Genomic DNA, 144,179 nt, shown 5'->3' with positions numbered 1-144,179 from the left:
TTACAGGCCTCTCTCATCTTTGCAAGTGGGAGAACTTGCACAATTGGTGGCTGACTAAATACTTTTTTGCCCCACTGTATATATATATATATATATATATATATATATATATATATATATATGTATATATGTATATATATATATATATATATATATATATATATATATATATATGTATATATATATATATATATATATATATATATATATATATGTATATATATATATATATATATATATATACACATACACACTTTTTTCCCCTGAAAATAGGGGGAAAATCGCGGGTGCGTGTTATACCCCTACAGCGTACCTCGGAGGTGAAGAAGGGGGACGAGTGCCGCTGGAAATCACTGAGCCACCATCTCCTCTCCACTCGGCTCTAGCTCAGCTCGCACGTCACACACACAGTCCCGCCTCTGTCACCGGCATTGGACCATTGTTCTGTCTATCACAGGAGCTGGTCCAATGCCAATGGCGGAGGTAGGACTGTGTGTGTGAGAGCCAAGTAAGCAGATGACAGCTCGGTGATTTCCTGTGAGGAGAGATGGTGAGCTGCATTGTTGGGGAGATGGTCACAGATCAGGCTGCAGATAGGCACAGATCAGGCTGCAATGAAGCTGCAGATGGGCACAGATTAGGCTGCATTGAGGCTGCAGATGGGCACTAATCAGGCTGCATTGATGCTCACTGACCATTATTTTGCTTCAAAGTGGTTTATTTCCATAAAAAGTTTTTTCTCCTGAAACTTCCATCTTAAATTGGGGTGCGTGTTATACACCGATTAAATATGGTATATATATATATATATATATATATATATATATATATATATATATATATATAGTCTAATGTGTAGCCAATATATTTATAGAAACGTCATCCATCTATTATTAAAGCCATTAAGTTGTTCAAATAGTGACAAAAAATAGCTTACCATAAACTCGGCATAAAAGCACAATCACAAAAGTGACTGGTTAATACGCATGAACTTCAAAGCGATAATGATGGTAGACGCACACAGAGGTAGCAAGTGCATATACAACGGCGGTGCCAGTGAACGATGGTCACTTTCGATTTTGATAGGGTAAACACGAATGTCCACTAGCCAAAAGGAAGGAGAGTATTTTCTCTAATAGCCAATAACCTAGAGGCTAAAGAGAGAGAGAGAGATAATAGCATTGGTAATGACGCCACTCGGCTTCAGTGTAATAGGACATGCTAGGGATAGCAGACTAGTCTTACCTTTTGTAGGATAGAAGGGACATAAAGGAAGAGGGCACCGCCATGTGTGGTCAGCAGAGCATAGCGTGATCTAACTAGCTAGATGCGATGGCATCTCTGTATATACGTCATGACTGGACGTGCATCATTCCAGCCGGAAATTACGTTGTCCGGACCGGCCACAGGCTACTGCGCTAGTGCCGAAGTCGTCGCGGGCAGGACGGCAATCGACCAATGCGATGGGAGGCACCCACCGATCACCGCACACCTGAACACAGAGAGAGTGGACAGAGTGTGCAGAGCTGGGTGGCCGCACAGCCTCAGGTGATGGAGCCAGGAGTCACAGCAGAGGGCATAGCATGGTTGAACATAAACAAAAAGGCAAACATAGAATCTTGGGTACTCAAGGGGATATATCTAAAAAAATCCCTTGTAAAAAATAATATAAACAATGAAATTAGAATAATCCATAACTTCTTGTTCAGTATAGAGACACTTTTTTCATATCACTATATTAGAATACACTGTGGGGGTTATTTACTAAAGGCAAATCCACTTTGCACTACAAGTGCACTTAGTAACTGTAACTGCAGTAACTGTAGATCTAAAGGGGACATCCAAGGAAAATAAAAAACAACATTTTAGCTTGCACATGAAGGGATGATAAAATCAGCAGAGCTTCCCCTCATTTCAGATCTTCAGCGACTGTACATTAAGTGGATTTGCCTTTGGTAAATCAAACCCCGTGTGTTATTATTGTAGGTACAAGGAGATGTACAAACCAATGGGACGAAATGCATACACAGGAATGATTTTCTCATACTAAGTGAGCACCTTGACCATGTAATGCAGTAAGCTCCAAGGGGTTCGTAACACATCCTGCAGGCATAGCATTAATAAAGTTAACAGAAGATTTGAAATTAGAATGCAGAGCTAAACTGTTTTCATGAATTTTTCTCTCTTGTAAGTAGTTTATGGCCAACCCTTCCCGTAAGGCAGAGGTAGACAAGAGGACATGAAGATCTACCTGAACAACACGGAAGAGATTAAAGATCACCAGGCTGAACAAAATTTTTTAATTTGTTCATAAACGACCTGGAGGATGGGATAAACAGTTCAATCTCTGTATTTGCAGATGATACTAAGCTAAGCAGGGCAATAACTTCTCTGCGGGATGTGGAAACCTTGCAAAAAGATCTGAACAAATTAATGGGGGGGAGCAACTACATGGCAAATGAGGTTCAATGTAGAAAAATGTAAAATAATGCATTTGGGTGGCAAAAATATGAATGCAATCTATACACTGGGGGAGAACCTCTGGGGGAATCTAGGATGGAAAAGGACCTGGGGTTCCTAGTAGATGATAGACTCAGCAATGGAATGCAATGCCAAGCTGCTGCTAACAAAGCAAACAGAATATTGGCATGCATTAAAAAGGGGATCAACTCCAGAGATAAAACAATAATTCTCCCGCTCTACAAGACTTTGGTCCAGCCGCATCTAGAGTATGCTGTCCAGTTCTGGGCACCAGTCCTCAGGAAGGATGTACTGGAAATGGAGCGAGTACAAAGAAGGGCAACAAAGCTAATAAAGGGTCTGGAGGATCTTAGTTATGAGGAAAGGTTGCGAGCACTGAACTTATTGAGAGGGGATATCATTTCAATATACAAATACCGTACTGGTGACCCCACAATAGGAATAAAACTTTTTCGCAGAAGTGAGTTTAACAAGACTCATGGCCACTCATTAAAATTAGAAGAAAAGAGGTTTAACCTTAAACTACGTAGAGGGTTCTTCACTGTAAGAGCGGCAAGGATGTGGAATTCCCTTCCACAGGCGGTGGTCTCAGCGGGGAGCATCGATAGCTTCAAGAAACTATTAGATAAGCACGTGAATGACTGCAACATACAGGGATATACAATGTAATACTGACACATAATCACACATAGGTTGGACTTGATGGACTTGTGTCTTTTTTCAACCTCACCTACTATGTAACTATGTAACACTTTTTAAGGCGATAACCTAGCAAGGACCCATTGGAAAGTGAGGCTGGCCATAGATGGATTTAAATTCGCCCAGTTCAGCAGAGACCTGTCAGATTTCGATCTATCTATGGCCGTCTGCGATTGTGAGAAGTTAATCTAATGACTGACTTCTTACGAATGGCTTGTTGGAAAATTTTTGTTCAATCCTATTGGTTGCAGCGCTGATTGGTGTATTCTGACAGCAGAAGAGTCCCCACTGTTAAAATACAATAACACAGCCAGGGGAATTCCCCCATCCACCTTGCTTGTATTGATGGGTAATCCTTTCAGTTTTATTATTATCACATTGGCTTATAAAAAAATGATCCATGTTTGGCCAGCTTGAAGTATAACTAAAGGCAAAATTTTTTAGAATGCATGTCAGTTTTTATTGCTGTCTGTACCCCCCTTAAAGTGGTAGTAAACTGCACCATTGTTTTTAAACCCTGCAAGGTAAAGGCATAATGTGCTAGTATGCATCGTATACTAGAACATTATGAAATACTTTCCTTAGAACGAAGCCGTCCTGTGCCACGCTGTCACCGTTGATAGGTGCCTTCTTCTTCACCTGGTCTTCCTTCCGAGTTTGCATCCTCTGGCTCTCTAATTGGCTGCGCCGTGATGACGTCACTCCCGACCATGCGCGTGGGAGTCACGGACCATGGCACGGAGCTCTGAAGGGACAGCATGGGTATGCCACCCCTTCAGAGCGCATACACCTTTAATGTCATGGGCTGAATGCAGTGTGAATATCTCCTAAACCGTGCAGGTTCAGGAGATATTCGCTATACCAACAGGTAAGCCATTATTATAGGATTACCTGTAGGTACAAGTGCCAAAAAAGGTTTTTACTCCCACTTTAAGGAGATTCACCCATTCTATTTGTCCTGTTTACTATTGTCATTGAAAGTGAAAGTAAAAGAAAATCCCAATTTTTGGGTTGTCCCCAGAAAAGTAATTAAGGGGAAATCTTCCAATGGGGACACCAGTACTGGTGACCCGGGGGTCCCCCAAGATATTCCCTTAATTTGTAGCAATTTTCTCTCACTTCCTGGCTATGGGACAGGAAGTGAAGGGAAATCTCTGCAATGGGACACAGATGGCGAAAAAATCTCAGGGGTTATAAACCTCACTTGTTATATCCAAAATGAAAAAAATTGCCTATAGTTCTACCTTAAGGAAGGTTTAAAGAATTCAGTGGTCAGTAGTAAGTAATGCAGAGCTCAGAGGTCAGTAGTAAGTAATGCAAATTAGTGAGAACACGCACTTATGTGCGCTCGCCCATCCTCCTCCTCCTCCTGCCACAAGTCCACCTCCAGAGCCACAGCCTCAAGGGAAGACTGCAGGGAAGGCTGCAGGGAAGCGTGGAGGGAAAGCTGCAAGACATGAAAGTGATGGCCAGGGTTCAGTCTGGTCTGACAGAAGACGCAGGCTGTGGTAGTACCACAGCCTGGGGACATATATGTTATCTGCTGCTGTTCCTGATCTCTGGGAGTCCTGGACCAGATTGTGCTCCTTATTATATGGACTTCTCAGGCTACCAATTTTTAGTTACTAAGAGCTGATGTGTGCCCTGGGGTACAAAAGCTTCGCAAATTCAAGCAGTTTCTCCAGCGTTGCCTTCCTCTTTATTTTGTTATGAGCCAGAATAAATGGAGATTTTTTTATATGAAGATACTTGCCTACGTATTTTTCTTCAAAAAGGACAATTTGTTTGTGAGTAGGCAGGTACATTTCAAAAATACAATGTCAAATTAACAAGGGACAACAACCAACCTCCTTGAGCTTTAAAAATACAAGATAATAATGTTGTTGTGGAAACTTGACACATAAAAAAAAAAAATTATGGAGATCACTAGAAAATAATTTAAAAATAATAAAAAAAAACAGGAGATCTTGATTAAAAAAAAAAAAAGATGACTATAAAAAAATAATTCTAAACATTATTATGGAGATCTGGCTTTAAAAACAAAAAAGATTATTCAGGAGATCATGAGAAATAATAAGGAAATAAGTTTGTGTGAATATCAGCAGCAAAACAACTTCATTATTCTAGCATTATAAAGAACAAAAGAATGCGCTGCATTAAAAGATCCAAAAATTTACAGCGTGATGAATGTGCTATCTCTCCATTACAAACACTAGTTTTACCAGATCAAGCGCTTCCGTCTCGTACTTGATTCTGAGCATCCGCGATAGGAACTTTTTCCGACCGAAAAATAGAGAACGTGGAATTCCGCCAGCAAAAGTCAGATGGAGCATACACACAGTCGCATTTTCCGACCAAAGGCTCTAATCAGAGTTTTGTTGGCGGCATTTCTGATCGTGTGTACATGGCATTAGGCTCTAACTGGCTTGAAAAAGGTTGGGATCGGAGCGCAAGAACCCACCCACTAGCGAATCAATATTCGCTATTGTCTTCCGCCTTCTCCTCCCGGGACAGGAGGTGGATTGGGTTGGTCGGGAGGAGAAGCCGAGGAAGCTGTGGTGCCGGGACTGTGGAGGGGTGAGTGCGGACCTGGGGGGGGTTATTTGCCCCCCCATAAAGTTTAGCACCATCAAGTACAAGTATTAGTACTTAATGCACAATGAAAAAAGCCTAGAAATCCTTTGGCTCTGCAAAGCCTATTGTCAACTGATCTGAGGTCTGAGTCTGAGAGGTAACGGGCATGGTCAGGAGCTGGTGACTAGCACGGCAGGTTCACAGTACACCCGTCACAAGGCCACTATTGATGGATAGATCTGATCGACCTGTTGCTGCACCTGTTGTAAGGATTGTGTGTTCTATCTATTTATCTATGTATCTCAAACATAGCTGAGCAGTTAGAACTACTGTACTTTGGAGGGCAAGCATCTAATGTGAATAATTCTGTGTTATGTGGTAAGTGCCTTGTACTATGTTGGCTCTCTATAAATAGAGTAAAAAAAGATGATTAAAACAAATGAATAAAATATGCAAATGAAGAATCATTTGCACATTTATGGAAGCAATTTTCTGTGCATTGCACAATGTATAACAGATCAAATACCCAGACATGCAGCTGCTGTGGAACTACAAATCCCAGAATGTTCAGATGTCCAGGTTACGCCCTCAGTTATAACTTAATAACGGATGTTTCCTAATCCACTGAAAGTTGTTTGTTTTGTTTTCCCCTGACGGAGTAAAGCTCTCCACCCTGTCCATTCATAACTCATGAGATACTGCTTCTAGAAATAGCTGCCTGGCCGGTGGTATATCATGTGTCCACGTATGTGAAAATCATTTGCTTCTCAGAATGCGGATTGACAAACTCATTTAATAATGAATAATAAGAAGAAATGGAAATCTAGGAGTATGCTGTGTACATGTTATAGGTGAAGCCCAGTTCTGTATAAACTTTATATTTTCTGTAGTGGACAGTTAGGCTTCAATCCCCTGACAACTTTCTATTGCTGCCTGTGTTCTTGTATGGGAGATTTCTCTGCAGTTATTGCATATTTGATAGGAATCATACAGAACAGGAACTGAGGGGAAATTTCCTCAGTGGAGGGCACAGGCAGTCATAAAATAAAAAACTTTTGGCTGGGGTTTGGGGGGGGGGGGGGAGGGGGCGGACACGAGGGAAGCCTGGGCAGTAGGGGGAATCGGTACTGCATGTAGTGATTAGGGTATGCCCAAGCACACCCCCTGCGCACGCCTATGTTCTGCTCATTTACTAAGCTCTGGAGCAACTGCACTTGCAGAGTGCAACAGTCTATTTGCCTTTAGTAAATCAACCCCATAACCCCATAATGTTTACTCATCCCTTTAAAACTGAACACATATAAATTACACAGGTTCTGAGGATAATTTATTGCAGATAAGGCATCAAGTGAGTTTAATTACCACCTTAATCAGCCACAGAACCTGTGTAATTAATATGTGTTCGGTTTTAAAGGGATGAGGTGGCAACTCTATATAGCAGTGAAAAAATTTCTACAGTAGCCATTCCCAACAAGGGTTCTCTGGAACCCTAGGGCTCCTCCACAGTTTGCTAGGGATTTTTTGAGCTGTGGCTAACTGACCTTCTATTTCATGGTGCCTACATATTTCCTGGACCAACACCACTTAGCAGAGCCACCTGCATGACACCAATGACCTTTTCAGCTCTTTGTAAGGTTGCATTCTGACCCACTAGATACCAATGGCAGGTGCTTTTTTCCCAGTGACCCCAAATTAATTGGTTTTAGCAGGGGTTCCCCCGAGACCTGGAAATAATTGTAAGGGTTCTTCTGGGGTAAAAAGGTTTTTAAAGGCTGGTCTATAGGCTCAATTCACTAAGCTAGAACATATTTTTTACAAAAAAACAAGTTTTGGTGTGATCTAATGCACATAGTGGTGTACCTCCATCCCTGTTTAGCAAGTACACAGCATTGTTTGTTTGCTCGTGGGACTTCAACAACCTCCCATCTAACCAATGTAGATATTCGACAGAAAAACAAGGATTTTTGCCCGGATCAACCAGTAAATATTAGTAATGGTGGCTAGTTCCAGCGGGTAAGTATAGACCTATCATACAGGCAAAAAGCCTGGATGCAGTTCAAGTTGGCCTTTTAAACATATTGCAAAAAAAGGGGGGATGAGAAACAGAGTGTTTCTCTAAAGAAGGTCAACAGAGAACACTATTGTCAAGTACAAAACCAGCTTTATTAATAACCAAAAAATAAATAACCAATTAATGTATCAAAAGTGAAGATATAGGCAATATGGACAGACGGTTATCACAAACCAATTAAAATGGACAACGTTGTCACAGGGGATATTATAATCAAATGGGAGCCGCGGCTACACACCCACACATACACATCATACACACTAGATATGGGGTATATTGAATTAAGGATAGTCCTGCACAATAGGTTGGCGATTAATGGAAAGTATTCCCAGTATAGAGTATCCAGTTGGGCAGGAACAGTCCTATATCACTAGTTTGGAGGTGATGTAAGTGGGTGGATGATCTGACAAATCAAAAAGTTGGACCATAGATGGAGCGATCTCTCAAAGGATCATTGCACTCAGTGGTTACTTAGACCACAGCTGATGAATTAGATTACAAGCGCTTTCCAGGTTGCAGTAAGAATGATTGTACAGATGTCTACAATGGCAGCAGGATAAATGTCCTTGGAGACAGCATTTAAGGAAACATAGAGAAACTGACATACGTTTTGTTGGAGTGCTGAGTAAGGTGGAAGGATCTCACTAACCGCACTGTGTCCGTCGTCAGACTATGTTAGTCCTGGATGTTGAAGTCTCTCTGTGGACAGATGCCTCTGTGTGGCTCACCAGGAGTGCAGGCTGGCAAGGAGTCGTCTCTCACTGCTCCTCACCATGGAGCCGCCGAAGCACCGCTGCCGCCGTATGATGCGTGGCTGCAAGGGAAAACCAACATCAGCTGTTGGATCAGCTGTTAGGTCCGTGTAAGGATGGGTCAGATCAAATTGCGCGCGGCTCCCAAGGACGTGCTGACGTCACACCGCTGACGCGTTTCACCAGCCAATGGACGCTGGTTTCCTCAGAGCTAGGAGGGGTCAAGTGTGGTGAGTTTAAATAGGCAATAGAGAGTGCAGATACTACTTGTATCCACTAGATGTCAACCATAGCCCCTCAGTGTAAGTCATTCAGCAAACAAAGCATACATTCTAATTACATGATTAGGATAGTGATATTAGATATTTACGAGATAAAGGCGGAGAAGATGTAGGAAAAAAGTAAAAGGAAAAGGAGTACTTTAACAGTTTTTTGGGGGAAATCAGCCATGGAAAGAGTGAAAAATTAGAGGTAATGTTTATAATAGGGATTTTATCTCCACAAATAAGAAGCATTGTTTATGTTTCTAGGAAGGATTGTAAACTGCATTCAGTGTTTAACCCCTTAGGGGCTAAAGAATCTAAAAAGTACGTCCACATTTTCTCCTTTTGCAGGAGTATAGTGTCAAAATCACCCCTTCTGGGGGGCAGATTAAGCACATAGATCCCTTTAACTGTAAGGCCTGCTGGATTGCTGTCATGAAATTTAGCAAAGTGTACTGGAATAGGTCTGTCATCATCCTTATTCTTGGTTTTATTCCTAATGCCACTGATGTGTTTGCTGATCCTAATTCGGAGCTGACGTTTGGTTTTTCCTATGTAATTTTTATTGCAAGGACACGTGAGCATATATATGACAGGTGTCGTTGAGCAATTAATAAATTGTTTAATTCGATAGTCATTGCCACCCCTTGGATCAGCGAACACATCAGTGTGATGTACATATTTGCATATGTTACAATGTCCACATGCATGCATGCCTGGAGGAGGTTTTCTCTCAGTAAGCCAGTTTTTATTAATCGTTCTGGTATATTCTGAGTGAACCAGAGTGTCTCCCAAATTACGTGCCCTTTTGGCCGTAAGTAATGGTCTAGGTCTAATTATGTTAGCAATGAGGGGTGCCGATTTAAGGATATGCCAGTGTTTGTTTAGGATCTCCTGGACTTGGGTCCATTGCGAGCCAAACCTGGTGATGATTCTGGGGAAGTCACAATGTGATTGGTCCGTTTCCTGGGGGTTCTTCTGTGTGGTTAGAAGGTCCTCACGTTTGGTTTTAAATGCATTATTTTTAGCTTTTTTGAGGGAATTATGTGAGTACCCTCTTTTCCTAAATCTTTTATACATTTCATGTGCTTCAGTTAGAAATTGATCCTCCTCCGAGCAGTTTCGTCTGAACCTTAAAAATTGTCCAGTGGGTATTCCCCTAATTAGCGACTTTGGATGATGACTCTGTGCTAAGAGGAGGGTATTAGCTGCTGTTTCCTTTCTAAAGGTGCTTGTTGCTATTTTATTTCCACATCTAGTGATTTGTAAATCAAGAAATGAGAGGGCATCAGTAGAATAGGAATAGGTTAAATGAATATTCCTTTCATTGTTATTTAGTAGGGATAAAAATTCCAAAAGTTGTTCTACTGAGCCCTCCCATATCACGAGTACGTCGTCGATGTACCTTAACCACAGCGCGCAGTGGTCAAGGTACATCGAGGACTTGTACACGACCTCCTCCTCCCAAAGTCCCAAATGGAGACAGGCATAGGAAGGGGCCCAAGGGGCACCCATACTGGTGCCTCTGATTTGTTGGTAAAACTTCCCAAGAAACTGAAAGAAATTATTGCCCAACATGAATTCCAATAGTTCTATAATGAATTCATTGTGGGCTCCAAGTGATGCATGATGAGTGTCCAAGAAAGTTTTAGTGGCTTGAATACCCCACTGGTGGGGAATCGATGTGTACAGACTTTCCACATCTATCCCCACCAGTAGGGCATTTGGAGATAGGGTGAAATTGGACAACTTTAGAAGTATATCTCTACTGTCACAGACAAAAGAAGGTAGTTCAGTTACCATGTCTTTGATCATCGAGTCCACAAATTTACCAACTCTTTCAAGGGGACCCTTGATGGCCGAGACGATAGGTCTCCCTGGGGGGTTGGATAAAGACTTATGCAATTTGGGAATGATATAAAATGTGGGGATTGTTATATTTTCTACTTTAAGGTATGAGTATTCCTTATTAGTGAGTAGGCCTGTTTCCATAGCTAGTTTTAGTTTAGTGTTCAAGGTGTCAACAAGGGCGGGAAAGGGGGTCCCAGTCAGTTTTTTATAGGTCGAGTTATCACTCAGCAATCTAAGTACTTCGTCCTCATAGATTTTTTCGCTGAGTAGGACCACATTACCGCCCTTGTCACTTCTTTTAATCACCTAATTGGGGGCTTCCTGTAGTTCCCGTAGTGCTTTTCGTTCAGGGCCATTTAAGTTATTAGATCCCAGCCATTCCCAATTAATCTTTTCAAGATCATGTTTGACTTGGTCAAGGAATAATTGAAGCCATTTATGCTTGGATAGAGTTGGCATTTTAGTTGACTTGATTCTCAAACTAGATTTCCTTCTAATTGGGTGACTAGTTTCAGTTTCCGAATCACTATTGGCGTTTTCTTCCAAGAGTGATATTAGATTATTGATGGCCTCTCTTTCCTCTTTGTCTAAATTGGGTTCTGGGGTGGATGTGTTATCAGGATCTTTTTGGTGCCAGAGTTTGAAGAGGACTTTTCTAAGGAATAGATTAATATCCTTAAACACTTCAAATTCATTCATGGGCGCAGTGGGGGAAAAGGATAATCCCTTTTGGAGAAGTGCAATATGGTTGAAGTCCAATTGGAAGTCAGATAAATTAATTATACTCATGTCCTTAGAGGCTGAGTTAAGAGTATTGTTTAGTGTCTTTTCTGACTCCTTAGTCTCCCACTGCGCCGATTCTGAGCTGTGTTTCGGTCCCCGCCTCTTCCTTCTGTGTTTCCTCTTCCTATTCCCCTGGGGTGACTCTTTTCCACTGATTGTTTTGGGCAGTCCACTACTATGTTGCCCTGAAGTTCCTCTAAAAAAGTGACAGATTTTTTAGAATTTTCTTTGTCTGGGTCACTATCTGAGGAGGAACCAGTTCTATTCCTACTAGTACGTTGTGAACGTCTGGAATTTCTTGAGGAAGATCTACTTCTATTTGGCAAGGTGGGATTAAAGATGTCTCCCGCTTCCCAATCAGTGATATTTTGTCTAAATTTTTCTTGTTTGGTGTGTTTAAGATTTTTTTGTATTCTTTCTATTTCTTTCTTGATGAACTCATTATTTTTTACAAAGTCAGGTTCATCTTTGTGGGATTCAAGGGCCTTTGCACTAATCTCTAATTCTCCTTTAATCTCCTGAAGTTGTATTTCTTCTTCAGACACAATGATTTTCATTAATGCTAGGCCTCTATTCAGACATTCCTCTTTCCACACTTCCAAGAATCTCGGGGTGTGGAGATGTTCGGCAGGAATTATTCTCTCCCTCAATCCTCTAGGGATGATATTGTGAGAGATATGCGATTTTAAAGAGGCAATATCCCATTTACGGTTCAAAAATTTAATCATAAGCTTCTTATGATTTTTAAAAAGTTTGCGTGTTGATTCTAGCTCTATGTCACCACTCTTTCCATCAATAGAAAAGGCTGTGTCAATCTCATCATCTAAATCTCGATCAATCATATAAGCCATATATGTAATTATGTATACGGTTTGTGTAATATAAACGTCTGTCACTTTGCTAAATCACTGATATTAGTACAGTGATGGTGGTATCCGCAGGGCAAAGAAAGGGCAAAAGACGCCCCAAAATAGCAGACAGAAAAACAAGGATTTTTGCCCGGATCAACCAGTAAATATTAGTAATGGTGGCTAGTTCCAGCGGGTAAGTATAGACCTATCATACAGGCAAAAAGCCTGGATGCAGTTCAAGTTGGCCTTTTAAACATATTGCAAAAAAAGGGGGGATGAGAAACAGAGTGTTTCTCTAAAGAAGGTCAACAGAGAACACTATTGTCAAGTACAAAACCAGCTTTATTAATAACCAAAAAATAAATAACCAATTAATGTATCAAAAGTGAAGATATAGGCAATATAGACAGACGGTTATCACAAACCAATTAAAATGGACAACGTTGTCACAGGGGATATTAAAATCAAATGGGAGCCGCGGCTACACGCCCACACATACACATCATACACACTAGATATGGGGTATATTGAATTAAGGATAGTCCTGCACAATAGGTTGGCGATTAATGGAAAGTATTCCCAGTATAGAGTATCCAGTTGGGCAGGAACAGTCCTATATCACTAGTTTGGAGGTGATGTAAGTGGGTGGATGATCTGACAAATCAAAAAGTTGGACCATAGATGGAGCGATCTCTCAAAGGATCATTGCACTCAGTGGTTACTTAGACCACAGCTGATGAATTAGATTACAAGAGCTTTCCAGGTTGCAGTAAGAATGATTGTACAGATGTCTACAATGGCAGCAGGATAAATGTCCTTGGAGACAGCATTTAAGGAAACATAGAGAAACTGACATACGTTTTGTTGGAGTGCTGAGTAAGGTGGAAGGATCTCACTAACCGCACTGTGTCCGTCGTCAGACTATGTTAGTCCTGGATGTTGAAGTCTCTCTGTGGACAGATGCCTCTGTGTGGCTCACCAGGAGTGCAGGCTGGCAAGGAGTCGTCTCTCACTGCTCCTCACCATGGAGCCGCCGAAGCACCGCTGCCGCCGTATGATGCGTGGCTGCAAGGGAAAACCAACATCAGCTGTTGGATCAGCTGTTAGGTCCGTGTAAGGATGAGTCAGATCAAATTGCGCGCGGCTCCCAAGGACGTGCTGACGTCACACCGCTGACGCGTTTCACCAGCCAATGGACGCTGGTTTCCTCAGAGCTAGGAGGGGTCAAGTGTGGTGAGTTTAAATAGGCAATAGAGAGTGCAGATACTACTTGTATCCACTAGATGTCAACCATAGCCCCTCAGTGTAAGCCATTGTAGACATCTGTACAATCATTCTTACTGCAACCTGGAAAGCGCTTGTAATCTAATTCATCAGCTGTGGTCTAAGTAACCACTGAGTGCAATGATCCTTTGAGAGATCGCTCCATCTATGGTCCAACTTTTTGATTTGTCAGATCATCCACCCACTTACATCACCTCCAAACTAGTGATATAGGACTGTTCCTGCCCAACTGGATACTCTATACTGGGAATACTTTCCATTAATCGCCAACCTATTGTGCAGGACTATCCTTAATTCAATATACCCCATATCTAGTGTGTATGATGTGTATGTGTGGGCGTGTAGCCGCGGCTCCCATTTGATTTTAATATCCCCTGTGACAACGTTGTCCATTTTAATTGGTTTGTGATAACCGTCTGTCCATATTGCCTATATCTTCACTTTTGATACATTAATTGGTTATTTATTTTTTGGTTATTAATAAAGCTGGTTTTGTACTTGACAATAGTGTTCTCTGTTGACCTTCTTTAGAGAAACACTCTGTTTCTCATCCCCCCTTTTTTTGCAATATGTTTAAAAGGCCAACTTGAACTGCATCCAGGCTTTTTGCCTGTATGATAGGTCTATACTTACCCGCTGGAACTAGCCACCATTACTAATATTTACTGGTTGATCCGGGCAAAAATCCTTGTTTTTCTGTCTGCTATTTTGGGGCGTCTTTTGACCTTTCTTTGCCCTGCGGATCCCACCATCACTGTACTAATATCAGTGATTTAGCAAAGTGACAGACGTTTATATTACACAAACCGTATACATAATTACATATATGGCTTATATGATTGATCGAGATTTAGATGATGAGATTGACACAGCCTTTTCTATTGATGGAAAGAGTGATGACATAGAGCGTAAATGGGATATTGCCTCTTTAAAATCGCATATCTCTCACAATATCATCCCTAGAGGATTGAGGGAGAGAATAATTCCTGCCGAACATCTCCTCACCCCGAGATTCTTGGAAGTGTGGAAAGAGGAATGTCTGAATAGAGGCCTAGCATTAATGAAAATCATTGTGTCTGAAGAAGAAATACAACTTCAGGAGATTAAAGGAGAATTAGAGATTAGTGCAAAGGCCCTTGAATCCCACAAAGATGAACCTGACTTTGTAAAAAATAATGAGTTCATCAAGAAAGAAATAGAAAGAATACAAAAAAATCTTAAACACACCAAACAAGAAAAATTTAGACAAAATATCACTGATTGGGAAGCGGGAGACATCTTTAATCCCACCTTGCCAAATAGAAGTAGATCTTCCTCAAGAAATTCCAGACGTTCACAACGTACTAGTAGGAATAGAACTGGTTCCTCCTCAGATAGTGACCCAGACAAAGAAAATTCTAAAAAATCTGTCACTTTTTTAGAGGAACTTCAGGGCAACATAGTAGTGGACTGCCCAAAACAATCAGTGGAAAAGAGTCACCCCAGGGGAATAGGAAGAGGAAACACAGAAGGAAGAGGCGGGGACCGAAACACAGCTCAGAATCGGCGCAGTGGGAGACTAAGGAGTCAGAAAAGACACTAAACAATACTCTTAACTCAGCCTCTAAGGACATGAGTATAATTAATTTATCTGACTTCCAATTGGACTTCAACCATATTGCACTTCTCCAAAAGGGATTATCCTTTTCCCCCACTGCGCCCATGAATGAATTTGAAGTGTTTAAGGATATTAATCTATTCCTTAGAAAAGTCCTCTTCAAACTCTGGCACCAAAAAGATCCTGATAACACATCCACCCCAGAACCCAATTTAGACAAAGAGGAAAGAGAGGCCATCAATAATCTAATATCACTCTTGGAAGAAAACGCCAATAGTGATTCGGAAACTGAAACTAGTCACCCAATTAGAAGGAAATCTAGTTTGAGAATCAAGTCAACTAAAATGCCAACTCTATCCAAGCATAAATGGCTTCAATTATTCCTTGACCAAGTCAAACATGATCTTGAAAAGATTAATTGGGAATGGCTGGGATCTAATAACTTAAATGGCCCTGAACGAAAAGCACTACGGGAACTACAGGAAGCCCCCAATTTGGTGATTAAAAGAAGTGACAAGGGCGGTAATGTGGTCCTACTCAGCGAAAAAATCTATGAGGACGAAGTACTTAGATTGCTGAGTGATAACTCGACCTATAAAAAACTGACTGGGACCCCCTTTCCTGCCCTTGTTGACACCTTGAACACTAAACTAAAACTAGCTATGGAAACAGGCCTACTCACTAATAAGGAATACTCATACCTTAAAGTAGAAAATATAACAATCCCCACATTTTATATCATTCCCAAATTGCATAAGTCTTTATCCAACCCCCCAGGGAGACCTATCGTCTCGGCCATCAAGGGTCCCCTTGAAAGAGTTGGTAAATTTGTGGACTCGATGATCAAAGACATGGTAACTGAACTACCTTCTTTTGTCTGTGACAGTAGAGATATACTTCTAAAGTTGTCCAATTTCACCCTATCTCCAAATGCCCTACTGGTGGGGATAGATGTGGAAAGTCTGTACACATCGATTCCCCACCAGTGGGGTATTCAAGCCACTAAAACTTTCTTGGACATTCATCATCCATCACTTGGAGCCCACAATGAATTCATTATAGAACTATTGGAATTCATGTTGGGCAATAATTTCTTTCAGTTTCTTGGGAAGTTTTACCAACAAATCAGAGGCACCAGTATGGGTGCCCCTTGGGCCCCTTCCTATGCCTGTCTCCATTTGGGACTTTGGGAGGAGGAAGTCGTGTACAAGTCCTCGATGTAACTTGACCACTGCGCGCTGTGGTTAAGGTACATCGACGACGTACTCGTGATATGGGAGGGCTCAGTAGAACAACTTTTGGAATTTTTATCCCTACTAAATAACAATGAAAGGAATATTCATTTAACCTATTCCTATTCTACTGATGCCCTCTCATTTCTTGATTTACAAATCACTAGATGTGGAAATAAAATAGCAACAAGCACCTTTAGAAAGGAAACAGCAGCTAATACCCTCCTCTTAGCACAGAGTCATCATCCAAAGTCGCTAATTAGGGGAATACCCACTGGACAATTTTTAAGGATCAGACGAAACTGCTCGGAGGAGGATCAATTTCTAACTGAAGCACATGAAATGTATAAAAGATTTAGGAAAAGAGGGTACTCACATAATTCCCTCAAAAAAGCTAAAAATAATGCATTTAAAACCAAACGTGAGGACCTTCTAACCACACAGAAGAACCCCCAGGAAACGGACCAATCACATTGTGACTTCCCCAGAATCATCACCAGGTTTGGCTCGCAATGGACCCAAGTCCAGGAGATCCTAAACAAACACTGGCATATCCTTAAATCGGCACCCCTCATTGCTAACATAATTAGCCCTAGACCATTACTTACGGCCAAAAGGGCACGTAATTTGGGAGACACTCTGGTTCACTCAGAATATACCAGAACGATTAATAAAAACTGGCTTACTGAGAGAAAACCTCCTCCAGGCATGCATGCATGTGGACATTGTAACATATGCAAATATGTACATCACACTGATGTGTTCGCTGATCCAAGGGGTGGCAATGACTATCGAATTAAACAATTTATTAATTGCTCAACGACACCTGTCATATATATGCTCACGTGTCCTTGCAATAAAAATTACATAGGAAAAACCAAACGTCAGCTCCGAATTAGGATCAGCAAACACATCAGTGGCATTAGGAATAAAACCAAGAATAAGGATGATGACAGACCTATTCCAGTACACTTTGCTAAATTTCATGACAGCAATCCAGCAGGCCTTACAGTTAAAGGGATCTATGTGCTTAATCTGCCCCCCAGAAGGGGTGATTTTGACACTATACTCCTGCAAAAGGAGAAAATGTGGACGTACTTTTTAGATTCTTTAGCCCCTAAGGGGTTAAACACTGAATGCAGTTTACAATCCTTCCTAGAAACATAAACAATGCTTCTTATTTGTGGAGATAAAATCCCTATTATAAACATTACCTCTAATTTTTCACTCTTTCCATGGCTGATTTCCCCAAAAAAACTGTTAAAGTACTCCTTTTCCTTTTACTTTTTTCCTACATCTTCTCCGCCTTTATCTCGTAAATATCTAATATCACTATCCTAATCATGTAATTAGAATGTATGCTTTGTTTGCTGAATGACTTACACTGAGGGGCTATGGTTGACATCTAGTGGATACAAGTAGTATCTGCACTCTCTATTGCCTATTTAAACTCACCACACTTGACCCCTCCTAGCTCTGAGGAAACCAGCGTCCATTGGCTGGTGAAACGCGTCAGCGGTGTGACGTCAGCACGTCCTTGGGAGCCGCGCGCAATTTGATCTGACTCATCCTTACACGGACCTAACAGCTGATCCAACAGCTGATGTTGGTTTTCCCTTGCAGCCACGCATCATACGGCGGCAGCGGTGCTTCGGCAGCTCCATGGTGAGGAGCAGTGAGAGACGACTCCTTGCCAGCCTGCACTCCTGGTGAGCCACACAGAGGCATCTGTCCACAGAGAGACTTCAACATCCAGGACTAACATAGTCTGACGACGGACACAGTGCGGTTAGTGAGATCCTTCCACCTTACTCAGCACTCCAACAAAACGTATGTCAGTTTCTCTATGTTTCCTTAAATGCTGTCTCCAAGGACATTTATCCTGCTGCCATTGTAGACATCTGTACAATCATTCTTACTGCAACCTGGAAAGCGCTTGTAATCTAATTCATCAGCTGTGGTCTAAGTAACCACTGAGTGCAATGATCCTTTGAGAGATCGCTCCATCTATGGTCCAACTTTTTGATTTGTCAGATCATCCACCCACTTACATCACCTCCAAACTAGTGATATAGGACTGTTCCTGCCCAACTGGATACTCTATACTGGGAATACTTTCCATTAATCGCCAACCTATTGTGCAGGACTATCCTTAATTCAATATACCCCATATCTAGTGTGTATGATGTGTATGTGTGGGCGTGTAGCCGCGGCTCCCATTTGATTTTAATATCCCCTGTGACAACGTTGTCCATTTTAATTGGTTTGTGATAACCGTCTGTCCATATTGCCTATATCTTCACTTTTGATACATTAATTGGTTATTTATTTTTGGTTATTAATAAAGCTGGTTTTGTACTTGACAATAGTGTTCTCTGTTGACCTTCTTTAGAGAAACACTCTGTTTCTCATCCCCCCTTTTTTTGCAATGTAGATATTTCGGCCGGACGGGAGCATAGCCGATGCGGGTGGACGTAAAACACCTTAAGTGCGTCACTGAAAACTCCAACTTGTGTGGTTAGTGCACAAAATAGTGGGATCTACATAGTGCATGTAGATCTCACTATTTTCAGATCTTTTTTCTGGTAAGCGGCAGTGGAGCACTGGGTTTATGCACTAACCACACGAGTTGGAATTTACAGTGACACACTTAAGGTGTTTTACATTTTCACAATGGATAATACAAATGACTTACTGTGTTGCATTTGTTACAATATGATTTTTTTTTATTAATCAGACTTATGATACATGGGACATAACATTACACAATAGTGGTTGGTCATAGAGATATTGTCAGTTTTTGTCTTGAGTAGATTTCTCAAACAAATGCTGTTTTATACAATGGGGGTAAATATCATTGTTGTATTGTATTGTTACAGTTTTCAACAGGCTATTGTCTCTATTGATACAGTACACAAGAAAGAGATTTAATTGTTTGAGGTACTTTCAGCTCTCAAACTGAAAGAATGACTGTTAGATTATTGTCAGGTGTTGGCCTGATTAGACAATGGGTACGTAGATGCAGTTTTCAACAGTCCATTGTTTCTACAGCTACAGTAACAGGCATGTTTTTCTGTTGTTTGGTAACTATGGTAAACAGCCTGGCACATAAAAGGGGGATTCAGGCATAATCTAGGGACACACACACACACACACACCATCATGCCTTGAAGATCAGAAGCCTCCACTCATGATACAAGAACACTGCCTGGTGTCCAAGAAGCATCGTTGCCAATGGAGATCACGAACATACAGTAACAGAAGATAAGTAACTTCTAAGTGTATTTGTACTGATATAGACTATGGGCTGTTCATTTGATAGGCATTTTGCTTGCTTGTTATAGAGATCTGTCAGTCTTGTATTGTATTCCTAATATTGTAATAGTTTTTGTATGTACAGCATCTTTGTATAGTAAAAGCACATTTACACCTTGCAGAAATCTCAGCTTCCTTGCTTATACCACAGAGTAACCTTGCTAGATAGACGCAAGCAAAACATTTGGGGACTCGTGCCGCGATCTGTGCTATAATTCAACTGAAGCAGACCTGTTTTTCTGTAGTGTGTTGTGTAGCTTGTGCTAGGTAAAATGCTGCGTAAGCTGTTTAGGAAAAGCAAGGCTGCAGAGGTTTCTGGTGGCCAGAAGGAAGTGTGCAGCTTACCTATCTGGGCCAGAGACAATGAGTGGGAGCCTCTTGCTAAAGAATTTGTGAAGTATGCTTCTCCCTTGAAGCTGACTTGGGGTGATAAAGTCTCAGATCATTTTGTAGATTTTAGCCTTAAGGGGTTGGATTTAAGTAAAAAAGAGAAGAGGACAGTGTCCACTGTGGACTGGTATTTCCTTAATGCTATTTACACTGAATCACAGAGAAGGGAGAAGGCAGAGGCAGAAGTTAAGGTATTAAAAGACCAGCTAGCAGTTGCTTCAGAGTGTGTGCAGCCCTCATGACCAAATCGATTAATGCCTTAAGGAAAAGGAGGGGCCATAAACCTGTAAGTAAAGCCAGGGTATGTGCCATTGTCACATCTCAAAATTGGGATTGTGAGGATGTGCTCTCCTCAAATGATAGTGAGGATGAGGAGATAGATTTTGATATTTCGCATGATGATCTGCTAGTGCGAAAGAAAAAGTATGCCAGACCTCTCATTACTAAGCATAGGAAACGGCAACATGATAGAGAGGTTATGGCAGATGGGGAGGTGCATTATCGCAACCCCAGAGATGTTGAATTTGAAGAAGTACGGGAGTTTACACAAACTGAACTCCATGAGCTGGCAAAACAATACAAACAAAGGTCTGGTGAGCCCCTATTGACCTGGCTCCTACGCTTATGGGATGAAGGGGCGGACAGTGTTGTTTTGTCAGGTAAGGAAGCAGTGACTATGGGAGTGTTAACCCATGGTCCACAATTGCGTCAGGCAATGTGAAAAGCCCGAGAGTTTAGCGAGAATTTTTCACTGTTAGACCTCGTGAGAGATGGAATAGTCCGAGTATACGCTAGTCCTACTGACCTGGAAAATACCTACTCATGGAGAGCAATAGGAGAGGGTATTTCCCGGTTACGTGAGATGGGTTGTATAACCGGATTAAATACATTTCCAGAATGGATGGGTCCAGATATGGAATCCTTTACGTCTGCTCTGCGCTCTAAGCTGATGAAGTTTGCGCCATTTAATCTCAGGGCTCCATTATTGTCCTTGTTGGGAGGCCTGGGATTAAACAGCAAGATTCATGAAGCCACAACCCTTTTAAGCCAGTTGGGGGAGCTAGAGGAGACTAAAACAAAACCTGTCAGGGCAGTAGATACGGTCAAGACCAGACAGGAAGAATACAAGCAGAAAAGAAGAAAAGAACAGAGAAGAAAGGGAATGGGGTAGAGAAGACAGGAGATGAAGAGAAAACCAGGCTAGTTATTTTTAGGAAACAAATGTGGGTGGACCTATTAAAGTCAGGAGAACCTAAAGATGAGATAGATGGCATTTCTACTGCAGAAACACTACTCCTAGTGAAGAAAACATCAGCCTGGACTTAGAGAAAACAGAACAGACCCCTCCTGTTACCCCCAAACCAATTCCCAAAACTGAACATGAACCCAAATCCCTTTATTCTGGGGAGGAGTTAGAGAGAATCAGAAAAAGGGATTGGGAGGTTCCTTATCCTTTTTGAAGGGAAGGTGAGTCTCCTGTAATAGCCGTGAGGGCAGTGACAGCAGGAGACCGACGCCCATATGCACCTGTCACTGTATGGTGGGGGAAGTCATCTTCTCCTACACATGTAATAGCTTTAGTTGATAGCGGAGCTGAAGTTACACTTTTGCAAGGTAATCCTTCCCATCACAAAGGAGAATTGATTTATGTAGAAGGTTTGGGAGGGCAAACCACACCAGCAGTTAGGATATGGGTGAAATTGGCTATTGGCAAGGGATCAGGATTTATGACAAATGTTTTGGTATCAGAGTTACCCGAAAATATTCTTGGGATGGATGTACTTCAAGGTCAGTCAATTCAGACTGAAAGAGGTACATTCACATTCGGGTATCCTGATAAAGCGTATCTGGTAAGGGCGGTGAAGGCTGTGGTCAGAGGTCATGCAAAATGGACCCCTGTCTACATTCCTCCACCAGAGAAGCCAGTCTGTCTCAAGCAGTACAGACTTCCTGGAGGCCACAAAGAAATTGGGGAGACTATTCAAGAACTGTTGAGAGTAGGGATCCTTAGACCTGCTGTAAGTCCTTTCTCGTCTCCGGTGTTCCCAGTAAAGAAACCTGATGGAACATATAGAATGACTGTGGATTACAGAGGTCTAAACAAAGTGGCACCTCCATTGAAGTCAGCTGTACCAGATATTCTCTCAATTGTTGAGAAAATTGCTAAAAATGCAGGAGAATATCATGTTGTGATAGACCTGGCTAATGCTTTCTTTTCAATTTTGATAGACCCAGAGTGTCAAGACCAGTTTGCTATGGTGTGGGACAGCCGCCAGTACACTTTCACTGTCTTTCTGCAAGGCTATCTTCATTCTCCAACGATTTTTCATGGACTGATTGCCCGAGATTTACGTACCCTGAATTTGAAAGTCGCTGTGTTTCACTACATTGATGACATCATGATCTCTGGGACAAAAGAAGATGTAACTGAAGCACTGCACCTGCTGATAGAGCACTTGGAGAACAGAGGGTGGGCTATCAGCAGAGACAAAGTCCAAGGACCTGCCACAGAAGTGAAATTCCTGGGAATGATATGGACTGGGTCGCAGCGGAAAATTCCAGAGACAGTTGTGCAAACTATCCAGGCGCCGCCCCCCCCCTACTACCAAAAAGGAGACACAGAAGTTCATTGGAGTTGTGGGGTTCTGGAGATTGTTCATCCCACATCTTGGACTGATTCTGAGGCCTTTATATAATGTCACCAGAAAAAAGACTGAGTTCTCATGGGGTTCAGAGCAGCGGACTGCATTCCTGGCTGCTAAAGAATCTATTTTGCAGCATCAGGGATTAGGACCCGTGAGACAAGGAGTACCATTTCAGCTGGATATAGCGGAGCAGAATGGTACCATATCTTGGAGTTTGTGTCAGCCAAATGAAAAGAAAGGACTGAGAGCAATACCCATTGGATTGTGGTCCAAACAACTGACAGGGGCACAGAAGAGATACACGCCCCTAGAGAAGTACCTGTTTGGGACCTACACAGCACTTCAACATGTAGAGACCATTATAGGAAAGGACACAGTCACCATCCATACTGCATTGCCAGTAGCAGGATGGGTGAGAGATAATGGACTGACCACTAGGGCAGCTGTAGCCCAGAACCAGGCACTGATGAAATGGAAGTGGTACCTTCAAGAAAGAGGGGGTATTGCAGCTGGGGATGTTAGAGACATTTCAAAACAGTTGGCAGGGCTTTTGTTACTTTTACCAGCACCCGGCCAAATGAAGAATTTCCTGTGCTGCAATCATCCCCCATTCAAGAGGCTCCACCCTTTGAGTCTCTGTCAGAAGACATAAAGGAGTCAGCGTGGTTCACTGATGGTTCAGCCATAGTCACCTCGTCTGGACGTAAATGGACAGCAGCAGCCTACAACCCAAGTACAGACACAGTCCTGCAGGAGACCGGAATTGGAGGGTCCAGTCAGTATGCAGAGTTGAAAGCTGTGGTGATGACTCTTCAGGAGGATCCTTCTTCCCATGTCACTATCTACACTGACAGCTGGGTGGTTTTTAAAGGACTGACAACTTGGATGCCCACGTGGAAGTCCAATGAATGGATGATTCACAGAAAGGTGGTGTGGGGAGGCAAGGAAGTCTGGGACTACATCTGGAAGAAAGCTCACTCCCGCACCATAAAAGTGGGGCATGTTGATGCACATGTGCCCCTAGTCCCAGACTTTGAGAACTTTAACAGAGTTGCAGATGAAATTGCCAAAGTGAAGGCAGTTGTGCCAATTGATCCTGTCTTGATGAACTTGGCCAACTGGGCCCACAAGCAATCTGGACATTTGGGGCAGAAAGCAACATATGAATGGGCACAGCAGAGAGGATTGCCTATATCCATGGACATGATAAAGACTGTAATAGGGAACTGTACAGTGTGTGGAGAAGTGCGACAATGGCCATTGCAAAATTACTCCACCGGGTCGATTAAGAGGGGTGAGAGGCCTGCAGAGATCTGGCAGATTGACTTCATCGGTCCCCTGCCCTGGGGAAACAATGGACTGAGATATTGTTGCACTGCAGTGGACACCTATTCAAGACTTATGCTTGTTCATCCTTGCAAACCTGCAGATCAAGCCGCAACGCTTCAACTGCTCCAGAAACTTGTCGTTGCTTATGGTTGTCCCAAACAAGTCCAAAGAGATAACGGCTCACACTTCACCGGATCACAGTACAGCAGTGGGCCAAAGATTCTGGAGTGTGCTGGTTGTGCCACATCCCATACCATCCACAGGCAGCTGGTTTGATTGAAAGATACAACGTGCTATTGAAGGACCAGATACGCAAACTTACACCCACACATACACTAAGGGGTTGGGATCGGGTCCTCACACAGGCAGTCATGTTGTTAAATTCTAGGCCAATAGCCAAAAGCACACTATATGAGAGGATGGTAGGGGCTGGGGCACAGATTCCACAGCTGATGTCAGGGGATGTTATACACAACATCCAATGCAGGTGATCAGATCGCTGGGCTGCACCAAGGAATCAGGGACAAACGAGTAAATAAAGAAAGTATGTTTATTATAATGATAACGATACACGTGAAAACAAGACAGCAAACCAAAAACAAGAAAATGGTGAAAACACAGCAAACCCCCAAACCAACCTAACTATCTATCTAACTAATATAATACACAAGCAAGGAAACCAACATGCAAAATATAAGGCATGGGCCAAAGCGACAAGGGAACAGAAACCAGGAATAATGAAGCAGACCAAGGAGCAGGTAACAGGGAACAGGAAACAGGGTTCAAGGACAGGATACACAAACGGGGTTCAGGAACAAACAGGAACAGGCTGGAACAAGAGCAGGTACTGGCAGGGACAAGGGCTAGCAGAGGAATACTGAAGCACTGGAGGTTAGTTCAGGGCGGGTTTATATAGTCCAGCAAAACCATGACAGGTGTGCTTGATGGCAAGTCTGCAGACCAGGCAGGGAGACCCCCGCTGGTGGCCACTGGAATTACACCCTTTTGGTGCTAAATGTAATAGTGCCACCAGCAGGAGAAACCGGAGATGACACCGTTCCTGACAGTTCCCCCTCCTAAAGGAGTGGCCTCCGGACACTCCATTCAGCCCTGGGTACGGCAGTCCGAGTGGGTGCAGAAACACCTTAAAATGTTTCCCTACAGAGTCTGCGGACTTCTTCGCACTTCCAAGGTCAGAGTCTTTTAGTTCAATGGGGGACGTGCCATCAGAGTCTGAAAATAGGACACGTACCCCACCACCCGGGTCAGGAAGTTTGGATCTGGAGATGAAAATTAGCAGGGTAACGGGAAAGAAACCATCGGAGGCAGACCACACAGGAGCTTTACATTCAAGCCAGGCGACAGACAGGATTGACCCAGCGGCAAGATGGCCATCAGTCAGGAACAGTTTTAGCAGGCACCATGTCATCAGGCTGAGCAGAAAGCAGAGGTACATCACGCTGGGCAGTAGCACATCCGCATCGAGCTGGGCAGCAGGCAAAAGCACATCGAGCTGGGCAGCAGGCAAAAGCACATCGAGCTGGGCAGCAGGCAAAAGCACATCGAGCTGGGCAGCAGGCAAAAGCACATCGAGCTGGGCAGCAGGCAAAAGCACATCGAGCTGGGCAGCAGGCAAAAGCACATCGAGCTGGGCAGCAGGCAAAAGCACATCGAGCTGGGCAGCAGGCATGGGCACCTCAAGCTGGGCAGCGGACTCATCAAGCTGGAGAGCAGGCACTGGTACTTCCGGCTGGAACACTGGCACCTCAGACTGGAACACTGGCACCGAGACATCAGGCTGGAGGGCTGGCACAGAGACATCAGGCTGGAGGGTTGGCACCGAGACATCAGACCAGGCGGCAGGTACTGGAACTTCAGACTGGGCAGTAGGCCCATCAGGCAGAACAGCAGGTGCTGGCACAACAAGCTGAACAGAAGGCACATCGGACTGGATAGCAGGTACTGGAACTTCAAACCGGGCAGCCGGTACTGGAACTTTAGACTGGGCAGCAAGCACAGACACTGGCACATCAGGCAGAACAGCAGGTGCTGGAACAACAGGCAGAACAGCAGGTGAATCGGGCTGGATAGTCAGTACTGGAACTTCAGACTGGGCCGTGGGCACAGGCGCTGGCACGTCAGGCAGAACAGCAGGTACTGGCACAACAGGCAGAACAGCAGGTACATCGGACTGGATAGCAGGTACTGGAACTGCAGACTGGACAGTGGGCACAGGTGCTGGCACATCAGGCAGAACAGCAGGTACATCGGACCGGATAGCAGGTACTGGAACTGCAAACCGGGCAGCTGGTACTGGAACTTCAAACTGGGCCGTGGGCACAGGCGCTGGCACATCAGGCAGAACAGCAGGTACTGGAACTTCAAACCGGGCAGCTGGTACTGGAACTTCAGACTGGACAGTGGGCACAGGCGCTGGCACATCAGGCAGAACAGCAGGTACTGGCACAATAGGCAGAACAGCAGGTACATCGGAATGGATAGCAGGTACTGGAACTCCAAACCGGGCAGCTGGTACTGGAACTGCAGACTGGACAGTGGGCACAGGTGCTGGCACATCAGGCAGAACAGCAGGTACATCGGACCGGATAGCAGGTACTGGAACTGCAAACTGGGCAGCTGGTACTGGAACTTCAGACTGGACAATGGGCACAGGTGCTGGCACATCAGGCAGAACAGCAGGTACTGGCACAACAGGCTGAACAGCAGGTACATCGGACTGGATAGCAGGTACTGGAACTTCAAACTGGGCAGCTGGTACTGGAACTTCAGACTGGACAGTGGGCACAGGTGCTGGCACATCAGGCAGAACAGCAGGTACTGGCACAACAGGCTGAACAGCAGGTACAGCGGACTGGATAGCAGGTACTGGAACTCCAAACCGGACAGCTGGTACTGGAACTTCAGACTGGACAGTGGGCACAGGTGCTGGCACATCAGGCAGAACAGCAGGTACTGGCACAACAGTCTGAACAGCAGGTGCATTGGATTGGATAGCAGGTACTGGAACTTCAAACCGGGCAGCTGGTACTGGAACTTCAGACTGGACAGTGGGCACAGGTGCTGGCACAGCAGGCTGAACAGCAGGTACTGGCACAACAGGCTGAACAGCCGGTACATCGGACTGGATAGCAGGTACTGGAACTCCAAACCGGGCAGCTGGTACTGGAACTGCAGACTGGACAGTGGGCACAGGTGCTGGCACATCAGGCAGAACAGCAGGTACATCGGACCGGATAGCAGGTACTGGAACTGCAAACCGGGCAGCTGGTACTGGAACTTCAGACTGGACAATGGGCACAGGTGCTGGCACATCAGGCAGAACAGCAGGTACTGGCACAACAGGCTGAACAGCAGGTACTGGAACTTCAAACCGGGCAGCTGGTACTGGAACTTCAGACTGGACAGTGGGCACAGGTGCTGGCACATCAGGCAGAACAGCAGGCTGAACAGCAGGTACATCGGACTGGATAGCAGGTACTGGAACTTCAAACTGGGCAGCTGGTACTGGAACTTCAGACTGGACGGTGGGCACAGGTGCTGGCACATCAGGCAGAACAGCAGGTACTGGCACAGCAGGCTGAACAGCAGGTACATCAGACTGGATAGCAGGTACTGGAACTTCAAACTGGGCAGCTGGTACTGGAACTTCAGACTGGACGGTGGGCACAGGTGCTGGCACATCAGGCAGAACAGCAGGTACTGGCACAACAGGCTGAACAGCAGGTACAGCGGACTGGATAGCAGGTACTGGAACTCCAAACTGGACAGCTGGTACTGGAACTTCAGATTGGACAGTGGGCACAGGTGCTGGCACAGCAGGCTGAACAGCAGGTACTGGAACTTCAAACTGGGCAGCTGGTACTGGAACTTCAGACTGGACAGTGGGCACAGGTGCTGGCACATCAGGCTGGAACAGATCAGCTGGTGGGGAGGCAGGATTGGATACTGGCATGATGGTATGGGTTGGAAAAAACTTCCGCTTCTTTTTGCTTTTAGCCACTAGGGATCTATAAGTGGGTACAGGGCTGTAGGTAGGGAATGCAGCTGGTAGAAGCGAAGAGTGAAAGGATGGCAAGACAGAGGGAGTAGGTTTTGAAGGGAGATTTAGTGGAGCTGATGGAGGCAGTTGAGAAGCATCAGGGGAGTTAAAGGCAGGGTAGGTGCAACAGGAGGAAACAGGGTACTGGTATTTCATTGGTAGAGAAGTATATTTGGAGCTAACAGAAGCTGAATGCAACAGACTTGACCAGGCCTGTATTAATGATTGCACTGCATCAGGTTTGCACTTGGCTTGTCTGACCAGAGACTGCACTGATTCAATGCATTTTGCAAGCACCTGCTGAGGACAAGCTGAATATTGTTCAAAAAAAAATGCTGAGTCATCCTCCAACAGCCAAACTAAAGATTCTACCTGAGCTGCACTAAAAGGGGGTGTATAGTCATCACCTCCCTCAGCGACATCAGACAGGGCCAACTCAGTACAGATCTTAATTAATGGTTGCACATCTCCAAACAAAAAACTGCCTTGCTCAATAAAAACATGAGCTAGGCGGATGCATTCTAACAATTGTTCCCTAGTGTATTCAGCCAATGTCTGATAACAAAAGTCTCTGTCATCAGTTGCCAGGAGCGATAAATACAAAATACTTTCAAAATCCATCTTTCAACAATAGCTGGGACTCAGGCCCCAATTCCCAGGTGCAACCGATCTGATTGTATGGCTTCAGTATTCTGTCAGGGGATGTTATACACAACATCCAATGCAGGTGATCAGATCGCTGGGCTGCACCAAGGAATCAGGGACAAACGAGTAAATAAAGAAAGTATGTTTATTATAATGATAACGATACACGTGAAAACAAGACAGCAAACCAAAAACAAGAAAATGGTGAAAACACAGCAAACCCCCAAACCAACCTAACTATCTATCTAACTAATATAATACACAAGCAAGGAAACCAACATGCAAAATATAAGGCATGGGCCAAAGCGACAAGGGAACAGAAACCAGGAATAATGAAGCAGACCAAGGAGCAGGTAACAGGGAACAGGAAACAGGGTTCAAGGACAGGATACACAAACGGGGTTCAGGAACAAACAGGAACAGGCTGGAACAAGAGCAGGTACTGGCAGGGACAAGGGCTAGCAGAGGAATACTGAAGCACTGGAGGTTAGTTCAGGGCGGGTTTATATAGTCCAGCAAAACCATGACAGGTGTGCTTGATGGCAAGTCTGCAGACCAGGCAGGGAGACCCCCGCTGGTGGCCACTGGAATTACACCCTTTTGGTGCTAAATGTAATAGTGCCACCAGCAGGAGAAACCGGAGATGACACCGTTCCTGACAGCTGAAGTGCAGAGTTCAGTATTTATGTAAGATTCCTGAAAGAACAGGGCTTAACAGATACCATGATACTGCTTCCCATGACATAGAAACCAAGAGTGACGTATCAGAAGCTGAAGCCTATCTAGGAATGAGAGGGAATCTGGCAGGAAGGTTTGAAGTTACATTTGCATTGACAGATGAGCTTCAAGACAGTGGCTGGGACTCTGACTGGTTAGTGGATACTTCCCAGCAAGAGTGGAAAGTGAGGCTACATAACAGCAAACCTTCTAAAATAAACAGCAGTGATCTTCTGGGAAACATCAGTATATTTCCTCTCCTCCCTATTGATGTTCTTTGGGAGGGTCAGAAGTGGGTACAGGCAGGGGGCAAAGTGTTAGTCAGATATCCAGGCAAGAAGCCATTTAGAGGAGAGATTTTAGCTGAAGGGCCTGGATCTACTGTTTATGTATTATTAGAAGAAACAGATAATCCGCTTTGTTTTCCACTCCACAGGCTGTCTCCGATTTGATCCATAGGAAGACCAGAGAAAAGTGGTTACATGATGGAAAGAATGACAGAAGATCGCAAGAGCTGTGGAGAGCAAGGCCTTTGATGTATTACAAGCCTGGACTTGTTTCTAAAGAACTTTAGAATGTACTTTCTAATGAACTTTTTTAGTTAAAGACTGAAACACCTTCTCAGTGACAGAAATGGGAGGTGTTGCATTCAAGGAAAATTAATGTTTAGAATGAGTTTAGTAATGAAGAGATTTTGTGTGTAGTCTGAGAAAAAATCTAGGGCGGAATGTGTTGCGTTTGTTGCAATATGATTTTTTATTAATCAGACTTACGATACATGGGACATAACATTACACAATAGTGGTTGGTCATAGAGATATTGTCAGTTTTTGTCTTGAGTAGATTTCTCAAACAAATGCTGTTTTATACAATGGGGGTAAATATCATTGTTGTATTGTATTGTTACAGTTTTCAACAGGCTATTGTCTCTATTGATACAGTACACAAGAAAGAGATTTAGTTGTTTGAGGTCCTTTCAGCTCTCAAACTGAAAGAATGACTGTTAGATTATTGTCAGGTGTTGGCCTGATTAGACAATGGGTACGTAGATGCAGTTTTCAACAGTACATTGTTTCTACAGCTACAGTAAACAGGCATGTTTTCTGTTGTTTGGTAGCTATGGCAAACAGCCTGACACATAAAAGGGGGTGAGTAGGGGGACACACACACACACACACCATCATGCTTTGAAGATCAGAAGCCACCACCCATGATACAAGAACACTGCCTGGTGTCCAAGAAAAATTGTTGCCAATGGAGATCACGAACATACAGTAACAGAAGATAAGTAACCTTTAAGTGTATTTGTACTATTATAGACCATAGGCTGTTCAATTTGCTAGGCATTTTGCTTGTTATAGATATCTGTCAGTCTTGTATTGTATTCCTAATATTGTAATAGTTTTGTATGTACAGCATCTTTGTATAGTAAAAGAACAATTTACACACTGCAGAAATCTCAGCTTCCTTGCTTATACCACAGAGTAACCTTGCTAGATAGACGCAAGCAAAGCACTTACGGACCTAATAAACACACATACTGTATGTACATGTTTTGAACTGAGTTTTAGTATTAATGTGGCAAATGTTTGTTTGCATTTTATTACGTGGTAAATTTGTTTTTGGCATTTAAAGTGATAAGCACACCTATTTTTATGTATATATATATATATATATATATATATATATATATATAATTTTTTTTGTCTAGTATTCAGACGTTATAGTGTGCTGCTACTGTTATTTTTACACTAAGCACAAAGGTGTCTTAGTTGATTGCACATTAGATCACAGTAAATAATGGTGAAGAATGGCTGTGATTCATGACACCATTGTTCACTAAGGTGATCTCTGTGAGTGTTCACAGTGACAGTCACAGTCACAAGTTTTACTGCCCCCAATCTCGCATGTGAATGAGCCCTAAAAGTGTAGGCAGTTACAGTTCTCCAATCACCAACACACAGCCACAGTTGCAAGACCAGTGTAGCTAGAAAAGAATAACCATGCCTCTTAAAAACACCTTTGTGTGTTTCCTCTACAAAATATGGTAATTTTGTGTGTTTTTCTACTGTCCTGGTGCTCCGGGGGCCTCCAAAATGTGTAATTTATGCACCCGGAATGCCTGAAGTTGCTCTTTGGATTTTGGGAACCCTCTATGGGGCTAGGCTGTAAAAATATCTCATGCATTGGGAGGAGTAGTAGAATATGTTTTGAGGTGTAATTCTAATATGCATATGATGTCTGTTAGAAATATCTTATTTATTGACAACTTTGTGTAAAAAAAATACATTTTCTTGCCTGCATTTTCCACAAACTTGTGGCAAAAAATAAATTTTCAAAAAGACTCACTATGCCTTTTAGAAAATACCTTGGAGTGTTTGCTTTCCAAAATGGGGTGATTTTATGGGTGTTTCTTCTGGCCTGATACTTCAGGGACTCAAGAAATATGATAGGTAGACAGGAAATTAGGTGCATAATTTATGCTGCTTGAAAGTCCACAGGTGCTCCTTGGATTTTGGGCCTCTCTATGCATGTAGGCTGTGAAAACTCACCAGGCCTTTTTATAAATTTACTGGACTGTGTACTTTCCAAAAAGGGGTCATGGGGGGGGGTGTTATTTGTACAGGCCTGTCCTCAAGAAATGAGATTGACAGTCTCCGGACTGATTAGGACTGATCAATTTTCAATTATATATACTATAGTTTGTAGACTCTATGACTTGACTGGCAGAATACATTTTGGTCTAAATTTATGAAGAAGGATTATTTATTTGAAAATAAATTATGACAAAATGTTGTGTTCTTTTTTCCTTTAGGCAGCAAAAAGTAAAAGAAAATACCACCTCAAGCTCTATCTGTTTCAACAAATTATATAGAATTAATTTGGGCACAGTGTTGCATGACTAAGTAATTGTCATTCAAAGTGTGACAGCACTGAAATCTGAAAAATGGCCTGGACAGGAAACAGTCCGGACTTGAAGTGATTAAATGAGGCACAACATCAACGTACAAATACATTCTTCATAAGAGATCAATTTATTAATCTATACATAAAAATCTCAATACATGCGTAGAAGATTGATTAGAAATGAGAAGCTGAATTCTTGTATTCCATTATATATATATATATATATATATATATATATATATATATACACACACACACACACAATCTCACAAAAGTGAGTACACCCCTCACATTTTTGTAAACATTTTATTATATCTTTTCGTGTGACAACACTGAAGGAAATGACACTTTGCTACAATGTAAAGTAGTGAGTGTACAGTTTGTATAACAGTGTAAATTTGCTGTCCCCTCAAAATAACTCAACATACAGCCATTAATGTCTAAACTGCTGGCAACAAAATTGAGTACACCCCATAATTGAAAATGTCCAAATTGGGCCCAATTAGCCATTTTCCCTCCCCGGTGTCATGTGACTCGCAAGTGTTACAAGGTCTCAGGTGTGAATGGGGAAAAGGAGTGTTAAATTTGGTGTTATTGCTCTCACTCTCTCATACTGGTCAATGGAAGTTCAACATGGCACCTTACGGCAAAAAACTCTCTGAGGATCTGAAAAAAAGAATTGTTGCTTTACATAAAGATGGCCTAGGCTATAGGAAGATTGACAAGACCCTGAAACTGAGCTGCAGTACGGTGGCCAAGACCATACAGCAGTTTAACAGGGCAGGTTCCACTCAGAACAGGCCTCGCCATGGTCGACCAAAGAAGTTGAGTTGAGGTAAGCCTGTCAGTGCTCATAACATACTCCACATACTGCATCAAATTGGTCTGCATGTCTGTCATCCCAGAAGGAAGCCTCTTCTAAAGATGATGCACAAGAAAGCCCGCAAACAGTTTGATGAAGACAAGCAGACTAAGGACATGGATTACTGGAACCATGTCCTGTGGTCTGATGAGACCACGATAAACTTATTTGGTTCAGATGGTGTCAAGCGTGTGTGGCGGCAACCAGGTGAGGAGTACAAAGACAAGTATGTCTTGCCTACATTCAAGCATGGTGGTGGGAGTGTCATGGTCTAGGGCTGCATGAGTGCTGCTGGAACTGGGGAGCTACAGTTCCTCTAGGGAATAATGAATGCCAACATGTACTGCAACATACTGAAGGCAAGCATGATTTCCTCCCTTTGGAGACTGGGCCGTAGTTTTCAACATGATAACGACCCTAAACACAGCTCCAAGACAACCACTGCCTTGCTAAAGAAGCTGAGGGTAAAGGCGATGGACTAGCCAAGCATGTCTCCAGACCTAAACCCTATTGAGCATCTGTGGAGCATCCTCAAAAGGAAGGCAGGGGAGCGCAAGGTCTCTATCATCCACCATCTCCATGATGTCAGCATGGAGGAGTGGAAGAGGACTCCAGTGGAAACCTGTGAACTCTATGCCCAAGAGGGTTAAGGCAGTGCTGGAAAATAATGGTGGCCGCACAAAATATTGATGCTTTCAGCCCAATTTGGACATTTTCACTTAGGGGTGTACTCTCTTTTGTTGCCAGCAGTTTAGGCATTAATGGCTGTGTGTTGAGTTATTTTGAGGGGACAGCAAATTTACACTGTTATACAAGCTGTACACTCATTACTTTACATTGTAGCAAAGTGTCATTTCTTCAGTGTTGTCACATTAAAAGATATAATAAAATATTTACAAAAGTGTGAGGTGTGTAGTCACTTTTGTGAGATACTGTGTATATACAATATATTTGGGTATATGTTTCATCAAATTGTTCTCATGAATGTTTGCACATTCATATCGATAAGGAGAATGCATCCAATATCTCAATGCAACATCTATTCACTTCCTCAGGAGTAGATGCTAGTGACAAGATATTACTCAACTTGGAAGTAAAACTGCAAAAAAACTTCGGAAGAAATGACACCAAGGAGTTCTACCCGTGGAAGGAGACCTGGGACCCAAAGAGGTGAAAGGCATCAGGGTGGCACAGAAGTAGAAAATGGATGACCCACCACAGACACACAAAGTGTGTGAGGCCCAGATGGTATGCCACAGGTGTGTTCCAGCACATAGAAGGACCATTGTTTTGTCATAACAACTGCTAGAGCTGAAAAACTGAGGAGCTGAAAATACCAGTCTGAAAACAATGATCATTTTGGCATATACATTTTGCAAAATAGCTTAGTGCAGCCATGTCAAACTTTCATCTACTGTATGTACTTTCCTCTGTGACCTGCACTACAGTATTTATAAGCTGGTCATTATTTTATATTAGAAATATAAAATTGTGGAATAAAAATCAAACGCGTTTGTTTTTTTTCATTTCCTACAGCAAATCAGATACCAATTTATGTCCTTTGTGAACTGTGATTATCAAAAATGTTACATTTTCTTTCTCTCCTTATCTGAGCTCCTGAATAAATCTTCTGTTGTTAGAGGCTCCTATTTCAAGGTATGGTGTAAAGCACCATCATCCTGCCCACCCATACACACAGAGCGAATATCGGGTGGTATTGGCCGGTTCAATAGAAACCTGCCGACATTCAGCCCATGTGTATGGCAGCCGGCTCAACCGAAGGGGCATGCCAAAAAAGTTCTGCCGATCGGCATTCTATCAATGCTCTCAGGGAATGGCTGAGAGCTCTGACCGGTGTGTGTTAAGGGGGGTTGCCCTGCCAGAACACAATAGCTCAGCGGGGGAGATCGCTCTACTAACATTGGATTGTTAGTACAGGATCTCCTCCCGAGCTCATTTTTTTTTTAACAAAAAAAAAAACTCAGTGTGTACTAGGCTTTAGGAGAGATGCCGTTTAGGTTTAGACAATAAGCTCAGTCTGAGCCTAAGGCAGGCCATACATGGTATGAATTTATTTCCTGAAAGAAATTCACGATTCCCCCATCAACACAGACAGTGCTGACAGAATCAGGTCTTGGGAGGGACACTGCCAGAAAATAAGGTGTTGCTTGCAGAACTGTATTTAACATATCATACAGTCCTGATTGGACAGAGAGGGAGCCAATCAGCAGGTCCGGTGGAAGCGATGTCCACCGGCCACCCGCGATCGCTCCCCACAGAGATAGAACAGAGGTCTGCCTATGTAAACAAGGAAGACCGCCGTTCTGTCAGAGATGAACAGAGTGATCTTGTGTTCCTGCTAACCAGAGTACTCTGTTCATCTAGTGAATCCATCCCCCACACAGTTAGCAAGCACCCCCTAGGGACACACTTAACCCTTTGATCGCCCCTGATGTTAACCTCTTTCCTGCCAGTGTCATTAGTACAGTAACAGTGCATATTTTTTAGCACTGATCATTGTATTAGTGTCACTGGTCCCCAGAAAGTGTCAATGTCAGTTAGGTGTCCGAGTTGTCCGCCGCAATCCTGCTAGAAAATCACTGATTGCCGCCATTACTAGTAAAAAATAAATAAATAAAAATGCCATAAATCTATCCCCTATTTTGTAGACTTAATAACTGTTGTGCAAACCAATCAAGATACGTTTAATGGGATTTTTTTTTAAATGTCGAAAAATATATATCTGCCTAAACTGATGGAGAATTTTTTTTTTTATAGCAGAAAGTAAAAAATATTGCTTTTTATTTCAAAATTGTCGGTCTTTTTTTGTTTATAGCACAAAAAATAAAAACTGCAGATATGATCAAATATGACCAAAAGAAAGCTCTATTTGTGGGGAAAAAAAGACATAAATTTTACTTGTGTACAGCGGCACATGATCGCGCAATTGTCTGTCAGTTAAAGTAACGCAGCGCTGTATCCCAAAAAATGGCATGATCATGAAGGGGGGTAAGACTTTCCAGAGCTGAAGTGGTTAAGATTGAGCAAGACTAAAATGTCAATACTAAAAGGGCAGCATTTTTTTTCCCCATAAATAATGGCATACATGTATTCTGCGATTTTACACATTCATTAGTTTTTGAATATTTATTCAAATACTTTGGCGCTCTGGTGGGGGGAAGGGCTCCCATGGAGGAGCAATGGAGATGAGCGGGATCTGGGATTGCACTGCAGGCAGCATCAGATGACAGTGAGACACAGCCACTGCTTCATCCTGTGTTCACGCCGCGCTGGAGTGTGGAGAAGATGGAGGGAGGAGGTGGGTGGAGTCAACACTCACACTAGACATGGAGAAGGAAGAAGGCTCCGCTCTGAATGCTGGGACTCTCCTCCTCGGCAGCGGCTCTGATGTGACTGACGTCACTGGTTGCTAGACGCCAGGCGGCACCTGTGCTAGCAACCAGTGAAGTGAACACTAGAGGCCAGGCCAGTGGCGTGGCTCCACCCACCTCCTCCCTCCATCCTCTCCAGGCTCCAGCACAGCATAAAGACAACAGGGTGTCTCTCTCTGCGCAGCTGCTGATGATATTGATGTGGGAGAGAGACTCAGGAGTCAGTCAATATTTTCAGGGGCGGGCGGCAATTGCCCCGTTGCTCCCCCTGAATCCACCCCTGCTCCTGCCAGCGGGGAAGCTGTCCCTGCTGGGAGAAGACAGTGATTATCGCTAGGGGCTATAGCAGCCACCAGCGATAATTGCAAGAGAATCCAGTAGGCTGGTTGTACCCAAGTTGACTGATCGATCAATTTGGTACATTCAGCCTGCCTATTAAAGGTTTGATCATCGGCCACTTCCTGCTGAACCGGCTGAGATTTGAACTGTGTATGGCTGGCCCAAGGAGGGTCTACCTGAAAGATGGTAGGTATGCATAGAGACATGGTAGCTAAGCCCAAAAGCTGTCTCCCCTGAAAGTAGTGGGCAGGTGAAATATTCCCATGCGTGATGAATTTTTGACACGTCTGGCTTAGTAAATCAAGCATCATGTCTGCTCTCTGCTGATGCATGTGGTATGTAAGGTAAGTTGTATCAGATATGCCTTAATTGCCCAAAAATTGGTGCCACATCCCTGAACAAAACAAAAAGAGAAGTACTATGGAGAGGATTTTTTAGGCACCATTGAGAACCAATATTATAAAAAAAATACAAAAAGTTTATTGTGTACTTGCTTGTAACATATACAGAAAAGAAGAAATTCCATCCATCAAAAGGACATGAATGACAAGACCACAACGCGTTTCAACTCCCAGAGTCTTCTTTAGGGTGTTCTTTAAAACAATCAGATGGATAGATTCTGCAAAGTAAATAACAGCCAACAAGTAAAACAACAAACAAAAATTATATACATATTGAACAATGTGGTATTCTCGAGTACAATATAACTCACAATGTGCTAGATGTAGACTAAATATATGCAGACATAGGTGTGGCCTATCATATTTATCAGAAGACCTACCCACATAATATGGTTCACTTGCACTTGGTGTGAATCCACCCTTGTTCTCTCCCAATATGAGCTTTATGATTGGAAAGGGTGGCCAAAGATATACGAGACAGTCAGTACACAGGATGGTCATTGGTGCACTTTAGTCCCCACCTTCTCTGTGATGCTATATAAGTGGATGCTGTAGGCATTTCAGCATCACCCTGGGATTCCTCATTATATCCAATGTGCCGGCCATGGTGTTTTCTAATTGGGGTAAGCCGGTTGCGCATATTATGTCGCACACGTCAGACTTTAGAGTGTGGTCTTTTATAACTAAGCCTGGTTTTTTGATGTAGGTAGTAGATGATCTTCCATCGTGTGGACTCAGTGGGGCTTCCCATGTGACATATTCACAACAATTCCAGCCCTATCTACTTTCACATTTTTGGTAAACATTTTTTTCATATATATTATAATATATATATATATATATTTATATTATATAATTTTTTTTCACCCTTTCACCCCCCCCCCCCCCGTTTTGTAGGATGTGATTCTTATATATATATATATATATATATATATATTCTGTAGAAAGGTTAGTTACAACTGTTGATGGTGTATAAACCATCAACCTCCAGACGGCTCCCCTATTGGGGGGAGGTTCCACGCTTTTTTTTGAGAGCCATTTGAATCCATGAACTCTGGCTGGGTGGAACTACCCCGTTTGGAGTGACCTGCTTCCTACCAATTCTTAACCTTTAGGCATTCGGCCTATACAAGTCTGACTGACCCACTACCGCTGGTAAGTGGGTCCACCTTATCCAGTAAGAGTACCCATCCATACTCTTATGACAGCGGATTTCTTTGTTTAAACAGCTTCACTGCTAGTCACATATTGTTTGCATCACCATCAAAATTCATTTGAGGATTCACAAGTCATGTATCAGACGGACATGTTTTTTCAGTAGTTTCTTTCATGTTTATTTGAACTCTCACATTTTCTTGTTCACAAATGTGAACATTGGACTTTCACATTTCACAAACTCCTTGGCTACCTCATTTTCCACCTTTGGAAATTACTTATATGCACGTTGTTTATACCCTAGTCCTTCATATCTTTGGACTTATGTGGTTTGATTCCATTTATCAAGTAAGTTTATTCAGCGATCCCATGTAGTTTATCCCTTCAGGGATATTGATCCAATTATTGATGTACTGACTCAGTCAGGCTTGGCTTCACCCTGTCCACTTATGACCACATTAAGCATTGTTCTGTGGAGCTGGCTATTTTCAGTTCCAGATACTTTATATTCTTACCCTGGTACCATGTCATACATTGCACCCAGAAAGTATTCACAGCGCTTCACTGTTATGTTACAGTCCTATTACAAAATGGATTAAGTTCATTATTTTCCTCAACAATCTACAAACAATTCCCCATAATGACAACGTGAAAAAAGTTTGGTTAAAATCTTTGCAAATTTATAAAAAATGACACGTACATAAGATTCAGTCTTTGTTCAATACTTTGTTGAAGCACCTTTGGTACCAATTACAACCTCAAGTCTTTTTGAGTATGATGCTACAATCTTGGTACACCCATTGTTTGTCAGTTTCTCCCATTCTTCTTTGCAGGACCTCTCAAGTTATTATTATTATTCAGGATTTATACAGCGCCAACAGTTTACACAGCGCTTTACAATATAAAAGGGAGACAATACAGTTATAATACTATTAAATACAAGAGGATTAGGGGGCCCTGCTCAGAAGAGCTTACAATCTAATAGGGTGGGGCAGGTGGTACACAAGGTTGTAACTGTGGGGAATGAGCTGATGGAAGTGGTAAAAGATTAGAGACATGATAGGCTTTCCTGAAGAGATGAGTTTTCAGGGATCGCCTGAAGGTAGCAAGAGTAGGGGATAGCCGGACAGGTGGAGGTAGCGAGTTCCAGAGGATGGGAGAGGCTCTGGAGAAATCCTGGAGACGAGCATGAAAGGAGGAGACGAGAGAGCTTGAGAGTAGGAGGTCTTGAGAAAAGCGGAGAGGACGATTTAGGTGATATTTGGAGACAAGATTAGTGATGTAGCACGGGGCAGAGTTGTGAATGGCTTTGTATGTTGTGGTTAGTATTTTGAATTTAATTCGCAGGAGAATTGGGAGCCAATGTAGGGATTGGAGGAGAGTGTTGGCAGACACTGAGCGGTTGGTAAGGTGGATAAGTCTGGCAGCAGCATTCATGATAGACTGAAGAGGGGATAGCCTATGGAGAGGCAGGCCATTGAGAAGGGAGTTGCAATAGTCAAGATGAGAGATAACGAGGGAGTGAATGAGGAGCTTGGTGGTTTCATTTGTTAAAAAGGGGCGAATTTTAGAGATGTTACGGAGGTGAATTCTACAAACTTTTGACAACGATTGGATTTGAGGCTGAAATGACAAGTCAGAGTCTAGGATTACGCCTAGTACCCTGGCGTGATAATTGCATTATTGATTTTGATGGAAAAGTCATGGAGGGGGGCACAGGCGAGGGGAATATTAATAGCTCAGTTTTAGAGAGATTCCATTTAAGGAAGTGGTGCGACATCCATGTTGATATGTCAGTTAGTAAGTTAGTAATGCGAGAGGAGACTAAAGGAGTGAGGTGAGGAGTAGACAGATAGATTTGGGTGTCATTGGCGTATAAGTAATATTGGAAGCCATGGGCGGTTATTGCTGTGATAAATAGACAGAGAACCAGGATAGAGCAGAATCTCGGACACAAGGGAATGTAGTTTATTGAGAAGGAGTGGATGGTCAACAGTATCAAAGGCCGCAGAAAGGTCAAGTAGTAGGAGTATGGACCACTGGTTGTTGGTTTTAGCAGTTAGTAAATCGTTAGTGAGTTTTAGTAAGGCAGTTTCCATGGAGTACTGTGAGCGAAAGCCAGAATGTAAGGGGTCAAGAAGGTTATTTTCACTGAGGTAGGAGCTAAGACGGTTGTAGACTAAGTGTTCTAGAAGTTTAGAGGTGAATGGGAGCAATGAGATGGGTCTTAAGTTGTTCAGATTGGTGGGGTCCAGTGAGGGCTTTTTAAGTATGGGAGTGATTTGCGCATGTTTTAGAGGGCAGGGGAAGGTACCACCAGAGAGGGATAGATTGAAGATGCGAGTGAGGGAGCATAGGATAGAAGAAAAGGGTGACCGTAGTAGTTGTGAGGAAACAGGATCCAAGGGACAATTGGCTAGGTGGGCATCTGAGAAAAGTTTTGTAACCTCTTCAGTAGTAGCCAATTCAAAAGAGGAGAGTGTTGAATGTGCTGTTAGGCAAGGTATGTTGGGTGGGGAAGATGTACGCACAGTGGAGGTGTCCTCACGAATTGCATCAATCTTGTCTTTGAAGTGATTGGCAATCTCTTGGGCAGTGAGTGAGTTAGTGGGTAGAAGGGGTGGGGGACGAAGCAGAGAGCTAAAGGTTGAGAAGAGCCGATGGGGACTGGAAGACAAGGTATTAATAAGAGAGACAAAGTATGCTTGTTTGGCAGAATGGAGGCAGGAATTGTATTTTAGAAAGGCAGATTTATATAGGGTGAAGTCTTGCAGGCATTTGGTTTTACGCCACAGTCCTTCAGGAGCACGGCAATGTCCCTTGAGATTTCTAGTGTTGTCAGTTTGCCAGGGTTGTAACGGTCAGGCCTGATTCTGCATGTGGTTAGAGGAGCAAGTGCATCTAGTGATGATGAGAGCGAACTGTTGTAGACAGAGGTGGCCAGGTCAGGACAGGACAGGGGGGAGATTATGTCATATAGGTGGTCAGTAGCAGAATAGAGAAGAGAAGGGTTAAAGTGGCAAAGTTATTGCAAGTAATTGTTTGCTGCTTGGAGGGATGGGTGGTTGGAGGCAAGGATACAGTGAAACTAATGAGGTTGTGATCAGAGAGAGGAAAGGGGGTGTTGGTGAAGTTGCCAGGGTTGCAAAGATGGGAGAATACAAGGTCAAGGGCATTACCATTGGAGTGAGTGGAAGTATGTGTCCATTGGGTTAGGTCAAAAGATGAGGCTAAGTTGAGAAGTTTAGCTGTAGTTGGGCTGTTAATATTGACAGGAATGTTAAAGTCACCAAGAATGATAGTGGGTATTTCAGAGGAGAAAAAGTAGGGTAGCCAGGCAGCAAAGTCATCAAGAAAGCGCGATACCGGTCCAGGAGGCCGATAAATTGCTGCAATCCTCAGAGAAATGGGAGAAATGGGAGAAAACAGACGAATACAGTGCATCTGAAAAGAAGAGAGGGATAGAGAGGGAGGGACAGGAAGGACTTGGAAGGTGCTTTGTGGGTGTAGAAGGAATCCAACTACACCTCCTTTCTGTCTGTTGGGTCTGGGGGAGTGAGTCCAATGGAGACCACCATGGGAGAGGGCAGCAGGAGAAGCTGAGTCAAAATTTTGAAGCCAGGTTTCTGTTATGGCAAGTATGTTAAGCCATGAGAGATGAAGAGGTCATGTACAGATGTTAGCTTGTTACAGATGGAGCAGGCGTTCCAAAGGGCGCGTGAGATTGGTGGGCTGCTTTGAGGAAGCAGGGGGATAGAAATTAAACTGAGTGGATTGTGGTGGTTGGCAGAGGAGGAGGGGTATTGGATATGTGGCTTGCAGTTGGAAAATGGTGGACCAGGATTAGGAGAAATGTCACCTGAGACTAGGAGAAGGAGGAGGGCGAGGAAGGCAAGATGGGAGTGGGATGTGCATGAGCGCACGTATCTAGTGGCCCTGGTGCTTATGTCAGCCTGATGGGTGCAGTAATAGAGAGAGGGTAGGAGTGAGGGTGATATGTGCATGCTGCAGGGTAGTGAGGAGGGATAGAGTAAGGATAATTTGAGGATAGAAGACACTGATGTGAGAAGGAAGAGAATGAGGAGCATGTTAGTGGATAGAGAGTGGGAATCTGACTTGATAGAAAATAAATGTCAAATGCTGGTTTGCTTGTTGTCTTGCAGAGTGGAGCAGAGTTCTTGTTGTATCTTCATCCAGCTTTAGTTATCCTGCTTTCGTTAAACTGCAGCAGTGAAACTGCGCATCACTCGTGACAGAGCCACTCAGGAAAGAGCCATGATGTCTGCGCCTTGCCCCTGTCTGTGCCACCCCATAGGCTGCTTTAAATTTATAGGGAGACTGAGCAGGCATGCATTTCTCAGTTGGTCATTATAGGGTCTGATCTGAATATGGGAGAGGGGATGGCCCATACCAGACCAGCTACAGACACAGGCTAGGGGCGTGAAGCTAATTACCTCTCTTGTTCACTCAAGCCAAATGGGGTTGAGAATCAATCGCCAGTAATATTGCTATTGCAGTGTGGTTGTTATAGAGCTAGCATTAAATATAAAAGATTAAAGATATGGCAGCAGAAGACATATGTCAGTTCAGCAGAGTGTACAGATGGATAGAAGACATTTACCAAAAATGTCTGTGTACATTGCTGCATTAATTTTTACCTCGATCCTGACTAGCCTCCCAGTTCCTGCCGCTGAAAAACTTCTCCACAATATGATGCTGCCACCACCATGCTTTACTATAGGGATGGTATTGGTCATGTGATGAGAAGTGCCTGGTTTCCTCCAGACATGACACTTGCCATTCAGGCCAAATAGTTCAATCTTTGTGTCATCAGACCAGAGAAATTTGTTTCTCATGGTCTGAGAGTTCTTGCGGTACCGCTGGGTCATCTGGGGAGGTCCTGGTGGTGTCTGCATATATTTAGTCTCCATCTAACACATAGTGAGTTATATTGTAATCGATAATACCACATTGTTTAATATGTATATATTTTTTGTTTTACTTGTTGGCTGTTATTTACTTTGCAGAATCTATCCATCTTATTGTTTTAAAGAACTCCCTGAAGAAGACTCTGCGAGTTGAAACGCGTTGGGGTCTCTCTTGTCATTCATGTCCTTTTGATGAATAGAATTTCTTCTTTTCTGTATATGTTATGCATATGTAAATTGTATGAATTTTAACCAACGTACTGGTTTTTAAGCAAGTACACAATTAACTTTTTGTATTTTATTAGAATATTAGTTCTCAATGATGCCTAAAAATCCTCTCCATAGTAATTCTGTTTTTGGTATGTAAGGTGACATGCACATTTTCTTTTCTGTATATTTGAGGTGGTTTTCCCAATACTTTGTTTGAATTGTTTGATGCCATCAAACTGCCTTGACATAGGTTGCAGTTAACATGCAAAATGGTTGTTATCTGATCCATAGAAATAAACGTGCTGCATGTAGAATCCAATGCACATCTGTTAATGAAAAATTGACCGCTATCTTGGATGATACACATGACAAATTTGATCTGGCAGCCCTGGCTCAACTGCCTTCCCCGTCACAAAAAAAATCATGCTTGGTTCAACTTTGATGGGCGAGGAAGGTTCCTGCCTTCTTTCATCCCGTGTGCCTTAATGAGAAGCCTCTGTGCACTCTCCCTCTTCCCTTCCCCCTCTATCCTTCTACTCAACTAACTGTCCTTCAATTTTATACAATTTTTCTTTATGATACTCATCTTTCTACTAAGGCCTTGCATCATTTTCTTCCCCTTGTTTTACATGTTTTGTAAGCTGACATATATAGGCTTCAACCATGGATTGAAGGAAAGAAAATTGCTTGATTACCCCATCAACTTAGTGTACATTACATAGTCCTGACTTTGCACTTCATAAGCTGTGGTATACATTTCATACTCCTAGACTCAATATTCATTGTCTTAACAATTGCTGGCTGCTAAGTACTCCATTAAATCAAAGTTGGTGCTGGCTTTTCTTGAGGGATAGAAAAGTAACCAGACCAGGTATTCTATATCCGCCTATGTCTGTTCATTTTTATTCAGAAAATAATGTCTGTGGGACACCCTCAGACAGCGATGGGCAAGTGTTTCAATAGGATAAGGAGATGAGAACAGGTGAAGAACCCTTGCTCTGTCTCTATTGCCCTGCCTCCCCAACACAAAAACCAGCACTGGGCCTGTCTACAGGAAGTGAAGCCATTTTTCCCATATTTCCCTTCCAGTACTCGCTCTATCACCCAATCCTCTTCCTTATCTGTCCCCTGTGTTTCTCTCATTCCTCTCTCTTATCCCTGCCCCATCTCTCCAATTCCTCTCTACTGTGGCTCTCCCATCCCTCTTCTCTCTCACCATTCTCTCTTCCCTCTCTTGTGCCTTCTCATCCCTCTCCCTGTCTGATCCGCCTCTTCCTTTGACCGCCATCTTTCTGTTATCTCCCATCCCTTTCTCCTACCCTTTCTCCAATCCTTCTCTGCATTTCCTCTTTCCTCACCCATCTCCCTTCCTCCTGTTCCATTCTCCTTTCTCTCTGTTCCACCTCCTATTCCTCTCATTCACCTACCACCCCTTTCCTGTATGTCTCCCTTGTCCTTCTTCTCCAACTCTTAATTGTCTGTCACCCATCCCTCTCGGCCATTTCCCACCCCTCTCCCCTGTCCCTCTTCCATCCTGCTTCCTCCATCCCTCTCTGTTTTTGCTCTCCCATTCCTCTTCCCTGTTTTCTTTATATTCCTCTTTTCCATCTCTTCCTAATTACTCTGTGCCCTCTCCCATCCCTTTCTCCTGTCCCTCTCTATTGAAAAATACTTTTATCTGGGTCATTCTGTTTAGGTGAATAATAAAAAAATGGAACCGGCCCCAATAATAAAACAAAAAGGAAAAAAGGGATTGCTGCACCTGAAATTTGTGAAGACTAATGAAGAATGAATGCTGTGGTAAAGGGCGCTCCCAATGCAATCATTAGAATGCAAAAAGTGATTTATACAAATAGTATGTATACATTCAAACTCGTGTATAAACGTGTATTAGTGAATGGCTTCACTTTGTACAAGTGCACAAATGTCTCAGAAAAAATAATTAATGCATTTATGATTGCTCAAACAAATATATCATGAACATTTCAAAACAGCTCCAAAATTCTTTCTAGATGATTCCACTCCAACACCATGTGAGAAATAAAATAATATTCGTGTTTTTTCACTCAAAGTGACAACAAATTGCGCTCACCAGATGGCCCTGGCCAGCAAGTTACCATAAGACATGAAGTACCTCCTCGAATCCTGGAAACCATTCAACAATCTTTTTCCAATCGATCGTTCACATGTATGGTGAAATTGGTGATTGTTATCAATCCTCCGCTCCAATCTCCCACATCTGAAAATCAAGCTCCTTGAATCCTGGAAACCATTCAATGATCTTTTTCCAAACGATCGTTCACATGTCCACTTCCTGATGACGCGTGCTGGAACACGAAATGCATAGAAGCTAGGTCTGACACGCACTCTACGTCACTGGGGGGGGTTAAAAATGTTTTTTCAGGGGAAAGGCTCCCACTGAGAAGAGACACAGGTGGACCATGCTGCTTAATAAGGGATACATTTTATTAAAAAATATATTTAATACAAAAGGGGCCAAGACCAGGTACCCACTACCAACACCAAGATCTTATTAAAAATAGAAAACGTCTAAGAGCAGCTGCATCACGCTTCAACCATGCATGCACACACCTATAACAAGGCTATTGTTAATGGGATTAAGTAATATTTGAGGATCAGACTAAGTGAAATGCACCACACATAACAAAGTCCGTCCAGTCACTATGTTTAAATAGAAACCCTTTTAACAAAAGACCCCTGTTTGAAGGGTAGTTGATTGAGTTAAGTTGCTAGTCCCACAGAGCCTTAATTAGGGTTGTAACAAGATATAGCTGTCAGTGTGGAGAGATGATTATAGTCCACAGTTAGTATCCAGTCCAAAGACACAGGGTCTAACTGTTGGAAAAACAATAGCTCAATGACGTTGTTTACGAAGTTGGCTAATATTGGCTGAGAAGTAACAAAAAGCAGGATGCAAAGAAAAAGGAGGCAGTTAAAGGACCTATGGTCCACTCACCCGACCATTCATGGAGCGATATAATCACAGTCCTGTACTATCTTTCGGTCCTGGGGGCTGTATGTGCCGTCCTGTATGCTCCGTTTGTTGAGCGGGGTCCTTGGGGCTCCAGTGAGCAGTTTGCTGCCAGCACTATATAAGTGTCAAGTCCTCTGGGCCACCATCCGCTTGTATCAGCCAAAGTAGTCACCCTGGCTTCAGGCAATCAACTGCACATGCACAGGCACGATGAAATACGTCATCCACGATGCATAGAGCGTCTCTGTCGTGATGCCAAATCCGACACGTTTCACCAGGGACTCTGGTTTTTTCAAGGGTCCCTAGAGTCCCTAGTGAAACATGTCGGATAGCCTTGTTATAGGTGTGTGCATGCATGCCCTTATTAAGCAGCATGGTCCGCCTGTGTCTCTTCTCAGTGGGAACCTTTCCCCTGAAAAAAATTTTTCTCTCTATAGTATTTTAGGCACAGAGACCGCACTTATTATTGGTGAGCCTGCAAATTTTGGGACATCACACAGGTATATTGAACACCCAGTGTTGTGTTTACTAATTGTGAGTATTGATCTCCAGCCAATTTTTCTATAGTCACTGGGGGGTTGCCTAATGCATAGCATACACCGCTGGTCAGATAGCGCTGTCTGAACGGACTTCCACCGCACTAGGTGATTCCGATATATAGATGCACTCCCCTACTGGAAATATTGTAAGTGACATTTTTTAACAATAAACAAACGATACTACAATATATCTGCCTTCCCTGGCTTTTTTTGGTGGAGATTGATTTTCAGATGTGGGAGATTGGAGCAGAGGATAGATAACAAAGATTTGATCTGGCTGTTGCCGGGCTCATTCGACCAAGTTCACCATACATGTGCACGATCGATTGGAAAAAGATTGTTGAATGGTTTCCAGGATTCGAGGAGGTACTTCATGTCTTATGGTCACTTGCTGGCCAGGGCCATCTGGTGAGCACAATTTGTTGTCACTTTGGGTGAAAAGTCACAAATATTATTTGGAACACGGATCTTATTTCTCACATAGTGTTGGAGTGGAATCATCTAGAAAGAATTTTGGAGCCGTTTTGAACTTTTCATGATATATTTGTTTGAGCAATCATAAATATATTACTGTATATACTCGAGTATAAGCCGACCCGAATAAAAGCCGAGGCACCTACTTTTACCACAAAAAAACGGGAAAATGTATTGACTTGAGTATAAGCCTAGGGTGAGAATGCAGCAGCTACTGTAAGTGGAAAAGATGGTCAACAATCCCCATTTGCAGCCTCACTGTGTCCATCTGCACCCCTCAGCCTCACTGTGCCCATCTTTATGCCTGAGCCTCACTGTGCCCATCTGCATGCCTCAGCCTTATTGAGCCTCAAGTACCTGATCGGCGTTGTGCCCATCTGCCGCTGTGCCGGCGTTATGATCTCCTGGCGTTGTGCCTATCTGCTAGCCTTATTATCTCCCGGCACTGTGATATATTCAGTCTAGTCGGCGGCCATGCAGTGTAACAAAGCACCGCCTCCTCCTCACCAGTGACGGAACACTGACTCAGTTTCCCAGCAGTGAGTCAGTGTTCAGCCTATCATGAACGAGGACAAGGAGAAGGCAGGGCTTTGTTACACTGCACGGCCGACGACTAGACTGAATATATCACTGCACTGGGAAATCATAAGGCTGCAGATGGGCACAGCGCCGGGAGGACTCGAGTATAAGAGGAGGGGGGCATTTTCAGTACAAAAAAAAATGAGCTGAAAAACTCGGCTTATACTCGAGTAGATATGGTAATTATTTTTTCTGAGACATTTGTGCACATTTATATATATATATATATATATATATATATATATATATATATATATATATATATTGGGAGCGCCCTTTACCACAGCATTCATCCTGTTTAGGTGCCTATAGACATTATGGAGTTGATTTACTAAAACTGGGAGTGCAGCTCTGTACAGAAACCAATCAGCTTCCAGGTTTCTTGTCAAAGCCTATTTGAACAAGCTGAAGTTAGAAGCTGATTGGCTACCATGCACAGCTGTACCAGATTGTGAGTGCTCAAGTTTTATTAAATCTCCCCTTCTGAGACAGTTAAATCAAGCTTCCCTGTCTAACCATTCTCTGATGTATTTGGCCAGTTGGCCACCTGCCCAAACTTTCTACTCATCAAAAGTTTCCAACAAACGTAAGATAATTGCCCTATCCAGTCAACATTGCTTGTCTGTGGGCACATTGACAAGAACAAGTTAATTAAGCTGCAGCCTTTCAAAAGTCAGCATTTAATTTATATGTACCTGCAACATGTGAAAGACACTTTCTTATAGCCGAATTGGAGCATTGCTCAGTGAGATTTACATTACCATATCTATTCAAAGTGTTTGTAGAGCTCCCATATCTAGTGTCATAGAGTGTACATAACTACGCAAACAATCACATATTTCATTACATCACAGATTCTTCTCGTGAATGTTACACAATTGTAGTAGGGAGGGGAAAGAAAAGAGTTCATTTTAGTGTTGACAGAATGACAAAGAGGCATGTAACTGGAAAAAGCAGAAGATACGGGGACTGGAGCATACCCTACCCTAAATTAGAGTAAATGGGTAACTAACTTTGATTTATAAGCACTCCATGTACAGGCTGACTCAGGAAAGTCTGACATTTAGAACTAGACTATTCACAGTTGCCAACTTTAACATTTTATATGTGGAAATACTCCGTTCTTGGGCGTAACTACTGGGGTCGCATATAGTGTAACTGTGACAGGTTCCATGATTTCATGGGTCCCACCTTGACTATGACTACTAATTCTATTTACTAACTATATGCTCACATTACACTCTCTATAGAATACACAGTTTCAGTTATTATGGAGGAACAGTCTCTTTTAACCAAAATTCTCTTTTAGAACAATTAAAAGGACATATAATTTATTGGAAAATATTTTTTTAAATGAATGGTCTGGCACCTGGGTCTCTTGTGGATTTTATTGCATAGTTATATTGGTCCAGCTTGGACCATTGAATTTTTGCATATGCCATACCTGTGCAACCGCTGTGGAGGTAGTGAATCACTGCAGTAGTTGCCACTACTACATTGATCACCGCTGTCTTCTGGTCCTATGCTGAGCTGCTGCAATGCTGCATAGTAGCCAGAGGGGTTGCTTGCTGGGCGCCATTCACAGAATGCCCTACCTTTTTCTCAATAAATGCAAGGCATTTATTGACTGGATGCGGTGAAGATGAGGGATGATGACGTCACAATCTCAACACAATCTGTTCTGTGAATGGCACTCGTGCCGAGCGAGTGACCCCCTGTGCAGCAGGGCAGCTGCTTAAAATGAAACACATGAGACAGCAGTGATCAGTGTAGAAGCAGAGAGTACTACCATGGTTCTCCGCTTCCACAGCAGTCTCACAGCTCTGGCATATGCATACCCACATTGGTCCAAGATGGAACAATGTAACTTTGCAATAAAATCCACAAATGGAAATTGATAAAAAGAAAGGAGCGCCCAGTGTCCAGAGAAATGTGATGTCTAAAATATGATTCATGGCTCTTTATTAAAAATTAGCAACATGTACATCAAGCCAACGTGTTTCAGGGGAATAGACCCCCCCTGCTTCAGGGCTGTTACTGCATACTATTTGGTGGGAGCGATTCCCATGAGTAGTTATGTTGGATCAAGGTTTCTGAATGGCAGGATGCCGGCTTCTGTTGTATAGGCAGCAATCAACAAATATATATACAACAAAAGCTGGCATCCTGCCATTCAGAAACCCTGATCCAACATAACCACCAAATAGTACGCAGCGACAGCTCTGAAGAAGGGGGAGTCTATTGCCCCAAAACACGCTGGCTTGATGTACATGTGGCTAATCTTTAATAAAGAGCCATGTACCATATTTCATAAGTCAAATTTCTCTGAACACCAGGCACTCCTTCCTTTTTATCTAAGTCTACATGCTGAAATGACTTTAAGGTCAAACAGAAAAGGCAGCAGCCCAATCCCCGAGAGGGCCCATCACCACCATCCATCACTGGGCACTATCCACCGGAAGGCATTCCTTACATTTTGCCCATAATAATACCCATTCAGGACCAGTGACCAATCCAGTCAGTCCAGCACGGTCTTCAACATTACAAATGGAATTCGGCTTTAATTATTCTTACCGGATAAGGTACAGGAAGATGGACAGGCTTCTGTAACAACATTAAACTAATTCATAGATGCACAAAGAACATTACTTATTTATTTATTTATTGCTTAAAATATAATAGCAAGCAATGATCAGACTTGCTGGAAAACATTTTCCAGTTAATTTTGCATTCCCTGAAAAGTAGCACTAGCAAAACATTTGCAAAAGTAAACATTTCTGTTTATGGAACAGCACAGATAGACATATGCAGTACGCAGGCGTGATCCTACTGCCTATGAGCACCTCTTGACATGATGGTGACTCTACAAAAGGGTCAATATTGAGTTTTGAATGTTTAGTTATCCTTGTTGGCAGAGAAAATAATATTTAGGTAATCTTCTGCTGTACAATTGTTTTTTAAAAAAATATTTTACCTGAAAAAAATGCAAATAATACATATTGTATTACTCATATTTTTGTCCAGGTGTCATCTTTTGTCATTTTCATACATGCAAAGTTTGTAACAAGCAGTATATGATTGAAGAACTTGCCCCAAGTCTGCCAAACATTATTCTCAAGGAGCTTTGTTTCCTCTGCTGTCTTCCACATGGCTCATCTCCACCTCACAAGAACATACAAGCAAAAAAAGAAAAAAAAGAATGCCGCACTCCCGATCTGTAAGCTGCTATCTATATTTAATGTTCTACCTGTCTGTCTAACACCAGGTGTAACACAAAATATGGATTACAGTTTACAGACCCGAAGTACAAGTTTCTTCTATTTTGCTTGTCTGGAAAACATTACCTTTTCATGTAAGCCTGAATCTGGTTATAGACATACAGAACAGTGAGATCTGAAAATCAAATCTGACTGCCTGGAGACATTTCTGTTTTTTTTTTTACATAGAAATGTTTGTTCAGGGATAGAATGTAATTAGACATCTTTCAAAACCTATCCGCTTGGTCTTTCCATCATAACTATGATCAACCAGCAGATGTTCCGTGTATTGGCCAGGTCTACTCTACAAACATGATAGACTGTTGCTCTAATTTTTGGAATATCCCCCTTTTTGCAGACTGGTATAGGTGTCTGTAAATGCATGAAAACATGTCCATACCAACGACAAGCCCTGACAATGACAAATTTATTCATTTATTTTTTATCTGAAATAGGAAAATATATTTTTATATCCTTATAAAAGTATATTTACTTATACTTTTTTAATTTTGAACAAAAAAAATTCCAATTTCTCCAAGTCCAATCTTTGAAGGATTATAATATAGCCATGCATGCACAGCATGGGACATCAGACCCAAATGATTAGTGTAAAATGATTCATATAGTCATATAGTTATAATGAAAGAACTGGGAAAACCCACCACATCCAAAGTAGTATACCAATATCTAAGTCTTGGGAAACCCGAGATATACTCTACTATATACTCTATATTCAACTTTGTGGCACCAATATCCGAGATTACTTTAGGAGGTCAAAGTACAGATTTTTTTTAAAGATGCCCATAAGTCTTGAGTAACTGGAAAGATTGTTTAATTTTACACTAATATCTAAATCTCAGGAAACCGTGATAATCACAAAAGTGGATTTTAAAGGTGGGTGATCTCTCAGAAAAAGGTCAACAACTTATAAAATCAATAATTTTTATTTCATAGAAATCTTAAAACAAATAGAGGATATATACCTCCCCCTGTACAATACATATATTAGAGCATAATTCCATACTGGACATCAACCCCTCAACATATGGTAATGTTTAAATCAACAGTGCTCTTTTCCAACACTAAAAGTATGGCATCAAACCTTTTTCTCAGAGATCGCCTACTTTTAAAATTCACTTTTGTGGTTAACATGGGTTTCCCGAGATTTAAATATTAGTGTAAAATGACCTTATCTTTCCAGTTGCTCAAGAATTACCTGTATATGGGCATCTTAAAGAAAATCTGTACTTTGACCTCCGTTGCTAAAGTAGCCTCCCCTCTTGGATATTGGGTGCCAGAATATAAATGTAGTTGAGACCAATGCTCGCTTTAGAGTGCCAATGAGCCCCTCAGAAAATCTTACAGTCTAGGTTATGGGGCAGTTAGGCAGCCCAGTGTCCTCTGAGCACCTGATGGGCAGACGGTATACCAAATCTGTGCAAATACTAGATTTTCTGTAGATTGGAACTTGCACAGCAAATTCAACAGCATCCAGCAGCTCTGTCATATGTTGGAATGAAGAATTTCATGTTCTCTCACACAAAGAATTCATCAAAGGCTTTGGAATTAGTGGGAGTGAGTGGAACTTGCGACATAGGTTGCAGGGATCTATAGTAATTTAAGGCAGACAGGGGTGATTCCTGTTTACACAACAGTGAGAGTGAAAATTCTTCATCATATTCCTTTTTTATGACTCACGTAGGTGTACTATGAAAATGGCTTTACAAAGATAATATTTAAATTGTGGGCATGATGAATAATTTTTTCAGTTGTAAGTTGACACCTGCATCCATTCTCAGTGTAAGCAACTTGTTCTTTTGGCACTTTTCTTACAAATTAAAGAAATTGTCTTCCATACTGGAATATTCCTTTAAGCAAAACAGCACCGCTCTCAGATTCAACCTATTATTATTATTATTATTGTAGGATTTATATAGCGCCAACAGTTTGAGCAGTGCTTTACAACATGAGGGCAGACAGTACACTTACAATACAAATCAATAGAGGAGGGATCAGAGGGCCTTGCTCGTTAGAGCTTACAATCTAGAAGAACCACATACTGTTTGTTTCCCAAACATCCAACACCTAAACCAGCCTGAGGAGCCTAATAATAATCACATAGCGTAAAGGGATGAGCAAAATTAAGCGTTTCAGTATAAAATTTGATGAACCTGGCAAATTTTCATAATTTCAGCTATATGCATTGAAGTTAATGGAAAAGTGAAATTAAAGAATTTTTTTTAGAGGGGTGTGATGAATGCGGGTGTCAGATCCCTGCCCTCCTCGCTAACACTTGACGAAGGACCGGACAACCTCACACTACGCTGTCACTTACATAACAATGCCACTCTTAGCTGCGCCCAGCACAAAGATTTTCCAGCTTGCGGGATCACAATCTAGGTGCCAGCAGCCTGAGAGCGATTGTCACTGGGCTAATTACGCAATTAACCCTTTAACTGCCACCACTGATGTTTGTTTAGGAAGGGTCAGGACAATTTAGCAATACCAATTATGATTTCAGAATAAGCATCTGCAACACACACTGCCACCACAGACAGATCTGCTCAGAGGCTTTACTCTAAAACAGTAGTGCTCTTCAAGAGGAAGGTTCAGTTATAGCTTGCATTAAGAGTTTTAGAGACAAGGTTAACACTTTTCAACATAAGGGTTTATTATGAAAAGACCAAAGTTGAGACACGAGAGGGGGAGGAGGATCTGACTGGGATGGACGTGCAGTGAGTTTGCTCCACTAGCCCAGGCAATTAGCTGCAGCAAGTCTTAATGATTCCCTAGACCTCCCCGGTCCTCCCATACAGCACACTGCTCTAACAAACAATCCCCTAAGCCAGCTGCTTTTTTGTGTTTTTGCTTTCAGGTCCTCGTGTAGGGCTTAACGAGAGCACTACTGATTCTGGAAAACCCCTGGTGTGCCAGGGTGATCGCCGGATTTTCTTTTACCTTGAGACCCTGCTGGGTTTACAGGTGGTGAGGACGGGTGGCCGCGGAAGGAGAAGGCGGTGAGAGTGAGCGGTTGGATCCGAACCTCACCGGGAAAGCACGAGGCGAGCCGAGTCCCGCCGAGTCCTTCCGAATGCTACCGAGTTCCACCGAGCTCAGTCAAACACTCGGGGGGAGTGGAACCTCACGGACCGGGCGGAGAGAGAGACGGCGTGTATAGAAGGAATCGAGTCCCACTGAGAGCAGAGGGGAAGATACCGTGTAACCGGCTGAACCCTGGAATATTTCTCGAGGAGCCTTCATATCTGCTGCGGGGAATAGTGTGGTTTTTCCCGGACATATACAGGGTATACCACCAAAACTTCCAAAAGGCACAAGACGTGGATAAAGGCAAGGTAAAAAGCGCCTTTTACATATAAATATTTGATGAACGTTTTCCTGATTTGGTTCAGCCTATAAAGTAAAGGAATAACACTGGTGCTCTAACGGACTTTAGAGGAGATTATATAGTTCAGTGGAAATAAGGTTGTAAGGAAGGGGTATAGGTGAGAGCTATACTCCCTTATTGTTAAATATCCTAAGTAGAATATGCCTCCTAAAAGCACGCATACCCAGAAAACAAAAAGGGGATCATCAGGGGGGACAACTAAGAATCCCCATAAACCTGCTTCGACACAAAAGTCTGATATTAAAGGTTTTTTCCAACAATCACAAGATCAACAAAACAGTTCTACTTTAACTGAGCTATATTTCTCATCCCCAGCTAGAGAAGTAGAGCATGGAACTAGTAATAGCCCCAGCGAGAACACACACCACCTTATGATGGATATGGAGGGAGCAGAAGGGGGTCCCATATGGGACCTACAGGCATATATAAAAGCTCTACCAACTAGAGAAGATATGGACAAATATATACACAGACTAGAATCCTCTTATAAGTCTGAAATACAAACTCTGAAATCATCTCTGACTGACACACAAAATAAGATCATGGACATGGACACTAAAATTGCAAATATGGATCAAAAATTGATATTATTAGAAGAGAAAAAGGTAGAATACGACCGATACTTAAGCTACATAATAAATATCACGGATGACCTTGAAAATAGAAGTAGACGAAACAATATAAGAGTTAGAGGTCTTCCAGAGACAGTGAATGCAGAAAACCTTAAGAAAACTCTCCAAGGTATATTTAATTCATTGTTAGAACGTCCAAGTGAGACTGAACTGGAGATCGACATAGTCCATAGAATCCAAGGTCTTAAAGTCTATGATTCAGGAAAACCTAGAGATGTGATTTGTAGAGTACATTTCTTTCAGGTCAAAGAAAACATTATGGCAGCGACACGGCGGCACCGGGACTTTGAATATGAGGGTGCGCAGATTATATTTTTGCAGGACCTGTCAAAATATATTTTTCATGACATTGATGATCTTCCTGAATTTTCAAGACATTTGCAACTGCCTTTGATCAATTTGCCATATTGGCCACATTCTTATCAGGGATTGGATCTGAGACAATATAGAGCAGTGGTTCTCAACTCCAGTCCTCGGGACCCACCAACAGGCCAGATTTTAAGTATTGCCTTGGGGAAATGCAGACTAGAATACTGCAATCACTGAGCAGCAAGTGATATCACCTGTGATGTATTTCAGTTATCTTGCAAACCTGGCCTGTTGGTGGGTCCTGAGGCCTGGAGTTGAGAACCACTGATATAGAGGAAGATAGAAGGCAGTAGTGGTGGAGGGGAGGGGGGCGGGGTTTATGATGATTGTGATTGAGTTTGATCATATGTTATATGCTAAAATATGCTTTTGATATTTTTTTATATTTTTATATTTGGCACTAGGGATTTATAGGATAAAACTGTATATGTACTAATATTAGATAGATGTAAGGCACATCAATTCACTAGGTGTGGTTGGGGGGGGGGGGTTGTTTTTGTTTTTTTATTACACAAGGAGATGATTGATCATATGTTGTATGTTAAAAGTATGTGTTAATTTGGCACTATTGATACATGAGGGGTCATGTATGGGTATCATTAACAATGTAGTTGATTAGCACTAAGGGGGGGAGGGGTGATTTTTTTTTTTTTTTAATAAATATGTGATGGTGATAGATTTTATGTTATATGCTAATATTATGTTTTATATAATTGAAGGCGAGAAGGGAGGAAGGGAAGGGGGGAGGGGGAAGGGAAAGGAAGGGAGAAAAGAAGAAAAAAAAGACTTTTTTTTTTTAATATACTTGGCACTAAGGATATATAGGATATAAATGCTGTGTATAGGTACCAACACTAGATAGGTGTATGGCACATAAACCAGGTTTGGCAGGGGTTAACAATTTTATTTGGCACTATTGATACACGAGGGGTCATGTAGGGTATTAGTAATTATGTATTTGATTAGCACTAATGGCGGATGGGGGGGGGGGGGGGTTTGGCACTCTAGGTATTGGTATGTGATCTAGTTCGATCCTGTAGTATATGCTAAAAAAAAAAGATGTTTTTTATAATTTTTTATACTTGCCACTAAGGGTATATGGGACATAACTGCTATGTATATGTACTAACACTGGATAGCTGAATGGTATTTAAACTCACTAGGTGGGGTAGGGTTTTTTTTTTTCTCCTCTCTCTCATAATGGTAAATAGAATTTGGTTGGCTATCGGGGGAGAGTGGGGAAACGGTTATTTTATGAGACTGCAGAACAATAAGGGGATAAGTGACTAGTGGATTTATTTATTATGTATCCTGGGTTACATGATGAGATTGGAGGGTTAAGGAGGGATAGGATATATTATTACATTGGGGTTCCCCCACCCTCTCCCCTTTTTTTTTTTTTTCTTCTTCTCTTGTAATAATAATAATATAGCCTGGGCTAGGCACGTTCAATCCTGGGAGGATCTCCTCTCATTCCCCAATTTAGGGAACTTACTTGGTAAGGTTAGACTCAAAGGAGTCGAGTAGGTAGTGACTGGTTAGGTTTGTGTGTTTGGATTGAGAGGGGTGAGGGGTGAGTGAGTGTTAGTCTAATTTTTTTTTTTTCTTCTCCTTTATGGACTCAATAAAAATATGCTCTTATAACGTCAGAGGTTTTAACTCGGCGGCAAAGAGGTCGCAGGCTCTATACTCTTTCCATAAACAAAAAGTGAAGGTGTTTTTTTTTCAAGAGACCCATTTTCGGGTGGATCATATACCTAATTTACAAAAGGGATATTATAATGCATGGTATTATGATTTCTTCCCATATTCAAAATCGAGAGGAGTCTCCATAGCGATACATAAGTCATTACCACATCAGATTTTGGAACAGTGGAGGAATAGAGATGGTAGAGCAATATTTCTTAAACTCCTAATATATGGTAAGAAATAAACATTTATTAATATATATTTACCTAATCAGGGACAATCTAGAATAGGAGCACAATTGATAACAGATCTTATGGAAAAAGCGGAAGGGATCACGATAATAGGTGGAGACTTTAATCTTATTCTTGATAATGATAGGGACACTACAGCAACATCAATAATACAGAAGGCTAAGGACAAAAGAAAATTTAAGGAAATAATGGCTAAGCACGATTTGGTTGATATATGGAGGGCGCTTCATCCCCTGGAAAGGGATTATACGTTCCATTCTAAAGTCCACGGTACTTATCATAGAATTGATTTCTTTCTGATAAATCAGTTGGCAGTAGCTGTGACGTCTTCCTCTGAAATAGGCAGCGCCGTATGGTCAGATCATGCGCCAATATTTCTGGTAATTGATATTTCTAAGGAGAGGGGTACAAGAGGTACTTGGAAATTAAATGATAATCTGTTATATGATGAGGTATGCGTTTCAGAGATTAAGAGGGCAATAACGAACTTCTCTAAAGATCATATAAATGATACTACCTCCCTACCGATCCAATGGGAAGCGCTGAAATGTGTAGTTCGGGGCCTATTTATAAAGCATGGGGCTAGATTAAAAAAGGTAAAAGGGAATAGAATGACCCAACTTTTGAAGGAGATACCAAAATTGGAAATTCAACATAAGCAAAATCCTCTTAGAGAAAAATTATTAGAATTAATAGAAAAGAAAACAGAACTACAAAATTTACTAAATGAACAGACACTTCATATAAGGGATAAAAACCGTACGTTATATTATCAGCATGGTAATAAACCTGGTAAACTATTGGCAAGAGCTCTATGTCAGCGAGTTAATACCTCATCTATTGTTAAAATCAAGTCAGAAAATGATGAAACAATTTATGACCCAAAAAGTATCCTAAAAACATTCCAGACTTTCTATAATAGTCTATATAATTTACCAAACCAATTAGCAAATATAGATCCTGAAAGATTTCAACAAAATATACATCAGTATATAAAAGATACGGCATTACCATCATTGGCAACAGCAGAAATAGAACAGTTAGAACAAGAATTTTCGGAGGTAGAAATACAAAAAGTAATCGATTCATTAGTGCCAGGAAAAAGTCCAGGCCCGGATGGTTTTACTCCACGGTTCTATAAAACATTTAAAGACGTCTTAATTCCTATTATCAAGAGAACTTTCAATTCAGTATCTACCTCTCTACCGTTTGTCCCGCATAGTTTACAGGCATATATCTCACTTATACCTAAGCCGGAAAAAGATCCTTCTATCTGTGATAATTATAGACCAATTTCTTTGACTAATATTGATATTAGATTATATTCAAAGATTATTGCCAACAGACTTACTCCGATAGTACCAGCATATATACATTTAAACGAAGTGGGTTTTATAAAGGGACGAGAGGCGAGAGATAACACGCTAAAAACATTGACACTGGTGGAGTATGCCCAGAGACGCTCCATCCCATCCTGCCTGTTGGCAGTAGATGCCAAAAAAGCATTTGACAGGGTGGGATGGAGCTTTCTCAAAGAGACATTAAAGCAGTGGGGGACTGGTCCCCTACTGCTGGATAAAATAATGGCCCTATATCATAATCCAGTGGCTAGAATACGGGCAAATGGGGATTTATCGGATATAGTACATATCACTAATGGAACTCGACAGGGATTTCCACTATCCCCAATCTTATATATATTGGTTATGGAACACCTTCTAATAGCGATTCGGAATAATGATATAAAAGGCATTAAGGTTGGGGAGATAGAGTATAAAATGTCAGTATATGCAGATGACTTGTTATTGTACATCACAAATCCGTTGGTGACAATACCTAACCTAATAGCAGAATTTAAAAGATTTGGACCTGAGTCATTTCAAGGTGAATTATAATAAATCTGAGGCTTTAAATATTTCTCTGACAAATTCTTTGGTTGAGCTTTTAAAAAAAAAATTTTCGTTTAAATGGCAGGTAGAGGGAATTGGATACCTTGGAACCTTTATCCCTAGAGAGATGAATAGGTTACAGGAATTTAATTATCTCCCATTAGTACGCAAAATAACAAAAACATTACAACTTTATGACAAAGGGACCTTTTCCTGGATGGGAAGGATAAATATTATAAAAATGGATATACTACCCAAAATTATATATATATTTCAGACGATACCCATATATCCCTCAAGAAACTTATTGAATCAACTTCGTAAGGTTATAGGAAGTTTCATCTGGGCAAAAAAGAGTGCCATAATAAATAGAAAAACACTATATAGATTAAAAAAAGATGTAGGACTCCCAGATATATCGTTGTATCTTAGATCAATATTTATAACCAGGATTGTGGATTGGTTCCATAATATAGACTGCAAACAATGGGTAAAACTGGAGGAAGAAGTCACAGATATAAAACTGAAATCATTACCTTGGATTAAGAGGGAATATAGACCCCGGGATGGGGATATGCCCTCCTTAGTAGTATCAACCTTGAAAGTGTGGGACGATTTGATAAAAAGGGGGATAGGATCAACATTGAGAGGCCCGATGACCCCCCTCTTTAGCAACCCAGAATTCCCACTTGCATTTAAAGCCAAGACCTTTTTTAAATGGCAGAGGCGGGATGATACGAGGATAGTGGAAACAATGGATGAAAATAGACTCCCCCCATTAGATGCCCTTGGTATCGAACATAGAAAGAAATGGATACAATATGGGCAACTCCAACAATATATTTTATCTTTGATGAAGGAGTTCGTATTAAATAGACCATTTTTAGGGTTAGAAAAAATATTGTTACAGAAGCATAGACCTACACATACCCTATCTGTTGTGTATAAATATTTAATCTCAGAGAATAAAGAGGAAGGGATATATTACATAAAAAAATGGGAGGAAGAACTAGGGAATACTATCCCCAGAGCTAAATGGGATAAAGCAATTATATTAACACATAAACTATCAATTTCTACTGGACACCAAGAAAGAAATTATAAAATACTAGCCAGATGGTACAAATGTCCAGTAGATATGAACAAAATAAGCTCAGATAATACAGATAGATGTTGGAGATGTGGCGCAGCAAGAGGCACAATGTCACATATTTGGTACTTCTGTCCAGAAATTCAATCATTCTGGGAAAGGGTATTTAAAATATATAGGGCTGCAACAGGGGTAAATGTACAACCAGATATATATGTGGCAATATTGTCAATGATCCCTGGATCAATAAAAAATATAAAAAAGGGAATTTTGAAGTACTTTTTAACTGCGGCACGCACCGTTATAGCCAGAAAATGGAAAAATTAAATTGCTCCCTCCATAGAAGAGTGGGAATGTGAAATGGGCGTGATGCGTTCTTTAGAAGAGAGGATGTTAGTGGAAGGATATAAATAATTAATTACATGAAGGATGTGGGAAGAGTCTAGAGTAAAACATGGGATATAGATAGAGCAAATAATATGATGGATAGATGGAGGAACCTGGAGAATTTCCTCTGATGGGTAAATTTTTTTTTCTTTTTGTTTGTTGTTTGGCTGTTTGTTTGGTGGTGTGATGGATAGTTGAATGGTAGGTTGTATGTGATTGGTGTGGTAGAAGGGGATTGGGGTAGTTGTGTGTTACAGGAATATGGGTTTAGCTAAAAACAGGGTAATGAACTATATTTAGTAATGTATGCGGTTGGTGCTAACGAAGATCACAAGGTTACATAAAATGAACCGAATATGAAATTTAGAGTATAACTTAACACACTTTTGACAAATGTATGTATGTGTATATGTTTTATAAAAAATTTGTGTAAAAATGTTTGATAAATAAAGATTATAAAAAAAAAAGATCAAAATTGGTGCAAGTAAAACATTTACAGAAAAAAAAGATGTTTCAAAGAGATAAAGACAATATACAGCCACAAAGAAATCAAGTAGAATTGGGGAGGAAGAATACTTGCAATAAATATTGCAGAATTGATCAGAGTTCAATCGATGAGCTGGGTAATCGGTTCTCAAACTTGGCAAATGTTCCTGCTTGGATGGTAAAAGGAGAAAAAAGGAGAACTGAGCATTGTTTTGGCATCTCCTCTTTTCTGTCATATCAAAGGGGTGTTGACAGCAACCAATCGTCTGGTCATCTTGTTTAGGGGTTGGTTACTGGGAGGTCTCTATATTCATGACCATGTCCCAGGTAAACTTTGTGATACATATTCATATCTCTGCATCTATACTGTTTACAGACTGCAAATATCCATGTTATTGTTCAGCGTGAGATTTCCTTCAAAACAGATAAAAAAAATGCCAGGTCTCCAATGTCTAATTTACCTAGGAGTAATAAGGGGTACCGGTGGTTTCCCATATGATCTGACACAGGGCTGTCTGGACTTGAAATTTTACAAATTATCTGAAGAAACTAAATATGTCCATATTATGGCTGTGCTATTATTAATTTGGAAGTTATGAAACACGCTGAAATTTCAGAACTATCCCAACTGTTTAAGCTTTATTTGCATTAAGGTATTTACGACCGGTATCTGTTGGTTCTCTGGACAGTTTTACGATAGGCCTGGACATCCTGCCAGGCCAACATTAGCTGTTTTTTCAGACCTAGCCTGGTCCTGCTTTCTCTATATTGAGATAACAGCTCTTTTGAAGTATAACCCTATGAATTCCTGGAAATAAGGGAGGAGGGAGTGTGTTCAGATTTCTACTGCAATGTTAAACTGTTCGCCAAGCTGTCATTACTGCCCTAAGGTTCTCAAACAACATGGCCACTAGATACAGCTTTTCGTGTGTCCAGTACATGATATCGTTACAGGGTGCAGTGGGCTTTAAACCTGTTGCTGCGGGAAAAGCTTTAGTGTTTTTTGCATGTTAAAAATTTTTAGGCCAGAAGATTAGTTATAACCCCCGAACAGTATTTATTTTCTAAAAGCAGAGACCCTGGGGAATAAAATGGCAGTAGTTCCATTTTTTTTATACCACATGATTAGTGCAACAGTTTATCAAGATTAATCAAGTGCAAATTTTCTGCAAAAAATACACTAAAAATAATTTTAGTCCATGCAAATGCAATATTCAGTATTACAATCATGCCTGCCTGTGAAACAGTGACAAACGTCAGTATTAAAAAATTTCTATAGGTGATGCTTTAAAAAACTCAGGGCAGGTGCTTAACTATTTCACGCCCTAGGCAAGACTCACCCCCGGCCTGGGGTGTGTGGCCAGGATGTCGTTAGTTTTGGCTAGGGCCGCACGGGTGACAGGATCAGAGAGCAGACTCACCAGCTACGTTCAGAGACATGGTGCCTGCCTCCTCTGCTGTCCTCGTGCCCACCTCCTTTGCCTCCTCTGCTGACCTCGTGCCCACCTCCTTCGCTGACCTTGTGTTCGCCTCCTCCGATGTCACCCTTTTCACAGGCTGAGCTGCTGCTGATCTTCTCTTCAGCAGCCGTAATGGATGTCCTCGAAGGCTGCTGCTTTCTCTGCAGTCGGTCAGCGCCCCAGCCGTGTGTAGGACCCCTTGTGTAAAGGCTAATATGGAAGTCAGCAGCCATGGCTGCACCCCATAGTTCACCTAGCGGGAGCACTGGCCCTGAAAATACCCTTACATGTCATCAGTTGAAAGGTAACAGTGAATAATGGATCTCAAATTATTGTTCTCACTCTCAAAAGCTTGGTGATCTGTAACATGTATAGCACAATCAATGGTTTTGTACATAGGGGCAATAGGGCTCAAAAATTTACTGGGAGGATTTTAAGCACTTTTTTTTAATTTAACTTTATTTCTCTCAAGTGGGGGCTCGATAACCCCTATATGATAGAATCTTTATTGTGACAGGTTCTCAGACATGAGGGATTTATTATACCCCACTGTTTCCTCTACCCTCAACTCACACTAATGGAGCAAGATCACTCTGCATTAGCTTCTTTCTTGGCAAAAGCGGCCAGATCACTTCCACCTAAAAGCCGACAGACGGATTGTAAAATTTAAAAAAGGTAAAATGACTGCGCTATCCCCATAAAACATGTATAAGAGAATATACAATGTATGAAGTGAACAAAGCTGCAACTAAAATGTGAGACACACACACTAAATAATTCATACAAAAAAAAGCTGCGCTAAATAAATTGGAAAAAAATATATATAAATGCAAAAAATTCTATCACATCTAAATAAAGGAAATTAATATATACACACTGAAATGTAGCCACCAGTGACAAGTGCGAGAAATGATATAATAAGAAACATAAGTGAAATGAATGATGTAAACAAAATCAAGTCCACTCCAATGGGCTATAGGAAAAAAGGTTCACTAGCAGAACAGTCTTCCAAGTGATGGCTTAGCAAACGTCCAGACAATGTAAATCGTGCAACCGCAACACCAAGAAGAATGTGATGACAGAAGGGTGCCTCCACCAATGAAAATACTGCCGCTTACCAGCTCCTAAGATCTCATTTTAAAGGAGATCGTGCATGCCTGTGGCTTTCTACCCCAGCCTCAGGTCTTTCAACCTGGATGGCTCCTTGGGCTCTCCCCACAAGATATCTTCTATAAGGCAGATAGGTACTCATCCCCCATAAAAGGATATAAAAAAGCTTCCATAGCGTAATACGTTTTAAAAAGTTTATGGAATAAAAAAGTAATGCACTTACAGTTAAAATGAAGAACAATAGCGTTTAGTATAAAAGACATAAGCCGGCCGGCTCGAGTATGCTGCCCGTTGCTTCCGGGACTAGCGCGGTATGTGGTGACGTCAGCACGCCGCTCCTCCCATTTTGTAAAATTGTAAAATTTACATGCACTCCTAGTAGTGCCCGTTCCAATGTTATCAATCACCTCTAGCAGTGCTGAAAGTCAGCAGAACCAACACCAGTTGTGGGATTTCACTTCCTCCTCTCATTCTGCTGGCAGTAGCTGAATAAGGGAATGGGGGAGGAGGTCCCAAAGTAAATGACTTTCTGGGTGGGAGCACGACAGAAGAGTGGGCATATAGGCAAGATCTGAGGGCATAGGCAGTGAAGGCAGCAGAAGAAAAGTGAGTAAGGAAGCTGCTGCACAACCCTGCCTCTAAATATGTGGAAATACCCACCCAGAACCCCGATTCCCACATCTATTTAGCCTTTTAGAGTTACTTCACATGTGCAGTAACTGAAATAAGGTTGATGCGGGACATAGCCCAGGACACTGCATCGACATGACAGAGTACCAAGATATGGGATTGTCCCAACATATCCAGGATAGTACGTATCTGTGAAGGCTCTCATTTATTCAAGTCATGTAGTAGTTTGTAGCAGTTGGCCACATTCAGCTGGCCCATTTCTTTAATGCTGAATATGCTTCACCGCTTATTGGTTCTTTATGGCAAGTCCAATTGAATTTAACTAACTACTGTTAGTTCATTATTTAACATTTTTTTTCACAGAAAGAAATAAACAGATGGGGGAAAAAAAAGAAAACAGGAAAAAGAGAGGAGAAAATCACAACTTCAAAGAACACAATATTACGCTCATATTTATAAAACAGTGAATGTGAGTTTAACCAAACATTCACCGGTAATAAATCAACCACTGTAATTTAAAACACATGCATCCAAACGTTTCATCTGCAGTGAATGTTTTGTGAATGTCAGATTCTTTTATAAGTATACTTTTAAATGAAGTGATCTAACCTACCCTATACACAGCCACAATTCTAAATAAAGAAAAAAAAAAAAAAAGGATCACCTAAGCAGCTCCATGAGTGAAATTGAGAATTTTCTTATTCACTCATCGAGAACAAGTTTTTTTTTTCCACAATAAAGTTTATTGTGGAGGTATATAAAAAAAAAAAAACAATTACAGAGTAAATGGTATTTTGCATATGTGACATATAAGGTTATTGAAGAAGGTGTTCTGACTTCAATAGCTGCATGCTTGTTCTTAGAAGTTAGAAAAGAATGTCACCAACAGCATCACACTACAGAAAACAAAAAAGGTTGCAATTTGTATTATTTGGGGACTTCTGAGTCTTACTTCTTTAAATTGCATCAAACCGGATTTCTAATGTGTTCTGCCAGTAATAAGAAGCTATTATAAAGACGCACATATAGAATGGCGTAAGATGGGTGGGAGGGATGGAGATTGGCTGCAGCAATCATGCTATGATGGAGCAGAGCCAGACTGCTCAGCATGAATACACAGAGGTGGGAGTTATAGTAGTCTAGACGGGATATGATAAGAGTACAAAAAACCATTCCGTCTCATGCTTCAGGATTTGCTAAGTATGAAAGATTCCGGATTTTCTTTTTAAGAAGTATGTTATTTCATCTTTTACATCAAACAAGGCTACTTTATTTAAGAGTCCTTGCACATGTTGTAATAAATTACAGAAATTACGGATGTATTTACACAGGATCTGACTGGAAGAGACTGACAGAAAGATCCCGAGTAAAAAAAAAATAATGTAAGTGTAGCACTAACTCACGGTGGAGCTGCTGGTTTAAGGGGGTCTGTTACCTTCACTTTGCTTCCCTCTGTTTCAACGACACCGGGTCTAGGGGTTCCGCTGAGTTTACTGCTGGATGACACACGCACCAACACTGGAGTACATTTTCAATGCTTTATTGAACAGTCAAACTTTAGGAAGTAGTAGGAAAGAGATGGAAAAGGAAACTCTCAGGAGAAACTCAAATATCTTCTTGCAAAATCTTAGCGACAAATGTCCCGGTAGAATTCAGATAATTATGTGGAATGCGTTCCCTTCATGGGACACACTCTTTGCTCGTCTGGATAGGCCTCTCTCGCCAGTCTAGCAGCCAGTACGCAGCACGAATTGAAAGTCTCTGCCACAAACTTATTTGGGGGGGGGAGGGTAAATCTGCACGATCCTCTGCCACAGGATGTATCAGATCTTCTGCAGTGAATAGTCAGCCACAGTGCCTGAACCTTTAAGCCGAACCGGCGACACTATGCTGTATGGTTACTTCTTTTGGATACGTCCTCCAGCCGAGTCACCAGGCCCCTCTACAGACCAGCACGTTGCGTGATCTCTCCAAGACGGGTCCTCCCCTGGGATCTCCTGGGCTGTCCAGCTTCGTCACACAGGACCGACAGCTCAGGACCGTTCCTCGGCCGCAGTGATAGGCCCCAGACAAGCCTCCGGACCCACCCCTGCGCCGTAGCATCGTGGGCCTCCCGATCGGAGGACCACGAGGTAGCTCCTTAACACATACCTGTCGGCCAGGAGGGCCAGCAGGTGGCTTCAAAACGACCTTAGAACATGGCGTCTGTCCCATAAATACCCTCGCCCAGAATGCAACTCGGAGGACCACCTCCACCGAGCTTGCCTCCGAGACAGAGGAGCATCTTCGACACGTTGCTCTTCCAACACTGACTAATGGTAACAGCGACACCCACCGGTCAGCACAGAAGCACACACAATGTCAGCCAAGCTGGAACAGAGGCGAACTTTTAACCTTCCTAACACACAATTTACTAAATTTACCTAATCTGCGGTAGATTGTAAATCTACCAGCGCTACATAAGCAAGGACCAAAATGTGCTTGCATATACACATGTAACAACTGCCAAAAAATTCTCCCTTCATTCTTTTCTTCAGCCAAGTATTACGTTTGCAAAGGAAAAATGGACTGAGGCTATTATGGACATTCATGGTACCGTACACAGGCTTAGCATACACATACATTAAAAAGGACACAACAAAGTATGTCCTATACATGGAGCTCTATAAAATCACAGAGTGGCACTAGCAAATAACCATTGTCAACTTGGCATATACTATTTCCTAGTGTCACTCCATCTGTGATTTTATAGAGCTCAATGTATAGGGCCATACTTTGTCATGTCCTTTTTTTAATGTATGTTTTAATCAATTTTTGAAATAAAATAAAATTTTTATGTCAAGCCTGTGTATGGTACCATGAAAGTCCATAATAGCCTCAACCCATTTTTCCTTTGCATACCTGATAGGACGTACCATTGTAACATTTCATTATTTCATTTACGCATGAATGCACATATGCATGCACATAGATGTACAGTATATAGATGCATACACGTGGAGTTTACAGACCACAGATGCAAATTTTTGGTTCACAGATCTGAATGCAGCAAATTTTACAAAATTTTACGAACTGTGTGTATTTTAAAAAATGCACCTCCTTTAGACTTATTTTTTAATTAAAAAAAATATTTTTCTGTTAAATTTCTTTGTTTGCTTTTACAGTGCTGTAGGGGAGGCAGATAATAAGAAATATCTACGGTCCATCTCAAGCCTAACCCTCCACCCCCACACGCACAAACTACACATTGTGGTAATGCACTGCGGTGCACCGACACATTAAGGGACCTTTCACACCAGCAGGCGTGAATTATGGTGCGGATAATGAGCATGCACTGGTGTGCACTGCTCTCTTGTGCTGCAGCGTATTGTTACAACACATAGCAGCGCTTGGTTTTTTTTCTTTGAACTTTTATTAAAATGACAATTATTTAACTGCATGTTGCAACGCACTTCATTGTGACAAAATGTATGCCTGCATTATTTTATCACAACATACAGCAACGCAGTGCATACACGGCACTATGGATCATGCATTAGATAGATGTTTAGTATAAACTGCTTATTTACAGTCCTGTGCTTTCAGAAAAATGTATAGTTGGGGGGGGGTCTTTTACAAACTTGTAAAAATGATCACCTCAATATTTTTAGAATAAGATGCTTCTTTACAGTTGTGTATACCTTAGATTTTCATTGTTTCACAAAAAGGCACTATATTTACAAATGTTTGTCATTTATTAACTCAGTACAGTTTTGTCTTCAAGCTTTACTTGCAGGTTTGTGTTTTTGTGTGTGCCAATAAATTAGCACAACTATCACAAGACCTATAAAATCAGCAGCACTCTCTTTATAGTCTGTCAGTCCTGTGCTTTCAGAAAATGTATGTCTGGCCTCAGCCCCAGTGGCTTGACAAAAAAAGTGCCAAATTTTAAAAAGTGGGCGACCAAACTGCTCTCATCTGTTCACTTCTTAGGGACCGAAGCAACAGCACAGTGGGTACTAAATAGGGCACAGCCTTGACTTTAGTGGTTAGTCTGCACTGTTTTCAAGTCAGCCAATGAGAATTTTGGGAACCAAACACCATCCAGTTCTTCCTCCTGGTGGGCATACCCCGAGAGATCTTCAGGGACAGGGTTCCACCCTGTGACTGACACATTGTGTTGAACTCAGTGCCTAGGTGAGCACCAAAAGCAGGATCCAGTGCCCTAATCAACATTACAGACTGACCTGGCATCTTCCCAACGGGTCCGGGTATGGTCCACCAAGGTAGAGCCAAATTAACCGATTTATCATTTATCTTACTAAGAGAATATCTAGAGAAAAAAGGAAAACCAAAACAAAGGAGTTTGCTTCTCTCAGAGCAGAGAGAAAATTTCCATTCACCTAAGGACACTGGCAAAAAAAACCCCATGGCTTGCTGGGAATGAGAAGAGTTATGTAGAGCTGTACTTGCAGCTTTGTTTACCAGTGTCTTATCACTTGAAGGCAGCTGCATAACCCAATAGTCTAGGACTTGACCTGTGTTCTGTGGTATATGATTGTGAAAGCAACCTTTCTTTCCTCAGCAACCCATGACATTCTAGTTTTTCCATTGCTGGTTAAAGTATGAAGCCCAGCTACAGCCAGCCACAAAGACCACTTTTTCCTATGTCTCAGCAGGGTTGATTTATTAATACTGCAGAGTGCAAAATCTGGTGCAACTGTACATAGTAACCAATCAGATTCTAACTTCAGCTTGATCGTACAAGCTTTGACTAAAAACTTGGAAGCTGATTGGTTTGTATGCAGAGCTGCACCTGATTTTGCACTCTCAATTTTTAGTATATCAACCCCAATGTGTGGTCACATACAACATATATAGCCAATACACCTAAACCTACACAAGAGATATCATGGCCATGTCGTTAGGAATGCAGATAGGCCAAGCTGGAAAGTTTTGTGTAAATTCTGACACCATGGAAAACAGAAATGTAGGGCTTGTCTACATGAGCATATTGCCTGTTTTCCACCCGGGAAATAGCAGAGCAGTAAAATAAGATGTTCAGAAGTAACTGCAATAAAATTAGATCTGCCTCATTTTCACTCATTCTTCTCTGCTGAAAGAGGAGTCTTGTGCTCTACATTAGACTGCTGAGGCATTTGTACATGCACCTCGGCTTGAGTGTTAATAACGTAACCATGTTACCCTTCCATAATATTTAATTTAGGTGCAAATGGCTGGTCAATGAAGGCATGTTTTGACAAGTTTGGTGTGGGGGAACTCAAAGACCCTGCACACAGACCTGATCTCAGTCCTACTGAACACCTTTGGGATGAACTGGAATGCGCATTTTGAGCAAGATCCTCTTGTTTAAGGTTAGCGCATCACACAAATTCTCTTTTGGCTGAGCGCATACAAATTCCCACAGATGCACTCCAAAATCTTGGAAGAGAGTCAACTCCATATTAATGATTATGGTTTTGGAATAGGATGTCAAACAAGCTCATATAGTCAGGTGTCCACAATCTTTTGGCCATATAGTGTACAGTGCCGAAAAAGTATTCATACCACATTTTGTCATGTTACAATCAAAAACATTAATTTATTTTATTGGGATTTTATGTGATAGACCAACACAAAGTGGCACATCATTGTGAAGTGGAAGGAAAATGATAAATGGTTTTCAATTTTTTTTTACAAACAAATATCTGAAAAGTGTGGCGTACATTTGTATTCAGCCCCCTTTACTCTGATACCCCTAACTAAAACAGTGGAACCATTTCCCCTCTTAAGTCAGCTAATTAGTAGAGTACACCTGTGTGTACTTTATTCTCAGTATAAATACAGCTGTTCTTTGAAGCCCTCAGAGGTTTCTTAGAGAACCTTAGTGAACAAACAGCATCATGAAAGCCAAGGAACACACCAGACAGGTCAGGGATATAGTTGCAGAGAAGTTTAAAGCAGGGTTGGGTTATAAAAAATAATCCTGAGGTTTGAACAGCTCAAAGAACACTGTTCAATCCATCATCCGAAAATGGGAAGAGTATGGCACAACTGCAAACCTACCAAGACATGGCCGTTCACCTAAACTGACAGACCAAGCAAGGAGAGCACCCCTTTCACACTGAGGTGGTTTTCTGGCATTTTAGCGCTAGAAATAGCCTCTAAATAACACCTGAAAACCGCCTCCCACTCATTTCAGTGTGACCTTTAACACTGGGGCGGTGCGCTTGCGGTACGTTAGGAAAATTCCTGCAAGCAGCAACTTTGGGGCAGATTGGAAGCGCTGTATACAGAGCTCCCAAAACTCCCTGCCCATTGAAATGAATGGGCAGTGCTTCCCAAGCGCCTGATAAGCGATTCAGAAGCACCGCAACACCGACATTTTTAACCCCTTCTTCTGCCGCTAGCGGGGGTTAAAAATGCCGATAAAATGAGCGGCACTTTAACACTAACACGGCTCAGTGTGAAAGGGGTCTAAATCAGAGAACCAGCCAAGAGGTCCATGGTAACCCGGAGGAGCTACAGAGGACTCCACAAATCTGGCCTTTATGGAAGGCAAGAAGAAAGCCATTGTTGAAAGAAAGCCATAAGAAGTCCTGTTTGCAGTTTGTGAGAAGCCATGTGGGGGACACAGCAAATATGTGTAAGAAGGTGCTCTGGTCAGATGAGACCAAAAATGAACTTTTTGGGCTAAAAGCAAAACACTGTGTGGCAGAAAACTAACACTGCACATCACCCTGAACTCACCATTCCCACCATGAAACATGGTGGTGGCAGCATCATGTTGTGGGGGTGCTTTTCTTCAGCAGTAGCAGGGAAGCTGGTCAGAGTTGATGGGAAGATGAATGGAGTACAGGGAAATCTTAGAAGAAAACCTGTTAGAGTCTGCAAAAGACTTGAGACTGGGGCAAAGGTTCATCTTCCAGCAGGACGACTCCTCTAAATATACAGCCAGAGCTACAATGGAATGGTTTCGATCAAAGCATATTCATGTGTTAGAATGGCCTAGTCAAAGTCCAGATCTAAATCCAATTGAGAAACTGTGGAAAAACTTGAAAATTGCTGTTAAGACGCTCTCCATCCAATCTGACAAAACTTGAGCTACTTTGCAAAGAATGGGCAAAAAGTTAACTCTTTAGATGTGCAAAGCTGGTAGAGACATCCTCAAAAAGACTTGCACGTGTAATTGCAGCAAAAGGTGGTTCTACAAAGTATTGACTCAGGGGGGCTGAATACAAATGCACACCACACTTTTCACATATTTATTTGTAAAACATTTTGAAAACCATTTACCATTTTCCTTCCACTTCACAATTATGTGCCACTTTGTGTTAGTCCATCAGATAAAATCCCAATAAAATACATTTACGTTTTTGGTTGTAACATGACAAAATGTGGAAAATTTCAAGAGGCATGAATACTTTTTCAAGGCACTGTATGTACACACTTTGAAGCTGAGAACAGTTACTCTCCTATCCACTGTAGATCCCTCTCATATACAGAAAACCTGATATAGTAAATATAGTTTTCTTAGCAAAAGAAAAAGAAAAAACCTTTTAACCAATTACCATTTGTAAAACCTGTACATCAAAACGAATAGTAGATTTATAGATATAAAGGATCTGGATGACCATGATCAAGCATGCAACTTTACAAACAAATCTACAATGACAGCTCTCACATTTCTGTCCTAATAGATTCCTTTTAAAAAATGTAAGGGCACCCAAATCATTGAGGTCACACAATATTATATTTTAATTATATATGAGTTTATTTTATTGTTACAATTGATTATTTTTCATTATTTGATGTTTTTGAGTGTGCTCATGTTCTTTCATTTGAACACATTCATGATATATGAATTTTTTCCCCTAGTTGAGACGCTGTTGTGTGGCCCTTCGGAATAACACATCTAGCTTGCTTCCGGATTTTGGAGCGCAGGAATTACAAGGGGCAGTTGCGTTACTTCTTGTGTGATGCAATCTGCTCACTTCCGGGCTTTGGAGCACAGCAATTATACACACCTTGTTTCCGGCCTTGATTGTATTTATATGGCGGTCTGTACAGACATAGCCACGGCCCTGATGACGTCTGTAAATGATGAAACGTGGCAAGAAGAGTCTGGTTATGTGACATCGCCATGCTGCACGGTCAGCCATCTTAATGGTTGGAAACATTGCTGAGACCATGAGAGAGTCTACATGCGATTTTAACCTTGTTGTTTGTGAGTATTCTGGCTATTTTAACCACTTGCCGACCAGCCGCCGTCATACGGCGGCAGGTCTGCACTCCCGCGAGCCGTCGTAGCTATGTTGGCTCCTTTAAGCGGGATAGCTGGCACGCCCGCTGCACTGCGGGGGTGCCGATGCTTGTGACCGCCGGCACCGCCGTAAACACACAAATCCCTGTTCTGAGAGGAGATGACGATCGTAAGTTCCTAATAGCTAGGAATCACGATCTGTCATCTCCTATAGTCAGTCCCCTCCCCCTACAGTTAGAACACACAGTCAGGGAACACAGTTAACCCCTTGATCGCCCCCTAGTGTTAAACCCCTTCCCTGCCGGTGACATTTATACAGTAATCAGTGCATTTTTATAGCACTGATCGCTGTATAATTGTCAATCGTGCCAAAAATGTGTCAAAAGTGTCCGCCGTAATTTTGCAGTCACGATAAAAATCGCAGATCGCTGCCATTACTAGTAAAAATAATAATAATAATAAAAATGCCATAAATCTATTCCCTATTTTGTAGACGCTATAACTTTTGCACAAACCAATCAATATATGCTTATTGCAATTTTTATTACCAAAAATATGTAGAAGAATACACATCGGCCTAAACTGAGAAAAAAATGTGCTTTTTTAAAAAAGAATTGGGGATATTTATTATAGCAAAAAGTACAAAATATTGTGTTTTTTTTCAAAATTGTCGCTCTTTTTTGGTTTATAGCGCAAAAAATAAAAAACCACAGAGGTGATCAAATACCACCAAAAAAAAGCTCTATTTGTGGGAAAAAAAAGGATGTCAATTTTGTTGGGTACAGCGTCGCACGACCGCGCAATTGTCAATTAAAGCGACGCAGTGCCGAATCGCAAAAAATGTTCTGGTCATTGTGCAGCCAAATCTTCCGGGGCTGAAGTGGTTAAATATATGAATCTTGTCAGTAATACTGCGCAATGAAGCTTCTTTCTACCTATCCCCACATGTTGGTGTTGTGAGTCCCTGCTTAAGGTGGAGCGGGTTTATCTTTCAACAACCGGTCATCTTACATGTATGGAGAGTTGGAATAAAGCATCTTTTGAGCACATTTGACTACTTTTGATCGAGTAGTCCACCCTCTTGGGGTAAGGGTCAGTGTGAACCTTTCATCTTAGTGATGCACCCCTCTGAACACCCTTTGTGTGGTCTGCACTAGATTGACTTTTATCCTATTTGGACTATTTCTGAGGGCATGAGCGCTGCATTTGTGTTGTAATATTGTCGTTTTTTCCATACCAGGGAAATTGTGTCAGCTGCTTTGCCATATTTATGATACTTTGCATATATCTAGCACGGGTGATTTGTGTTTTTTTCATCCAAATCATGCTCTATGGTTGGAGGTTGTGACTGGCTAGATACAAATATGCCAAAAGATTATTTGTGATCATTTATCTAATCTGTATGCCGTAATCCAAACCAACGTCTTAAATCTATAGCCATCTGTGTTGCTAAGGCTATTTGCTGTGATTTTTATGGCACTAATATGGAGTATATCTACTTGCCGCCCACACCATAGCCAAAAGAGGGCTACAGCACGGGCCTTAATTACTGGAAGTCCATGAACGTCCTCCTGAGCAAGCGCTGCCTGCGGGGCGCGCTATGTGATCACTATGAGACTCGGCTTATCACAGATCCGAGTAAGGGGTTGATCCCGGCCCCTTACCACGTGATCAGTTGTCAGCCAATGACGGCTGATCATGTGATGTAAACAGAAGCTCGGTAATCGGTAGTTTTTTTTCCTCACGCTGAAAAAAAAAGCCGATCACCGGCTTCTATCAGAGGGTAATCGGTCCCTCACACAGAAAGCCACGGCTGCATTTTCTGTGCCCACCAGTGTCAGCTGCCAGTGCCCACTGTGCCACCTATCAGTACCCACCAGTGCTACCTACCAGTGCCCACTGTGCCACCTATCAGTACCCACAGTGCCACCCATCAATGCCCACCAGTGTCTCATAATCAGTACCACAAATCAGTGCTGCCTATCAGTGCCACCTACCGGTGCCACCTGTCAGTGATTATCAGTTCCACCCATCAGTGGCAACTCTCAGTGCCACCTCATCAGTGCTCATCAGCGAAGGAGAAAAAAATTACCGGTTTTCAAAATTTTATAACAAACTATGAAACAGTTTTGTTTTTTTTTTTCAAAATTTTCGTTCCTTTTTTGTTTTATTTCCATAGTAGCGGATTAGTATACTTATGGCTATTCCATCCAATGTAGATGCTTATTTGTTAGGAAGGGTAGATAGTTTGTACATTGTAGACATATTTTGTTATACTTTGCATGCTTTGAATTGGGTATTCTGCAGTTGTATGTGCGTTTTTTTCTTCTGTTTGATAAAAGTATTAACATACTAGAGAGTTTTAATAGCTTCCTTGGCTTACACTGCAAAGTCACCTAAAAAAGACGAAAGCAAAACACCATCCTATGGTACTACTGCAGGACTAAATGATCCACCACATAAAGCCACTTATTTCACATTAACAAGAACTTTACCATGAATCCTATACATACAATTACATTTTATTATCCAATTTTATGATAAATACAGCAACATATAAACACATAGATCACTGCATATACAAAAAATGAAAAATTAAAATATGCATTTATGTGAATGAACAGCAGAAGCAGCTCTTGTGATTTACATTAAAATAAAAAATCTTGGCAGAAAAGAAAACCATAGCAAATATGTCTCACAATAAATACATGGCAGGGACAACCCACAGTGATGTGCCAATGCTGTGACAAAGAGAAGGGACATTCAGGAAGAAGCCGGTTCTTTTCCAATATCATCTTCATCATCATCAGTCACCTATAAAAAAATAAAATAAAATAAATTATGATTGTTTGTTCTCTATAATTGTGCATTGTATAGTCCAGAGCTCCCTACCCCATATTTGCAGGGCCCAGAGCATGTGCGGACCCACAAGGTGATTTTGCAGCGGACTCACAAGGTGATTTTGCCCTTTAGTTAACGTGCTCATATTGGTTCTCCCACTGATTAGAAGATATGTAGTAATATAGGTTTTATTTAGACTTTGTCACAATTTTCTAAACCAGGTTAGGATTAGCAAACCATGAAAATGCTCTGTATAAAATAGGCGATTCCCAGAGGGGTGTTAGAGCCTCTAGATATAGAGTGGAGACCCGATCCTGCATACAGATTAGGAAACCACGAACAGCAGAATTCTGACATCACACACTTTAAGTGCATAACTATTAAACATAAACAAGGACTTCCATATTTTAAATATCCAATTGAGGACGCCTGGATGTACAGCTACATCCTAGCTGTGGCCACTCAACCCTGACAGAATGTAAATGTTCACCCAAAGAAAATAAAGGCAACCTAAGCTTCATTAAACCATCTGTCAGTAACTGGTTACTTATCTCTCAAAGGGATTTTTAACAGTCCTTACAGTGAGAGTTCTTTTAACTGTGTGACATTTGCACTATAGCAACAGGAGCCTTGCTAACTTGAAAAAAGATCCTCGTCTCAATGGCAATTTGAAAGAAGGGCTCAAGAATCACCTATAAAAAGCACAAAGAATGCCAGCACTAGCCCTTGAGGAAAAGGGTCATCTTTATTGCATAATAATACAGTCACATAAAAATTTAAACTAAGCACAAGACTACAATAAATACTATACGTGTATAAAATGAATCAATGTAATGGTCAGAACAATAAGTTCTAACCTAAATGAAAAAATGTTGCAATATTTAACATCATGAAGTAGAAGAGCCCCGCATTTAGGAGTTCACACATTAACCTATGTCCTACTGGTAATTAAAGTGGTATTAACCACTTCCATACCGGGGGAATTTTGGCACCCAAACATTATATTAAATTTTTGTAGCATAGACCTTAGCAAATAAAATGGCAATCAGTGCAATTTATCTCCCACGGTATTTGCACAGCAATTTTTCAAACGCTATTTTTTTGAAAAAAAAAAAAAAAAAAAAAACACTTTCCTGAATGAAAAAAAAAACAAAAAAAAAAACGAAGCACGATATTTATCCATTTTTTTGTTTAGCCACTTCAGCCCTGGAAGATTTGGCTGCTCAATGACCAGAGCACTTGTTACAATTTGGCACTGCGCTGCTTTAACTGGCAATTGTGCGGTCATGCAATGCTGTACTCAAAACTAAATTTGCATCATTTTTTTTGCACAAATAGAGCTTTCTTTTGATGGTATTCGATTGCCTCTGCGATTTTTATTTTTTGCGATATAAATGGAAAGACCGAAAATCTGATAGATCTGACCATTTTATTTTTATATTTATTTTTATTTACATTTATTTCTATTATTTCATTTTTTTAATAATTTTTCCAATTCAAATGTATTATTATTTTTCATGGTTATACGTTTTTTAGGTTCTTATTTCTAGTGTTCACATTTGAGTGAGTTTATAAATATCTAATTTAAATATTATTTTAATAAAGGGATTGCTTATATAATTGTTTAGAGAAATTTGCCATGATGTAATGTTCATACTTGGATTGATGTCCGTTGAAACAATTAGTAATATAGGAATTATGTGAGGAATTCATATCCAACCAATATCATGGCCGCCAGTCTCCCACATGGCAATCAATCATGTGGTAGAGGAGACTTGTTTGCCCTACCGACAAATTTGCCGCCATATGGAATTTGATTGGCTGAGGAAAGGGGGAGGTGTCCTTCTCCCTGTATTTATAGACGGCTCTTCTAACCAGAAATGAGGTCCTTGATGACGCCCTGCGTAAGGGGGAAACACGTTGACGCAATTTCTGGTTTCAAGTCCAATAGACGTCACTTCCGGTTGCCTGTGGAACGCACGCCAACAGCGGCGTTTCCTATTGCAATCTCTTGCTAATATATGCCTGTTTTTACTCTGCATTTTGTAAGCATTCATCTTATTTGCGCAATAAAGATATTGCCAAATAGTACTTCACTATAGTTCCCTCCTTTTTATCTCATTTTGGGTTCTATTATCCATGGATGATTATTATAAGCATAGGAGATCTGCTTTGTGAATCGATGCAAATCTGCCATCCCTGGCCACCATTTTAAGTCTGAAACGATCCCTAGACTGAAAAGCTAAGGGTCCATTCCATTCGGTGAGTAGAGACATAGGAGGGGGTGTTGCACACCTCGAATTTTGTAGCACTCTGCACTTTATGGATTGGAGCACATCATTCACTAATATAGGGACATTCACTTATTAATGAATTGTTATGTGATTATTTAGGTCATTGATTTTTATTTTTGCGAGCGCTGTAATATATATTCAAATTTTTGATTTGTCAAGTGAATAGCATCTTGTGTACAGCAGCTGCAAGATATTTTGTAAAAAAAATCTTTTCACAATCTTTCACTTCTAGCGCGAGTATATATATTTCGAATATATTTTTTCACTGTAAATGGTCCAGATTAGGGTCTCTCAAAATGTGATGGCCATCTCATCTTTCGAGACTCTGTGTAAGTGTGTCCTAGGACTGTGCAATGCAGTACCCTATGCTAATACTCCACTAGTGTGTGGTAGCATTCGAAACATTCACCAATGCAAAGACCACGTCGGTCAGGACAGGAGAGACAATAAAAGCGGATGTCACGCCTATATCCGCGTTTTCTGCAGACACAACATCTTCTTTGGGGATTTTGTTGAGAAGGGGTACCAGGGAGGACATACGGAAAATGCCTCTCATGCAGCCGGCTTACTGCATTTGGATTGGGAGGTTGGGCCACAGCACCGTCTGGAAACAGAAGGGCTCGGACGATCTCTTTCTGGAATTTAAGGAAGGATCCAGTTCGTTCTGAAGCTTTGTACAGCACATAAGCATTCAGCAGAGCCAATTGGAATAAATATACACTTTTTTATACCAGCATCTGGCCTTATGGGCAATTAGGTACGGCGCCAACATCTGGTCGTTGAGGTCCACCCCTCCCATGTTAAGGTTGTATTCGTGGACACAGAGGGGTTTCTCCACAACACCAGTCGCCCTTTGAATTTGGACCGTCGTGTCTGCGTGAAGGGAGGATAGAACGAAAACATTCTTATTACATTACATTACTTATTATTACATCTCAAGCAGGCTCACTCCCCCAGCCTAAGATGGGATTCTACAAGCCGCTGGGGCAATCCCCGGCGATTAGATTGCACGGTGCCACATGCGCCAATTCCATGATCAAACAAGTGACTAAAAATTGTCCACATACAAGTGGTACCCCTTTCCGAATAAGGGTGACACCAAGTCCCACACAATATTACCAGCGCTCCCCATGTAGTCTGGGCAGTTCTCCGGCTCTACGTAACTATCTCTTCCCTCGTAAACCATAAAACTATATGTATAGCCTGTTGCCCTGTCACAGAGCTTATACATCTTGACCCCATATCTGGCACGCTTGCTGGGAAGATACTGTTTGAATGACAAGTGGCCAGAAAATGTAATCAGGGACTCATCAACGCAAACAACTTGATCTGGAGTAAACAAGGCTGCAAACTGCTGGTTGAAGTGGTTTACGAGGGGCCGCATTTTGTAGAGCCGATCGTATTCAGGGTCACCCCAAGGACGCCAGAGTTCATTGTCATTGAAATGCATGAACCTTAAGATCTTCTCGTATCGTGTCCTGGTCATGCAAGCAGAGAACATGGGCATATGGTGAATTGGGTCAGTGGACCAATATGACCGCAGCTCACTTTTGTTTAGTTATGCCCATGAGGAGGGATAGGCCCAGGAAGGTCTTAAATTCGGAGACCGATATAGGTCTCCAATCTCTGGCAAGGGTCAACTGGGGATTGGCAGCGATGAACTGACCAGCATACAAATTGCTTTGGTCCACAATAGATCTATAGAGATCTTCTGTGAAAAATGGCGAATAAAAATCAAGTGACGTAAAATCAACTTTTTTCACTTGAATTCCGGGTTGGCCAATGAATGGGAGAAGTACGGGTGCTGCAGAAGTGGTGGACTCCCAATTTGGATTGGCAAATGCAGCAGGAAGGGCACTATGGGCTCGACGGGCCTGTGTTTGTCTTCTTGGTGGCTGCGGGACACTAGCCACCTCACCAGCTTGAACTGCACTTATGGGACCCGCCACATCACCAAGTGTTACTGCAGTGCTGGAAGTAGGACCAGGATGTACTAGGCCGCTGGTGCTTGCCAGTTCACCAGAAGGATGAGCGGCACTAGTACTGATCTCTGCTCCATACGAGAGCCCTGCGGTTCTTGTACCTCAACAACAGTAGAACGGGTCATTTACGCCTGACCTTGGCAGGGACCACTACTCCGTCGTCAGACCTATCTGTCAGGGTGCCGCTGCTGTCTACAGGTTCGTATTCTGAGCCTGAATCTGACAGATGGGCGAGTTCCTCTTCACTCTCATCTGTCATGCTCAGAAACGTGTAGGCCTCTTCACTAGTGTACCTTCGATTGGACATTTTGGCTTCTAAATTTACTGGTACAACTAGTGAGACCCACAGGAAAAAAGAGCACCTGACTGTCAGCGACTGCTTCAAATGTTACCAAAAAAAAAAACCTGTTAGCGTTCGCAGGGATCAGGCCTGACTCTGCGAATGCTGCAGTTATGTGTTTAGTGTTTTGTAAGTGACAGTAATCGATTGATACTGCACTTGGTTGGGCTGGGCTGGGCGGAGGGGCAGGTATGTGGGCTGATCCTGCTAACGCTGCGTTTTTGGGAACCCTAAACTATTGGGGATGCCAATATAGTTCTGATCAGATCACAGATATTGATCCGTTCAGTCCATACACTATACTACTAATGGAGGTGTATGATGTGTGCACGGGAGTGAGCGCTACTGGCACTAATCTGACGCTGCCAGGGGCAACGCAGACCCTAACTGATGCTAAAACCTAACTGATATCACCCGCTGATCAGGGGGTTAAACCTTTTATTAGGTAATGTACGGCGGTTGCCCTGACGCTATAAAAAAATAACTAACCAGTGGGCCCACCTATCTGGGCATGCTAAGTACCCCAACGCTGAATAGTGTCACAAATGACAGAGGTGCACCGAAATTTCAGCAGCTGAAACATATCGTCCGAAAATGTTTTTTTTTTTTTTTCCCCGTATTCAGCTGAAAGACAAAGAAGGGGTCGATAATGGCACCAAAAAGGGGGCGGTCAGCCCTGGATGCCGCACATTGACTGGGGCATGCCAGGATGACACCCCAGCAAAGTCTTCCCCTCCCTCCTCCTCTCCTTGTCACGCAGAGCGGCGATCTCCCGCTCTGTCACAGAGCTGAATTGTTCGGCACTGTAACAATGTCCCACCTCCTGTGATAGACGGCACACTGATCCAATGCTGGGAAATTGAATCAGTGTGAAGTGTATCATAGGAGGCGGGACTTTGTCACTTCCGCCACCAGGCCCGGGCAATTCAAATCCAGCTTTTTTGACACAGCAGATCGCAACTCTGACCCGGGCACTGGTGAGGCTGCAGCTGATGGGCACTGGTGAGGCTGCAGCTGATGGGCACTGGTGAGGCTGCAGCTGATGGGCACTGGTGAGGCTGCATTGATCTCTTGATCCATGTCTGCAGTCTCTGACCATCTCCTGTATCATGTCTGCTAGAGGTACACCCAATGGAAATTATGCTAATACTATTAGCAATGTGTTTGAGTTTAGGTAAGAGATTGCAGACATGATACATAAGTTGGTTAGAGACTCAGGACATGTTACAAGAGCTGGCCAGAGAATGCATTTTTCTTGAGTTTTTCTTGCACTAAAGGTGGCAATAATGGCCCACAATAATTCCATAATAATTTAAAATTGATATTAATTAAAAAGCTGAATATACTGCAATTATTTATAAAAATTAAAAAAAAAAAAAACTGTCATTTTCAGTTTTCGGCTAAATGCATCCTGCATTTTTGGTTAAGGTACCAAAAATTTCTATTCGGTGCACCTCTACAAGAAGTGTGAACATCCCTTGTAATAGGAATAAGGCATGACAGGCAATGAGACCCCAGATATCTCACTCTACCCTGGAAAGCATGAGATAAAATAAATAAATAAATAAATATATAAATAAAAATCGATCTCTGCTTACCAGGTAAAAAAAAACTGGCAGTGTTTACATCTGCCAGTGCCGGAAGTGATGTCATGACATCGCTTCCGGCCTCCCAAGGTCATAGAGATGGATGGGGACCATCATTCAGATATCACCACCACAGGCATTCCAGATATCACTACTTCAACCCAAGGATGTCATATGATGTCCTATGGGCGGTAAGTGGTTAAACCCAATACAAAAATTAAATACCGTATTTATCGGCGTATAACATGCACTTTTTTCCCCTTAAAATCAGGGGAAAATCGTGGGTGCGTGTTATACGCCGATCCCCCGCCGATTCTGAGCCTTTTGGCGGCTTTCTGCCGGTCTCGGCGGCTTTCGCCCATTCTCGGCGGCCCTCGGCCATTCTCAGTGGCTTTCAGCCATTCTCGGCGGCTCTCGCTGTCCCGCGTGAGCCGGCAAAGGCCGAGTGCGTCCGAAAGCCGCCGAGAGCGGCCGAGAACGGCGGCGCCATTTTTAAACGCCAGATGTCTGCGATGGACGCTGACAAGGCTGCAATGGGGGACAAGGCTGCAATGGGGGACAAGGTACAGGTGGACACTGACAAGACTGCAATGGGGGACAAGGTACAGGTGGACACTGACAAGGCTGCAATGGGGGACAAGGTACAGGTGGACACTGACAAGACTGCAATGGGGGACAAGGTACAGGTGGACACTGACAAGACTGCAATGGGGGACAAGGTACAGGTGGACACTGACAAGGCTGCAATGGGGGACAAGGTACAGATGGACACTGACAAGGCTGCAATGGGGGACAAGGTACAGATGGACACTGACAAGGCTGCAATGGGGGACAAGGTACAGATGGACACTGATGAGGCTGCATTGATGGGCATTTAAATGTAAGTTTTTTTCCTTAAAATTACCTCCTAAACTTGGGGTGCGTGTTATACGCCGATAAATATGGTATATTGCAGCTGTCTTTAAAAAAAAAAAATGAATGCAGCCACCACATCTAAAGTCTGTTTTTCCTTTTTACACCTGGTGACCCTGCCAGTAACCTCTTGTCCTAGTGTGACTACATTTTGGATGAAGCAGTAAAGCAGACAGCTGTGGACAGCAGAATTGTCACTCTGGTGAAATGGTAGTAATTTAGATTTAGATGGACTTGGCTAACAAATAAAGCCAAACTCCACCTAACGCTTTTTAATCAGTTACAGCAGTTTTTTATTTTCATTTTGGGATAAAGGTTTTACATAAATAAAACTGATCATTGTAAGCACCCATCAGTGGTAAATGGTTTGTCTAAACTCTCTAACCGCCACTTTTGTTGGACAGTTTGGTTTGTTAAATGAAGTTGAAAAATATCAGATTTACTGGCCAGATCACCAGTTGAAAATAAAGGGGGGAAAAAAAAAGACAAAAAAAAATGAACACAAAAAATGAATACAAATTGAAAATAAATTAAATTGATCCATTATTAATGGGATCCTGTTTAAAGTGACAAATAAAAAAAAAATATAGTATCCCCCTTTCCCCAAATAGATGTAGCATGTATACAGTGACTGCCCTATACATGCTACATATCGCTACACATTGAGTGAGAACAATACTTATAGGCTTATTAATCATGGTGAACTCTAAACTGATGACCTGAGAGCTTTTAAAGCATAAAAGCAAACAATCATTTCCAGCGCTAAGTGGTCTTCCTCAGTGTAGAAACACAAGGACAGTGGTAATCCCACAAAACTAGGCGGATGCTGCCTTCTTCAGACAGGGTGGTCCAGTAATACTACAAAGACAGACAAAAATAGAAGGCGCACACACCTAGTACATTACCAAAAATATTTAATCGAAAAATAAAAAAATTGATAAAAAAAATGGAAACTCACAAGATGGCGAATAGTCATGAGCCATAAAAACACAATGCTAAACAGGAGGGACATGAAATGTGCCACATAACACGGGTGTACAAATGACGCGTTTCGGGGGAGCATCCCCATCTGCAGAGCTAGGCTTCCTGGAGGAAAACAAAAGAGGAGGCTGCCATCTTGGGCATGCTCATGCTCAGTAGAATATCATACTACGGCTAGTTTTAAAAAGGAGTTAAGAATACTACCAGCATGTCTTTAGAGTGTGGGCGGAAGCTGGAATACCTGGAGGAGACTCACGCAAGCACAAAGATTTACCCATGACTTACTTTTAGTGCACTTTGTTAAGAATATTTTGAGGTTTACACTTTGCATTATTAATCGATTGATTGAATATATGTATTTATTTATGTGATACTGATGCTCATCTATTCACCAGTTTGTTTTTATTTGATGCACATTTATAACAACACAGCATATTATTGTATACAGGAAGATCGTGTCCTGGCCAGAATTTGAGCTAAGGACCCCAGTACATCTACCTAGGAACTCCCACTCCTTCAGACTAACATTCACTCATAAAGGATATTTTAAAATATTTTTACTATTTATATAACTCCTCCCAAGAGCCAGCCTTCTTCTTGCACCAGGACTGAGGGCTCTTGAGATTAGCACTGGTTTATTTAAAAACGTAATTAGCATGCTGATTTGGCGGGGGGGGGGGGGGGGGGGGGGGAGGTGGAGTAACCAGGGAGGGAAAAATAAAAAGCAGATTAAAATTTGGCTTTACAGTGAAAACGAAAACTTTTTTTTTTTTTTTTAATTAAAATAAAAAAAAAGAGGTTATACTTCTCTGCTCTGTGCATGGATATTGCACAGAGCAGTGGCTTACCTCTTCTTTTGCGGTCCCCCGTCGGCACTCTCCTCTCTTTCTTCCTGCAGGTGCCCCCTCAGCAAGCCATGTGCTGAAGAAACACCCTTGCGGATTTAACTGACAGCAGCAGCAGTCTATGGCTCCCGCTGCTTTTAGATTCTCCTGTGAGACAAGGAAAAGGGAGCAGCGCTGCTGCTGTCTGGACAGTGCTGGATCATGAGAGGACTCAGGTAAGTGTTTGCGGATAGGAGGGACACAAACAAGTAGTGGGACTTAATGCAGGGAATACATTAAAGTGATACGAAAGTCTCACTTTTTTCTTTTAAATAACAATCATGTCATATTTATCTGCAATGGTTTTGCACAAAGCAGCCCACATCCTCCTCTTCTCAGGTCCCTTTCAGCGCTCCTTGCCCCTCCCTCCTGTTAAGTGCCCCCACAGCAAGCAGCTTGCTATGGGGGCACCCGAGCTGAGCCGCAGCTCCGTGTGTCAATTCAGACACGGAGCCGCAGCCTGGACCCACCCCCTCTCTCTCCTCATTGGCTCACTGACTTTAATTGACAGCAGCAGGAGCCAATGGCGCTGCACTGCTGTCTCAGCCAATGAGGGAGAGTCCTGGACAGCCGAGTCTCTCGTGCAACATCGCTGGACCGTGATGGGGCTCAGGTAAGTATTAGGGGGCCTGCTGCACACAAAAAGTCTTTTTAACTTAATGCATAGAATGTTTAAAGTGGTTGTAAAACTTAACAGGTTTATTATTTTAAAGGAATAAAAATGACTTTACAAACGCTTAAAAGGTAAAAAAAAAAAAAAAGTTTTACTTTAGAACCACTTTAAAGGGTTACTAAAACCTCGTTTTTTTAAATAACAAACATGTCATATATTATATATATATATATATATATATATATATATATATATATATATATATACACACACACATACATACATACACGCACGCACACACACACACACACACACACACATATACATACATACACTTTAAAAAGGTATTAAAAAAATAAAAATAAAAAAAAAAGGAGATACTGACACAAGGATGTCACGCAGCAACTTGCAGCATGTAAATTATGCAGACAAGAAAAGCTGCTGGTTTCTATATGATCATCTAAAATAAGTCATTATGAGAAATAACTTTTTTAAAACTGAATTTTAGGTCTGGAGTTTATTGCATAGTTATAGTATACATATGTCATACCTGTGGGACCACTGTGGAAGCAGGAATTCACCGTAGCAGTCCCCCCTACTAGTGATCGCTGCCATCTTTTGGATCCTCTGTCAAGTGGCTGCACTGCTGTATAGTAACCACAGGGGAGGAATCACTCAGCACAGGTGCTATGCACAGAATGCACTTGCATTGTTCCTAATGAATGCAAACCGTTCTCTTATTGGACAAAGTGGAGAGGTGAGGCAGTGACATGGTCTTCACCTAGTCCAGAGAATTTCTTGCATTGATTGAGAAAATCGCTGAGTGGCCGACCTCTGTGGTTTCTATGAAGCATGGGACCTGGAAGACAGCAGAAATCACTGCAGAGACTGCTACAACGATTTCCACCTTCTACAGAGATCTCACAGGTATAGAATGTAAATACTTACATCGGTCTGACCTGGACCAATGTAACTATACTATAAAATCCATACCCAGAATTCAGCTTTAAGGGTTGAAAATCCCAAGCGTACAAACTTGAGGATCTCCATGAACCCATTATAGTGGCTAATCCAAACTTCATTCCTATAATAACTCGGCTAATGAAGCTCTGTCCTTAGACTAACAGTAATAAAGATTTACAAACAGCGAGCACAGCATACAGGATGTAATAAGTACATTTAACAGCGCCCTTTGTACATACTTCAATAAAAACTACACAGAAAAATAGGGTTAAAAAATAAAACAGCTTTGATATTATTTTATTTAGGTTGGGATGACCACATTCATATATTTTTGTAAAAAAAATATTTATTTCCTTTTAGAATTGTCCAACTGACCCAAATACATGAACTGGTAGCAGCTATAAAGACAGGCTCATCATGCTTCCAGTATAAAAATGCACATGGAGGTAGTTTGGGCTCATACCTTACAAGCATTTATTTCAAGCAAGGGTGCAGGCGGGTGTAACCAGATGTATTCGCTCAATTGAGGATGAGTAAGGCAGCTGGACAGCTTGACGTATGTTGCAATACATGGAACTAAGAATCTCTCCTTAGCCACAGATGGAAGCATTTTAAAGAAATTTCTCAACATTCTGACACATTTTGCAGGAGGTACATACTGAAAGCTGTTCACACCCTGTCTGTACAAATGATACACATTATTACGGTTGGCACACGCACACTAGGCCACTACTGATCAAACCCCAGGAGTTGGGTAGCCAATGTGTATTAGTAATTAGAGCTGGCACCACATATTTCTAAACCTTTACTATGGTCATCAGTGGAAGCAGGGGCCTCTGACTCAAGCTGGCCATACACCAGCAGAATTTTGTTCAAATAGTTTTGAATATGTGTTCAGTTGTCTAATGATGGTTAAAGGGGTCAAACATTTGTTTACGACCGCAATGATAAGAAAATTCAAAGGAGCAGGATGGAATTTTTTTCTTGAATGAAACCAATTGTAGGGCCTCGTTCACACACCAACTAGTCCTAATGTGACTTTCACATTAGGACGTGTGGCTGCGTCTGTGTGCGAGGCACTTGCTGGTTAGGAATGTAGGAGAAAAAAAAAAATCAGACCTTTTCACAACGTACATGCCTCAGTACCTTTGTGAATGAGGCCTAAATGTGGTTTTATGTTCGGGAAAAATTGCAGATTTTATAATAAAGTATATAACTTCTAGGCACAAAAGAAACCTGTTTAATAGGTCTTAAATTCCATTCAAATGGCAGGTTTGGATAAAATGTTAAAGGGCTTTCAAACATAATTAGTAGACTAAGGCTGGGTTCACACTATAGAATGCAGCGGCTCACAGCAGGAGTCCAGTGCGTCTCTATTCACCATATCAGGTCCGATTTCAGCCCTAATTTGGACGTGAAATGGACCAAAAGACGCACAGGGCTCCTGTGCAACTTGCACCGGAGCCGCTGCGGAGATGTGTGAACCGGCTCCAAAGACAGCCGGTCACAATCTCCTGCTATGCAAATTGGATGCGGCAAACCCACATCCAGTGTGATCCCAGCCTTCGTGATGGCAAAATCGAATGCTCTGACAAACAATTTTTTATAATCTGTGTATGAAAATTCGAATGAAATTCTGCTGGCATATTGCCAGCTTTAATATAGTCTAGTTGGCTACTGAATGCAACAACAAAAAGAAGACAAGATAATACATAATATTTTAATCCTTAAAAAGAAGAATTCCAGGTATGACTATTTTTACCACTTGCCTACAGGGCATTTTCACCCCCTTCCTGCCCAGGCCAATTTTCAGCTTTCAGCGCTGCACACTTTGAATGACAATTGCGCGGTCATGCTACACTAGAACCGTGTAAAATTTTTATCATTTTCTTCACACAAATAGAGCTTTCTTTTGGTGGTATTTAATCACTGCTGTGTTTTTTTTAATTTTTTTTATAAAAAATAAAAAAACACAAAACTTTTGAAAAAAAAAAAAAAGAAATTTTTTTTTTGTTTTGGTCAGTAAATTTTGTAAATAAGTAATTTTTCTCCTTCACTGATGTGCGCTGATGAGGCGGCACTGATGAGGTGGCACTTATGGCCACTGATGAGGTGGCACTTATGGCCACTGATGAGGTGGCACTTATGGGCACGGATAGGTGGCACAGATAGGCAGCACTGATGAGCAGCAATGATGGTCATCACCGATAGGTGGCACTGATAGCCAGCACTGACTGGCCATCTCTAATGGGCACTGATTGCTGGCACTTTATTGTAATCAGGGCACTGGTCATCAGGTCACTCTCGATGTCCCCTGCGAGGAGATGCCACTGATCAGCTCTCCTCGCCACACACTATCAGTGTGAGGTGATGAGAGCCGATTACCGGCATTTCCGTGTTTACATGTGACCGGCCGATCACATGGTTAAAGAGCCGCGGCCCTTTACAGAGATCGGGGTTGCGCCATGTCCTAGCAACACGGCCGCGATCGCCGTGCTGCACGCCCCCGCGGGCACACGAGAGTGGCCGTTCTGGGACGATGTCATATGATGTCATCCCAGAACGAGAGCCACACTGCCCCTCCATCATTTGACGGTGGCAAGCGGTTTAACATAGGGGTTGATTTACTAAAGTTAAATAGGCTGTGCACTGCAAATGCACCCACAAGTGCACTTCAAGGATGTGGTGGCTGCATTCGTTTTCTTTTTTTCAGGCATTTTCCCTTATTTTCACCTGGTGATCCTGCCATTAACGTAAGTCCTCTGTACTAGTTACAATACTCAATTACTGTAGAGAATCTATGAAGAAGCAGCACTGTCATCCTAGGCTATTCTTCTGATTTAGACTACAGACACCCCCTCCACTCTATTAGATAAAAGGGGGTTATTTTGTAGTTCACCAAAGATAGCTGGGGAGGGCAGGTAACATTGTTTCAGTTTTCTGTTAAAGCAATCTCTCAAAGAAAATACGGTCTATGTGTATGTGCCTAGCCCCTAATCTAGTACTATTCAACCATGTATAACATGAAATGTCTCTAATGTCTATTATAATGAAGGATTAGTGGAATGTGAAATCCTGCTGTAAGGAACCTGCAGTACCAGTGTATGACTGCTTCTATTTCTGTCAGATGTGTTCATATAATTACAGTACATCTCTGTAAATGTAAACCTCCCTTTAAAAACTTTATGTGACAGCTTTCATTTAATAGATACCTTTGGAACTCCCTCCCCGCAAACCAAGAGCTTCACTTATATATCCTTAGTGAAAAATCTCTATTTGTGCTTCTCCCATAAACTCACTCTTTGAAGCAATCCAAAAAGTCCCACGTGGAAGGAGAGTGGCCTGATTTGACAACATAATGAGCCTCCTACGAAGGACATGTCTTCTACTGTACTTAAAGTGATTGTAAAGTCTAATTTTTTTCTCCTATAAAAATAATAAACATGTTATACTTACCTGCTCTTTTGCAGTGGATTTGCACTGAGCAGCCGGGACCTCCTCTTCTTGAGTCCCTCTTCTGTGATCCTGGCCCCTGTTTCCGGTTGAGTGCCCCCACAGCAAGCAGCTTGCTATGGGGGCACCGAGCTGAGTCACATCTCCGTGTGTTTATTCAAACAAGCAGCCCTGACCCGGCCCCGCCCCCTCTCTCCCGATTGGCTAGCTCAGTGTTTCTCAACTCCAGTCCTCAAGGCGCACCAACAGGTCATGTTTTCAGGCTAACCATTATTTTGCACAGGTGATTTGATCAGTTTCACTGCCTTAGTAATTACCACAGACATTTCAAATGAGGGAAATCCTGAAAACATGACCTGTTGGGGCGCCTTGAGGACTGGAGTTGAGAATCACTGGGCTAGCTGACTTTGATGGACAGCAGTGGGAGCCAATGGCGCCACTGCTGTGGTGTCTCAGTCAATCAGGAGGGAGAATCTCGGAAGGCTGAGACACTCGTGGACATCGCTGGATGGAGAGGGACCTCAGGTGAGTGTTAGCGGGGCTGCTGCACACAGGTTTTTTATTTGAATGCATAGAATGCATTAAGATAAAAAAACCTTCTGACTTTACAACCACTTTAAATCACTAAGCAGAGCACAGAAGCCTCCCTTAGGGTGCCCACACACAGCCTGCTTAAACCCCAATCAGACAGCTCAATGCAAAGCCTGGGAGAGGATCAGGCAATGTATGGCTTCTTTGAAATGTAAAATAACAAGCACTTATAAACACCATACAACTTGCTAGAAAATGTATGTTACGTATGTTAACTGAGCTGCAATTTAACATTGTGTACATGATTGGCAGATATCTCACTGCTACGGTTTCCAGTACTAGTCTTTTAAACTATGCATGGCCACCCTTCCAAAATAAAGTGCAGTATGTGCGTACCCTAAAATAAATATAATACTCACTATAACATACAAAAATGTTCTGACTATTTAATCAAAGGAACAATGATAAATACCACAATGAGTCTTACTGATACCAAATACCGCAATGAGTGTTGAAATTAAATGCCTAGAGATGAAGCTGCAATTACAAGTTAATAAGGCTCATTAAGATATGACTAATAAAATCTGAAACCAAAACTACAACCATGTAATGTAAGTAAATGACTATTTATTTGTTTTTACCACTGTTGATTAGAAACAAGAATTACCAGAAAATCCAGCCCTAATATCTAAATGCTGTAGAAGCATTTTTCTCCAATGATATAAATGCAAGAATGACACCTAGAGGCTACTATGTAAATTGCAGCAGTACAGCACAACCAATGTTTCAATTGGTGCCCCTTTCACATGGACTTTCTGATCAGGTCTGCCTCTCAGTTATTCAGGTGGAACTGACGGGAAGATCCATGAAGGTCAATGGGCAGGCACATGTAAAAGGACACAAGTCCTCTACCTCCGAGTCCTAGGTCAAGAAAAAAAAAAAAAACCCCAAGTAGACTTTCATACTTTTCTGTTTTTCCAGAATCAAAACAAGGCAAATTGGAGGTAGCTTGATGCAAACAGGTCTTTTTATATCTGGCTGCCCACAGAGCCATCACAGGTCTGCCACAGGTTGCTGTCAAAATGGGAAAAAAATAAATGGACATTGATGTCACAAAACGGTCAGCTCATTGAGCACCTGAATGGAGAGAAGCACCTGCATGGGAAAGGACCCTTAGCACGTTAGCCATCAATTAATTTAGAAAATTTGACGTTTAGGTGATACACATCAGATAGGTTATTAGAGATGTAAGCTTTCTGTACAACTTGGATCCCTTCTTCAGGCTTTATACATTTTTGCAAGAACATATAAAGCCCGAAGAAGGAATTTAAGTTATCCTGAAAGGCTACATCTCTGATAACTTAGGTTAGCCAATGGGCATCGCTTAGGCCTCAGTCATATTGGCACTCCGTCATATGGGAAGTATAAACTACTTTAAAGCCTACCAGATCACCTTTTCCTAGGTTTAGATGTTCCCTGCTTTAAAGCAGATTTACATGCATTTAGTCAAATTTACATGTATTTCACACACTTTTATATGTGTTTAGCCACGCTTAGAGTGCCTAATTGGATCCTGGATTCAGAGAATTCCAATTTCTCTAAACAGCTAAACAAAATGCATCTAAATGCACAATGTGATGGGCACCACTGAAAAATTATTACATGCAGAAACGTCCTCTAAATGCAGGTTTGACATTGGCAGTGTGAAGGAGGACTAAACTCCAAACTGTCTGCATTAATTGGTGTATGAACGTCTAATTTAGTTTAGAGCTCTGCAACCCACATGAAAGCGTTCTAAAATAAATAAATAAATAAATAAATAAAAATAACAAACATGATATACTCACCTGCTCTGTGCAATGGTTTTACACAGGGTATCCCCTAACCGCTTTTTCTAAGGTCCACCTTCCGCAATCTTGGCTCCTTCTCTTCTGTGTGCCCCCATAAGCTGCTTGCTACGGGGGCACATGGGTGTGCTCGCTCCTGAGCTGCGTCTATGGATCCGTGCTCCACATACACACACAGCAGAGCTAAGGGGAGTGCTGACTGTTACTTTAAGCAAGCTGCTAACAGGCTTTAACAAGCTTAAAGTAGTGCTGATGTCTGCTAGTATGCTTGCTTAGGGCTTGTTTAGGTAAAAAAAAAAAAAAGGTATCAAAGCGCCTATCGCATTAGCATATTATTGGCATGTTTAGCTGTGTTCGCATCACATCAAACAACATTTGCCAGATGTCTCCTCTGTGTTGGTTTTCTATTGTGTGGATTCTTGTACTATCATCTTGGCTAGTAACACTTTCTAAACGCATCTCAAATGTGCTGTAGATGCCATAGGTGCATTTGTGAGGCATTTGCATTGACATCAATGTGTTTGGAGAGTGGTAAAACCAGCGGAACACTACATGCTGGAAAATTTTTGAAAGCAATGCGAATGCAACCATGTGAATTACACTGTCCGCTGCAATGGACAAATATTTAGAGTGTTGCAAAACAATTTGGCATGTGTACAGCCCTCTGACTGTTTGCTATGTTTTAGGTGGGTGGTTGGGGGCAGTAAAACTGCAGCTCGAGGTTAAAAATATGCACCCTAATGGGGTCTGGATAAGTTTAAGACTTTTGTGGACATACAGAAATTTGTTAGAAAACTACTATTTTTGGATAATCTGATTTCCAGAGACCAAAGGGTTGGTCATTTCAAGAATAACAATCTATACAGGATCACAAATGCATCCCTGTTTAATCCCTCAGGGTAGCACCATCCATGTCGATGTTTAGGACTCTTGTTTTGAAAGATCTAGAGACAAGATGAAGGTAAATAAGAGATATAAAAATAATCATGAATACATAGATAACACAACAAGGGGTGAAGTCCTTGTGTGAAAGAGGAGAACTTGTCATCCGCCCTGCGGATAAGGGCAGCGACGTTGTGCTCTTGAATAAAAAAGATTATCTGACCGAAATAAGAATATAGTATCTGATAGGAGAAGTTATGAGATCTTATGCTCAAGCATAGGGAATTTGTTTATGTCCCAGTGGGAGAAGGAGGATGTCATCTGGGGGTGCTCCCGTCCAGAGGTCATACTCTGGAGGAGGTACATTGATGACTGTGACAGACTTAGCCGGGAAAGAGACTTTTGGAGGGGACTGTATGCTAGCCTCCTGCCGATCGATCGGGGGCCCTTGCATTTGGGGGAAGGGTGCTCTTTGTGAGCTGTATGTCTGGGGACCCTGGATTTGCCATATTGGAATAGTGGCTGATTCATAATGCTGGGACAGATACTGTTAGGAGATGCTGATGTAAATTCCAACACCTGTCTGTCTATTGTCTGCTAAAATGTGTATTGTAAATAAGTCTACTATGGGATCTAAGAGTCATTTGATCCCCATTGTTATTTGTGTTAATTAACTCTGCTATTGTGTGAAAAAGAGTCTATGTTGATTGTGATAATGTTGATTGGATTTTCTGAACTACAAGACGGCCGGTCTGGCCTAATGGTCATGTCTGAGTCATCTAGGCTGTCTAAAGGGATTAGTTAATTAGCTCATGTTAATTAGGTTACAGCTGTATTGTTAGAGTAATATGAGCAGGAGGTCTGCACCTCCACGTTGAGTGTATAAAAGCCTGTATTTTGTCAATAAAGATAGATTCCTGGTTGAACTTACATACAGCCTGCCTGGTGTTTGTTCTGAGCTATCACAACTGGGTTAGAACAGCACATAGCTGAAGTTCTAATCCCGGAGCATGGGATGACCGAACCATCAGACGTTGCAATCTGATTCTATAGCTGCAGAGGAGTGTCGGGAGAGTGGAACCGAGCGAGCAAAGGGGCTCGTTACAATGACATTCTCTTATGGAGAGGAGTTGAAAATTTGTTGCATAATTTTATGGCTGACTTTAATACTAATTTTGGGCTTTAAGTGATTGTTTTTTTTATGTACCTTTACAAACAAACACGTGTCCTCACTCACCTGCTCTGTGCAATGGAATTGCACAGAGCGGCTGTGAACCTCCTCTTTTTGGGTCCCCCGCCAGCACTCCTGGCCCCTCCCCTCTTTCCAGTGTCTCATGAGAAGCCACTTCCCATGGTGGCACTTGTGCGTGTTTGCATCCCTGCCCCGCTGCTGCGTCCATTGACAGACATAGACAGCGGAATTCGGTCCCACCCCCCGCATCACTGGCTTTGATTGACAGCACTGGCTCCAATGGCTCCCAGTGCCCCAGCAAAGCCAGCGACCCGGAAATGAGGGGAGGGAAGAGCTGCGGACGTGCACAACGCTGGATTGAATGAGGACTTAGGCAAGTAAAAACGGGGGGGAGGTGAGGGAGAATGCTGACACCTAAATATTTTTACCTTAATGCAAGGAATACATTAAGGTATAAAATGTTTAGGCTTTACAACCAAGTTGTCCCACGAGTTCAGTAGAACAGAAAATTTGGGGGATTTAACAATCTTGATTAAGACCACCGGTTTCATAACAAAACATTTTTCCAACCGATAGGAATAGATACATTCCTGCTGGTAGCTGTTATCTACCCGTGTCTGAAAGGGATACCTAGGGGGCAATTCCTCCATTTATGATGGAATTGCACATCCCATTTTCAAGGCGATATCTTGAAACAACATTTTCTTGAAAAGGGGTTATGATGATCATCAGCTGGAAGAACAGATACATCAAGTCTCCTCTAGAGACTGAGACCCTTTTGGATAGCACAAGACCAGTACAAGATAAAGGGAATATTGCAGATAAACAAAGGCATATTTAAAAAAACACACTAGAACCTTGGGTCCCGTTTTCATCAATAGAACATCTGTTTTTTTAAGCATCGTTCCTTTTTTAAGGGATAACGTGGCACCACATTTAGAAGAACAGCCAAAACAGGTTAGATATTTTAAAAAGCTATGTGGCTTCTACCTCTGCAGGAGGTTTGGGGTTTGTAGAGGCATGGGGCCGATAATATTTAGGACTTCCTATTTTAAGTCTGAGAGCACAATGAATACTTATGAGATATGTGACTATCACTTGTTCTACCCAGAATGTTGTTTATTTACTGCAGTGTCCTTGTGGTATAAAGTATATAGGGAGGACTCTAGGACATTGCAAACAAGAGTAGAGGAACATATAGCAATTATTAAAAGGGGCTTTAACGGTCATAGTTTTTTTAGACACTTTAAATGGATAGAAGAAAATCCGCAACTCCATACATGCTCTTCAAGAAGTCCAAATTTATTGCAACTCCATAAAAGATAAATATGTACAGCAGAAATTAATGCGTTTCAGCCATGCTGTACATATTTATCTTTTATGGAGTTACAATAAATTTGGACTTCTTGAAGAGCACGTATGGAGTTGCGGACTGTCTTCTAAGCATTTACTTCGTTAGCAGCTGAGTGACTGCACATCCTGCACCCGACAGCTCAGGAGGATCTCCATATAATCTTGGGTAGTAGTACCTTTTTCTTCTATTGACTGATTACTTTCTAGACACTTTGCCTTAGCACATATTAAAACCCCCAAAATCACATAGATTGAGAAATTCTCCTCATACTGGTGAGATAGTATTAATAGAAGGTAAATATAGAGGATGTAAACCAATTGGATCTATAATATGGAGTACCTCATCAATATAAAAAAAAAAAAAAAAAAAGAAAAATCCTCAAACCAGGTCAATGTACCTACAAAGATAAAAAAAGTGTGTGTGTGTGTGTGTGTGTGTGTGTGTGTGTGTGTGTGTGTGTGTGTGTGGTCTCTGGGTTGCCAACAAGATAGGGTCTGTAGGTTTGTTCTTAAGTTGAATCTGTTTGTAAGCTGGAACCAGTACATTTTTTAAATGTAGCTTCAGCCAGAAAAAAACGATTTTTTAAGCTTCTTGGAGCATAAGTGGAGACACCTTTTTCCCATAATAACCCTTACAGGAGTGAATTTCCCTCCCCAGGGGTAGATTTCATCTCGCTTCCTGTTGTCTCCCTCCGTTTGTAAGATGGATGTTTGTAACCAGGGGACCACCTGTATATAGATTAAAACTAGCTATAACTACCAGGGGGAATGGTCAGTATATAAACATCAATAAACCACAATAATAGCAACTAGACTTTTACTACCAACTCCTTCATTTCTACAAGCAAAACTGAGGTTAATACGACATGTTCAGTTAAAAATTATAACATATTTTCCTTTAACATCATAATATATATAAAACTTGAGCTTAAAAATCTTGGCCAAAAAATTAAGAAAATCCTGCTGGTACCAGTAGCTGTCTCTAAATATCAACATCAAAACACATGAAAATGTATAATACTGGGAAAGCTGGCAAAAAGTCCATACATAGATAAAGTCCATATAAATCTGCATAAATCCTGTCCTGTGTAAGTTCACCTTACAGAGTTTTTCAGTCGAGTTTTTCAGCACAATTTTTTGTGCTGAAAATGCCCCCCTCAGCTTATACTCGAGCCTGTGTCCATCTGCAGCCTCATGCGCCTGATCTCCGGGTGCTGTGACATGCAAGTCAGTCTAGTCGGCGGCCAGTGTAACAAAGCCCCGCCTCCGCCTCGTCCGTGACAGAACACTGATTCAGTTCTCCCAAGCAGTGAGTCAGAGTCCCGCCTATCACAGGCGAGGACGAGGCGGGGCTTTGTTACACTGCACAACCATCGACTAGACTGACTGCAACAAAGCCCCGCCTCCGACTCGTCCTCGCCTGTGATAGGGATAGGGACGAAGAGGAGGTGGAGGCGGGGCTTTATTACACTGGCCGCCGACTAGACTGACTGCATGTCACAGCGCTGGAGATCAAGGTACATGAGGCGGCAGGCAGATGGGCACAGTGAGGAGGCAGGCATGTGGGCACAGTGAGGAGGCAGGCATGTGGGCACAGTGAGGAGGCAGGCATGTGGGCACAGTGAGGAGGCAAGCAAGGGGGCACAGTGAGGAGGCAAGCAAGGGGGCACAGTGAGGAGGCAGGCAGATGGGCACAGTGAGGAGGCAGGCATGTGGGCACAGTGAGGAGGCATGCATGTGGGCACAGTGAGGAGGCATGCAGATGGGCACAGTGAGGAGGCATGCAGATGGGCACAGTGAGGCATGCAAATGGGCATTAAGTGTAAACAAATAATTTCACGCTGCTCGCAAACTTAGCAGCTGACACACCAAATTGGATAAATGGCAAACATAATCAAAAACAAAAAGTGTAGCGCAAAAAAGTGATGTGCCAAAGACAATATGGACAATGAGTCCAGATGGCACTAATAAACCTCAAATAATGAATAAAATAATTATGGCAAACTTATGTATATATGTCAATTGAAGTCCATACAGATAATAGTGCAAAAAAGGAAAAAAAGAAAAAAACTCAATGTGTGTATATAGTCCCAGTCTATATGATTGAGGATGTAAACTCATCAGTGAAAAACTTGAGTGTGAGGAATATTTTCCAAAGGGATGGGCGATCGTGACAAAACCACCACCATGTGAAGAGGAGGCTTACCAGATTGTTTGGACACGCCAGAGCATATGTTCTGCGTGCCAAACAGGCTTGTATTGAGGTGGATGGACTCTGGAGCTATCAGTATCCTAGGACGGAGATTCCCCATTCTCGGCCAGGTGAAAGCATATGGACAATAACATCTCATGCGGACCGATGCTCAGAAATCCACAGATGCTTGTATAAAATCGATTAGCAGCAGTGGAGACCTTCCCAATCATATTGACTGGGACTATATACATATTGAGTTTTTTTCTTTTTTTCACTATAATCTGTATGGACTTCAATTGAGATATTTTTATATATATATATATATATATATATATATATATATATATATATATATATATATATATATATATATATATATATATATATACACACACACACACACACACACACACACACACACACACACACACACATACATACATACATATATATATATATATATATATATATATATATACACACACACACACACATACATACATATATACACATACATATATATAAGTTTGCCAGAATTATTTTATTCATTTTTTGAGGTTTTTTAGTGCCATTTGGACCCATTGTCCATATTGTTTTTGGCACATCACTTTTTAGCGCTACACTTTTTGTTTTTGTTTATGCAGATGGGCATTGATGACCCTCTTTTCCGCTTACAGTAGCTGCTGCATTTCTCACCCTCGGCTTATACTCGAGTCAATAAGTTTTCCCAGTTTTTTGTGGTAAAATTAGGTGCCTCGGCTTATATTCGGGTCGACTTGTACTCTAGTATATACGGTACTTACGGACCGCCCGCCGTCGTTACACGTCGGATCTTTGAAGTGGAGTATCGTTGTTATGGCAGCAGCTAGCTGCCATAACCCCGGTATCCACTTCTTCAGCGAGCTGTCCACTTCAAGATAAAAGTGGTCTCAGCGGCGGATTCCCTTGTAATAGGAATAAAAGTGACACCATTTTTTTTTAAAGAACAGTGTAAAAAAAAAAAAAATAAAAAAGTAAAATTAAAAAAATAATTTTTTTAACCCGCCCCATCCCGCGTGCAGAAGCAAAACGCATAAGTGACTAGCTCCTGCATATGAAAACGGTGTTCAAACCACACATGTAAGGGATCATCACGATCGTTAGAGCGAGAGCAATAATTTGTAGCCCTAGGCCTCCTCTGTAACTCAAAACATGCAACCTGTAGAAATTTTTAAATGTCGCCTATGGAGATTTTTAAGGGTAAAAGTTCCACAAGTGGGCGCAATTTTGAAGCGTGACATGATGGGTATCAATTTACTCAGCGTAACATAATCTTTCACAATCTAAAAAAATTGGACTAAGTGTATTTTTTCCAAAAAAAGTGCGCTTGTAAGACTGCTGCGCAAATACGGTGTGACAGACAGTATTGCAACAACCGCCATTTTATTCTCTAGGGTGTTATAATTATTTTTTTTTCTATATATAATGTTTGGGAAGTAATTTTGTAGGAAAAAAAAAAAAAATATATATATATTACTTTAACTTGTAAACAAGTTTGAAAAACAGGCCTGATCCTTAAAGCGGAGTTCCACCCAGTTTTTAGTTTATTAAAAGTCAGCAGCTACGAAAAGCGTAGATGCTGACTTTTAATAAACAGACACTTACCTGTCCCACGGTCCAGCGATGCGGGCGCCCGGAGCCTTGCTCCTCTCCCCCTCCTCTCCGCGGCGAAGTCATAGCAACTGTGGGCACCTGGCCATTATAGCTTACGGGTGCACGGCCGGGCGCAGACTGCACATGCGCGGGTCGCGCTGCGCTCTGCTATTGGAAAGGTAATGTTCTGGGACCTGTGACGTGTCCCAGAAGATCACTGGCAGGGAGGGGTCGCCTAGGGCGAGATGAGGCGTCGCCTAGGCGGCCAAGAAGAGGAAGGAGGAAGTGGGACAGGAAGTCCAACTAAAAGTAAGGTACACCCCCCAAGAAAATGACATACCAATTGTGGCATGTCAGGGAGCGAGGAGTGCTTAAAGAGGAAGTTCCACTTTTGGGTGGAACTCTGCTTTAAGTGGTTAAAGTGTTACTATACCCAGGACCCTGCATTCACTATACTTGGTCTCCCACAATACACAGAACATAGAAATGCAATTATTGTAGTAAATCTAAACTACTAAATACCTTTTCTCACCAGCAGTATATTGCAGTCTCGTGACTTCTATATCAGGTGTCTGGTTAAAGCTTGTAGGAGAAAATTTCACTCTCCTCTGTCCTTTGAGGCTGCATGACCCCTGGCCCTGTGCTAATCACATGCCAAAAAAAACTCTAGCAATACACATCAAACTGAGCATGTGCAGAGTGCTTCCAAGGCTCTGTACTATCAGCAGATGGATTGGGGACAGTAAAAGAAGGGCAGGATCAGAGAAGACAGGAACAAACAGCTCTTTATACAATGTGGAGGAGTAACCCCTTAGGTTCCACAGCTGGTATAAGAAGCATGCTTTACTGCATATACAGACTGATTTTTCTGTTGTGGGTTTAGTAACACTTTAAGATCAGCTACGTGAGGAAAACTCATTTTCCTCATTTTCATTTTCTGTAACATACATAAACAGAAAGAAGGCGCCTGGGTCAGTGTGATAGTAAAAGCACGTAATACTTTATTCAGATACACTTACATAAAAGTATCTTGCAAGCTGTACACAGGGTGGATGTGGATCACCAAATCAAGAAGTCAGCCGCCACGAGGGATGAGAAAACCGCTGTGGGGTTAAGCTCAGACCCATCATTTGGAGGTATATAACCGGCCGTGACTCCAGCTCTCACACCTGCTCTCACAGAGCTAGCAAGAGACCAAAGTTTGCCTGAAGGAGGCGGTGCCTCGGAAACACATTGCGGCCCGCCCCCATCTTGATTTGGTCTCTTGCTAGCTCTGTGAGAGCAGGTATGAGAGCTGGAGTCTCTTTGTGTACAATCCCCATCCACCTGTGGATCCATCCATCCTGTAGACTTCTCCTTGATATTCCTTACTACTACTATGGACTAATTCTTAATAATTCATTTTGGGTATATCTTGTCATTTCCCCTCCTGCCTGTTATTGATCCCTTATGGTCCACCTTATAGCTGCCAATGAGAGCTGACTCACACACTACCTGCCAGTTCTGTGTGATATATTGCTTGTAACATAGATAGGCTACCAGTAGAAAATATATTCACTTGGCTGTAATGACCCCACCTACTCTGCCGATATGGACATCAATATCTATGCACAGTCCACAGATGTCAGATGATATACAGGATAGATAATGCGCCAAGTGGCAGCCACTTATATCAAATTGAATAATGCAGAGGCTCTACGCACTTAGCCGGTGCAAACACTGGTATATATGCAGTTCACAGATGTGCAAGGTGGATCAAGAGCCAGATGTCAAGCACACAAATGCAACACAGGATGTAATAGTGTCACTCAGACCAAAAAGGAATGGTAACTCCCAGATCCCAATATAGGGAAAGCATACAGTCAATGCAACCCTGATAGACCAAAATTGTGAAGCATGGATAAGGACAAGAGTTTCAGAGCTTGCAGTGTCAAAAATCTGCAATGGTAGCTACTACATTTCTATCCTGACAAGTTCCCTATAAAATGCATGCACACAGGTGCCACTGTCATTACTAACTTTAAGTTGAGAAAGTCTTCAGCTGTTTTCTTGGCTTTGATCATAAAGAGCAATCTTTGTTTAAATACCTAGATAAAGTTAGCGTGAATGGATGATGATTGTAAAACTGTTAGCAGTGCACTAGCAGTCTACTGACGAACAGGTTTCTGGTTTTTTTTATGTGAAGGCATTATCACAAAGTTAATGGGAAACAAGAAAAATAATCTTCAGCAGAAAACGCATATTTTTAAATTTCCAGCCTGTAGTCCGCCCTCTCAGTAATACAGGCGGTCTGAGATTAAATGAATAACTGAAGAAAATGGTACAAACAATATTTGAACACTTGAATATCTTTATAGGAGAGATGTTGGTGCAGTGATCAGGAAGTGGAACATTAAGCCACCTTAAAGGATATCCAAGCCCAAGAACAAAAACTTAAATATTTTGCAGCTTGCCAGTCCTAAGATGCACAGGCTGCATTAGCTTTCAGCAGACCTAAATAGAGGCTACGATGGCACAGTCCTCATTGACTAGGAGGGTTTAGTCATGCTTAACCACTTAAGGACCAGCCTCGTTTTGGATTTTAGGTATTTACATGTTTAAAACAGGTTTTTTTGCTAGAAAATTACTTAGAACCCCCAAACATTATATAGTGTTTTTTTTCTAACACCCTAGAGAATAAAATGGTAGTCAATGCAATATTTTTTTTTTGCACCGTATTTGCGCAGTGGTCTTATAAGCGCACTTTTTTAAAAAAAATTAACTTTTTTGAATAAAAAAATAAAACAGTAAAGTTAGCCCAATTTTTTTTTATACTGTGAAATATAATGTTACACCAAGTAAATTGATACCCAACATGTCACGCTTCAAAATTGTGCCCGCTCGTGGAATGGCGTCAAACTTTTACCCTCAAAAATCTCCATAGGCGACGTTTAAAAAAATTCTACAGGTTGCATGTTTCGCGTTACAGAGGAGGTCTAGGGCTAGAATTATTGCTCTCGCTCTACCGGTCGCGGCGATACCTGACGTGTGGTTTGACCACCGTTTTCATATGCGAGCACTACTCACGTATGCGTTCGCTTCTGCGCGCGAGTTTGTCGGGACGGGGGTTTTTTAAATTTTTTATTTTTTTTTATTTTACATGATTGTATTTATTTTTACACAGTTTAAAAAAAAAAAATTGTGTCACTTTTATTCCTATTACAAGGCATGTAAACATGCCCTGTAATAGAAAAAAGCATGACAGGACCTCTTAAATATGAGATCTGGGGTCAAAAAGACCTCAGATCTCACATTTACACTAAAATGCAATAAAAAAAAAAAAAAAGTCATTTAAAAAAATGATATTGAAAAAAATGCACCTTTAAGATGTAGTCTTAGTGCCATCTTAGCCTCACTCACCTCCAGGCACAGCACGGAGAAGGACGCGATCGCCTCCACCGCTACCGACGGCTCCAGATTGAGGCGGAGGGCACCGGATCGTGGCGGGAGGGGGGCCCCCTCTCCCGCCACAGATAAAAGTGATCTTGCGGCGAATCCGCCACAGAGGCCACTTTTATCTTAAAGCCGACCGCCGCACGAAAACGGAGATACCGGAGTTATGGCAGCTAGCTGCTGCCATAACAACGATATCCGCCGCCAAAGTTTGGACGTACATCGGCGTGCGGCGGTAGGCAAGTGGTTAAAACATACAGTATACACTGTCTGTGGATTCTTTTTGTATACATCTGGTTTCAAAAACTTCATAGGATGCGTATTACTGTTAGTTTATCACAGATTCTCAAATGTAAATCTGTGAAACAGTTTAAAATCTGGTCCACAAAAATCCATCCACTTGAAGCTAATCAGCCTGAAGGAATAGGCCAAATTATCGCTTCATAGACTTAAAGCTGTACTGAGAGAAACATGTCGCTATTACTGCTGACCAGCCTGTAAAAAAGCAAGTTCACTAGTTGTCTCTGGCTTTATTGGTATGTGCCACTGAACAAGCATACAGATTAGACAGTCAGAATACCTGGATCTGCATACTCATTCTAGGCCAGTGCCTAAAATACTAGAATATTAAATCCATTGGATTAGCATGATGGAAAGCAGCTATCATTGTCGCATCCCATGTTCTATCAGTACAGGTTTTGCTATAGTGCAAAATGAGAGAGAAGGAAAGAGAGATATTGAATCAATGGGACATACTCTGTCCTGATTTCTAAAATCACCAGATTACCAGCAGCTCATATTTGCTAATAAATCATAATATTAAACACCAGACTTACCTGCTCTACACCCTCTACCTCCGGGATGTAGAACTGCAGCATATTTTGAATGCCACTTCTTAGTGTTATTATTGAACTTGGGCAACTTGTGCAGGAGCCTTGTAGTTTCAGTTGTACAATGCCATCCTGGAACCCTCGGTAGAGGACATCACCACCATCTTCTTGGACTGTAGGCCTGGTAAGGAAGAGAAAGACGTTGGCACAGGGCGAGTTCATAGAGAAACTCAAAACTGTTTAATAAAAAAAAAAATTGAAAAAAAGTTAGCCAGCCTTCCTCAAAGTTTACAAATGTTTACTAAAATGAACGGAATTCAAGCTGTCAGTACTGTCTTTAGATGAGTGACAGCAAAAGGACATATAGAAAGCAGTTGACTGTCTTACAGCAAGTGCTCAAAAGGGAGAATGATGCCAGGTAGGGGGATGAGAATACGTTTTAAGGGAAAATGCAAAATAAGAATGTCACTAAGCTGTCTTTAAAGCCAGACTACTGTGACCTGATTCAGCTGCAGGCCCAGAGTATATTTTTTTTCAGGATAGCAAAGTATTAAAAGGCTTAAATCTTTAACATTTATTATATAGTGGGACAGAATAGTCAGGATGAAAAGAGGAAATTCCTCTGCAAAAGAGTGATAATCCTGGGCATGTCCATAGTGTTGAGATACATTGAGCTTCATAATGGTAGTTTTTTTTTTTTTTTTTTTTTTAGAAACTCCCTGGACAACGGTGAACCCATTTTCCTTTCCACATCTATGTACATTAAAAAAAAAAAAAAAAAAAATACAGTCAATACAGCTTCTATGAGCAATATATATTTCCTTCCCTTCAGTTTCGTAATTTTTTCTTTGTAATCCTTTTGTAGACAGGGTTTCAATCGGTGCAGGGATACATGCTGACACCCACAGTAATGGCTTGGTGTTTCCCAACTAAACTGTATTTGTACAAAGATTTGGGTTTCAGCTGCTTGCTCTACAGCAGAGATATGCAATTAGCGGACCTCCAGCTGTTGCAAAACTACAAGTCCCATCATGCCTCTGCCTCTGGGTGTCATGCTTGTGGCTGTCAGTGTCTTGCTATGCCTCATGGGAATTGTAGTTCTGCAACAGCTGGAGGCCTGCTAATTGCATATCCCTGCTCTACAGGAATCCATGGACACTAGGGAAAGGCCTGACGTGCATTACAGGAGGTCCCCGAGTTACGAACCTCCGACTTGCGAACGACTCCTACTTATGAACGGGGAGCGGCGAAACGTTCTGCGCATGCATGGCCACTTTGACGGCGGGCACATCGGAAAACGACGTCTGCGCATGTGCAGCTACTTGACAGAACATCGGAAAACGTCTCCGCCGTTCTGCGCATGCGCTTCCAACTTACGAACAAATCCGACTTAAGAACTAAACCGGCAGTCCCTAACCCGTTCGTAACTCGGGGACTGCCTGTAGTTGTCCAATCATTTCACAATATATCCTTTGCTAGCTTTATCAAAATATACACTGCTCAGCCACAACAATATGACCACCCAACTAAAATTGATTAAGGCCCCCTTTTGCCGCCAAAACCTGACCTGTTGAGGCATGGGTGCCACTAGTCCTTTGAAGGTATGCGGTTGTATCTGGCACCAAGCCGTCAGCAGAAAATCCTTTAGGTCCTGTAAGTTATGAGGTGGGGCCTCCATGGGTCAGACCATCCCACAGATGCTCAATTAGTCTGAGATTTGGAGGCCAAGTCAACACCTCAAATTCATTGTGTGCGTGCTTCAAACCATTCTTGAACCATTTTTGCAGTTTGGCAGGACATATTATCCTGCTGAAAGAGGCCACTGCCACTGGTGAATACAGATTCCATGATGGGTTGCAACTGGTCAGCAACAATATTTATATAGGTGGTAGATGTCAAGTAACATTCACATGAATGGCAGGACTCATGGTTTCCCAGCAGAACATTACCCAAAGCATCACATTGCCTCTGCCGACTTGCCTTCTTTCCATACTGCATCCTGCTGCCATCTCTTCCCCAAGTAAGTGACGCACACGCACCCGACCATCCAAGTGATGTAAAAGAAAATATCATTTCTCAGACCAGATCACCTTTTTTTTATTGCTTCATGGTCCAGTTCGGATGCTCACATGCCCATTTTAGGTGCTCTTGGTTGTGGACACAGGTCAGCATAGGCACCCTGACCGGTCTGTTGCTACGCAGCCCCATAAACAAAAAGCTGCGATGCCCATTTTTTTTAACCACTTATGTTCTGTTATCCTGACGGGGCATCATAGGATGTCCAGCAGGATAACATGCTGACGTGTCTGACAGAGGCTCCTTACCACATGATCAGCTGTGAACAATCACAGTTGATCATCGTGTGAACCAGGAAGTGCCAGTAAATAGCATTCCTCGGTTCGCGCTCACAGAGATAGCCGATCGGCGGCTCTCCCTGTTAGGGGGGGGGGGGGGGGGGTCTGTACTAATAATCAGTGACCATTACTGCCTCATCGTCGGTGCCCATCACAGCCACCCGTCAGTGCCCATCAATTCTACATATCAGTGCCTCCTCAGTGCTGCCTCATCAGTGAAGGAGAATTTTTTTTTTTTATAACCGAAACAAAGAAAAAGAAAAAAACTTTTTTTTCTTTTTTTTTTTAAATTTCGGTCTTTTTTAGTTTGTTTAGCAAAAAATAAAAAAAACCAGTGGTGATTCAAATACCACCAAAAGAAAGCTCTATTTGTGGGAAGAAAATGATAAAAATTTAGTTTGGGTGCAGTGTTGCATGACCGCGCAATTCTCATTCAAAAGTGCGACAGCACTGAAAGCTGAAAATTGTCCTGGGCAGGAAGGGGCGAAAGTGCCCGGTATTGAAGTGAAGTGGTTAAGCTTTTAAAACATCAACTTCAGGGACAACAGGTTTACTTACTGCCTAATATATCCCGCTGACTATCAGATGCCATTGTAACAAGATAATTAATGTTATTCACTTCAAGGATAAGGTCACGTTTTTAGAAAAAAAATTAAAAAAGCATATCTTTTTGCAGAAAAAAAAGTAGTTAATTTATTACTTTTTCCTGCAGTAGCCTGGAAAGCAATGCACCCATCATCAATGGATCAGAGGTGCAATGTCAGGCTTCTGCAGACAAGCCCTGCAGCTGTACCTCCCTATGGTCCTCCTTATGGTATGTCAGTTTGAAAGCTGCAGGTTTTTTGATGGAACTACAAGGGTGCTAATCAGTGCCCTCGCAGTTCATTCAGAGCCGTTTGTCAGAGCCGTAAACTCGCTTAAGGCTGAGTTTATTCACTCACAGGAAACTGAATGAATGACATGGCCGTGTGGGCGCAGATCCTGCATGGACATGCTGTTTTTGAATTGCGACAGGGGGTGAGAGGAGAAGATTCCCCCGTCGCTGTCACACTGAGAGGGAATCGGGATGGGGTAACAGCAGGAGCTGGAACATGTTACATTCTCCACCCTAAATACAGGTGGAACATGTAACATATTCCAAAAGGTGAACTTATCCTTTAACCTGTCAGTTGTCATAAAGTTATGGCAAATTAGTGTAGGTACATAGTTCAATTATTAAGAAGTGAGATATCTTCCTCCACACCTGTAACCAAACCACAGATAGCATTTCACATGTGGTTACAGTGTCATGAACTTAAACCAAAGATAAAATGATTGTAATTACTCCCTTGTGAAATATGCAGACTGTGTGTCATTAATCATCATCATTTCCAACTAGTATAAACTAAACTAACTGCATAACAACATTGGCTAAGAGCACGGATCTTTTTCGGTCATGCCCTTTGACATAAGCCAGCCGGATGGCTGGCTTCAGTACACATGGGCCGAATGCCACCTGACATTCGGCCCATGTGTACTAGGTTTTACGGTCTGCTATGTTCAAAATTGATGAAAAGACGAGAAGAAAACTGGTCAGGGAGGCTGCCAAGAGACCTACAGCAACATTAAAGGAGCTGCAGGAATATCTGGCAAGTACCGGCTGTGTGGTACATGTGACACCAATCTCCCATACTCTTCATATGTCTGGGCTATGGGGTAGAGTGACAAGACGGAAGCCTTTTCTTCCCAAGAAAACCATCCAAGCCTGGCTAAATTTTGCAAAACCACATCTGAAGTCTCCCAAAAGCATGCGGAAAAATGTGTTATGGTCTGATGAAACCAAGGTTGAACTTTTTGGACAGAATTCCAAAAGATATATTTGGCGCAAAAACACTGCACATCACCAAAAGAACACTATACCCACTGTGAAGCATTGTGGTGGCAGCATCAAGCTTTGGGGCTGTTTTTCTTCATCTGGGACAGGGGGCTTAGTCAAGATAGAGGGAATTATGAACAGTTCCAAATACCAGTCAATATTGGCACAAAACCTTCAGGCTTCTGCTAGAAAGCTGAACATTAAGAGAAACTTCATCTTTCAGCATGACAACAACCCAAAGCATACATCACCAGAAGAAGATTAACGTTTTGGAATGGCCCAGTCATAGCCCTGCCCTGAATGCAATTGAAAATACGTGGGGTGATCTGAAGAGGGTTTTGCACAGGAGATGCCCTCACAATCTGACAGATTTGGAGTGTTTTTGCAAAGAAGAGTGTAAAACTATTGCCAGGTCAAGATGTGCCATGCTGATAGACTCATACCCAAAAAGACTGAGTGCTGTAATAAAATCAAAAAGGTACTTCAAAAAAGTATTAGTTTAAGGGTGTGCACACTTATGCAACCATATTATTTTATTTTTTTATTTTTTACTTCACTCCATCTAAAAGATTTCAGCTTGTGGTTTGATTGAGTTGTACAGTTTATAGGTTACATTAAAGGTGGAAAAAGTTATGAAATGAATTATCTTTGTCTCATTTTTTTACATCACAGAAACCTGACATTTTAACAGGGGTGTGTAGATGTTTTATATCCACTATATATCAGAAAAAAGAACCCCCATTTTAAAAAAAATACAAACTCAATAGACACGTATTAGGTTTTATAGCACCGTGCAAAGGGTTCATAGAAAACATTTGGCTACAGAAAATGGTAATAAGAGAAATATGAACACCGTAATTGCTGACCTCCTTTCTGAAAATGACAGTTTCCTGCTTTTCTCTGACTTCATACTCTGAGTCACTGACCACGGACAAGCAAAGTCTGAATTCCTGATTTACAACATTGTTCTGAGTCAGCAACTCAACATATTGAACACAATGGATTAGCATAACAACCAAAGAATTTAGCAACGGAAACCTAACAATTTCTCTCCACAGGCTTAATTTAACAGAGGAAAGGTGCATGACCCCGAAACGAGTCAGTAGTCCAACCATTTGTCTCCAGGACTTACCGCTATTGCATTCTGGTTGGAGCAGGTCTGTTTGGCTTACATACGAACAAAAGTATCCATTTACTTATGTGGATTCAATAAAAAATATTATTGATGGTAATGTACGTGGTGGTCACGCCCCCCGTGTGTTTTTTGCAGTGTGTTCAGAGGACTTCTGGGTCAGGGGAGGGCTGCGCCCTTGATGGGCATTGTAGAAAGAATTTGGATGGAAGATTTCCCCTGGGTCTAGCACCAATAGTGTTTTTTGGACTTAATTTAACCAGTCAAGGCCTTAGGGCCCAGGTGCCCAACTGTTGCTCTTTGACACTTGTTTTGAAACCATAGGACCCAAGCAATCTGCATTGAGTATTGATTTGTAAAGGGTAATAGCAGTAATCTCAACTAGCCTCGTGTAACATGTCCTCAGTCTCTCACTGCCTTCTGCAGCATTTCTCCAACCAAACCTGTAGCAAATCCACAGTCTCTGACAATTTCCTCTAACATGCTTGCAGTCACTGGCAGTCCTTTTTGCATTACATATACTGGGCATTATGTGCGGCCCTTGGAGGTTCCCTATTCCTTTTAAGTTGACAGCCACTACCTTATGCATGCCATACATTATACAATTTTCTTTCCTTCAACCAAGGGTGTGTTGATGAGGGAATACCTCCTGCTGCGCTAATATACTCTGACAGCGGAAGATATCCCAGCTGTCAGAAAAAAATGATAACTGCTGGCAGCTATAGCCACCAGCAATAATTGTACGAAAAAAAACTTGACAGGCTGGTCATTGAGGGATCGACTTCGTAACAACGGCTATAGCTATCAGCAGTGATGATTGTATTCTGACAACTGGGAAACCTCTTGTGACAGTAGGACATAGTTATAAGAGAAAATACTAGCTATATTACTTCATTCTTTCATAACAAAATTAAACACTTTCTTTCATGATCTCAAACAAGGAGAGTGAGGCTAGAGACACACAGATTTTTGTTCAATCTGTTTTTATACATATTTTTTTCAAAATACTGAACAACACGGATAGACAGATAAGGGAGTCATAGCATTAACAATCTAGTCATCAATGCATATGTCACAATGCGTATGAGGGAACTGAAGATCGAAATGGGAGAATAGCAACAGAAAGTTCCAGTGAATAACATAATGATGGAAGTGCAAACATCCCAAGGAATAAAACCAATTCAGCAAAAAAGATCATAGAGCAAGAAATATCCTGTGCAAAATATCGCCGTCATGTGATGGAATACAACTGAATAGACCCCTAACGCCAAAGTCCAATAAATGAGAATAAAAAAAAAAAAAAAAAAAAAAAAAAAACAAAAACACAGTAAAAACAGCGAGAGATAAAGAAAAGGGGGCAAAAATCTATTACCATTAACCGTGAGGAGAAAACACAGATTTCCAAATAAAGGGGTCACTGGGCCCACCATAGGTGAATTTTACAATTGTATTAGCCACATATAATGAGAAGGTGGCACTTCAACAGGGGATTGGGGTGTTGTGAACCTTGGAGGTCAGGATCAATCCAATGGAGAGCCTGGAGTTTGCATGTACTATAGCTACCTATTGTTTGGACAGAGCGCCATGAAACAAATTACCCAGTCTAGTTAAAGCGGGGTTCCACTCAAATTTTTAACCTAATCTTACCCCCTTCAGTTAATTGCATAGATGTTCAAATGCCGCACGAAAATTTTTTTTATCGCTGTAATTACCTTTATATTGTACTTTATTGTGGCACTTCCTGTCTCTCCTCCCATGGGAGTAGGCGTGTTTATTGCCTTTCCCGGCGCCGCACTGTCTTCTGGGAGCTTAGTGTCAGGCTTCCCAAGATTCAGTGCGGAAACAATGATCATGCGTGTGAACAAGCTGTGAATGAACAGCATTCACTGCATCCAGGAAATCAGTGCTTGTGGGCTTCACATGCCCACAAGTAAGATGGAAACAGCCAGCATCACATTTTTTAAGTTATTCTTCAGTATGAAAACAGACAGAGGAAGAAATATTACACCCAAACTGTGAGTATTATTTTGTGATTAGCAAAGTGTCTCAATGACCTGAAAAAAAAAAAAAAAAAAAAAAAAAAAAAGGGATTGGTTGCCGGACTCCCGCTTTAAAGCCACAGCTGTAGGATACAAAGAGAGGTCAGGCCCCCTTGCTCCACCTTTAACTTTAGGGAGAGACAGGACTATCCTCTGTAGGCGAGGCTGGCTATGCTCCCAGTTGAAGGTAGTGACAGTAGTTTGAAGAGTTATGAAAAACTTGCGAGGGGCTACTACAGGTAGTATCAAACAATCTAGGAAAATATCCTTTTTAAATTAAATGCCAAACCAGTATTGCTTTTGGTAACATGACTTTAAATCCGAAATGGTCCGCTGCATGAGTGGTGCATAATTTAGGGCACAGAGTTGGGCAGAGTCAAATGGGATGTTAATGCCTAGGTATTTAACCTCTAAAAAAGGTGCAAATTTTAAAGTTGACATTCATTTGGAGGGCTGATACTTGTGGGCGAGATAAGGTGACAATAAAAATTTCTCATTTCGACACAGTTATTTTTATACAGAGTTTTCGCAGTGTTCACTTTGACCAATTGTAAACAAATTACCTGGCTCCAGCCTATTACTACCAGAACACAGATGCCCTTCAGTAAAGCAAGCTATAAAACCCAGAAAACATATCACAAGACACTAGAGATAGAGAGGCCAACCAGGCAGTACAATGTGCCTCTAGAAAACATGACTCCTGCAATGTAAATGGGCTAGCCACAGACAAAGTATGATACATATATCACTTTAATATTTAGAGTAAACAATGCAGTTAAACTGTTACATACAGTATACTAAATTAAAGGGGATTTAAAAATATGTGTCAACGAAAACTCCAACAAGCAGATCTCAAAGCCTAGATACAGAAAAGGGTCTCACAAAAAATGCTTACGATCAGAAGCGCCATAAGTAACGATGTTCCCTTTTTCTCAGTAAAAAAAATAAAAAATAAAAAAAAAGGGAAGAAGTGAGCCTGTCACATTAAAAAAAAAATGTAATGCTGATGACTCCAGAAAGCACCTCTTATAGTGAGAGAATGCATGTACATACCTCATGTACTTTTTACTTATTTTAAATGGAAATCCTTTTACAGCTTGGCATTCAAACAGGTAGGGTGTGTATTTTTACACACCATCTTCTACAATTACTGGTAAACAATGATAACCCCAATCCTGCGTTTATTGTACTGAGCCAACAGAGACTTGATCACTGAAATGCAATTGTTCTGGGGAACTAGCACGTCTGTATCAACTGACTGTATTACCACTTTCAAAAAGGCCTATAAAACCTGGAATCAGCATATTGAGGCATTCTCCATGTGTCACTGGAAATAGGAATTTTTCTATATTTACAAAGTCCAACACCACACAAAGAAGCTGTCTTTATCCCAACCCATAACACTGTTCTTATCTAAACTCATAACCCTTTCCAGCTTGACTTTTGTCCAGTCATATTAGATCAGCACCCCAAAAGTACAGGCAAAAAGGTACAGTAGGGGGCAGTAGGTTTCTTTGCCCCCTATTGTATTTGTGGGTCAGGTGCTATTTAAAATGACAGAGTCGCAACATAAGGCACAAATAAAATGCATATTTTACCATGTGTGATTGCAACACAATAGTGTGCTTAAAGATACATTAACTTACTAATAATGCCTAGGACAGATTTATGTCTCTGTAATTAAGACCACAGCTGTTTTAGATGTTGTAATATGAACCACTACTCTATAATATGATAGAAACATGGATGTCACCCTACATTCACACTTTCACGTTTTCCTGTTTAGGGATTGCCTTTTCTGACATCCGTTTTCACATATCTGCAGTATTGCACACATTTCTCCTTTGTCTTATCCGTTTTATAATCGCAATAGGTTGGTTTATACATGTATTCATGCATTTTATCATATACTCTGTTACTAGCTAGCTAATCTAGCAATGTTTGATTATATACATATCACATTATATTTTAGCCGACACCTGAACGGATTATTTAGGATCTCCAAGGTCACTCATTTCTATCCATGCCATGTCCACCTTCCCATTGTTCCTTGGATGGGAGTTTCGGTTAGCACCGCTTTCTCAGCTCCCTTCCCAAGCATATATTGCTGCCATCCTCGGGGAACACAGCTATAGGCACCTAGGCTTTCCCAATTGGTTAGTATGGGGTCTTTTTTTCTGTGAGGCACCTCTTACCATCTGTCCATCATTTATTCATGTGTTACATTACTTTTTGATAATTTATTTCCAGATATATCCCACATGCACCCACCCCTGAAGAGAGAGCCACATCTTGCGAAATGCATCGGATGCTATAGATGTCATGTATACTCATGTACTTTAAATGCAATGCAATCTTTAACCTGATAAGAAACTACGTGAGGGGTTGGGACTTTGAATGAAGCATGCACTTTCAATAAATAATTATTTGTAACAAGTTTTTTTCCATATATTAACGAATAATAAAAACAAGACGCACAGCACTGCGAGTCCAAAATTCATTTCATATATATGAATATAGAGTCAATACATATATGTACACACACATAAATGTCAGGCACAATAACACATGATAGTTCAATATAAGTAGCTTAAAAACAGATAATAACATAAGGTAAGTATCTAGTCTGGCATTGAATAGGCCCATTATTGCACATATCTAGATGTTTATTATAAATAAAAGATGCATAGGTATAGAATTCATAGCTCGATGCGTTTTGTGGTAGATAACCACTCATCAGGAGCAATTGCGGCCAAAAGCCTATAAATATAAATATAAATAATCGGTCAGACATCCTTGAAATTTTAGTTGAGTTGAGGGGAGGTGATATAACCTCCACCCATACTTACAGAGCTAACCATGGATCTCGGGTATGGCAGGATCACCAATGGTGGACTGGGGTCAACAAATCGCTAGATAATCCTGAATTATCATTTACACATTCCTGCAAAGTGCAGTTTTCTTTGGGAAGAGGGCTGCCATTGCTTTGGTAGGGTTGCGGTCCTTCTGGCAATTTGGGAGCTGCGATGCAAACTTTGGATCCGCCCCCTCCCTCTTTGTCCATCGGCCGAGGGTGCGGGCTGATTTTACGCTGTGCATTGATGTCACGTACCGGGCAACTGACGCATGACGTTGACTAGGTTGACATCATGGCGCCAGCGCTTTGTGTACATCCATCAATGACTGTATGGCAGGGGATTTTGGCGCCAAACATCGGGCGAACTCCGCCCGGTTGTTGGCGTTCTCTCTCCCCATTCTACCAGCCCATGTGACCTTGGCGGCACTTTATTGGCTGGAGTGGAGTACAAGACTCCTCATCGTGGGAACAGAATTTGCTTTGTTTGTTTGGCACGTCTAATTCACGCATACAAGCTCTTTACACCCAGACAACAGGTAACCTCCTGGGCAGATGGCACCGCCCTTACACTCCTTTTTAATTTTGGGTTTTTGTTTCAATACTTTACACCTTTCAACATCCCAAACTCTATTTTATTACATTTTTCCTCAGCACATAATTCATAATTTGACACCCTTATTTAATTATTGGTTTTATATGGCTTCCACACACGCTTAGCCATATCACCTTCTAATTTACATGCTGTTTGGGTAGATCAATCCCATATCACCATGGATTTTATGATAGGAATTCACATTAATTATTTAACATTCATCCACTTATTCATAGTTACATTTATTTTTTCCTAGATGTTTGGGACGATCAATCCCATATCACGTTGGAGGGTTTGGTGATGGTCCAATCACACACAGTTTCTCTTCCCTGATGCCATGCCTTTTATGTGCCGCCTCAGCTCCCATGCCAGTTGTTGACCCCAGTCCACCATTGGTGATCCTGCCATACCCAAGATCCATGGTCAGCTCTGTAAGTATGGGTGGAGGTTATATCACGTCCCCTCAACTAAAATGCCCCATTTATGTGTAGTGCTCGTAGATTTGCAATCTACCGCATGTTAGGTAAATTTAGTAAATTGTGTGTTAGGAAGGTTAAAATTATGCCTCTGTTCCAGCTTGGCTGACGTTGTAGGTGTTTCCGTGCTGACCGGTGGGTGTCGCCGTTACCACTGGTCAGGATTGGAAAGGCAACGTGTGGAAGCGTATGGATGCTCCTCTGTCCCGGCGACACGCTCGGTGGAGGTGGTCCTCCGAGTTGCATTCTGGGCGAGGGTATTTAATGGGACAGACGCCATATTTTGGGGTTCGTTTTACAGCCACCTGCTGGCCCTCCTGGCCGACAGGTATGCGTTAAGGAGCTACCACGTGGTCCTCCGATCGGGAGGCCCATGATACAACGGCGCAGGGGTGGGTCCAGAGGCTTGTCTGGAGCCTGCCACCGCGGCCGAGGAATGGTCCTGAGCTGTCGGTCCTGTGTGATGAAGCTGGACAACCGTGGAGATCCCAGGGGAGGACCCGTCTTGGAGAGATCACGCCGCATGCTGGTCTATAGCGGGGCCTGGTGACTCGGTTGGAGGACGTATCCAAAAGTAACTATACAGCATAGTGTTGCCGGCTCGGCTTAAAGGTTCAAGCACTGTGACGGACTTTCACTACAGCAAATCTATACATCCTGTGGCAGAGGATCGTACGGATTTTATTGCCAAACAAGTCTGTGGCAGAGACTTTGATTCGTGCTGCGTACTGGCTGCTAGACCGGTGAGAGAGGCCTATCCAGAGGAGCAAGGAGTATGTCCCATGAGGGGAGCGCATTTCAAATAGTATTTGAATTATACCTTTTGCCAAGAGAACCCTACCAGAGAGTATTTGAGTTTCTTCTGCGAGTTTCCTTTCTACCTCTTTCCTGCTACTTCCTAAGTCGTTTGTTTAATAAAGCATTGAAAACGTACTCCAGTGTTGGTGCGTGTGTCGTCCAGAAGTAAACTCAACGGAACCCTAGACCCGGTGTCGGTGAAACAGAGGGAAGCAGAGTGAAGGTAACAGACCAGCTTAAACCAGCAGCTCCACCGTGAGTTAGTGCTACATATGTAATCAGTCTGACCCATTATTTATATTTTATAGGCTTTAGGCCGCAATTTCTCCTGAGTGGTTATCTACCATGAAACGCGTCGAGCTATGGATGCTATACCTATGCATCTTTTATTTACAATAAACATCTAGATTTGTGCAATAATGGGCCTATTCAATGCCAGACTAGATACTTACCTTATCATGTTGTTATCTGTTTTTAAGCTACTTATATTGAACTATCATGTGTTATTGTGCCTGGCATTTATGTGTATGTACATATATGTATTGACTCTATATGTATATATATGAAACGAATTTTGGACTCAGTGCTGTGCGTCTTGTTTTTATTATTCATTAACATATGGAATAAACTTGTTAGGAATAATTTTTTATTTATTGAAAGTGCATGCTTCATTCAAAGTCCCAACCCCTCACGTAGTTTCTTATCAGAATTAGGGATGGAGGTAACCTTGACTCTTTGATCATAGACCTCATTCAAAGTCCCATAGCTTTTCTTCATTGCAATCTCTAACCTTGTGCAATATTTTATCAGCTTTGCCTTTGTCTATGTTACTTTTTCATGTGTGACTATTTCTGTAATAAATATTTTACTGCATTTACACTTGTCAATTTTATCGGCCAATTGTGCACACCTCATATAAGGGCGACATCCATGTTTCTATTGTATTATTAGGGATGGAGGTGTGTTACTGGTGACACCAGACTTCTCTTTTATTTCTATTCTGTATCTCCACCACAAGAAAGACAGAGACCCTAGTGGGGTGCAGGTTACCTGATCCTTGTATCTAGAAGTTCTTTGATCATTGCCACCACTTCATCATCCTCTTCTGTTGCAGCTTTAAGAAGAAACATACACAAGGGTTGTAATGTTTGGGAGTAGACATGTATAGTTCCAATCAATACAGTTTCTACCAGCTAAAAAGGCATTGTCAAACCGCTGTCTCCTACACCCTAGCATCCATCTACCCATAAAGGTTTTACAAGGCACAACATAGGAATCCTATCCTATACACTGAGGTTTCACAAAGAAAAAAAAAACGATAGGTTGCCTTCAGACTTTTTTGGTAAATTGTGATGTGTTGCTGCATAAAGAGTATTGTGTGTTAATGCGTGGTATTTTACATGTTAACATGCTTGCATTAGAGCAACCCTTTAAATTTAAAATGGGCTGCAAATGAACAATGAAATAAAGACAAGCTTGTAATAAATTTTTAATGTAGGCAACACAAAGTATGACAATGGTGTTGCGCAATTCCTCTGCAGTTTCAGTGTGAAATCAACACAACCTTAATACCATATATTCAATGGTTAAAGTGAAGAACAATATAAACCAAACATAATCTATGCATAAATAATAAACCAAAACATGTGAATAGTTCAATAAACTAACAAGTGTCCAAGTGATCTATTCCAATATAGTGTTTAGTTCTTTGTTGCAATCCAAAAACTGCTGTGCTTTCACCAATCACCTCAGTGCTCACAGAAATCTCACCTCATAGACACATATAAAAATCTTAGGATCAGGTTTTAATATGGGACTGGTAATCCTTCCTTGGAATGTCCCTCTCCTTATCTCCTCTATACTGGTTCCAAGATCCAGGCTCTTGAAGCATCGCTAGTAACTCCAATCTTTGCATTCCAAAGATGGATCCACACCAAGCACTTTCAGATCCTTTAAAATTCTCTGTTGATGTTCTGGCCCAACACCCCCCCCCCGATGGGTGATGAGATTTTGGGGAGTCCCCAGGTTGATCCGTCCACAATGCCGCCTGCCTTGCTGTCCAATGGCTGCACACAGCCTGGCCCAGGCTTCACAGTGCCCAGGGAGGGAGGCGGGGCGAGAGCTGACACCGGCACCACTCAGATCCCATACAGGGGGGAGGAGAGGAAGTGAAGATGGCTGCTACAGGCCGATTCAATGGCTGCAAATCTCCCCCTACTCCTTTTCAGCCAATCGGCCTGTAGCAACCATCTTCACTTCCTCTGCTCCTCCCCATGTGGGATCTGAGCAGTGCCGGGCTGTGTGCAGCCATTGGACAGCAAGGCGGGTGGCTTTGAATCCCCCAACATCTCATCACCCATGGAGGGGGAGTGTTGGGCCAGAACATCAAAGGTGCCAAATAAAGCACCTTTGATGGGGGGGGGGGGGATAAGTGGTCTAAGCAAACAAGTGGAGCTTTCCCTTTTGCAGCCGCTACAAAACATACAAAACTAAAGCAGTATCAAGTATTGAGTGAAAAGTCAAGCAGTGAGTTAGTAAACATACCTGTCTCACTGCGAGGAGCATCCTCTGTCACTATAGGCAAGCCAGAAGAGAAGAAGTCCATTATGGTTGCATATATGTCAGGCTTTATAATGTTCCAGTCTATGTCTTCACTTTCCTGTTATTGGAGATTCAAGAATCATTCAATAAGATAAAAATCATTAATACAATAACCACCCCTCCTGATCACTGTCCTTACCTTTGTAATCGTAATGAAATCTGGCCCAAGGAAGACGCTTTTCACCCCTTCAACTCTAAAAAGATGTCTGCATACAAAAGGATCAGTGTGTGAAATACTCTTCTATGACTTTGGTTACAAGCAACATGACTGGAATCCAAGCAATCAAGCATTAGTGATATTTAAGGCTGGGTTCACACTATTGCTAATTGGATGCGGATTTGCCTCGCATCCAATTCGCATGTCAGGAGATTTGCAACCGGTTCACACATCTCTGGAGCGGCTCCAGAGCGAATTGCACAGGAGCTCCGTTCCTCTTCTGGTCCGTTTCAGGTCTGAATTCAGCCAAAAATTCGGACTTAAATCAGACCTGAAACGGTGAACAGGGACGTACCAGACTGCTGTGAGTCGCTCCATGCTGCGGTGTGAACCCAGCCTGAAAGGTGAACTCCAGGCTAAACAAATATTGTCTTAATTACCAGAACCATGTGTATTCTTACTTAAATCTTGGTGGTGTCCTTCATGTATTTCTTCTAGGTCTGTGCAGTAATCCAGCATAAAACAACTCCTGCACTTTGCCCTGTGCAGAATCTTCCTGAAATAAAGACCAGTGACTGCTGCTTTTACACCTTGTGCAGTGGTGACTGGTCTGGTCTCCGCCCTCTCCTGTAGTTTTTTGCAGGCAGCCTGTATTGGATGGACCCACTGGGTCCCTCCCACAACTCTGCTCTCTGCACAGGCCATGTACAACACAGTGATGATATCACAGCTACGCTCATAAGGCAATATCTGGTTTTACAAAGGCATATGGTGCACACAAACTGGATTTATATTCTCTGAAGCTATTGGGAAATATGTGTAAATTAAATTATTTGACCTCCAAGTAAAGAACTCTGCAAACTGTTGGTGATATATAAATCCTGTATAATAATAATAACGTAAGAAGTTTAATGGGTTTTGGGGGGGGATATGTATATATCAAACACAGGGTACAACAAAGCAATTAGGACCATAAGGAGGAAATCTACCTAATAAGATGAGTAATAATAATAATAATAATAATAATAATAATAATAAGATACTAAGTATTAAAATAAACACAAAACTTATTTAGATAAAGTGGAGAGGGATTAGAAAATCTGTCAGTTTCTATTGCAGTCTGTGTCCCTATTAGGGAGATTCACTCTCTCTATTGATCCAGTTTACCATCATCATTGAAAGTAAAATAACAGAAAATCCGACATTTTAGGTTGTCCCCAGAAAAGCAATAGGGGAAAAATCTTCCAATGGGGACACTGATTCTGATAAACTGGGGGCCCAAAGAAATTCCCTTAATTTGCATGGATTTCCTCTCACTTCCTGTTTGGCTATGGGATAGAAAGTGAAGGGAAATCTCTGCAAAAGGGACCCAGATGGTGAAAAAAAAAAAAATCTTACAGGGGTTATAACCCTTACTCTATCCAAAATGAAAAAAAAAAAAAAGTTTTGCCTATAGTTCTACTCCAGAGATCAATATTGCAAAGCTAAATTATAATTTTTGCCTCAGATCTCCACCCCCAACTGAAAAAATATTATTGACTTAATTTAACTGTAACTCACAATGTCTGTGTATACTGCATGGAATTTTCCCCCATAGATCAGAGAAGTGCCAAGCTGGCTCATATTTGGATGATGCTGTTAGTCTTTTCTCTTGCGGTAAATAGAACAACCCATTGCCTAGTCCCTGAACAGAACTCATCCTCATACACTGGACAGACCAGCACCTCAATTCTATATCAACCAGGCCACTGCTGTCTTAGCATATTACTACATATTAGTACTTACCTAGCAAGAGGGGAGCAGTAAGCAGTGGCTGGGGTTGGGAAATCCATAGTTCTTGCTTCTAGAACTGCTCTTCCAGGGATAAACTTCACACTGTTGGGGTTTGGGGTATCCTGTGTCTGGATAAACATACATCGTGCTGGAAGGAGATAGTATACAGATCAAAACATAACTTCTACTATAAATGTGCATGCAGCACTTGGTAACATCACCCAAAAATCTATGCTACTAATGCAAAATCATTCAATAGATTCTAGGAAACAGTGCAAGAATTGTGAAGTCAGGAAGACTCTCAATTGAAAGCGAAGTTCCACCCAAAAATGGAACTTGCACTTTAAGTACAGGTGACCCCCTGACGTGCCACATTTGGCATGTCCTTTTTTTTGGGGGGGGGGGGGGGGGTTGAGGCTACCCAGTTTTGACAGGAACCTAGCTCCCACTTCCACACCTGGCGCCGGAAGTTCTCCTCTCCTCCCTCCCTGCAATCTTCTGGGACACGTCACAGGTCCCAGAAGATTGCCATGCCATTCACAATGCGCAACGGCTGTGATGCCCACAGTGTGATTGCCATGCCATTCACACAACGGCTGTGACGCCCACAGTTACAATGCCAGCGTCGCGAAGAGGAGGGGGAGAGGAGTGAAGCTTTGTGCGCCCGCATCGCTGGACAGTGGGACAGGTGAGTGTCGGTTTATTAAAAGTCAGCAGCTACACGGTTTGTAGCTGCTGACTTTAAATGGGTGGAACTCCGCTTTAAAGTGATTGTTATTTTAAAAATAAATAAATAACTTTTACAAAACATGTTATACTTATAGCTGTGTTAAAATAGCAGTGTGTGCAAAAAAAGTGGATAAAACTAAAAATCTTTATAATAGCTTTTATTTTCATACACACAAATGCATTGGGAATACTGCACAGTCTATTTCAAATCAAAACATGAAGAAAAATGTTTCAGATTTGTTATTACTAGGGTTGCACCGATACTAGTATCGGTATCGATACCGAGTATTTGCACAAGTATCGGTACTCGTGCAAATGCGCCGATACCTGAAACTGATACTTTCAGGCTCGGTTCTTTGAGCTGTCTGTGGGTCTCCCCTGTTGACAGCTGACGTGTTAAAGAAGTCCGGTAATTGGAGCTGTAAAAAAAAAAAAAAAAAAAAAAAAAAAAAAAAAAAAAAACATTGCTCAGCCCTGAAACACTAAAATAAAAGGAAACGTTTCTTTTTGTGTATTTCTATTTCTTCATCTGTAGATCAAAGGGATGGATGAACAAATGTTCCTCTGTTTAAACCCTTAATTTACTCTAATCAGCCTTAAAGTGGAGGGCCACCCTAAAAAAAAAAAAAAAATTAAAAAAACATTTTTTTTAAACTTACCTAAACCCTTGTTGCTAGGCGGTCTTCCTAATCTGCCTCTTCCTATTCCGCGGCGTGTTCTTCTCCTTGGTGAGCGGCCCCGTTGTCTTCTGGGAATTGTGTGTGTTCCTAGAACACCACGGGACCATTCACAGTGCGGAGCGCCGCTCACACGTGCGCAGTAGTAAACTGGCAGTGAAGCCGCAAGGCTGCACTGCCCGTTTCCCTTACCTAGGATGGCGGTGCCGGGACCCGAGAGCCGAGGGACGGGTCGGCCGACATCGTGGGCACCCAGGACAGGTAAGTACTTATTTAAAGTCAGCAGCTACAGTGTTTGTAGCTGCTGACTTTTAATTTTTTTTTTTTTTAGGCCGGAATCCCGCTTTAATTTACTCCCTATTCTCCTCTCCTCCTTTAATTAATTATTTTCCTGCTTTTTTTCTTTTGTTCACGTCTATTTTATAAAATGATAAACAATTAAAACTTTTTTTTGTTTGCTTTGTAAGTGAAGATTTTTACACATATATTTACACATTTCACATTGAAAAAGCGCTGAATAAAAAAAAAAAAAAAAAAAAAAAAAAAAAGAAGTATTTTATTTCATTTCATGCTTTTTACCAAAACAAAACAGTTGTGGTAGGTATCGGTAACTGGTATGGGCAAGTACTTAAAAAAAATAAAAAATAAAAAAAAAATAAAAAGAAGGTATTGGTGCATCTACTTTATAAACTGAAAAATGCTTAAAGATTTTGCTTTCCTGTGAATCGCTGAACTAATATTTAGTTGTATAACCACTGTTTCTGAGAACTGCTTCACATCTGTGTTGCATGGAGTGGAGCAACTTCTAGCACCACTATTCCAGCCCAGGACGATTGCACTACATTCCACAATTCCTCTGCATTTCTTGGGTTTTCCTCAGAAACAGCATTTTTTATGTCACCCCACAAGTTTTCTATTGGATTAAGGTCCGGGGATTGGGCTGTCCACTCCATAACCTTAATCTTGTTGGTCTGGAACCAAGATGCTGCTCGCTTACTGATGTGTTTGGGGTCATCGTGTTAAAACACCCATTTCAAGGGCATTTCCTCTTTGACATAAGGCAACAGGAGCGCTTTAAGTTTTTTGATGCATTCAAACTGATCCATGATCCCTGGTATGCGATAAATAGGCTTAACACCATAGTATGAGAAACATCCCCATATTATGATGCTTGTACCACCATGCTTCACAGTCTTCAAGAACAATCTTGCTTTCATTCAGTGTTTGGGGGTTGTTTGACAAACTGTCTGCAGCCCCTAGACCCAAAAAAACAATCTTGCTTTCATCAGTCCACAAAATGTTGTGCCATTTCTCTTTAGGCCAGTCAATGCATTTTTTGGCAAATTGTGACCTCTTCAGCATTTTGTTTTGTCAACAATGGGACTCTGCGGGGGCTTCATGCAGATAGCTTGGCTTCACATAGGCATCTTCTAATTGTTACAGTACTCACAGATAACTTTACACCTTCTTTCATCACCCTGGAGATGATCAGTGGCTGAGTCTTTGCCATTTTGGCTATTCTTCGATCCATTCAAATGGTAGTTTTACGTTTTCTTCCATGTCTTTCTGGTTTTGGTTGCCATTTTAAAGCATTCATGATCATTTTAGCTGAGCAGCCTATCATTTTATTATTATACAGGATTTATATAGCGCCAACAGTTTGCAGTTAACAAAATGAGGGCAGACATTACATTTACATTACAATTTGGTACAAGAGGAATCAGAGGGCCCTGCTCACTAGAGCTTACAATCTAGGAGGGAGGGTAAATTGATACAAAAGGTAATAGCTGTGGAGGATGAGCTGATGGAGAAAGTAAAACAGTGTATTAGTTAGAAGCAGGATAACCTTCTTTGAAGAGAAGGGTTTTCAGGGATCGTCTAAAGATGGATAGATTAGGGGACAGTCGGACAGATTGGGGTAGGGAGTTCCAAAGGATGGGAGAAGCTCTGGAGAAATCCTGTAGGCGAGCATGGGAGGAGGAGACAAGGGAGCTAGAGAGCAGGAGGTCTTGGTAGGACCGAAGAGAGCGGCTTGGTTGGTATTTTGAGACTAGGTTAGTGATGTAGCTGGGGGCAGAGTTGTGGACGGCTTTGTAAATTATTGTTGGTACTTTGAATTTTATTCGTTGGGTGAGTGGAAGCCAGTGCAGGGATTGGCAGAGAGGGGTGGAGGACACTGAACGGTTGGTAAGGTGGATGAGTCTTGCAGCTGCATTCATTATGGACTGAAGGGGGGGGGGGGGGGATAGTGAATGTAAAGGTAGTCCAATGAGGAGTGAGTTGCAGTAGTCGAGGCGAGAGATTGCCAGGGATTGAATTAGAAGCTAGGTGGTGTCATTGGTTAAAAAGGGGCGTATTCTAGAGATGTTGTGGAGGCTAAGGCGGCAATGATTTAGACAGGGATTGGATGTGGGCCTGAAAGGACAGTACAGAGCCTACGGTTACCCCTAGCACCCTGGCATGTGGGGACAGACTGATAGTTGTGCCACTGATCTTGACAGAGAAGTCAAGGGAAGGTGCACGTGGGGGAGGAAATATTATGAGCTTGGTTTTAGATAGATTCAGTTTGAGGAAGTAGTGTAACATCCAAGCTGATATGACGGTTAGTAAATCAGTGATGTGTGAGGAGACTGATGGGGTGAGCTGAGGGGTAGAGAGATAGATTTGGGTGTCATCGGCATATAAATGGTAGTGGAAGCCATGGGAGGCTATCAGCTGACCCAGGGAGGATGTGTAGATCGAGAATAGTAGAGGTCCAAGGACAGAACCGTGGGGGACCCCAACGGTAAGAGGTGTTGGAGAGGAGGAAGTAGAGTTGTAAGTGACACTGAAGGTGTGGTGAGATAGGTAAGATTCGAACTAATGGAGATCACAGCCATGGATACCAAGCAAATTGAGTTTTTTGAGGAGGAGGGGGTGATCAACCATACCAAAGGCAGCAGAGAGGTCCAAGAGTAAAGCTGGCCATACACCTATAGATTATCTGCAGATTTTCTATGGTTAGATGGAAAAAGTGGGAGATTCCTCCATCCACACAGTTTAGCGAACATGGAGAAATCTGTTGCACTTTTTCCATCTAACCATAGAAAATCTGCAGATAATCTATAGGTGTATGGCCAGCTTAAGAGTACGGAATAATGACTATTGGTTTTAGCTGTTACTAAGTCAGACTAAATGACCTCACTAATTGAACTCCGCACTGCTATTATTTTGGACATGCTCCTTTCAATTATACAGAATCAGCAGCATGCATGTCATGACTGTTGATTTTCTATTACTCTACTACTCCTACTAGTAAATTATTTTCCATGTAGAAATATAATTTATACCAAAAACCGTGATTGATCTGGTTAGTGATGTTGGACTGGCATTATTTTGAACATAACTACCTGCTCTGTGCAAAAGAATTGTATAGAGCGGCTCCGGACCTCCTCTAATGGGGTCTCCCGTCGGTGCTCCTGGCTCCTCCTCTTCTTGGTGTGCCCCCTACTGGAAGCCTCTTCCTACTATGGCACACCCGCAGGCTTGATCTCAAGATGCTCTGTCTGCATCCATAGACAGCGTGGCTTGGCCTTGCCCCTGGTTAATGGCTCCTGTTGCCTCAGCAAGGCCTGTGAGAGCAGTGAGAGCTTCTACAGACAGGCACAGAGCTGGATGGAGTGAGGGCTCAATAAGGTATAAGGATGGGGTGAGAGGGAGATATTACCTAAACATTTTTACCTTAAAGTGGTTGTAAACCCTTTACAACCACTTTAACTACAGGCAGCACGGTTTAGGAGATATCACTGTATTTGCATGTGCCGACGTCATTGGCACATGCGCACTAAAGCAAGCTGAAGCAACGGCACGTACGTGCTATTGCTTCAGTTGTACTGTGACGTTCCCGGCGTCTCCCAGTCACAGCGCCGGAGCCGCGATACCCGAAAGTAACCCCCGGGAGAGATGTCGCCGGCCGGAGGGGGAGACGAGGACGGCTGCGGGGGCTTCGATCTCAGGTAAGTAATTCATAATGAGCTAGTATGCTATGCATACTAGCTCATTATGCCTTTATATTGCAGTTTTTTGTTTTTTTTGGGAATTGTTACAAAGGGTTTACAACCACTTTAATGCAGGGAATGCATTAAAAGGTAAAACATGTTTAGGCTTTGGAACCAGTTTTACACAGTAATTTCATGGCCACTTTCAACTACACTGAGCAAGGTTTCCAGAGTGGCTCGGAGTTAAATGACAGTCTCTGTAATTCATTCTGCATTACCTATATGTAGTCTGCAGTAGAGCTAAATTAGAAGTACAGTTAGATGGTCCCAGGTTGTACATAGTATAAAAAAGACAATAGACTTCGGTTTAAAATTAAAATTATATCCAAGTATGTACTCTTGGTTCTGAAGCCTAAACAATTTTTACCTTAATGCATTCTGGAAAAAAAAAAAAAAAAAAAAAAAAAGGTAGGTATCAGCACCCCCCCCCTTTTCTTACCCGAATCCTCATTCGATCCAGAGCTGTGCACATCTGCAGCTCTTTTCTCCCCTCACTTCGGGGGCTCGCTGGGGCACCCGCAGCCATTGGCTCCCAATGCTGTCAACCAAAGCCAGTGACCAGGGAGCAGGCCATCTGAATCAATGGACGCAGCAGCAGGATGCAGCTTCCCATGGGGGCATTGGACAGAGAGGAGGGGGAGGGTACACGAAAAGAGGAGGGTCATGGTGGCTCTGTGCAATTCCATTGCACAGAGCAGATAAGTATAGACTTGTTTGTTTTTTTTTTATCTTAAAGCGTTACTAAACCCAGGACCCTGTATTCACTATATCTGGCCTCCCACAGTACGCAGAACATGGAAATGCAGTTATTTTAGTAAATATAAACTGCTAAATACCTTTTCTCATCAACAGTATATAGCAGCCTTGTGACTTCTATCTGCTCCTGGTGAAGCTTGTGGGAGTTTTCATACTGCACTGAGCTGCAGGTCTCCAGACCCTCTGTCTGGACATTTTTGGAGAGTGCCAATTGGCCCTGTGCTAATCATATGCACTCTCCCAAGAAAAAAAGAAAACTACTCTTGCAATACACAGCAAACTGAGCAAACTGACTCCAAAGGCTCTGTCTGATCCGGATATGTGGAGTCAGTGGAAGAAGAGCAGGATCTGTGCATACAGGATCAAACAGCCTTTTTACACAATGCAGAGGATTAATCCCTTAGGTTCCACGGTGAGTATAACAAGCATGGTTTACTGCATATACGGACTGATTTTACTGTTGTTAGTAACCTTTTAACAATTACTTTAATTCAAAAAAGTACCTTCTTTGGCTCTCAACGGCCTTCAATTCCTTTTTTTGCAATCCCATTTCCTGTTGGAGGGTGGCTACATTTGTTCTCCATGGACCCACTGTATGTAGGAACACAGCCACCCTCTCTTGATCTCTCACTAAATAGACTAGAGACTATGGGATTTGTGATGTGCATAGAGTAGTGCACATAACCACAACTCTGCTTGTTTCAAAGAAAGATTGGTGACAGGGAGAAGGGGAGGTTCGGGAGGTCATGCAGAACATTATAAGGTGTCAGAAAAACAATTTCATGAAAATATAGACTACAGGGCCAGGAATTTCTAAGCAGTAGCTCCTCCACAACCAACTCCATTCAAACCAGCCTTTTATTTTGCTCATCTGCCCATTAGAGGGTACCCTTCGCTGCCAGAGAAACAAATGGACTTGTTTGCTTGTCTTGCACCCCAAAGGTGAAGTTCCAGGAATGCATAAACAAGAAAAAAAAAAACCCTTAGTTAGACTTACTGGTGACGGTATTTCTACGAGTCTTTCAGGACAGCACCTTGGAGAGAGCGCAGCTCCACCTCTTAGACAGGAAACACTGCATGACAACGCTCCTTTAAAAAGCAGCTGCTTCCACCATGCCGTCAGTTGTTACCGAGAAATCCTCCGACATGCTGGAAAATATAATCTGACAAAATTACCAGGTCCTATAATTATACTTTACATATGATAACCAAGGGAGGGAAGTAGGCTGCTGTCCTGAAAGGCTCGTAGAAATACCGTCACCGGTAAGTCTAACTAAGGTTTTCTCCCTTCGCCTTTCAGGACAGCACCTTGGAGAGGATAACTGAGAAACTTACTTCAGGGTGGGACTACTGCCTGCAAAACCTTCCTACCAAATGATTGGTCCGAGGCTGATAGTAGATCCAAGCGGTAGTGCCTTATAAAGGTTGAAAAACTGGGCCATGTGGCAGCCTTGCAGATTTGCTCAGTAGATGCCCCGGCCCTTTCTGCCCATGATGCCGCCACTGCTCGAGTAGAATGAGGTAATACCCCTTCCGGAGGTTCCAGACCCAAAGATTTGTATGCCTCTTTAATGGCTTGCTTAAACCATCTTCCGAGGGTGCTCTTGGAAGCTTTACCTCCTTTGTGAGTACCTTCCATTAAAACAAAGTGAAGATGACTTTCTGATTTCCTTTGTTCTTTCCAGATATTTAAGCAGACACCTCCTGACATCAAGAGTATGGAAAGCTTCTTCTCCTGCCCCCGAAGGTAAAGGACAAAAAGTAGGGAGAATGATTTCCTGTGTACGGTGAAAAACTGAAGCCACCTTTGGTAGAAATGCTGGATCCGTCCTTAAGACTACCCTATCCTGTAGACATCTCATAAAGGGCTCCTTAATTGAAAGGGCTTGTAACTCACTAATTCTACGTGCGGAAGTTACTGCTACCAGTAAAATGGTCTTTAACGTCAAGAAACTTAATTATGCTTCTTCTATGGGTTCAAACGGTGCCTTAGTTAGTCCCTGAAGAACTAAAGATAAATCCCATTTGGGAAAACTAACAACAGGTCTAGGCTTTACTTTTGCCATTGCCCTAAAAAATCTGATTATTAAAAAGGTTCCCCTGACAGGGTTCTTTCCAAAAAAACTGATAAAGCAGCTACCTGCGTCTTGAGCGTACTTGCTGCTAACCCCTTCTCCAATCCCTCTTGAAGAAATTCCAAAACTGAAAATGTGGTACGAAAATCAAAGTTTTTACTGGAACACCAAGAATTATAGATCTTCCAGACTTTAAAGAAAATGTCTCTTGTCACTTTTTTTCTACTTGCAAGAAGGGTAGAAATAAGCTTCTCTGATAAACCCTTCTGTCTTAAGATTTGTTCTTCAGAAACCAAGCTGTTTGAGATAAGCTGGATCTGGATGGAGAATTTGGCGCTGACTCAACAGATCTGCCCTGATTGGTAATCTCCAAGCAGGTTTCACTGGGAGGTTCATCAAGGTTGAAAACCAGGGTCTTTTTGGCCAATAAGGAGCTATTAATATTAGCTCCGTGGACTGCAATCTGAATTTGGCTAACACCTTTGGTATCAGTTGAAACGGGGGAAAAGCGCAGGACAGATGGAAGTCCCACTTGTGAGCTAATGCATCTACTCCGAGAGCTTGATCCTGTCACTGAAGAGAGAAGAAGACTGGTATTTTTGCATTTTCCTGTTTTGCAAAGAGGTCCACTTGGGGATAACTCCAACTCCTGGAAATTGTTTAGAATAATTCCTGATTGAGAGACCACTCTGCTTCCTTTATTTCTTTCCTGCTGAGGAGATCTGCTAAGGTGTTTTCTGTCCCCTTCAGATGGACTGCTGATAGAGAGGCCACATTGTTCTCTGCCCATCTTAGGATCTGATGAGCTAGACCCATTAGGGTTTTGCTTTTTGTGCCCCCTTGCTTTGTTAAATATAATACTGCCGTCATATTGTCTGACAATATTTGGACATGTTGATTCACTAGAAATTCCCGGAGGGAGAGGAGGCTTAGGTGAACAGCCTTTAACTCTCTCCAATTTAAAGATCTTCTTGCTTCTGGTTTGGTCCAAACTCCCTGAATCGTTTTTTCTTCCAGATGAGCTCCCCATCCCCATGCGCTGGCATCTGTAGTCAGCCTTCTGGTTACCGGAAAGACCCAAGGAAGCCCTTTTGAAATGTTTCCTTGGTTCCTCCACCACCAGAGTGATCTTTTTGCTCTTGCCCCCATGTTGAATTTCTTCTCCAGAGGTTCCTGGTATGACCAATTCATCAGGATATCCGATTGCAGAGGACGGGCATGCAACCTGGCCCACTGTACCGAAGGAATTTCCGCTGTCAACAGTCCCAGAGCGGACATGGCTTGTCTTACAGAGATCTCTGCGTTGGATTGAAGTGTTTTCAGGGTCAACTGCATCTTCTCTATTTTCTCCTGGGGTAGAAAAATTCTCTGTTCTATCGAGTCTATTTCGTACCCCAGAAACCTTACCCTTTGAGATGGAATTAAGTTTGACTTCTGAAGATTGAGAAGCCATCCCAAACTTCTTAGATGTGTTTGAACTGTCTGTAGGTTGACCTCTACTTGACCCTTTGAGTCTGCAAACAGTAGCAGGTCATCCAAATAGGGTACTATTGAAATCCCCTTCAGCCTCAGGGGCTCCAAAGATTCCGCCATCACTTTTGTGAATACCCTGGGAGAGGAGGAAAGACCGAAAGGCAGAGTCCGAAACTGCAGGTGCCAAATCTCCCCCCCCCCAGATTGACTGCGAGACGCAGGAACCTTTGTGATGGGGGCGCTATTGGTATATGGAGATAGGCATCTCTCAAATCGATGGAAGCCATATGACATTTGGGGGTTAGCAAGTTCCTCACTGAGAAAATCGTATCCATCCTGAATTTTTTGTATTTTATGGATCGATTTAGAACCTTCAAATTGAGAATCAGGCGGAACTTTCCTGATGGCTTTTTGACCAGAAAAATGTGGGAGTAAAACCCCTTCCCCTCTTGATCTTTCGGAACCTGGGAAATTACCTTCTGTTGCATCAGTTCCTGTAACAAAGACTTCATAGCCAGAGCCTTTTCCCGATCCTTTGGCAGGTTTGTGATGTAAAACCGATTTGGGGGGGCTTTGTGAGAATTCCAATTGATAACCCTTTTTGATTATCCCCAGAACAAAAGGACTCTTTGTTGTTTTTTCCCAAATTGGTAAGAAGTCCTGTAGTCTCCCCCCTACTAGATGGTCATTGTTTTTTAGGGGTTAGTTCTGGGGTTCTAAAGAGTACCCCACCTCTACCTCTTCCTCTCTGAGAAGACCAGGTTCTCTTCTGTGTGTGGTCCTTTTCCTTATCGGCTTGTCGAAAAGGACGAAAATTTTTCCTCTGCTGTACCGTTTTCTTCTCCTGTGGGAAAGCTTTCTTCTTATCTGCCGTCCTGTCAAGGACAGTCTCCAGTTCCGGCCCAAACATCAGGTCTCCTGAAAAGGGAATTCCGCACAGTTTTACTTTAGAAGCTGAATCCCCTGACCAGGTCTTTAGCCAGAGTGCTCTTCTTGCTGAGTTAACAAGCGCAAAGGACCTGGTTGACATCCTGATAGATTCTGCAGAGGCATCTGCCATATATTTTACTGCCTTAAGCAGGGTAGGGAAGGACTCCAATAAGTCTTTTCTGGAGGTACCTGCAACTACATGATTTTTAAGTTGATCTAACCAACACTCCAGATTCCTAGCCACAACTGTAGCTGCCATTGCTGGCTTAAGATTAGCTAGAGATGAGTCCCAGGCTTTCTTCAGTAGCCCATCTTATCCATAGCATATTTGAGAATACCCATGTCCTCAAAAGCTAAATCAGTTTTCCTAGATACTTGAGAAAAAGCAGCGTCTATCTTTGGTTTTTTTATTCCACAACAGTTCCTCATTCTCCTCAAAAGGAAACCTCCTTTTGAGGGCTTTAGAAAAAAAAACGGTCCCTTCTCTGGATCCTCCCATTCCTTTTTAATAGTGTCTGTTAACACTTTATGCACAGGGAACACCCTGTGTTTAATTTCCTCCAGCCCCAGGTACATCTTATCATGCACGGACAGCTGAGCTTTTTCTTCCTGGATCTCCAGGGTAGTATAAATTGCCTTGAGTAATTCATCCACCTCCTCAAGTGAAAGCTTATATCTAGATGATCTTGACTCTTCTTCCACCTCCTCCTCCTCCTCAGAATCAATGGTTGAGGGTGGAATGCTTTCCCTTTCCTCCTCCGACTCACTTTCCACCTGTCTGGAAGTGGACTGAGGGAAACTGGAGTGAGAACTCTGTTCTTGGCTGGAACTCTGGCCGCTTTTCGCAAGGAAACGCACTGTCCCTAGGGCCTCTGCTAATTCCTTCCTCACAGAAGATAAGAGTTCTTTGCACTCTTGTGAGGATTCTTCTTTTACTAAAACCACAATGCAGGATTTGCACAGTGGTTTGGGCCAACAGTCCCTTAAAGAATTTTTGCATGAGGGGCACTTTCTCCCTGTTCTCTCTGATTTGGCAGTAGCTTTCTGAAACAGAGAAACAAGAAAAAGCCAGGTCCTTAGAACTAAGGCTTCAGAGAAAAGTAGTACCTCCAGCCAACACCCTAAGTGCCCAGAGTCACTCCTTTGCTGAACTGCTAATGGAAAAATCTTACCCCATAGCAGACAGCAGCAGGCTTTGAACCATATAAAGATAAAAACACCCAGTGATATAAAAGGAAAGAGGTGTCACCGTACCTCTCCTATCTGGGCGCCTGCATCCGCCATTGCTGCTGACGATTCCGCTGTCTTCATAGTGAAATCCACAGCTGCTGCACTGTGTACTAGGCTCCATGTGCCAAACAAAAGGAAGTCCCGGCCAGAGAACCCGCCCCTTCCTCCTGCGTTCCAGCAGCAGGAACCAATCGCTGCTACGCCCCGCCGGAAGTCTCCACCCACCGGAACTGGCGTCATCCGCTGTCCGGGATTCGGCGCCGCCATGCAGAGGCCTGGCATGGACGCTCTTACTGAGCACAACTGCGGCCCCCCGAACACCCCGGGTGGAAAAACTTCCGGCAGACCATTACTCCTGTGAGCCGGAGAAGGAAGGGACACCGAAGCACCCCCCTCACATGCGAGAAGGAGCTGGGCTGGTCTGAGTACCCAAATGTGGAGGTCCTGCCAAAACCCTCTCCTTGGAGAGAGCGCAGCCCCTCTGGTTCCCCAAGCAGTGCTTCCACCATGGCGGAGGAAACACTAAAACTGACAGCATGGTGGAAGCAGCTGCTTTTTAAAGGGGCGTTGTCACGCAGTGTTTCCTGTCTAAGAGGTGGAGCTGCGCTCTCTCCAAGGTGCTGTCCTGAAAGGCGAAGGGAGAAAAAGTGTTCTTTTATTGCACAACCACAGAATGGATCGGAAGAGGATCAAGTGCTACATGAACTTGGTTCCCTGAGGATTCAACAACTTCACCAAGTTGTGGCGATAATTCTTCTGTAAGCAGGGGTGTGGAGTCCACTGACCTAGTCTTCAGTGTTAAAGGATAACTTTACCTGTAACATGTTACACCCGTAAAAGGGTGACTTGCGCCCCCCCCAATCCTCTACTGCGACAGGCGGTGGGAGATCCTCTCCCTACACCCGCTGTCACATTTTAAAAACAGCTCAGCTGCCCAGTGCATGCTCACACTGCCACGTCATTAATTCACAGCAATCTGTGAATTAATAAACTATAAGTCCTGTATGCCAATGCAGCAGATGGCTTGTAGCTGAGATGGCTCATCAGCGCCCTGGTAGTTTGACACTTCCTGTAGCTGAGTAACTGTCTGTTCGTATGGAAGTATGGGCAGACAGCTGTCAGGAGTGTCTGCAGGAGGCGGACATTGCACCCGCGATCTGCTAATCGCAGGTGTAATGCGTTGCGGGCTCATTGGTAAAAAAATAGTAAATGAAAATTTTTTGCAAAATCAAGTGCGTTTTTTTTTTTTTTTTCCCACAAAAGGTGAACTTAGCTTTTAACCACTGCAGGGTAAGCATATCCCAGCATATGCTGCCACTGTGACAGAGTGTGAGAGTGTGGACACAGTAGCCAGCTGTAACTGCTATTTCTAATCCACACTGCCAGCTTTATTCCTAGTGCTGTGTAACTTGATAAATAGTGATTAGTCACACACACAGCAGCCAGCAAGAGCCACTGCTATTTCTGCACTGCACCTGACATCTCTTACATTACAAAACAGAGCATTAAAGTGTTGTATCGTGTGTGTTAGCCATAGATGTGAATTAGAAACCAACTGTTTCTGAAAGCTTGCACCCCAAAGTATATTTAAGGTAGCCACATGAAAATGATCACTTATATTTTTCATTTTTCAATTACAAAAAAGAGAACAGACTTTGTTTACATTTTCTTAAAGTGTCACTAAACCCACATCATAAAAAAAAAAAAAAAAAAGTCAAATGCTGTATTATATGATGTTCATACTCACTGAGTTACTATGTGATTCTGCAAAAAACCTGGTTGATCCTGTTGCTCTCTATCGCCACCTTCTGTCCATGTCCCCAATTCAGCTAGGGATTTTGCAGCTGTGGTGGCAACTCTGCATATGCTCAGTTTTCAGTGAGTTTCTATAATGAGCATTTCCTCCCCATCACGTTAGCAGCCCATGTGACTATAGAGTCACACATGTGGGTGTATACACAGTGGTAAACGACAGCCCATTCCCTCCCTCCTCCTCCATGCCCACTGACCAACTAAACACAATGGGGGTGGGATATTACAAGTAGATTGATGGAGGCTTCACCTCCTTCTGCTGGAGGGGCGTGACACAGCCTGTGACTGGCAGAAATCCGCCCACACCATGTTATTTCCACAAAATAATAAAGATTTGATTTAAAATATATATTTGTATGACAATTTAAAACAGTTTATTGATATTATTTATTCATATTCTGTATTCCAAAGGCTGTTTTACATGTGACCAGGACTAGAAGCTCCTCTTGCTTATGTTTCCCTGCAGACAGGCTGGGAAAGATATGGCTCATGTGACAGCTGTATATCGATTAAGAAAAAGGTAGATTTTTTTTTTATTTTTTTTAATTAAAATAATTACAGCACCATCAGAAGAAGGGACAATGTAAATTAAACAGTGTGTGTTTGGTATCACTTTAATGGCCCAACTCTGGGAAACTTAAAAATGATCCCTTGCAGTTAATTGCTTGTTTAGGTCTAGGGGACATAAAAAAAACAGATCTACTTACATAGTTAGTCTGGATTAAAAAAAAAGACTCTAGACCATCCAGTTCAACCAGAGAGAAAGAAAAAAAAAAAACAGACAAATTGAAAACCTCCATATACACTATTCTATACCCACAGTTGATACATGGTCAACTGCTGCTAGACTGGCAGCAGTTGACCATGCTAGACTGGTCCCCACAGGGTCCTTTACCCCATGCTCCAGTGGTCTAAGGTCCTAACATCATCAAGGCCAACGTAGAGACCATAGCCCTACACTGAACTTGATGATGCTAAGGGACAGTCTACCTCTGGAGCATGGGGAGCGCCCTCTGTGAGGGAAGAGGAAGATCAGGTAGACAAAAGTGCTTTTAGTCTCCCCTAGAATAAACAAGTGGGCTGCACTTACTACATGGGAGGATTTTCCAATTTTCCAGAGTTGGGCTTTAATCAGGTGACTGAAGATGTGTCAGTGGAAATGCAGAAATAGTGCCTAATGGCTTTGCATAAGGGAGGAGGAGCAGCAGCTGGGTTCAGAAACACACTGAAGTATCAAATTCCTGTTCAAACTTTTATGCATTAAAATATTTAAAGAAACATAACAGAATGATCAAATAGATGATATTGTAACTTATAACCAATCTCTGCTACCACTCTCATTACAAGAATGACACAGATAGGATTACCTGGATTAAGGAATACTTTGGATGGAAAGTGATGTTTCCGTGGTGAAAATGGGTAAACTGTTTGCGTTCGAGTGGAAGAAAGCGCACTTCTTGCAGGGCGATAAAACCTGATATAAAATGAAAAAAAGTTATTGTGAATGAATGCAAATGCAGGCTTGCATACAACAGCCTGTTGTATTTTTTTTACATGCATTGAATGCTGGTGGCTATAGCTGCTAGCTGTAATCATTGTGTTCTGCCGGCTGGCAGAACACAATAGGGCTGTGGTGGCGGGAATGAACATCACAATCTATGGGCTACTTTAGAGTGGTCAGCATAAACAAAGTGTGGCAACTGGCAGGATCTCCAGGTAAAAAAAACTACATCAGGGTCACACATAAAAAAAAAAAATGATTTGCTTAAAGTGGACCTTCACTCCTGGGAACTTTTAACTACCAGTATTCCTCCCCCCTCTGTAATGCAAAAACTGCTATTTGTTTTGTCTACTTTTATATCATTTCTTTTTGCTCTGGCCCCATCGCCTGCCGCCTTGGTGAGAATGGACTTGTCCCTGCTCCTGCAGCCTCCTGGGGTAACTCCCTGCCTCCAGGTACTCACAGTGATTGGTGGGTGAGCCTGGCGTGTGTCATTAGGGCCCAGCTGCAACAGCAAGGAAGAGGCAGTCAGGCTCCCAATGACATCAGAAGAGGGGAAGATGGTGGTGCGGCACCAAAGCAACGGATTGTATCTGGGCAATGCTAGATTTGCTGGGGCAGGTATGTGATCTGAGGAGAACCCAGCACAACAGGTAAGAGGGGTGTGAAGTTCCCCCTTAAAGAAAAACTACAGTAATTTACACTCACCAGCCACTTTATTAGGTACAACTGCTCAATTGCTTGGTAACACAAATTGCTAATCAGCCAATCACATGGCAGCAATTTAGGCGTAGTGAAGACGACTTGCTGAAGTTCAAACAGAGCATCAGAATGAGGAAGAAAGAGGATTTAAAGGGGTTGTAAACACTCTTTTTTTAAAAAACTTTTTAAAATAACAAATATGTCATACTTACCTCCACTGTGCAGTTCGTTTTGCACAGAGTGACCGCGATCCTCCTATTCTGGAGTCCCCTGGTGGAGCTGGTAGCTCCTCCCCGCAACTGGTGTCCACGTCAAAGCGCTCTCCTTGGTGGACACCCGTGCGGGCGCGCTCCCGAGTCCTGCTTCTGTGTGTATCCACACAGAAAGCGGGACTCGGCCCGCCCCCCCGCATCATTGGATCTGATTGAGAGCAGTGGGAGCCAATTACTGCGCTGCTATCAATCTATCCAATCAAGAGCCGAGACAACAGGCAGAGAGGTAGAGTGCGTCTCCGCTGTAGGAACGAACGGGCTCAGGTGAGTAAAACGGGCTGGGGGACTGGTCAGTGCATTAAGGTGAGAAAACACAAGGGTTTACAACCCCTTTAAAGCGGGGTTCCACCCAAATTTTGAACATTATCTCTATGCATTCTCTTCCTTGCCTAGATGCTGACATGCTGTGTAAAAAAATTTAAATCGCCGTAATTACCTTTATTTTTCTATTCTTCTTAGCACTTCCTGGTTTTCCTCCCATGGGAGTAGGCGTGTTTCTAGCCTCTCCCAGACCTCCCACAGTCCCCTGGGAGCTAGTCTCAGGCTTCCCAGCATGCATTGTGCAACAGCGTCATCACAACATCTCGGTGAATGCTGGGAGCACAGCATTCACCGCATCCAGGAAATACATGCTTGTGGGCTTCAAATGCCCACAATGAAGATGGAAACTGCCTTCAGTGAATTTTAGAAGTTATTCTTTACAACGAAATCGGACACAGGCGGACTTATTACACAGAACATGTGAGTAGATAATCATGAGAAGAAAAGTTTGTGAATGAACTCCAAAAAAAAAAAAACGATAGATAGGTGGACCCCCCGCTTTAAGTGACTTGGTTGTTGGTGCCAGACAGGCTGGTCTGAGTATTTCAAAAACTGCTGATCTGCTGGGATTTTCACACACAACCATCTCTAGGGTTTACAGAGAATAGCCTGAAAAGGGGAAAATATTCAGTGATATCCAGTTGTGTGGACAAGAATGTCTTGTTGATGTCAGAGGAGAATGGGCAGACTGGTTATAGATAATAGAAAGACAACAGTAACTCAAATAACTTGTTACAACCAAGGTATGCAGAATACCATCTCTGAACGCACAACAATCGAGCCTTGAAGCAGATGGACTACAGCAGCAAAAGACCACACCAGGTGCCACTTCTGTCAGCTAAGAACAGGAAACTGAGGCTACAATTTGCACAGGCTCACCAAAATTGGACAATAGAAGATTGGAAAAACATTGCCTGGTCTGATGAGTCTCAATTTCAGCTGTGACATTCAGATAGTAGGGTCAGAATTTGGCATAAACAACATGAAAGCATGGATCCATCCTGCCTTGTATCAATGGTTCAGACTGGTGGTGGTGTAATGGTGGGGGGATATTTTCTTGGCACACTTTGGGCCCCTTAGTACCAATAGAGCATCGTTTAAATGTCACAGCCTACCTGGGTATTGTTGCTGACCATGTCCATCCCCCTACAGTGAACCCATCTTCTGATGACTCCTTCCAGCAGGATAATGCACCATGCCACAAAAGATCAAATCATCTCGAACTGGTTTCTTGAACATGACAATGAGGTCACTGTACTCCAATGGCCTCCACAGTCACCAGATATCAATCCAATAGAGCACCTTTGGGATGTTGTGGAACAGGAGATTCCCATCATGGATGTGCAGCCAACAAATCTGCAGCAACTGCGTGATGCTATCATGTCAATATGAACCAAAATCTCTGAGGAATGTTTCCAACACCTTGTTGAATCTATGCCATGATGAATTAAAAGAAGTTTGATTTTCTTTTCAAAATTATACTTACCTAGTTGGATGCAGCATTGGTCTGATGCTGCATCTGTCCCCTGTCGGCTCTAACACTGAGAACCAAGCGATCAAAGACCACGGTTCTCAGAGCTCCGTGAGCAGCGAGCTGGTGACTGTCAGTCACTGCTCTCTGCTCTACCCTCCATCTCTCACTAGAACGCTGGGCTCTGGAGGGGGAGGGGCAGCCAGCTACAGGCTCTTAGTGGCTCATAGAGAGGCTGAGCCAGGTGTTGTTCAAGGGTTGCGGACAGATCTCGATTTTTTTTGTCGTGAACTTCCCAAGCTTAGACCTGCTCTGTGATGTCAGCCGACAACAGGATCACAGGAGTGCAGAACGAACTGCACTCCAGTGATCCACAGAAGTACAGCCAAATAAGTTTTGGCTGTACTCCTCCTTTAAGGCAGTTCTGAAGGCAAAGGGGGGGTCCAACCTGTTACTAGCAAGGTGTACCTAATAAAGTGGCCAGTGAGTGTATATAACAATTAAAAGTTGGTTGCTACAAATAGCGTAACTGCGGACCTTTAATACACAAGTAATCACAAGGCCAGGAGTTCAGCGCTGCCCTCACCTGGACTGGTTCTTCGGGTCCCTGGCGCCACCATATTGCTTGTGGGAAGCTGGCTGTGACTTCCTGCTGTTTCACAGCTAACTCCCCACTGCGCTTTTGGACTGGTCCCACAGTCTTCTGGGATTTCTGCTTTTCTCGCCTTGCTGAGAAGAGCAGAAATGGTAGCGGGTACCTGTCAGAAAAAGGTGTCCGATTCCAGAACAAAAAAAAATACAATTATAGGGGGATGAAGGAAGGAAAATGAGTGGAACTTTAAGTGACACTGTATACAGTTCTGCAAGATACTAAAGACAGGAAGAACATACATTTTGGATCTGCATACACTTTATATTTGATGGGGAATGCAAGGTGGTACATTTACTAAAACTGGAGTGCAAAATCTTGTGCAGCTGTGCATGGCAGGCAATCAGCTTCTAACTTCAGCTTTGAAAATAAAACCTGGAAGCTGATTGGTTTCTATGCAGAGCCGTACTCTCGTTTTAGTAAGTAACCCCCAATGTATTGTGCTGGCTCTGCCCATCCTCCATATTGTAGTGTGCTTGAGGACTGAATGGAGACAAATACCAATCCTTTGTCAGGACCTCCCCTCCCCCATGTGTATTCCATTCCTAGATTCAGAGTTCTTCTATTCACTTCTATCCACAGATATCTCTCTCTTTTCTAGTCAGCCTATACCCGGCATACATGCAACGCCAATCTCCCCCCCCGGCATACATGCAACGCCAATCTCCCCCCCGGCATACATGCACCGTCAATCTCTCCCCCCCCCCCCGCATACATGCACCGTATATTCCCCCCCCCCCACCGGCATACATGCACCGTCAATCTCCCCCCCCCCCGGCATACATGCACCGTCAATCTCTCCCCCCCCCCAACATACATGCACCGTCAATCTCTCCCCCCCCCAACATACATGCACCGTCAATCTCTCCCCCCCCCAACATACATGCACCGTCAATCTCTCCCCCCCCCAACATACATGCACCGTCAATCTCTCCCCCCCCCCAACATACATGCACCGTCAATCTCTCCCCCCCCCCCAACATACATGCACCGTCAATCTCTCCCCCCCCAACATACATGCACCGTCAATCTCTCCCCCCCCAACATACATGCACCGTCAATCTCTCCCCCCCCAACATACATGCACCGTCAATCTCTCCCCCCCGGCATACATGCACCGTCAATCTCTCCCCCCCGGCATACATGCACCGTCAATCTCCCCCCCCCCGCATACATGCACCGTCAATCTCTCCCCCCCCCAGCATACATGCACCGTCAATCTCTCCCCCCCCCAGCATACATGCACCGTCAATCTCTCCCCCCCCCCAGCATACATGCACCGTCAATCTCTCCCCCCCCCCCAGCATACATGCACCGTCAATCTCTCCCCCCCCCCAGCATACATGCACCGTCAATCTCTCCCCCCCAGCATACATGCACCGTCAATCTCTCCCCCCCCCAGCATACATGCACCGTCAATCTCTCCCCCCCCCAGCATACATGCACCGTCAATCTCTCCCCCCCCCAGCATACATGCACCGTCAATCTCTCCCCCCCAGCATACATGCACCGTCAATCTCTCCCCCCCCAGCATACATGCACCGTCAATCTCTCCCCCCCCCCAACATACATGCACCGTCAATCTCTCCCCCCCCCCCAACATACATGCACCGTCAATCTCTCCCCCCCCAACATACATGCACCGTCAATCTCTCCCCCCCCAACATACATGCACCGTCAATCTCTCCCCCCCCAACATACATGCACCGTCAATCTCTCCCCCCCGGCATACATGCACCGTCAATCTCTCCCCCCCGGCATACATGCACCGTCAATCTCCCCCCCCCCGCATACATGCACCGTCAATCTCTCCCCCCCCCAGCATACATGCACCGTCAATCTCTCCCCCCCCCAGCATACATGCACCGTCAATCTCTCCCCCCCCGGCATAAATGCACCGTCAATCTCTCCCCCCCGGCATACATGCACCGTCAATCTCCCCTCCCCGGCATACATGCACCGTCAATCTCCCCTCCCCGGCATACATGCACCGTCAATCTCTCCCCCCCGGCATACATGCACCGTCAATCTCTACCCCCCTGGCATACATGCACCGTCAATCTCTCCCCCCCTCCCCGGCATACATGCACCGTCAATCTCTCCCCCCCGGCATACATGCACCGTCAATCTCTCCCCCCCCGGCATACATGCACCGTCAATCTCTCCCCCCCCAGCATACATGCACCGTCAATCTCTACCCCTCTGGCATACATGCACCGTCAATCTCTCCCCCCCCCAGCATACATGCACCGTCAATCTCTACCCCCCTGGCATACATGCACCGTCAATCTCTACCCCCCTGGCATACATGCACCGTCAATCTCTCCCCCCCTCTCCGGCATACATGCACCGTCAATCTCTCCCCCCCCCCTCCCCGGCATACATGCACCGTCAATCTCTCCCCCCTCCCCCCCCCCGGCATACATGCACCGTCAATCTCTCCCCCCCAGCATACATGCACCGTCAATCTCTCCCCCCCCCAGCATACATGCACCGTCAATCTCTCCCCCCCCCCAGCATACATGCACCGTCAATCTCTCCCCCCCCAGCATACATGCACCGTCAATCTCTCCCCCCCCAGCATACATGCACCGTCAATCTCTCCCCCCCCAGCATACATGCACCGTCAATCTCTCCCCCCCCCAGCATACATGCACCGTCAATCTCCCCCCCCCCCCAGCATACATGCACCGTCAATCTCTCCCCCCCCCAGCATACATGCACCGTCAATCTCTCCCCCCCCCAGCATACATGCACCGTCAATCTCTCCCCCCCCCAGCATACATGCACCGTCAATCTCTCCCCCCCCCAGCATACATGCACCGTCAATCTCTCCCCCCCCCAGCATACATGCACCGTCAATCTCTCCCCCCCCAGCATACATGCACCGTCAATCTCTCCCCCCCCCAGCATACATGCACCGTCAATCTCTCCCCCCCCCCCAGCATACATGCACCGTCAATCTCTCCCCCCCCCCAGCATACATGCACCGTCAATCTCTCCCCCCCCCAGCATACATGCACCGTCAATCTCTCCCCCCCCGGCATACATGCACCGTCAATCTCTCCCCCCCCGGCATACATGCACCGTCAATCTCTCCCCCCCCCGGCATACATGCACCGTCAATCTCTCCCCCCCCCGGCATACATGCACCGTCAATCTCTCCCCCCCGGCATACATGCACCGTCAATCTCTCCCCCCCGGCATACATGCACCGTCAATCTCTCCCCCCCGGCATACATGCACCGTCAATCTCTCCCCCCCGGCATACATGCACCCTCAATCTCTCCCCCCCGGCATACATGCACCGTCAATCTCTCCCCCCCGGCATACATGCACCGTCAATCTCTCCCCCCCGGCATACATGCACCGTCAATCTCCCCCCTCCGGCATACATGCACCGTCAATCTCCCCCCCCCCGGCATACATGCACCGTCAATCTCCCCCCCCCCGGCATACATGCACCGTCAATCCCCCCCCCGGCATACATGCACCGTCAATCTCTCCCCCCCGGCATACATGCACCCTCAATCTCTCCCCCCCGGCATACATGCACCGTCAATCTCTCCCCCCCGGCATACATGCACCGTCAATCTCTCCCCCCCGGCATACATGCACCGTCAATCTCCCCCCTCCGGCATACATGCACCGTCAATCTCCCCCCCCCCGGCATACATGCACCGTCAATCTCCCCCCCCCCGGCATACATGCACCGTCAATCCCCCCCCCGGCATACATGCACCGTCAATCCCCCCCCCCGGCATACATGCACCGTCAATCCCCCCCCCCCGGCATACATGCACCGTCAATCCCCCCCCCCGGCATACATGCACCGTCAATCCCCCCCCCCCCGGCATACATGCACCGTCAATCTCCCCCCCCCCGGCATACATGCACCGTCAATCTCTCCCCCCCGGCATACATGCACCGTCAATCTCTCCCCCCCGGCATACATGCACCGTCAATCTCTCCCCCCCGGCATACATGCACCGTCAATCTCTCCCCCCCGGCATACATGCACCGTCAATCTCTCCCCCCCGGCATACATGCACCGTCAATCTCTCCCCCCCGGCATACATGCACCGTCAATCTCCCCTCCCCGGCATACATGCACCGTCAATCTCTCCCCCCCGGCATACATGCACCGTCAATCTCTACCCCCCTGGCATACATGCACCGTCAATTTCTCCCCCCCTCCCCGGCATACATGCACCGTCAATCTCTCCCCCCCGGCATACATGCACCGTCAATCTCTCCCCCCCGGCATACATGCACCGTCAATCTCTACCCCCCTGGCATACATGCACCGTCAATCTCTCCCCCCCTCCCCGGCATACATGCACCGTCAATCTCTACCCCCCTGGCATACATGCACCGTCAATCTCTCCCCCCCCCGCCGTCCATCCCCCCCTCCTACATACAACGAGACTCGTACTTTTATCAACCCCCCAGACTCGCAGCTTTACTCTCTTTCTGCGTCTGTCCTCAGTGAGAGTGTCTGTAATGTGTCTGTCTCATATCTCTGCCACACATAGAACCATCACCCACCTTACACCGAACTTCACTGCGCTACTCGCCAACCTTCCTATGGGAGCCGCCATCTTTGTTGTCATCACGCTCAGGACCCCGGCACGTGACGTGTAGAGGTTGCCCGGCGGGATGCCTGTCTGTAGTGGGGAGAGGATAGTATGATAGAGGCAGCGCAGTGATGTTATACATCATAGGTGTGCAGTGCTGGTCACTAATCTCTGTACTATAAAGGGAATTGCAGCTGCTAGAGGGAGATTGCAGATTTTGGTGAAAGTCTGTAATAGTGTGATTATGTGACAGGATTGCCTGAATATGGAAAAAGAGGAAAGTTCTCCATTAATACACAGATATTTGGGTGGAAACCTGGAGAATCCAACATAAACCCTTTTTAAATAAACCCCATCTTAAAGTGGGACTTTA

General features: G+C 42.7%; 1 protein-coding gene across 1 annotated transcript; it reads right to left on the bottom strand.

The window, feature by feature from the left end:
• Positions 1-75,719: 75,719 nt before the first annotated feature.
• Positions 75,720-143,923, bottom strand: NFU1 (NFU1 iron-sulfur cluster scaffold). The gene is made up of 8 exons (XM_073622017.1): positions 143,778-143,923; positions 135,681-135,787; positions 120,607-120,742; positions 118,804-118,870; positions 118,608-118,722; positions 117,114-117,177; positions 103,967-104,141; positions 75,720-76,032 (listed from the first exon to the last, which is right to left on the bottom strand). Exons 1-8 carry the CDS (start codon positions 143,840-143,842, stop codon positions 75,982-75,984), a joined length of 780 nt encoding a protein of 259 aa, XP_073478118.1. The 5' UTR covers positions 143,843-143,923; the 3' UTR covers positions 75,720-75,981.
• Between the last annotated feature and the right edge of the window lie 256 nt (positions 143,924-144,179).

The sequence above is a fragment of the Aquarana catesbeiana genome, linkage group LG03, assembly GCF_042186555.1.
Source record: "Aquarana catesbeiana isolate 2022-GZ linkage group LG03, ASM4218655v1, whole genome shotgun sequence".
NCBI lineage: Eukaryota > Metazoa > Chordata > Amphibia > Anura > Ranidae > Aquarana > Aquarana catesbeiana.
Note: the sequence above shows the minus strand (reverse complement) of the source record. Positions and strands in the feature narration are given on the sequence as shown.

What these genes read in the sequence shown, in the direction of transcription:
- NFU1 (XM_073622017.1), bottom strand. Translation starts at nt 143,842, where the DNA reads ATGACAACAAAGATGGCGGCTCCCATAGGAAGGTTGGCGAGTAGCGCA. An exon ending in GCAGTGAAGTTCGGTGTAAG is followed by an intron (nt 135,788 to 143,777) that starts GTGGGTGATGGT and finishes ATTTTATATCAG; the next exon opens with GTTTTATCGCCCTGCAAGAA. An exon ending in AGGTAGAGGGTGTAGAGCAG is followed by an intron (nt 76,033 to 103,966) that starts GTAAGTCTGGTG and finishes ATTTTTTTATAG; the next exon opens with GTGACTGATGATGATGAAGA.